The following is a 138,768-nucleotide window of genomic DNA, read 5'->3' as shown; positions in this document are numbered from 1 at the left end:
GCGGAGAGGCAAGGAGGAAAAGGGCTGCTGCTTCTCTGTGCCCTTCCCGGGGCGCCTAATGCCCAGCCAGAGGGCTGGAAAGCAGCGCATGGCGCTGCATGGACAGACACATGGACGGAAAAAGTACACGGGCTTGTAGAAAGGCATGGCAGGCCCGTGGAAAGCCTGGAGCCCGCAGGGACCAGACCCCTCTGGCACTGCCCATGTCGGAGCAGTGCCGCGGGCGAGGAGCACTTGGCGATGCGGGGGCGGTTTCCTTCCGCGCTTCGCGCAGACGATCGCCGGGTGTTGTGCGCGCTTTGCAGCGCTGCCGGGGCGACGGACCTCTGCCGCTGCTCGCCCTGGACCTGCCCTCCCGAGAGGTCCCGAGCTGGACGCGGTTAACGGGAAAGGGCGGGCGACAGCGGGCAGGGCGCTCTGCGCGCCCTGGAGGAGCGCGGCCGCAGCGGACTCCCAGCCGTGCTGCGCGACCCCTCCTCCGCGGAGGAGGCTCGGGGACGGCGGCAATGACCAGCCTTCCCCGAGGAAGGGGCAGGCAGCAACCGACCGGATGGCGCAGTCTCCTCCGGTCAGGCTGTGCCCAGCGCCCAGCACCCCGGGAGAGGACGTTCCCCGGCCCTGCCCGAGCCAGCGGGGCCGAAGTGGCCGCGTCCCTCGGCTGCAGAGTGCTCGCCCTCCCCTCCTTCCCTCGGGGGGACATTGCAGGGGACCACGAAGGTGGGGGAGCAGCTAGGGAGTGGAAGCAGATGGGGCCGGGCCTCGCATGCGCCCTTGCGCTGTCCTCCCCCGAGCCCCGTCCTAGCCCCGTCTTCCCGCCTCATCTCTAGACCTTCAGTGACTTCTGGTGACTCCTGGTGACACCTGGACTCTGGCAGCCATGTACCTCCAAGTGGACTTGCCTTCTGAACATTGTCTTGGAAAGGAAGGAAGCGTGTCCTTGGGTCCCTTCACTGGTTCTTGAACTCAAGGAATTGAAATGACGGAGTGTTAGATACTGGTTAAATATTTTCTCTGCTGGAGAGCAGTGCTGGGAGAGCTCGTTCCCGTTAGTGCATCGCTAGCCCTCCCGGCGCGACCGTCGGCGAGTGTCAGGACCATAATGTGTCCCATGAAACGCCTGGCTAGTGCAAATATTGAAACAAGGGCGTTTGCGACACACTCGGTGCTTGCCCAGGTGCATTTCCATGGTTAGGGCTGCAGTGTTACCGTCTCATAGTTTTCGCAAGTTCCCTTTATGAAAAAGTCTTAGGCAACCTGAGGTGAGATTTCCTCTTGAGTCAGACTGTTTCTTAAACGATAATTTCTATTAATTTCTCAAAGGTAGATGTTCAAAACCGGAATCTTTTGTCTTTAGGACATCGTTATGGAGCTGCCTCTGCATTTCCTCACAGACAACGTCTGAGCTCCATACAGTACAGGGCATTAAAACATTGCTGTCCCTAAGTATCGTGCTTGGTACTAAGTACCAAGGATCTCCCTGGTCTAGGTGACCCTGCCTGAGCATGGGGTTGGACTGGATGAACTCCAGAGGTCTCTTCCAACCTCAGCCATTTTGTGTTTCTGTAATCTTGGGGACCAAATGCTTCATAGCCCTCCAGCCCAGTTGCATATGCAGCCGTGCCGTGACGACGGGGAGAAGCACTGTCAGTGAGTAGTATCATGCATCTGTTATTTCGCTTGTGGGACTGGCCACAATATTTCCAAAGATCTTTTATGCCCGAACGATCTCAAGGGCTTTGAGCCCCCAAGCACCTTGTCCGTGCTTTCCAGTCATTGCAGTTAGTCCTTATAAACCTTTCTCTCTTAACATTTCTGGCAGCCTATAAGTCTAAACTCAGATATACTCAGTTCCCTCAGCTCATTAGGTTTCCAGAACACCTCACTCACTTCAGTCCCTTCTGTTCTCCCCAGCAGCGCCGCTGATCTTCCAAGGGAGCTGGGTGCCGATCTCCCCCGCAGCAGCTCGGCTGCTGAGCTGTTGAGCGTGCTCAGGGTGCCACTGCCAAAACGGCGTCACAAAATGACCTTAGCTCCTGACGGAGCTGGTTCCCGAGGACAGGCAGATCGCAGGGCCCCAGCCCCCCTCTCTCGGGTCTTCTGGCCCGCCGGCGTCGCGCCGCCACCACAGAGGTAAGGTGCACGTGGCAGCGCGGTGGGGCTCAGGCCCGCGGGACGCCGGCTGCGCACCACCGCGCGCAGCGGCACCGCGGGCCCAGGCGAAATATCGCGCGTGCGACAAATGCTGTGGGCTCCACCGGCCTCTCCCAGCACAGAGAGCCCTTAGATCTACAGCGCGGATCCTGTTTCGCTTTTTCCAGCCCCTTCCTCAAGCCTTCAGACTTTGCCGTCTGCAAAGTGCTTTACCACCACTAAAGCGTTAAAGAGAAACGCCCGGGCATCTGTCTCAGCCTCAGGGACAAAACGGTATCCGAGTGGGCTAGGAGAAGGCTGGTGGCTTTTGAGGGAAAGAGCCTGTTCCTAGGAGCTGCTCCCCACCTGGATCTTTAGCACTTAGTCGGTTTGACCTAGGGGACATGCTGCAAAGGGGCCATAGGGATGTCCCCGCCGGACATAATGAACCAGCATACGAGATGGTGTGTGTGTGGGTGTGTGTGTTTGCGTGCGGGCTCGGTGCCGTGTTGACAGGGGCCACTCGACGTGGTTTGCTCAGCGACTTTGAACCTCCCGGCTCCAGCTGGAGCGTGGCGGGAGCGAGGACTGGCCATCCCATGGGTGATGCCTCCTCCTCGGGTGGGTAGGAGGGAGAACAGAGCCAGCTCTGCCGGCAGGAAATCCCCCCAAACTCACCTGAGCGTTGTGTCGGAGAGTTGGTGCCAACCATCTGCCTAAGGTATGAGTCTGGCTTTCCTCTTTGGAAAGAGTGACCCAGACTGTGCTTTTCACATACAGTACAAACATGATGTATACACGTGCTTCTCTACGTGATGCTTTCTCACGTAGCGTTCAAACCTCGGCTGTATCCATGCCGAGTAAAGCCGTGACACCCGAGAAGGAAGGAGCTGGTTGCTCTCCTCGCCGAGGGAGGTGCGCACTGTGCCGGGCTGGGCGCCGCGGCAGGCGCACCGAGCCGCGCTCAGCCGCGCTGGCCCAGCAGGCAGTGCCAAGCCGGCGACACGGCGACACGGCAGTGGGACCCGCAGCACGCCTCGGGTGGATGCGGTGCCGTGGCGCCCCGCGACCGGAGCGTTGCGGGCTGCGCAGCCACCCCCGGCCCCCGACGGCAGTCTCGCTGGCCAGGCCCGACGGGTCCCTGTCCTGCCGGAGGGCCTCTTGTGCCGCCGCTGTCGGCACCGCCACGCGTTTAGGCTCCCTCACGTTAGTTTGGAACTGGCCGGCGGCTTTAAGGCATGTTAGGGCTGGAGTGAGACAGGCGCGGCCCCGCGGAGAGCCCAGCTGGGGCGGGGAGGCGGCAGCAAGCCGGCGGGGGGAGCGTCGCCGTCCCCATGTGCCGTCCGGGAAGCGCCGAAGTGCAGGCGTCCCTGCGGTCCCTCGACACGGACGGGATGCGCTTCCCCTGCTGGTGCTGGAGACGTCGGGGGCCGGTGCGGAGGGCAGGTACAACCGTCTCCCCTCACACCGGAGGATCTTAAAGGTCCGCCCCTTCCTTTGAAGCTGGTGGCTCCCAGCGCTGTTCAGAGCGACCCACCGCCACTTTCCTTCGGGGAGGGGGGGCGGTCCGGTGCCTCCGGGCCGGCAGTGAGGGCCTGGGGCTGCGTTTCCTCTTCCAGACGGGCACCCCGGCTTGGCCGGACAGAGCTGCTCTGGCGGAGCTGTCCGCAGAGGAGCGACGCCTTTGCCAAGCTACCGTTGCAAATGGGGGACCGAGAGCCCTGGGGGCATGAGGCGGGTCACGAAGCCAGGGTGCAGTGCTGGTGCCAGAGCACAGCTGGGCACACAGCTGCGCCGGGGCAGGGCGATGCTCCGTGCGCTCGCAGCAATCACCACCAACCTCGACTGAAAAGCTCCTGGGGGTCCCGGTGGGCGGAGAGCGGGACAGCAGCCTGCAGCGCGCCCCGGAGGCAGAGGGGCCCTCAGCATCCCCGGGCTGCGTGAGCAGGATCTCAGCCCGGGGGATGGAAGGGAGAGATCAGTCCTCTCTGCTCGGCACTAGTGAGATTTCGTCTAGATACTGCGTCCACTTCGGGGTCCTCCAATGCAGGAAAGACCGATAAACTGGAGCCCACCAAGGGCCACCAAGACGGTCGGTGGCTGGAGCACTTGTTCTGTGAGGAGAGGCTGAGGGAACCGAGCTTGCTCAGCCTGGAGAGGAGACAGTGTCAGGGAAACCTGATAGCAGCCTGCCGATACCTACGAAGAGGTTACCGAGAAGCCAGGCTCTTTGCAACGGTGCATGGCGGGAGGATGAGGGACAACGAGCATAAATTGAAACGAAAGGTTCAGACTACACGTAAGAAAAACATTTTTCACCATGAGAAACAAGAGAGGATCAGACTGGATATAAAGGAAAACCCTTTCGCCATGGGGACAGTCAAGCCGTGGCACAGGTTGCCCTGGGACGTTGGGCAGTCTCTGTCCCTGGGGACTTTCAAGAACCAACTGGCGGAAGTCCTGAGCAACCTGCCCTGACCTCGTAGCTGGCCCTGCTTGGGCCAGACGTTGGACTCGACACCTCCAACAGGAACTATCCCGGGATCCTCTGAGGGGAGCGGGCAGCGCCGGGCGGACCGCGGGCTCCCGGGCGCGCATGGTGCGCGCGGGCGGGCGACCCCCGCCGGCCCCGCGCCGCCTCGGCCACGGAGCCTCCGCCGGGCAGCCGCGGGCGCGGAGCAGTGGCGCGGCTGCTCCTATTGCGACTCATTTGCGGTATCCGGAAAGTCACGAATTAGCCGCGGGTCCGACGGCATTGAAGCGGCGCTGCTGCACCAGGAGGTGCCTCCTGCAGGAGCCCCGGCCGGGAGCGCGGCCCGTCCCCGCGCAGAGCCCCCGCGCCGCCCGCCGAGGCCGCCTGCTCCGGCACTGCCCACGGGCGCCGGGCGCCGGGACGGCTTTGCCCTGCCCACCAGCGCTTTGGAAAGGACCTTCTGGACAGACTTCGTGCAGCCCGGAGCGAGACTCGGCCCCTGGCGAGGGGCTGCAGGACTACGGGGCGCGGAGGGCCGAGCCCTGCTCGCTTCCCTCGCTGCCTCGCCGCCTCCTCCCGAGGCTAGCGCCGACCCCTAGTCCCGCTGCTTCGAGCCGGGGCCGGAGGATTTCCCCGGCCAGGCGACCCCCCGCCTTGCAGCCCTGGGACGGTCCCGTTTCGAGGGTCCCTGACTTTGCAAGGCGGTGGGTCCGCCTAGCCCGGGGCCGGGCGGGGGTCACGCCGCGCCTCCTCCCCAGCAGTTCATGTGAGAGCAGCCTCCTGCACGGCAGGGCCGCGGCCAGGGGGGCGCAGGAGCTGTGCGCGCCCCCCGGCGCCCACCCGCCGCGCTGCCGACGGCGCGTCCCCCGGCGCGGTCACGCCTCTCGCCCGCGGCTGCGGGCTTCCGCCAGGCCGCAGCCGCTGCCACCGCGGAGCGATGCAATAAAATGCAACGGTTGGGTTTGCGTGGGTTTGGCTCTACGGGCGGACGTGAGCGGGGAACAGGGATCCCCCTCGCGGTTGCTTCGCCCCTCGTCTGGAAATGGCCTCAGTTTCCCTGCGCCGGAGACGGTGGCAGCGACTCCTCCAGCCACGCGTAGGCGCGTTGCTGCCTCCGCGCGAGTTCTGGTTTCCTCCTTTCAGTTTTGCTTTTTTTTTTTTAGTGTAGTCTGTCTAAAGGCAGGACTTTCCAAGAAATCGCTCTTGCAAAGCTCTTTGTTCCCTTATGTGACTCACACGTTTCTCTGGCGTTATCACGATGTTGTCAGCTGCTTTGAAGTCGACTCATTTATTACTTTTCTGGAGCTAGCCCTGTCTTACTGTGCTGATAGAGTGGGGTACGTTTCCATTTGGGGTTTGATCTCTGTCTATGCTGGTAGTACATTGGAAAGTCACTTTCGATAAACCTCGACAGACTTTACCGGACAAAGCAGTGCAGCGCTAATGACAGAGATAATCCTTCCCTAATCTGATGTGTAATCCATTTCACCCCAGTGAGAATTTTTAACGCTTTAATCAGTGAGAGTCAGTTAGGGAATTATTAACAGAGCTTCAGCCAAACGAGCTCATTCTGAGAGGGTAATCGGAGTGGGAAAAGAAAAACGGCAATACAATCCGATATGGTTAAAATTGATACACACCCGGACTCAAGAAGCTGATGTGATTTATTTTGATGTTAGGATACAATTGTCTTAATTTCAAACGCCACTAGAAACCCCGCTCGATCAATTAATCATATGACTCTGCCGACAGCAAGGGCTTGCAGGTTCAGTGAATGAGCTGAGCTGCTCTTTACGCCTTGGAAAAATACTCGGGAGGAAATTGGACAGACAGTATCTCTGGTGTCTCAGGGCCAAAACGTGCCGCGCTCAGAGGCTTGCTCGATGCCTGCCGAGTATTGCAACGGGCACATCTTGGTCAGCGACGTCTGGGGAGGCGCGGGGCAGCCGTGGGGCTGGAGCTGGGCGGCTCGCTCGGGGTGCGGGGTCCCCCACGTCCGCGCCCCCGCGCAACATCCCCAAACACACCGCGCCGGCGGCTCCTGCGGGACGGCGCGACGCCCCGGCGGGGAGCACCCCGCAGCCCGTGCGGCACCCGCGGGGGTGGAGGGCGGGGGGAGAGGGCGGGAGCGGCGACCAGCTCGGCCGCCGGCGGGGAGCGGAGCGGGCAGCAGCCTCCTTCCCTCGACGGCTGGGCCGCCTCGCCGCCCCCGCCGGCCGCAGGGGCGCGCCCCGCCGTGTGGGGGCCCGCGGCCCGGCCCGACGGCGGCGACGGCGGCGGGGCGCGCCCCGCTCCGCCCGGCCCCCCGGGCCGCGGCGCGGCGCCGCCCCTCGCCCGGCGGGCGCTCCGAGGTGCACCCCGACGGGGGGGGCCCGGCGGTCCCCGGCGCGCGCTGATTGGCTGGCGCCGGCGGTCACTGGCACGCGCCTGTGGATGTAGTTATAAGACTCCTCGCGTGCCGGCCCGCCGCTCCAGCGAGCACCGGGCTCCTCCCCGGAGAGCGGCGCAGGCACCGGGCCCGGCCGCGAGGGAGCCGCCCGCCGAGCGGGGCCGTGCCCAGGGCGGCGGCCGGGGGGGGCCGCCGCCGCCACTGCCCCGGCCCCAGCGGGGCGGCTGCAGCCCCCGGGCGGGCTCCGCTCGTGGGTCGGCGGGAGCCGCTGGAGCCGCGTCCCGGCGGGGCCGCCTGCCGGCCCGGCTGCGCCGCCGGGGCAGGGCGCAGCATGGACGCGGTGCTGCTGGAGCACTTCCCCGGGGGGCTGGACTCCTTCTCCTCGCCCCCCTACTTCGACGAGGAGGACTTCTTCCCCGAGCCGTCCTCGCGGGACGCCCTGGCGGCCGACGGGCTCCTGGAGCAGGACGTGGACTTCCTCAGCCGCCAGCTGCAGGAGTACTACCGCGACGGCGGGGACCCCGAGGGCGGCTACTGCTGCGAGGCGGAGGCTGCCACCTTCCCCTCGTCGCCCGCCTCGCCCGGCTTCGCCCTCGAGTGCTGCGGGGCGGCGGGCGCGGCGCTGCTGTCCCCGGGGGGGCGGCTCCAGGCGCTGGGCTCGGCCAAGCGGCGGCGGCGGGTGCGCTCCGAGGCGGAGCTGCAGCAGCTCCGGCAGGCCGCCAACGTGCGGGAGCGCCGGCGGATGCAGTCCATCAACGACGCCTTCGAGGGGCTGCGCTCGCACATCCCCACGCTGCCCTACGAGAAGCGGCTCTCCAAGGTGGACACGCTCCGCCTGGCCATCGGCTACATCAACTTCCTCAGCGAGCTGGTGCAGTCCGACCTGCCCCTGCGCAGCGCCAGCAGCGAGAGCCCCAGCCAGCCCAAGAAAATCATCATCTGCCACCGCGGCACAAGTAAGTGGCGTCCCGCCGCGCCGCGCCGCGCCCCGTCCCGTCCCGTCGCATCCTGGCCCGGCCCGGCCGTGCAGGCGGGGCGGCTGCGGGCCCCCCATGGGCAAAAACCCCAGCAATAACCCCTCTGTCTTCTTCCCCCTTCGCCCAGGATCTCCCTCCCCGAGCGACCCCGACTACGGACTCCCCCCTCTGGCCGGTCACTCGCTGTCGTGGACTGATGAAAAGCAGCTCAAGGAACAAAACATTATCAGGACAGCCAAAGTGTGGACCCCCGAGGACCCCCGGAAGCTGAACAACAAGCCGTCCCTCAACAACATCGAGAATGAACCTCCCTTCGATTTCGTGGCATGAGGCACCGTGCAGGTGGACTGCGCGTGTGTCCAGCGGTGTATATTTTGTATGTAAAGACCTTTATTTTAAATGTAATTTAAGATTCAGACTCTAAGGGCAATCAACTTTATTTATCTATTTATTATGGAGTAGAGATAATGAGCTAGAATCGTCTGTTTTGAATGTATAATTTATATAATTTATCCTGATTTTTAAATATATGCAATAGTTTTATTCCATCAGCACCTTTGGGAGAAAAAAAAAAAAACTTGCCAGGACCTGTGAAAATAATTTATTGCAACACGTGGACTCTTCCTGTGTTTGTTAATAATAAACCCGGATTAAACCTCGTAGAGCAGCGTATCTGTGGGAAGCGGATACTCGGAGAACTCCAGAACACCCCTGCGGGCCGCGGCCTGCGCCCCCCCGAGCCCCTGCAACAAACACCAAAGTTCAGCCGTGGCGGGGAGAGCCGAGCCGCGGCGGCGGCCGAGGTGCCTCCCGCCGTCCCTCCGGGGAGCCGGGAGCGCGTCCGCGCTGCCGACCGCCCAGCAGCGCCCGTGCCTCTGCCCCGCCGCTCGGCTCGGCGGCTCTTATACCGCCGCGGGGATGCGGGGGGGGGGGGGACACTTTCCCCTTTCACTCCACCCCTTTTGACGTCTTCTCCTGAAGTGTTTCCAACTGATGTCTTTGTCTGTTTCTATGAGGTCCCTTCCTTTCAGTGCCTCTGCTCTGCTTGTGGTTTCCAGCAGAAAGACCCAGGGTGCTGCAGCACCAGCGTTGCATGGGCTCGCAGGTGTCCCCGCCGCATTGTGCCCAGAGTCTAAGGCCACGGGGATGGGCGCTGCCACGCCGCGGGGGGACAGCGGTGCTCCGCGCTAACCCGACGCGAACAAAACCCTTCCCAAAAGTGATGGGGCTTGGGGACCAAGTCTCGGGGCCAGCCCAGCTTCACGCTCCCCGGCGTGCATGGCCCACGCTGGCGTTTTGCCAGCTGTCCCCACGCTTGGAGCGGGCCATGCGTGGAAAACGACCCCCCGCACCCTTGCCCTGGGGGCGCAGCACTCGGGGGCTCGCAAAGCCGTCGGGCAAGCGGTGCCAAAGGCCCCCTGGCCAGGCGCAGCTCAGCGTGCCAACCCGCCGGAGAGGGCGGCTGGACGGCGGGGCAGCGCACCGGGGGCTGGCCCGGGGGCGGGGGTCGGGCCTGCACCTGCCCGGGCCGCGGGAGGGGGCGGGGGCAGCACCGGCGCCCCCGGGGCTGCGCGGGGCTCGGCCCCGCCGCCGCTGGCCAGCGCCGCAGGTGCTGATTTTCCCGTGGCACCCGCGGCTCTGCCCCGCCGTCTCGGCCCCCGGCAGAGCCCCAGATGCCCAGCCCAGCTCAGTCCGCAGCAGAGCTGACCCAACGAGGTGCCCAAGCGGATGGGAACGGCCCTGGTGAGCCAAAGTATAATTATTACTCATCATATACTGTACATCTCTCCCTCTCTCTCTCTCTCTCTCTCTCTTTTTTTTTTCAAAGCTGCCGCAAACTGGGAGCAATATGTTGCATGCATGCTAATTGCATTAACCTAGTTAGACACATTTAGTTCCCTAGCGCGGATGGCATGGATCTATTCCAATAGCAATTAGAGGAGCTACTTACCCACACAAACTCGGCGACGCTGGGCCGGGGAGGTGGGGGGGCATTTGCTTACTTATTTGCTTATTTTTACTGAAAGCTCTGACTCCCCGACTCGCCTGCTCTGGTTCGAGTCTCTCCCCGTCCTGCAGCGGGAGGGAGGCGGTCGGCACCGGTGTCATTGAACTTAAACGGGGCTTTCTGAGTGAGAAAAGAGCCGACCCATAATTCGATCTTGTCCTGTATTAGGACCTCATTAAACACAGAAAGTCGCTTTTGCACAAATGCTTCCATCAGGCATGTAATCTCATTACACTCATTAGAAAGTCAAATGTTAGTCGGACTTCAGCTTAATTATAAGTTATGGAAGTGTTGTACCGTTTCCTTCTGTGTATAGCCCCGTCCGTCTCAATTGGCTTTGGTGATGTGGTACCCCACAATTAAAACACTACAATCATTGTTATGTGGCACCTTTTCTTTGGCGTGCCACTTTTTTGTGATTCAATGCTTCAACACATCCTTTAGTATGGTGCAGATCAAGCGGAAGAGCCGGCCTTCGCATGTAAAACACCAGGGTCTCTATCTTGTCACTCTCCCGTCTTGACTTGGCAAGTCCCTTTAAACGCAATCTTCAAAGAGACTGACAGCTTCTTTTTACTTACTCATAATCCATTCACCCGAGTGCCGCGCTTCTGCGACAAAATCCCGCAGCAAAAAGCAGAACGAAAGTGCCTTTGCAGGTCCCCCAGCGCGGAGGGAGCCGCGGAGCCGGAGCGACCGCGCCGCCCTCGCAGCAGCCCGGGCGGCTTGGCTGGTCGGGGATACGGCTGGGCGCTGTAAGGACCAGCGTGGGGCAGGCATGACTGACAGCCATTCAGGCCCCTTTTTCACCCGCCTGCCCCTTTCCTTCCAGCAGCGCTGAAAAGGGGGACCGCGGTCACGACTGTATTTCCAGCGCTGAGCAAGGCCGGTGCGACCCGGGCAGGGGCTCCTCGCCGCCCCCGGGCTGCCGCCCCGCACCGAGGCTCCCTCGGGGCTCCGCCGGGCCTCCGCCTCCGCGAACCCGGCGGAAAACCCCGTGCAAGGGCCCCTCGGCAGGGCCGCCCTTCCCGGGGCCGCGCTGCCCCGACGGCGCCACGGGGGGACGGGCCAGGCCCGCCCGGGTCCGGCTCGCCCCCCGGCTAGCCCCCCCCTCCCCGACACGCATTGCCGAGGTGAGAAACTACACCGGCAGCCCCACCGGTTTGTGGTCGTGCTAGAAACCAGGAGAGAACAGACCAAACAAACAAAAAGGGAGGAAAACCCCCCAAACCTGCTCGGGTGGGGTTTATTTTAGGCACCTCCAAGCGTGTCACTCCTCGTGGGCTCCCCAGAGGGAGGTGCGGGCTGTTGGTGTACAAGCTGGTGCTGTTCCCCTGAGATGAATATCATTCGTGATGCTCCTTAAATCCCATTGAGAAGACAAAGTAATTGTCAAAAAGGACCTATTAACAACAACAAAGCTGCAAACCGAATGCATCAATCTCCCCGTCTTAAAACCTAGCAAAGGTATGGGAACGAGTGCATCTCTCCTCCAGCAAGGCTGTGCGCATAAAGGGGCTGTCATGGGCACTGTGAAATCGTCCCACCGTGATTCCCATGGCCTCTAATCTGCCAATATTAGGCCGAGCGCCCTGCAATGTATTGGGTGTGAAACCGCCTCAACCCGTGAACTCATCCCATTTTCATTAATGTATCTCTCGCTGGCATCGAGTACCAGCTGCGAGGTTGAACAAACACCAGTTGAGTGTTCCCTGGTAAATCTCTCTCCTTCCAAAGCATTCTGCAGCCTGTGGGAATGGTCCTAAATAATTCCACAACAAATTGCATTTTCGAGATCTGGAATCATTGGTAGGAAACGATTCCCACGACGGGATGTGAGGTCTGGCCAACAGGTGTTCGGATTTGGCTGAGGGAGATAGGGAAACGCAGGGAGGGAAAGCCTCGCTGCCAGAAAGCAGCCTGCTCTGGCGCCTCTTGCTTTACATGGCGTGGAAGCCGCAAACAATCGAAATGATATCTTTATTGCTAGGTTCATGTCCTGGGCTATAACATATCAATCCCTGTCGTGGTTCTCTCGGATGCACCTGGTATTTCAAACTTGTTCTTTTTGTGCTTCTGGGTCCTGGACTGCAGCTGCCTAAAGCAAGCAAAGAGAGAGGCCCTTACAATGTGTCCAAGACGTGTTGGCATGGTTTGCTTGTCTTTAATGTACCATTAACTATTGTCTTTACACAATATGGGAACTGTAAAGCATGACATGTGTTATAATAAAACACATTTTCAATGATACACTTGGACTTGAAGCTGGGATGCAAGCAAACAAACAGGCCCAAATCTTGTTTTGTCTCTCTTGCTAAGCCTACTGGCAATTAAACTTAAGACCACTGCTTTCCCCTGATCAGCCAATTAAATTTTATGTCTCCTAATTTTTCACATAGAAAAAAAGTCTCAGTGCTGGCCCCTAAAGACATTGATTTTCTTGCTATCACCTGGCGCTCAGACCTTAGTTCCATTTATCAAGAAGGGAAACGTCAGGCGTTACATAAAGTGACTCTGTTACCATAAGGCTCTCACCATCCTGCCCTATTGTTTTCCCTTGTTAATAACTCATTACCAGGATTTAACAAATCAACCATTACATATGTTTTGTGTCTCCATATTTTGATCCGTACGATTAAGCAGATGTTACGATTGAAAATTGAAAAGTCCAAGGCTACTCTAGTCTGAAAGAAAGAGGGCAGCCTCAAACAACGAGCTAACAATGAGATTCAGAAGATCTTCAGAAAAACATTTACGACCAATAAACAGACTCCAACCTGCTCCATTTCAACCATTGTGCGCCTTTGGGGAATAATTAAGTTTAATAGGAATAGGTCTGCGGGGTTTTCAATGCCAAGCCCACAGGTGCGGGGTGGCACGATGAATGATTCGCCTGATTTTTGCCAAGCTCAAGGGCCCTTCTCGTGGACTTTCAAGCAGATAGAAAATATTGTCATTTCTTTTAATTCACAGCATTACTTTCAGGGCGAACAAAGGGGCGGGGGGGATGAATGGCTCCGGCTGTAAATGAAGCGCGCCCGGGCGGAGGTGGCCTCGCCGGAGACCGCGCCGCCCGCGGGGCCGAGCGCGCCGCGGCCGCCGTGCGCAGGGGCCGCCCCAGCGGCGCCCGCCGCCGCCCCGCCGCCCGCGCCCGCCCCGCGCCCCCGCGCCGCCCGCGCCCGCGCCCGCCGCCTCCCCGAGCGTCCGCGCCGCCGCGCGTCCGCGCCGGCACCCGGCCGAGGCGCGCATGCGCCCCGCCGCTCCCCGGGGCTCCCGGGCCGCCGGGGAAGGCGGGAGGCGCGGGCGGGGCGGCCCCGGGCCGGGGGCGGCTCCTCTGCGCCGCCCGGGCCGCGGCCCCGCGGCCGTCGGGGCTCCCGCGGGCGGCGGCGGGCGGCGGACGCGGGGCTCTCCCGCCCGCCTGCCCGCGTTGCGCATGGAGGTCTCCAAGAGGGGGCCCGGCTGCGGGGCGGCCCCGGGGCCGCGGGCGGCGCCGCCCGGCCGCGGGGGCCCGGCCGGAGCCGGCGCCGGGGGGGGCCCCGCGATGGGCCGCCGCGCCGCGCCGCCGGCCCCCGTCCCGCGGCGGCCCCGGGGCCGGAGCGGGGCTCCCCCCGGGCGGCCCCTGGGGCGGCGGCGGAGGCGGCGCTCGGCGCCCTGGCCGCGGGCGCGGCGCCGGCCCGGGCGGCGCGGCGCCGGTCCCCGCGGGTGCCGCGGCCGCGCCGGCCCCCTGCCCGCCCGCGGCCCCTCGCCGCGGCCCCCCGCGGCCCCGGGCCTCCCCCCGCGGCCCCGGGCCCGCCTCGTCCCCCGGGCTCTCCCCGTGCACCTGCTCCCGGCAACCTGTTACGCCGAGCTGCTTGGAGAGGGCAGGGGAGGTGCCGTCCCCGCCGCGCCGGGCGGGCTCCGGGCGCCCCGCGGGGCGGCCCCGGGGCCCCGGACGGCTCCGGCCGCCCCGCCCCGCCCCGCCCTGCCCGGCCGGGCCCCACGGCCGCGACACCCCCCCGCCCTCGCCGCCGCGGGCACGGCGAGGGAGCGGGGCAGCCCCAGCCCGCGCCTCCGCCCGGCCGGGCCGAGCCGCGCCGCAAGCAGCGCCGAGGGGCCGCTCGGGCGGGCGCAGGTCGCTGCCGCCCCCAGCCCCGACGGCGGCCCCCGGTCGGAGGGCGGCCCTCGGCGGCGGGAGCTCCGCGCCCGGGGCGCGGGCGGGGGCGGGCCCTCGCTCGGGACGTGCCCCGGCCGCCGTGCTGCCCGCCGGTGCGCGCTGGGGCCGGGGCCGGGCCGGGGGCCGCGTCGGGGCGGCCGCCGCAGCCCCTGCTCTCCAGCCCCGATCGCAGCCATCGCCAGGGCTAGAGCTGCAGCCCAACTCCGGGGCGGACGGGCTCCGCCAGGGTTGCAAGACGGGGACGCCCCTGGGCCGGACCGGGCCCCCCGACGGCGCCAGCACCGGCCTGGGCGAGGCCTCGGGAAGCTTCCCCACGCCGGGACGGCGGGAAGAGCCCGCGGGGCGAGCGGGGCCGGGCGGGAGAGCCCCATCGGGCCCGGCGCGGTGCGGACAGCCCCGCTGGTGCCTGCCGTCGTGGGCGGCGCTCCCCGTCTCGGGGCTGGCGTTACTCCGGCAGAGTTTGGGAAGAGACGGGGAGGGAGAAGAGGGGAAAACCAAGGAGCCCTCGGGAAGTGTTAGGACGGGGCGTTTTTGCAGTTGTGGAGCGTGTGTGCGGAGCGGGGCCGGGAGCGCCCCGACGGCGCGGGGTGGCGGGGACAGCTGCCTCCGCATCGCCGTGCAGCCACCCCCTCGGCGGAGCAGACCCCCCGGCACTGACCTTTCCGCGGGGGGACTGGGACGCGCCTTGCACGGAGTTAGCCACAAAGACGTCTCGCTAGCACTTTTGTTCCCCGCCCGGCCCGGGGACTCCGCGCTGAGCGCCGCAAGGGCTCTCCGCGCCGGGCCGCGGCGGGCTGCGGCGGCGGCGCGCCCTGCCCTGCCCTGCCCTGCCCTGCCTTGCCCTGCCCGCCCCGTCCCGTCCCGTCCCCGACGGCTCTCCCCGTCCCCTGCTCCGACAATACTGCGAAATGCATCACTGTCACCGGGCCCGGGTGACAGATCGTGCGAAGGCGCGGAGCTCTCTCCAAGGTCAAGTTGAAGATCCCGGGGGCTGTTTAACCGGGGCTGGTTAACGCCGAACAATGCCCGGCTCGGAGCGGGGTCCCCCTTGCCCGCCGTTATTGATTTATCTGCCCCCCCCCCGCCCCTTGCCCCGTTAAGCTTCGGCAGACGTTTCTGCGAGGGGCTTGGGAGGGAGCGGAGGCCGCGACACGGTGCGAGGGGACGGGCGCTGCGCTGCGCGGGGAGGCGCGGAGCGGCGCGCCGCGGCCCCGCGGGGCGGGCGCGGAGCTCTGTCCGCGGGACACACACGCGGGAGCCGCTTTGCAAATAACTGTGTAAAACGCTCCGGGATATGCCTTACTCCGCGTTCAGCAAACTTTTCCAAACGGAGTCTGGCTAAACAAACACTTCGCCCTCCTCTCGCTCTCTCTCTCGCTCTCTCTCTGTGATGATTGATATTTTTTATTCAGCCAACTTTTATTTACCTTGCAAAAATGTTCGGGACAAATGTGATAAATTACAGATATGCAAATTTCTTTGAATGGTGTTGTAAGTGTGTCTCGCTGGAGCTGAATAAGTCCTTGCAAGTCGGTCTGCGCGCACTCAGGACCCCAGGGAGCTGATCAAAGCACCCTTTCTCTTTCATCCCCAGTATTCTCCTCCAAACTATTTCGATACAATATGTTTCCATGATGCACTTAATGTGCTCGGGACACAGAACTCATTACAACCTAGCTAGTTCTGCCGACCCCTTTGTTCAGCGGCATAAAGTTAAAAAAAAAGGAGGGGGTGAAGGGGGGAACTCTGCTAGTTGCCAGCTTTCTGAAATGTTAAAGCATGCGTCATTTTTCACCAGGTCTCGTCTTGATATCCTCAAAAGACAAACTATGAAACCGGCCTCAGCCCTTTCTGGCATTAATTACACTGCTGTCCAGCCGATCTGTTTTTCCTATTATATGCATTTCTCAGCAGGGATTTTTTTTTTTTTGCAAGACTAATGCAGCTGCAAGTCGAAGTATGAATGCATTTTATCAGTATAGAAAAATAAGCGGAAAGGCTGAAAAATGTCAAAGCCCATTCTTGGTGTTTTTCTCGCCTGTCCCATACTTGAGGCCGTGGCTTTGGAAAAGTGTTTTGGATTGCCCTAGTTTGTTGATTGTTTTAACCTCAAATTATCGGCTATTTAGAAGGGAAAACCTCAGATGGAGGTTCCTGAAATCGCGTTACATGTTTATTGAATGCCGATGTGCCCAACAAATCTGTTCCTGTCGGGGAAACGCTTACAAGTGTTTGGGAAAATTGCTGGAAATTAACAAACCGAACTTGAGGGCGATCGGTTTCAAACACACAGCGAGGTTGCGGCTGTTTGGGGAAATGACTCTACCAGGATGACAGTAAGAATATAAACTCTATTTCACTGGATAGCGCATTTGTTTATAGGGTTGATTGGTTGACGGAAATGGCTGGCAGCCAGTTCTGGGAAAGATTCCAGACCTGACTCCGATTAACCCTCTCTGGTGAAACTCTGCTGGAAACCAACTCACCAGCAATTGCCATTAATCTACTTACTAATTAAGCCAATTCATTTCTAAAGGAGAAAAATTCCTTTCTTTGGCCAAAGTGATGGGAGGAAATTTGAAAGAAGCGCCAAACTGTGTAACTGTAATTCAGCCAAGGACTGCTAAAACAAGGTGTTGATATATAGCTGGAGATTTAAAACAAGTTTCTAGGGCAACAATCCTTTGGAGGCGGTGGTATATAGTGCACAGTAGATGAAGCTCGAATAATGGTGGACTGCAGTGTGCAATTGTACGGACATTGGTTGGAACCAGGACTGCTTTTCCCAATTAAGCCGTTTAAGACTTTTACTCCTCTAATAATTTATCTGCCCCGTTTAAACGTTTCAGCCTTGGGTGACAGCTACAAAAAGCATCTCTGCCGGACCCAGTAAACACGGTTGTGGAGGTAGCGTCCAACCTCTGCCCGGCGTCAGGGACAACACTTCAATTCCCCTAGCCGCGGCCTGGTTCCAGGTCCGGATCAGCCCAAAGGGACACACACACACACACGCTGCCCCCGCAGCCGCCGGGGCCTGCGAGGACCTGCACTAAATCACCGCAGCCGGCTGGGTGTCCGGGCGGTGACGCTCAGGGAGCGCTCAGAGAGGCTGGAGGCTCGGGCTATCGAGGTCACATCTTTATTCGAGGCAACATTGTGCTCCTAAAGGCGCCGTCTAGGCCGCGGGGGCGAGTCCCGGAGCGGACGGGCCCGAGGGACGAGGCTGCCGAGAGCTCCCCCGCGGCTCCCAGTGGCGGGCCTGGCGGCAGCGCCTCGTCCCATCGAGGGCCCCCGACGGCCAGGACCCTCCACGGCTCTTATTTTCGCCACGACCCGCTGTCTCTCTCTGCCGGCGGAAGACGCGGCGCCTCCTGCTAGATGAGGGGTGGCAGAGATGAAGGCAGAGCAGGGGACCCGTCGACTTCGTCTTCAAACCCAGAAACTGGAAGAGAAGATGCAGGGTAGCTGTGACACGAGGCTGCCCGGCCCTGGCGGCCCTGCCTGCCCCAGCCTGCCCCGGGACCTGGTCCGAGCCCATAAAACAGCGCAAAACAGAGACTTCAGCGCCCGCTGTTCAGGGCAAACCCGAACCTGAGCCCTCGCCTTCGCCATTCATGTGCTCCCCCGCTCGGCACGGCCAGCCCGGCCGCAACGGCCCCAGCACACCAGATGCGCTTGTAAATGCACTTGCCGAGGCCCAGGCAGCTCCTCCTCCGCCTTCATCCCTTCTGGCCCCACTTGCGTTTCGTTCTCCCAGTGCGGGTATCCCCGCTCTTCTCCTCCCGCTAAGGGACAAACAGGCCGGCATTTCTCTTCCCTCTCCTCGCCCTGGCACCGCGGGCCGCCGGCCTTGGCGGAGCCCGCTCCCCGCTCCCCTCTCCGGGCTCGGCGCTTAGCCCCGGGCACGGGTCCGCCTCCGACTGGCGGGGGGCAGAGTCGACACTGCCGGGGAGCGACAGAGGGACGCACCGGCCCGGGCACAGATGTGTCCCGCCGGAAGGGGACAGTTCCCAGCCGCGGCGCCGGAGCCCGCCAGCCCCGTCCAGCACACGCCGGCTCTGCCCGGTGCGCCCCAGCCGCTCCGCTCCGCGCAGCACAGACCAGCGGCCACCGCGACCCCCCGACGGCCGGGTCCGGCCCCGGTGCTCGCACAGCCCCGCGCCCCGATGCAAACCGGCGCCCCCCGACGGCTCCCTCAGCGGCGGGGCTCGCTGCTTGGCGGAGACAGGGCGCAGTCTCCCGAGAGTAGATGGCATGTGAGAGATGACAAATTCAAGGGCGGGTATATGAACATAAGGATGAGCATGCCCTCGTGTTTCGTTTCTTAAGGTGCACGGCGGCGAAGACGGTTGCAAGAGTAACAAACTAAGCGCTCAAGTGAATCCATCTCTGGACAAGAAGGCAGCGGTCAAAGCACTCAGCAGGAGGTAGGAGGATGCTGAGTCCTGGCCATGAACAAACTATACTCCTGGAAAGCAGGAGCGTTGTGTCATTTCACTAAAATTTCATGAAATTTCATGATTTAATGAAATTTACTATACCATGAAGTGAAGACAAGAGATAAGCGGAGGCTGGAAAAGGGTCAGGAAACCTTTCCTCAAACACTTGATAACCAAACTAATTACACAGCAATAGGTGGCACAGTATGTATCCATATCTCAAGCAAATACTGCACTTCTTCGTTTAAGTCTCTCTCTGATATCATAAAAAATAGGATGCGATATCCTAAAAAGACTAATGACATTTCACAGGTAATGCAATTTAGAAAGAAACACTTCCATGTTTTCTTTTCCAACAATGTGCATTTTTGTAAACTGCTATAAATTGCAATTCAAAAGCCCTGATCTCGCCATCCCCAATCATTTTTTATACTGATCAAATGAATGCAGATACTCCCATTTGGGAGGGGCGACATGACATTTCACTTGGCAGTTCTAAACAGGTCACAGACCTTTCACAGACCCTAAGGCAGTGGGAGGGAGCGCTTTACGAAACCGTGTAACCAAATCAAACCAATGGTTACCCCTTTTCAATACCATTGGAATGGTTTGCACAATGCTATTCACATAGCAGCAGAGAAACTGAAAGGATGGTCATCCAATGGAAATTTCTTTTCTTTTGTTTAAACTTACAGAGCTCAAAAATACTAGAAAACAATTACTTTTTGTATGACAAAAAGATAAACACTCTACATACAGACCTACATGTGTACTACAGCCCTCGGTGTGCCTAGATGTTTATACATATCTAGGCACACATATGCATGTGTAGATGTACATTTATTGGAGATGTTGCTTTGTTTGAAACCATAGGCACAAAGACACAACATGGCTGCCCTGGAGATGACCTATTGCTTTCAAGTTGCTTGAACACATCAGAATTTCTATTGTTAAGGTTGATTAATTGAAACTGATAAGTTACCATGAATAAAGATTGTTTTTCTGTTTAATGTGGTGGGCCTGATTTGGTAAATGCTTCATTCATGTAGCCTTGCAGTGCAGCATATGGGCAAGATTCATTCAGTATCACAAACATATACAATTTATTATGCTTGTATGGTCACAACCAAAAGGCCTTTCTATTTTAATGACAAAGTTTGAATGAAAAATTCCATTTAAAGAGTCACTAACATTAAACGTGGTTTCGTAATTTATTCTTGTTCTTGGCTCCCGGTGAATTGAACACGTTGGAAAAGCAGAGACATTAAAGGCAGTAAAACAAGTGCACGTGCTAACAGCGCTCCAGAACTCTTCAAAACCAAGCAAACAGCTTATCTAAAGTGTTTGTCGTCCCACAGGAGGAGAGGACGCTGCGGTCTGCTGCCCCCTTGTATCACATACCACTGATAAAGTTATCGCCATCGTGTCCCCGCGCGATACCGCCAGTGCTGCCCTGCTTCCACATTCCCATGGTTTATCCTAGAAGAGGCAGGCGAGACTGTTTGGTGAATAAACAAATCCGTTTTCAACATGGCCCTTTCCGAGCAGAACCAGCCAAAGGTCGGTCGGTGTGTCTGCGTTAGCCATGAGCTCTCAGAAACAGCCCGTCTTCCGCCCCGGCCCCGCGTGGGCTCGGCCGTGGCGCTGGCCGGGCCCGTGCGCCCCTGGGGGAGACGCGAGCGGCCCTCGCCCGCAGCGCGGCCCCGGCGGCGCCGGAGGACGGGACGTGAAGGTCCGCGCCGCGCGGAGCCCCGAGGACCTGCGCCCGGGGCTCGGAGTGCCCGCTGCCGCGTTAGCTCCTCGCTCCCACCACTGAAAGATCGGAGCCAAGTGCGCGCGGGACAGAGGGGCCGAGGGCGGGGCTGGGCCGCGGGCTTTGCGCCTCGCCCCGCGGCTGCCCGGCCCGGCTCTCGGCGGCACCGCGCTGGGGAACTCGGCGCAGGGGCGGCACGCTGCGCGGGGAGGCAAAGCAGCGCCGCGCGGGCCCGGGCCGGACTGTCCCCGGCTCTTCGGCTGGCCTCCCCCGGTCGTGGGCAGACCCTGGTGTCCCTTGCGCGGGCCTCAGAGGAACTGGCGCTGCTGGGGAACCCCCAGGCTCGAGGGCGAGGGCCGAAACGGCGGCAGGGGCCCGGCCCCGCCGTTTAGCGCCGGCTGCCGAGCCTGGCCGCGCAGCCCGGACGCCATCGGGCCGGGGACCCCCGGGTGCGGCACAGCGCAGCTCAGCCCAGGGCGACGGCAGGAGGAAGCGAGAGGAGAAAAGCCAATAAACGGTGATGCTCGCCAGCGTTTCCTGAGGAGCTGCTGTTCGGGGCTTCCTACGGGTGCTGGACACCTTGCGCTTGCAGCGGCGCAGCTGCCCTGCGCGGAGCCGGCCGGGAGGCTTGTCCTGGCCTCACGGCACGGACCGCCGCGATCTCCCCGGGGCGAGCACAGGTAGCCACTGTGGCACGAAGCGAAAGGTCTACAGATCTTCGGTCTACAGACTTCTCTAAGGGATTATGTTGATATTCAAGAGCCAAGTTAAGCACCACTACAGCCAAGGGGATTTTTGCCTCAACATTTTTGCCTCAAACTGTATGCCTAAGATCCTTGTAACTTCCTCAGCTCTTGTTCAGTAATTATTACTTTTAAAGTTGCCAATAAATATGAAGCCCAAGTTTGAACTCCCACCTGCTTTAAAAGCCCTTGTCATCTTATGCGTTCTCCACTCTCAAGTAAAACAAACCAACAGCAACAAACAAAGCCTTGCTAAACAGGAAAAAAAAAAAAAGCTTAAAAAGAGTAGGTAAAGAAGTCCCCTTGACAGGAACTGTGTGGCAAGCTTCTACTTCACTCAGTGTGTGGTGGGTTTCATCCTGTTACATGTTTAGGGGGATTTTTTAAAAACTGAATTTAACAAGATGATATGAAAAGTAGAACTTACGCACCATCACAAATAATTAATTAAATATGGATTTGGAATTCATGAAAAATCCCTTGAAAGAGTCCTTTCAAGCATTTTTTAAAATATGACCTCTTAACCTTTTCTTCCTCGATTGACAGAGTAATTTGAAACAGAAACAACGTAATCTATCAAAATAAGTTGTGTTACTTCTGTAAATCAGATATTTATGTTTGAGCTTTCTCTTACTGACAAGCTGTAAAGGCTCACTGTTATTCCAAGTTTTTATCTCCGAGATTCTTGTCTTTTCTGCTCATTAAGAGTCTGTCCATAGATTACAAAGTCAATAGATCCAAATACCGGACTGTGAGAAAAATCTCCCTGAGTACATATAAATCAACAGCAGTGGATGCTATACAATGGAAAGCATAGATGTCTTTAGGTGTTCAGTTTTATCATCTTTAAACAAGAAAGAGAGTAAATATTGTTGCCAAATTTCACCTTCCAGTGTTTTACATTTCCTTCTGCCATTCCCAAAGTTTGACAGCTATGCATCCTCATTTCTTAATTGCAGATTTATTTATATTAGTTTAAATATAGTTTATAAATATTTTGAGTTTTCTATACATAACCACAGTGAACGTTATCAGTCCACCTACAGTGTGGTGGACCTGGACTTTATGACTTTAAGGCTACTTTTATGGATTATCCTCAGAAAGGACGGCTGAACTCATTGGCACTTTTTCAATTTATTAAAAAATTCTGAGGTATTCTAAGCCCTAGACAGATTCCTTCAGTTTTTGAGAAGGACTGAATCAGGCCCTCTAGGTCTCTAGACTCGTTTATTTCCTTCTCTTTTGTACTGAAGTCATTTTATACATATCTATCTATATATATAGATATATATATATAGTTAATGTTGAAAGTTTTGCTTTCCCAGTATTCCTCTGTCTGTGTTTGCACATTAAAGAGAGACTGAAGTGAAAACCAGAGAAAACCCTCAGCTCCAACCCAGTCCCCAGGAGAGGGCACTTAGACGTGAACAAGCTGAAGGGCACAGCTGGATGAAAGTTGTCCAATTTTTAAAAGTCGAACATTAGTTTGAATAATACTGTTTTTGATCTCTGCAAACATTATTTTAGATCATCTTTAAAACCAATACAAAGAAAAAATATTTCCAGAACGTTCCTGTGTATACTAGCAGGTCTGTGGTGGGGAATTATTCAAGAGGTATATGATTTCTGCACTTGCACTGTTTGTAAATGGCCCAGTCATTCATGGCCATACTCAGTCACATGTCAAGAAGCAACAAATGAGCTAAAGGTTTAGAAAGAACATGTAGACAAACCTGATATGTCTAAAACACACACCTGTTTAGCACGCACGTTTGAAACATAAACATAGCTAAAATCATTTAAAGATCTTCCATTATCAAGAATTCACCTAATCTTCCCAAAAGTCATTCTCCCTTCAGCCACAATTATGCCAATACAAATCAGACCACTCTCCATTTGCTGTGTATTTTAGAGAGCGAAAGGGTGCCGCTAGCAAGGGAAGCCAAACCGAGCCCAGAGACTACCTCTGCCAGACTGAAGAAAAAGGAAACTGGGCCGTGGGTCTCGGGGTACGCGAGGCCGGGCAGAAGCGCGGCCGGGCGGCCGGGCGCGGAGCTCCCGCGCGGAGCGGAGCGGGCGGCCCCGGCGTGGCGTGTCCATGGTGCTGAACGCGGCCCGGGAGCCCGGCACGGCGGCCGCCCGGCTCCCACATTCACAGGTCTCCTCCTTCCCTTAGAGAGCTGGTACTTATTAATAAGTGCTAGAACTAACCATTCGCAGGGGAAACACACCCATAAACCATACTTACTAATGAGTCACAGAAACACACTGGGCATTTGCACTCTCTCACTACTTCCACATTGCCTGAACACCAACACACACATTAAAGAAGCAGTTCAGTTTTAGACAGAAGTGGAATCAACAAGTTCTCGTTTCTTTTCTCAGCAGTAGGGTAGACCTGACATCTTCCCTGATGTATATGCTCATTTTTAGAGAGAAGCAAGGTAACGTAACCTTAGGACAATCCCTGTGTCTGTCTATGTCTGATGCTCTACAGCTAACATCTGATGCAATTCTCCTGAATTCCACTGTTACTATCCTGCATGTTATTGTCATTCACTCTCCACTGAGGTGTATGGAGCATTTTATCTTCATGTACAATAGAGAATAATCACTTCCCTGAAGCCTTAAAAAGTCTCCCCTGGAGTAGAACCTTATTGTCAGGTGTGTTGCAGCAGCACTGCACTTACAACTTGTAACTACTTTACAAAACCTGTGAAGAAGAACTGAGAAATTTATATTTAAAAAAGAAAAGGAAGTAGGCAGAAGGCAGCTGCATGAGCTGGAATGTATCTAGGATAAACAGGTGCAATACTTCTACTGAACTTTTATAAAATATTTCACTTTGTAATAGGTTAGACTAGAAGACGATTATTTTCTCTTTTACCTTCAAAAAGGTTGAACATTGAACATCTTATATTCTAAATAAAAATTATTTTTGTATGGAAATGAGAATCTACCTTAAAGCTAATAAAGTGATAATCAGTTGTACTAAAATTCTATTGTATTATTGAACTCCTATATGGGTGCAGATAATGAGGGGAAATGATGCAGCATTAGAACCCCAAATTCAAACACTTCAATAATAGACAAAGAAAACAGTTCACTTCCTAAAATTTACTTGTTTTAGGTTGCCTTAAGATCCTAAAAACTTGTTTATTCACATCTTTGCCTATCTGGTAATTATTTATCTCATTAAAAGTATGCAAACTGGTTCATAGAAAAATGACGTATTAAGGCATGACTTTGTTTTCCTGTTTTAACAACAATTAATGATACTCAAAAGGTTCCAAACCATGAACTCACCTGAGATTTTACTGAAATAAATTCTACTGCAGTATATGTAATTCACTAGATTTACCCACAGGTACAACTAAATGATGATATCACCTGTGCTTTGACATGGAGCACAGAAACTCCTCTCACTTCCATACTATTTGCCTGTGTTATTAAAATAATGTTTAGAGATAATAATGTTTAGAATATATGTTACATTTTTAGAAAATAAATTCACATTCATTTTGCTAAGTGAAAACAAACATCTATGAACTGATGTCAACAGTCTTTCCATAAGTTGACAGCTTGCAATAAAATCAATCAAGGGTGGTTTGAATAGGAGTCATACACCTGAAATGTCTTTAATGTTTGCAGTAGTTACGAGAGCTGCAGTATTTCGAAAAGAAATTTTAGCTTGTTCAAATCTTGACTTAATGATAATGGAAAAGTGATTTATATTCAGACTATATAGACATTTCTTTGTTGAACTTGGATGTAGCTGTGTAGCTGTGTTGTTGGAGCAGCAGTGTTCCTCCTTCCTAAGTATACTTTGTTGAAAAGCTCAAACATACTATTTTCAGTTTGAAACTTACTAGATTTTCTCTCTGAGTATCCGATTGGATCGGATGATCTGAAGCAAATTAAGCAAAATCATTCTATTATTGGAAGATCAAATGCTTGCAAAGCTTTGGAAAGACTGTCTACTGTGTTGGATATTTTTAAAAGCTTATTTCAATAGCCTCTCTTTTATGACTGGTACTTACTTATTGCTGTTGTTCTTTAAGATGCACTATCTCTCCATACAGTCATGCTGTAGATATACACACACCCACAAAGTCAAGACTGGGAATGCATGGAAGCCCTTTCCTCTTCCTTGGCTCCCCATTATTATAAACTCAGAATATTCCTTTTGTTTTTCCTTGGAAAAATCTTCAGGAGATTGAGAGGCAATCTTGTGGCAATACTCTTACGAAAGAGGAAAGGTAAAGCATTTTGTGAATGTATGTTGCCATTAAAGCTAGGCAGGTCAATGCTCAAATTGGAAGGAAGTGAGGCTCACTTAAAAAGGTTGTTCATTTTTCAGTATCTTTTGTCTTGCCATTGCTTTTTCTTCCTAGTAGCAGCAGCCATGACAAGAGAGGACTGTGTATAAAAACAGACAATCCATATCGCCAAACAGGCTGAATACCTTCTAATAATTCACTTGGACATTTTAAAGCATCAGAAGACAGTTTTTAGGAAATTAATCAACAGCACTGTTTACTATCACCATCTCTAGCCCAGAGCATATTTCCCTTTCTTTCAGTATAATTGACCTTGCAATGAATATTTGTCTTTCACTAATTGATGCCTTTTTTTTTTTTCCTTCTGAAACTGCTGAAAACAAAACACAGTGCAGCATCAAAGAAAACCAGTCCCTGGGGTGGCATGTAGAAAATTCTAAGTTTCTCAGGCATTAGAAGCATTTTCCAATGAAATAATTCATATTACAGGAACATTTCCCATCACTGTGTAATTAAAAATAGCTTGCTTCCAAAAATTAAGAAGTCAGGGCAAAGTATATTTACAGTTTATGCTCTGGACTACTACAGCTTCTGAGGTGGGGTCTGTGAATGGTGGGATCAGTTTACCCTCGACCCCAGTTAGTCACTTTTTGTTCCAAACAGGCTCGAAAAGGAACTTGGACGTCTAATTTTGGACCTTGGCACATCTGAGGTCTAAAATACCTTAGAGCATTTACACAGTACCTACAAATAGCTTCAAATAGTATAAACATTGAACATCATCAGAACAGAATGAGCAGAAAGGCTGGCCTTCTAAGGAAGGAATTAATTGCAGAAGCATTTCAGGGATAGTAACATTATAAATCACATCCTTTTCTGTCTTATTCCATGTTGTCCTGCTGAAGGTAGCAACAATTCCTTCAAACCACCCGCAAAATTGATCACCTTATTGTTAAATGTGCAGTTGCTTTCTACTTAAACAGTCACACTTTACGTTATCGTCTTTCAGTATCTTAAAAAACTACATTGTGTTTTTCATTCAGTCAATATTCAGGAAGAGTGAGAGGTTTGAAGAATTAAAGCAAGTATATATTATTAAGAAAACTGAAGCATGCCTCTGGCTTGTTATAAGAGAAGGGAGAAGATTTCCCATGAGCTCTTGATCATACTGAAATGCATTTGCATTAGTGTTTTATTTTAGTAAACCCCTTGGCCTCTGTCTTACCCAGAGACTTTGAAAAGCAAGAGAATGCAAAGACTGCTAAAATAACATCTGGCTCCTGGGCATGGGATGGATTCAGAGACTACATTTTGACAGTCCAAGAATCATGAAATCCATTACGCCTGGTCTTCTTCTATTCATCATCTGTGAAAAACTTAGACAGAAATTATTGTAATAATGGTGGCAGAAAGAAGGTAACAGCTAACCAAGCAGCTCTCCAAATCAGTCTCAAAAGAGTAGCAGTTTGCTGTACCTGCCAGAGATTGAGAAAAGGAGATAAGAAAAGAAGATAGTTGAGAATCCTTTTGTACAGGCAGACAGACAGTCATAATTTTTATGTGAGAAAAGGAGGGAAAGAAAAAACAGCCTGCAAATCTCCGATAAACATGAACAATTGTGCTCCATAAGAAGAGGTGTTTCTTCTTAGAGACAGACTCCTCTGTCTGAGTCATTTTCTAACCATGAAACATAGCAGCCAGAACTTGCTTCAAAAGAAACCTTTAAATCAGCTGCACTTGCTGGGATCCATTTGTGTAGTTCAGTGAGATAAGGACCTCAGGTGAGGCAAGACTGCTAGAAGACTGTGCGCTCCTTGTGTTGAAACGATCAAACTGAATTACTGGCGGACTTCCTCCTTTAACAATAATCAGATGGTCTAAAAAACTAATATTGCACAGCTTTGTTTTTAATCTTGGTCCTTTCAAGTGAAATGAGTTGTTTATATCCCTGTTTTCAAGTCTCTTTAATTAAATCTTACTTAACTTTGTTACTGCTTATTTGCACTTAGCATCAACTGTTGAATATAATAAGTACATCTTCATGAACATTTACATAGTTTTATCTACTGTGTTTTATGTTTGGTTCATGAGGAGACTCCTACGATATGGGCAGTCTGTTTCGGATGACACAAAACTTGGCAGAAATTCCCAGAAACATTGTCTATTACCAATAAATAAAGAAATAAATGCTCCAAACAGTGCCTAGCTGGACAAGCTCCCGCTTGGTAGGTACCTGAAAGGGTTATGCATCTGTTAGACAGTCTTTGTAGAGTAAAGGAAACTAGTGTTGTTGGGTTTTTTTGGCACAAAACCACCAGTCATTGAAGCAATTAGACTTTTATCTACATACTGAGGATGCACACCACCTCACATTCAACTGGAAGGGTCACAACAAAAACACAGGCATCCCAAACAACCCTAACTATGTAGTCATAATAAAGCGTTCTCTTAGAAGCTCCTTCCAAGAGTTCTAATTCTGTACCCTGAATAATAGAATTGTATCTCTCTGAGAAAACCATATTTTAAGACTTGGAAATAGGATAATTCATTTTTTCCCCCCAAAGAAACCCCTCCACCTGAATTCTAGGTCTTATAAAAGAGTCACCCCCAGCAAGAGTGCCACCAAATATAATAGATCCAACTTCTTTTAAATTTAACCATATCTATTCTCTTTAAGTCCATCACTTTTTTAGCCTTCTGCATAGGGAAAAAGGAGATGGTTACTCAGAAGAGGCAAAGTACTGTGAAATACAATATAACACCTCTTTCTTCATGGCTGCCCTTTATGCTATTATTTAGCAATCACAGAGCAGCTATGTTTCCAGGAATAAGATTGCCTCAGGGATCAAGTGTCTGAGAACAACCACCACTACTTAAATTGCAGAGTATGTTACTATGCATCACAAAATTCACACTTACCATCTTCCCTTTTTGTTGCATTTATAAGTCTAAGAAAATTAGCTTCACCTTCTTTCTGCTGATCAGTAAACTGGGATTGTATTGGAGGCTAGAGGAGAAATATTTTCCTATTAAGACTGATCATAACCTATTGGCTAACTAAATAACTAGAAAGCCAAGTTACAGTTCAGTTTATTTGAAATATAAGAAAAAGAAATAAATTAAAACTGTTCTTCCAACAAAGAAACACTAAAATCCTATAAAATAAGGAAATGAGACATTATATAACCAGTTTAGACACTTAGCTTAGCAGTGAGTTCTTGCAAAAAACACGGAAAGATATTTCAGCAACTACCATATAAACCAAACCTAGTATGGCCTTAGTTCTTGAGAGACCATTTTAGGGTGTCACTCAATTTTTATTAAAATAAGCATAAGTATTTCCACTGGGCTTTGAGAACTAGAATAGTTCCATACATGTCTTTTTAGCATGATAACATAGGAAGAATTGAATATTTGTGTGTATGTATACACATATATTTCTGTAAATAAATCTTACTGGCAATTTGTTATGACATCAATAGGGCACATTTTTATAATCTTTTTTAAGAAATTAGCTTCAGTCAGCTCAATAATTTATTCTATAATGAAGGTCATACAGTTACAGATACATTGAATTTGACTGTTGTTAAAAATCCTGACACACTACTATACTGTGTAGACTACTATTATTCGTAATTTTGAGCATTTTGTACTTTTATGAAAAGTCTAATATTCTTTTTAAATCATTTCACATTTTATAAGAATAAGGCTAAGATATTTTCATGTCCTTTTCTGAGAGAAACATCTGAAAGTCGGTTTATCTTTTGCAATTACTGTTACAGACTTGTTAAGAGAGTTGAATTGAGACAGTTCAGAGTGCCTGTCTCTACGAATTGTTCTTTATCTGAATTGTTTGTTAAATGAAAGCTCAGATTATTTTTGTAACCTTGGTACCTTTTCTGTAATTATTTATAGCAATCTGAACAATATTTTATTCCTTACTATCCTTATAATTAAGTATAGCAATTTTTTTCTGAATATTTCATGCTATCTTGGCCTTCGCATCCCTGTCATTTTCTACCATAAATATTTGTACCACATAGGCTATTTATGATCCCATGTTAAATATCAAAACTTCAATCAATAATTCCAACTGAGTGACATATATTTCTCATGAGGATTATATTTGTGAGCACGTATTAGAACTATCTCTGAAGTAATCAGACAATTTTCCCATTACGATTTAGGTATTACCCTTAAAAGTTAGCAAGACAAGTTTCACTGTTACTGGTTAGGTAACAAGTGTTATTCATACCTCTAAAATGCCATTCATGCCTCATATACATCTTTTTGGTCTTCCCACTTATTTTGGTAGTAGATGAATCAGGCTTACAGTGGTCTTGTTACCCACTGAGATAATGCTATTTCAGTTCATACACAGGTGATTATAATTGCAACCAGAAAGGCTGATTTATTTTCTTTTTTTCTTTTATTTCTTTTTTTTTTAAACTCAGTCTGGCATGCTTTACACAAATATCTGTTATTATATGCATCTGATCACAATCACTATAATATGATTTGTACATAAAAATTCAGAAAATGTGAATATTTTAAATATTTTGAAAAATAAAGTTATACAAAATACATCTAAATAACAATAATTCGTATTGTAGAGAAACTGGAAATCCATAAGCCTGCAACAAGTGATTATCAGACATTGATAAACTCTCACACTGAAACAATCTTCCATTGTGCAAATGACAAATGTTGATTGCTGGATATATAAACGTCTTATCCTTTGCATCACAAAATTGTCAAAAGTGCTATTACTTTCTTATGTACAGAATACATTAAAGCATTTCTATTAAGAAAAAAATTAGTTACATACCAAAGTTAAAGGTAAATATAAGCCACCTCTGAATCCTTGCACATTTTGTGTTTCATTTTCAGTACAAACAGGAAAACACATCTGTAAGTAACACATGAATTACATGCTAAACAAATTTCAAGAAAGTGTAGCTTAAGACATAAACTGATAAATAAGTAAGCAATATTAACAAAAGATCTTAAAAAAGGATGCAGTATTTTGTTGACTAACTCAATGTGGAATTGGCACCATTGCATAACCATCCTTAAATTAGGGGGGTATGTTTTAGCTTGACGATACCTGAACTGTGTGTCTTTTACATGGAGAGTTGAACACATTCACACCCAAATTTGATACATGATCTTACTCAAGGAAAAAATCAATGGAGAGCACTATGTTAACGCAACACTGTGTTTGAACTGTCATTATGTCAGTGATAATAAACTCAAAATGTTTTCAGTTTGACTTGACCATAGCTTGAGCCTTGTTCATTTTCACCGACGTTCTCACTACATTGTCAGAACAGCACAAAAGGGGACAAACGCATACAGCTCTATATGAAGCAAATAAAAGTGATTTTGCTGTTTAAGACATTATTGCCAGGCAATAAATTAATTTTAAACATTTACACCTTCTATTTCTGTTTTGCCAAAATTATTTTCTTAAATTCCTCCAAGCACAGTGTGTTGTATGCCTAAGTTCTAAAAATACAACCTCAACTGAGTAGGAGACAGTATGAGGTTGTGCTAACCCAGGTCCATCCAAAAAAGGAATGAACTAAGACTCTTCTGAAATTTAGAGAAGAGTTTGAATTAAAACCTGAAGGACTACATTACTATTCAGCTTCCTCCACTGCTCCAGGAAGAAAGCAATCTTTGCTAGCTCAGTATCAAAATTTGAATATATTTTCCCCTATCTAACTTCCCTAGAAGAAAGGAGGACCAACATTTCACTCTCCACCATTCTACCCACTGATATAGGAGAAGGAGAGACGGCTTGCTAGGGGCTGCTCTCCCTGCTGGCTTATGACTTACAACTTGAGTAGCCTGCAGAGTAAGAAAGATGCCAAGCCTTACAGTTTCTGATCCATCTACCTTCTATCAGCTGGATTCACAGACTAACTCACAGAAAGAGTTACCATTACGATTCACTCATATATTGCAAAGTGGTATTATGTTTACCTAATGCTGTCTGTATTCCTGCAAAGGCACACTTTGTGTGTTATCTGCACACAAAATTATGTGTACAAGATTGTACTGCATGCAGCTGAGCATATCCAAATTTGACACTCTATCTTCGCCGCATTTGCCATTTCATATTTTTCAATATCAAGTTTGTTTGACTTTATGGTATGAGCTGCTTCAATGTTTTGTTTTATCAGAAAGGTCAGAATGACTTTCAATAAAAACAAAGCATTAAACACAATAAACTGGTTGCCTTGTCTTTACTTACGGTCTCACAGAGGGATGTACCTTTAAACACTAGCAACCGACGTTGCAGGGTTTGTCTAAGAAACATCTCATCCTTAATGGCATGCAGGCTGGAAAGAAAGGATTTTCACATTAAATTCATCTGTATTAGTCTGTTGTCATTCTTAAGAATGACAATATATATATTTAAAATACATGCTTGAGCAGGGAGGTTGGACTAGACGATCTCCAGAGTTCCCTTCCAACCTAAACGATTCTGTGATTCTGTGAAAATCATACTAAATTTCCAAAATATCATCAAAGTAGCAATCTAATGAAGCAGCCATTTGATTGCTACTCACTCCAGAGTTATAAATATAATATAGGTGGAGCATATTAGTTCTGGGTAGCCTCAACATACCTTCTACGATCATTACGCAGTTGAATTCAAATTCAGAGCACTTTCAACATGAGATGCTTGTATTTAAAATAACATTTAAGTCAGAAAACTGTTAGTGTCTTGTACAGTCTTAAGTTCACTCTCTATTTTCTAAATTTTGAGTGGTCAAAAATACTGCAGCTGAACGCCTCTCATTTAAAGAAACTGAACAATCTATGAATTACTATCAGTTTCTGTGCCCAGTTAAAAATTGTATTCAGTCAAATTTGAAAAGGAGCAACTTACCCAATTTCACCAGCAATGAATGTAAAGTTTAACTTTTTTCTCTGCTCATTTAATGTGCTAATCTTTGGCTCTTTGCTGACATACTTTCTATAAACTGCTGAGTATTTCCTGTGTATATGATTTCTCTAGGTATCCGGTATTAGAAATCTTTAATTCTGTTCAGTCTGCAATGACTCTGTGTAAAGAGTACTTTAATATTTTATATTAAAGATGCAATGATAAAATTCTTTTCAACAATGAACACCAATGGGAATGCGGTACATCTTTTAACTAGGACTGTACAAGTTACATTTTTTAGGAAAAAGTCAATATAGCTTAACTTGACACTTGACAAATAAGCTCCAGTTTTAATCTCATTTCCTACTACTGAAAAAATTTCAATAAATAGAAATGAAAATAGTGGAAAGCAAAAATAAAAGACCAAAGTAAAAGCAAGAAAATAAGTAGGATGTTTTGCAGATCTGCTAGCTTACATTTCTTTAGCATATGTATAGCTATGTCATAAATAAATAAATAAATTTATACTAGTATTACAAACACCATGATCCAGAAGGAGCTTAAATAATTAGAACCAGTACTCTCCAGTAGATATTTTAAAATATTCACTTAAAACAAATTTATTTTTTGTATCTCCCTGAGGCCTCAAGGAAAAACTAAACCAAACACTAATGATTAGCAGAATTAGAACAAATAGCCAGTAAGGGTTCAGCAGTCCATGGGACAAATATACATTAGACTATCATTAATATATCACATTAAATATATTACATTAAATGTAGGAGTAAAGTAACAGATCCAGCGGAAGAATCTATGAGGAGTAGAACACACACTCCCAATTTACAATATAGTCCTTTTCCTATCTGTAAATTTACTATAACTTTAACTATAGAGTTTTGACACTTTATTTAATCAGTGAAAATTTCTACCTAATTTTTCAAGGTCCAGCTTATGAGGTAATTTGAACAGCTGTGAAATTTTTCCGCTTTCTTTACAAAGAAAAGTATTATACTACAGAAACTGACGTTTTTAATTAAGGGAAGAGTAAAACCTCAGAAAAGATGACAATAATTCTATCAGGTGATAAGAATTTTTCCTAAATATGAATATATTTTTTGGACAGTTTGGATTATTTTCTCCCGTATTTCTCAGGAAGCAGTGGTGACTGGCTGTGAAATACAGTCTCTCTTGCCTCAAAATCACTACACAGAGTTCAGCTCCAGTTCAGTAATGAATAAAAGATAGCTCTTTCTAATAGTCATATCTGATCCTATATGACACATATTAGTGATCTATATAAGGTTTTTAATGTAAAAATGCCTGTAACACTAAAAATAAATGTTTTACATTAAGTAGCATCTTTCAGGGCAGTTTATCAGAATGGAAAAGTTGTTAGAACGTTTGGGGTTCTGTGCCCTGTTTGTGTCTGGTTACAAAACAAGAACTTCATAAGCATTTTAGCTACAAATAGTAAATTCAAAAAAAGAAGAAAAGAAAAACTTCTTTAGAAAAGTAGAGGAAAATTGCTAAGAACAGATTTAAATGGTATAAAAATGAAAGATAATTTACATTAGCAATACTAACTAAATATATTTAAATTCAATATTTTCTAAATATTTTTCAGGTACTTTATCCTCTAGGCCACACGGTCTTTGATGATATTCATAAAATACATAGAAGTTATTTTGGCCACCAGAGGGCTCACATATTTTATAGTAAAAAAATAAAATATGAGCATAATAAAATCATAATTTATATCATTAGTACACAGGCTAAATTCAAGTAAATATGCTGTGCAAGTAGTCACACTGTCATGAAAAAATATTCTATGTGGTCTTTAATAAACTATCAGAAAAAAATGAAGTCAAAATTATAATGTTGCTATATTCTATTTATCTCACCATTAACTGGATCTTTATCGAAATGAATCTATTTTTATGATGTTACAAGGACTAGTTATCTATAAAGTGACAAATTCAGCTCTTTTTTAAGCAAGCAATTTTAATGGACTCCGTTAAAAAACCCTCTGGCAGCTAACAGTATTCAGGTAGCTCACTGAATACTCATTAAGATAGATTTGAGTAGATAACAATGGTATAAGTTTATTTTTCTACGAGACTTGAATCACAACAGAGGACTTGCATTATTACTAAGAACACTGATAACACTGTCATTAGATTGTTCTCATAATATATTCTCACCATTTTCAGATGCGAGGATAAGCAGGGGACTGTTTCAATGAATACTGAATTTAACAAGAAACTTTCCCCTGATTTTAGGGATATTGTATAAAATTGCACAAGCATGAAGTACAATACAGAGAGTTTGCTGTGTAATAGATATACCTTCACTATAGCTAATCATCTCTAGGCCAGGAATTACTGTATTTCCACACTTCTGAGAGATGTTGTGGAGATAAAAAACTATAGGAAAAGAACTAGCTGAAAAACAGTAGAATGTTTAGTTGGTGGGAAATTTTGTTCTTTAGAAGTCAGGTTGGATTTGAAATAAATGTGATATTCTGAAAAAGATATTTTGGAAAGAAGGAAACAAGATGCTTACAAGTTTAATTACATTCCTCTAGGACTCCATAAATTCTGACTGTAATTAAAGTTTGTCTGACTCTTCCCTACAATAGTTGCAAAGATCTTACTGAGCACATCTTGAAGTAATTCAGCCGCTGCTAGGGCTCTCATATTTTGCCGTTCTAGGCAATATCTACATGCAAACTATCCATGGCTATAAACCCTACAGCTTCCAGAAGCTTATCCTAAAGCTTTCAGACTTCACTTCCCAGGTCCGCAGCACGGACTCTGGAAGCTCTGACAACCCTGGTTAGCACTGAGGTTACTGAGGTTTTCCACTCCATGTGCTGTGGAGTTCAGTGTTAGTAAATCTCTCTTGTTTCTTCAGACAGTAAAGATTCTGGATGGTCACCAGCATTAGAGATGCACTACCAAAATATAATGCTTTGGAGAGAAAAATCATAGTCATAAGAGATGCCACACAACTTTTTGTCCACTCTGATCACTACTACTGCCCTCCAGAGTGGACTGGCTACATTCACGCTGCATAGTACCGGGCCAGGATGAGTCCCGTGGGGCAAATTTGTGAATTTAAGATATTTTTAAGCTGTAGTTTTCTACCTAAAAAACCACAGGGCTGTGTAATGGCTTATGAGACTAGTGTTTCTAAAACATGATGCCAAACATACGTGTTGCGTTCTCTGAGATGTGGCCTGACAGTATGTGGGCATGCTTGAAAATTCAAGGTGTGTTGAGGTAGCAGCAGGTGGTCACCTTGTGCAGCGTGAGCCAAACCTAGTGCTATCTCATCTGCTTACAGGGAACAAACCAGTACCAGAACTGCTCTGGGGTTTTGTCTTGAAGGAATTGGTTGCTTTACTCCAAAAGCAAACATGAGTGAAGCAATAAAGATGTACGGTGGTTAATCAGGAACCAAGACCCCAGAACAAATGTGGGTTTCTACACCATTAAAATTTGTCAATATAGATGTAGTCCTATATACCCAGCTGTTCAAGTGTTACTTTTTTTGAAACACCATAAGGTTTTTTCAGTGGGCAGGCTCTACAGTGGGACCAGCTTTAGACCAAGGAAATTCATAGGTTTTCCAAGGCTTCCAATTTCAGTCACAAGTCCATGGCAAGCCTGAGAGCTATGACACAAACAGTTGCGCTTGATCTGTGTTACCTAGAAGCACTAAAATGCTCAAAAGGTCTCTAGGAATACAAGCAGAGCTCCACGGGTTACCATAGTGTTAATTTGCTAGAATTTCATTACATTTTTGATGATTGGAGGGAGTTTGTGGGTTTGGCTTTTTCAGTCAAAATGTTTCAGAATACAGAGCAGGAAGTTAAAGATTTTAGAGAGGATGGATAGAGCAGAGGAGAAAACTGGCTGAGCAGAAGAGGTGTATAGAGGACAACAGGAATGGAATGCAAAACAGAAGAAAATACTGTGATTCTGGGATAGAGAAAGGTTAGTGACAGAAAATAGTGAAGTATGAAATAGGGGAGATGAGAAAGATATCTGAGAAAGAAAAACAGTAGGAATGAAAACAGAGAGAGATAAATAGAGAGAGAGAGAAAAAGAAGAGTATTAGTAGCTTAAAATTTCATTCAAGACTACCATAAAGGCTCTTTAAAGAAAAATGTAATCTAACAGAATGCACACAAGTTTTGTTTTTAAGAACACTGAGTATTATTTACATAATCATACAAAATTACCTGTCTGAAGCGTTTATTATTATTACAAACAGGTTAACGCTATAACATTCAATGTAATATCCTTCATTTCTAATTTTATTAACCTAGATATTACATCATCAAATGCTAATGACTAGGTAACTGAATAATGTATGTGACTCTCTTAATTTTCATGAATATAATTTGCAAAAACTATAGATCTAGGGTATTTTATAAATACAACTAATGGTGTTATAATACTAAACCTCTTTTGCAGAATCTGGAATTTCTTTTTCCATATTATATTACTTTGCTCAGCTGTTTCTCTAAGACTGAAAAAAAAGTGCAAAAAATAAGTTAAAACTATGTAGAGGCTTCTTAAATGTCTTCAAAGCACATCTTAAGAATTTTGGCCACTACCTTTCTGTGGTTTGCCTTTGTTGACCTTTATATTGCTTCAGTTTATCGTTTTCAGCAGTTAGGGTTCTTTTAGCAGCTTTCTGCTCAGGTGCTACATATGTTATCTGAATTTCAATAAAACAATATTTATTTTCTTTGCCAACGAGATGAAAACAAACACAAAGTTTTGCTCATATGCAATGCTCTTCTCTGATTCTTGGAACAAGGTTTCCTATTTTGGGCTGTTAGATATTTCCAGAATTTTGTTAAAAAGCTGAAAGACTCTGTAGCCTCTGCCAGTAATTTGAAGTTAGATTAATATTTCCTTTGCGCATAAGGATTATTACAGTTAGGCAACTTTTCAGTGACAATATAATACAATAATACAATAAATTGTCTACATATATTTGTCTAAATATCATCTTACTGCTAACAATGGCAAAATTATCATTGCCTTGAATGGAAGAGGACTCAAGACCTAGGTCTATTGTTTTAAGTTCCCCATGGCAAAGATGGTCATTTGTAGAGAGTATATAGTCAAGTGATTAGAATAAAGAACTGGATTCCTGACTCTCAGCTCTAATCTTGATTTTCATGATCATACCTATCCTTGGGACCCAGGAGTGCTTACTGATCTTTGGTTTTGTGTGGATGTCCTGATTCAAATTAGTTCCACATCTAGCGTAAGAGCTGGGAAAACCAAGGCACAAAGACTAGAAAGGAGCTGTGGCACGTTTCCAGTCTGTGTGATTGGATGAAGATACTCATGAGGGTGCCCACGGAGAAGTTATGCCATATAGCTTAGACACATGCTGTGCGATCTTGAATCTTCACTCTTTTTTCTGGGAAGTGGAGGTAATAGTAATTCTCTCAGAGAAATGTTATGAGAAATTCTGTAAGGTTCTGGGATGAAGCCACTACAGAAATGTCTACTAGTATCATTACTATAGCAACTAAAAGGCTCAAGAAGCAGTAGTTCTGGCAGATCCAAAGACTTTTACTGAAGGTCAGTAGATTTATATAAAATATATACTTAAATATATTACCTTGTAATAATTAGAACATTACCTTGTTGGTCAGCTCTTGCTTTGTAAGATCTTTCTGTTTTGTAAGATGGTCCTTTTGGAATTCTCTTTTCTCCTCAAGCACTATATTTTCAGTTTCACTTTGCACTGGCAGTTTGTTTTTTTCAACTTCTTCTTCCTCTACTTGCAGTCCTGAAGTCTGACAAATACAGTCTAATGAATATGCAAACCTGTTTTAGCTTCCTGCAATACTTTTATCATTCAGGCTATGAGAGCACCATTGACTGGGCATACCACATTACAAATTCGAAACAAGCTAGGCCACCTCAAATGTTCCACTCCCTCTTAGCAGAGTGTCATACACATTAACTTTCCAAGTGTAAATTATATTCTATATAGCACAGAGCAAATCTGAAAAAAACAAAGATGAGATCCTTTTACAGTCCTTTCCCCAGTCATCTCTTGCTTCTTCTTCACACCTCACAGGCATAGATATTCCCTCCTCCACGAGACTTTTCCAGTCCTGTTATGTTTCTATAGTACTCCACAGAGACACTCTGGACATGAATCTGGTAAGTCAAATACATTACCTACCCCTCTGAATAGAAATTTCAGATATTCAGTAGCATTTTGTATTAAACTTTAACCCTATCCAGATCGAGTTATCCTTTTGTTTTGTCAGCTGCTGATACATTCCACTTTCTCTCAAACGCACAGACTGGTAGCTATGTGGGTAGTTCAGAGGTGTAAACATCAGAGTTAAAATATAGCTAGCATTGCAGACACATTGCAGTGTCAGGCCTTTTCAAATAAAGAAAAGTCATTTTATCCACCTACTATGAAAATCGCAAACACAATTCACTGCAAACATTAATCATTATTAAATGACTGGAAAAACAATCACAGGGTCATATTCTCCTTCCACGCTGATTTTACACTAGTTTAACACCCTACATTTCAATAGCAATATAGCCAGATAACTGGAGAGTCTGTAAAAGCAAAATCAGATCTATTTTAACTATATACACAATGGGCTAGATCTCAAGCCATTTGATAATGTTGAAAAGCAGCTCTAAAGTCACAAGATTTGATCCCCAGATGATTTGTTTTATGGATTAGAGCCATTTGGAATATAAGCATCATAGGGCTTCTGTGGTAAAACCCTTCTTGATACCCTCACTGACTGCTGGGACGTGTCTAAAGAAAAGACCATGTCTAAAGACTTCTTTCAATCTGAAGAATCCTAGCTCTTGGATAGTCTCCTAAGGGAGCAATGGGCACTTCAGAATTTCAGTTCAGTATGCCAACCAAAAAGAAATGAATGATAGTTGTACCTGTGCCTCCTTTAATGTTTTGTTGGGAAAGATGATAAAAAAAGATTAGTAAACTTTTAAATGCAACGCTAATTGCAGCTACTTTCTAGACATGTCAGTCATTAAGGCTTCAATCAGTTCAATTTTAAATGCATTCATTCTCTTCCTCTATTATATTTTTCCAGCTAATTCCTTTGCCTCTTTATAATCTATTATCATGTTTCCCATCAGATATTTTAATCCCTACTGTGTTTTGATATTCTTTCTACCCTGCCCCACTGAAATCTCTGTCATTAGGTATATCCCTCAAAATAATGCTCTTCCAGGCTGAAAAGCAGAGAAAATCTCTTTGCAGATGTGGAAAGCAACCATTAACTGGATAAAAAGTCAACCTTTGATGTAAGACTTCTGCCCCTGTTAAAGAGCATCTCCAGGTGATTAAAGCTGATTCTGAATACAGTAGAAGTCTGGATAAATCTCTTGACTGAAAAGTCCACTTCACTATTTAAACTATGTTTTGTGTCCTTCAGCTTTACAACCTCAAGCAGGCCTAATTAAGATTTCATTCAGATTTATGCATAAAATTGATAATTATTCTAGGAAACACTAAGCCTTAATGCAACAACTATTTGGAATATTAGTGCATTTTCATTTTGCTTTTCAAAAGCCATAAACGTATCATTCTAAGTATTTACTGTCAGGCATTCAACTCATTGCAGATGACTCACTAAATTTTATATCTTCTTTAAGCTGACTGAAGCTAATGAAACAAATTTCTGCCCCCTATTAATCTTTTCAGTGAAACACAGGTGAAGGGCTGAGAAGCTATTGCCTGCTTCATTCTATCTGATATAAGTTCTCATGTGCCTTCATTTTTTTTATATTAATATTGTTTAGAGTAGGACACTCCATAACCATAAGCCTACTGAATATTCTCCACTGTGAGCTCTCAACAACTACCCTTGGTACATATGCATGGTCTTCTGACTGCCTCCACACATGACCATCTGTCATGACTGTATGGTGCCTCTCCACAACTGGGTCGGATCCTTGCCTGAGGGCATTAGGTTCCAGACAATGCTGGTTTAGATGAACAGTTCGGATAACACTGCAAGAGCCATCTGTTCTACAGGAAATCCTTTCTCTGTGTCAGTAATGAAATATTTGCAGCACGTAACTATAGATTTGTCTACTTACATAACATTTTATGTAACAGGAATTAGGAGGACATGTTATTTGCAACTGGATAGAACACTTTGCAAAAATAACAACTTTCATTAGACCAAGTTTGCTTGATACACCAAGTATCATCAAGTAAAGATAAAAATCAATCATATATTTAGCACAGGAAGAAATTAATTAGCTAGAGTTTCAGCACGGTTACAACACCTCACTACTTCAGGCAATGCATAAGAACTGAATCTCCACTTAAATCTTCCTAATAACGGCTATTGCCTCCTGAAAATCAAAATATTAATCCTAGTGAATGGGATTACAATACTTAACTTTGGTAAGGAAGTCCAGCTCTTCTGTAGCATGTTAGGACACTGCATATTAGTGTGGTGCTTGTAAAAATTGTATTTCAGGAAAGATGTTTCATACATTTCAGATACATAATCAAATATATAATTAATTACTAGCAAATTAAAGATGAGCAGAGTCTAACAACTAAAATTTTCTGTGTAATTATAACACTCTAAGCTTTCCATCACCTATTCAAATAGATTCAGCTTTCAGACATTGGAACTGTAACTTACAGAGTAAGAAAAAAGACAGCTAGGAAAGAACATTCTGCAACCATTTTTTTGGTAAAATCCCCCCAACCCGATATTTAATTTTCACCCTAAAAAGTAAAAGTTTTAAATACAAAAATCCAACTTATCTCAGTACAAAAACCTATTTATAACTATATCTCTAAAAAGTATTAATGACTACATTTAAAAATGTGATTCATTTTTACAGTATATAAAAGACATCTAATTGCCTAAAAGGTTCTAAAACTAAACAATGTTGACTGAATAGGCATGTTTAGATGAAGATACAACAGGTATACAGACTGGCTCATAGGGCTTGATGGATTTTTGCTTTCTACCTAGTGTAGAAGAGTATCATAAATATCAGATGGTGATCTGCCTAGGAATCTTCCATTTCGGGGAATTTCAGGAGTATTCTTTACTCTTTCATAAGTCTTGAAAATTACAATTACTTGAGCCAGTTTTTAAAAATCTAGAACTGTAAGATTTTTGTACTAGCCAAAGGTTACTGTCCTCTTTTTCAGATATAATTATAGCTTCCACTATATGTAATACAAGAGGCATCAAAAAAAGTTTTGTAAATGTCTGGTAAGATCATATAGAAAATTCATTCTTTTTGGTCTACTTAGGTTCAAAAAGATATAGCAAACTTGAATGAACTTCAACAACTATTAATAGGACAGATTTCAACCCTAATAAATCAATTTTTCTATTAACTATAACATAGTTATAAGATTCTACGAAAACAAGGAGTAAAACTTGAAGAACGAAAATACTAAGGAAGAAAACCATTAAGACAATACTAAATGTTAGGAGTTAACTGATGAATTAGGGAAGTTAGAAAAGGAAGACAGAATGGAACTAAGAAATGGGAATAAGAGACATTGGGTGGTGAAACAGTTTTCAGGGGAACTGTGGGAATCACATTACCTCTGATACGTTTTTGTTCTACTATTACACCCTTCCCATCACTGCATTATCTCAATATAAATTATCTACTCTAAATGAATAAAATAATAAAAAACATGCAATATGAAAAACCTTCTCATTGATCATCTCTAGTGTCTTGTTTCCACAATAAATGCCAATTCTTTCTGTATATATCTCTTATTTTATCAATAGTGTAGTATGTAGTCATTAGCTATTATTGTAACACAATATAGATATATACCCTACTGTTTTCAATATCTTCATCTATAACAAAATGGATTTTCCTGTGTAAATATATTCTCTATCTAGATACAAAAAATTTCTAAGGTGAATGCAGGTGTCCCCTGCTCTGTCTACAAAGCAAAATTACACAATCAAATCTGCTCCAGTACAAACACAGAGCAAAATATCAGCTAACATTGTAGGTGTATTTAACAGTAATTGAAGGCTATTTCTTTTAACTTTATTGAATGTACTATTTTGTGCTCCTTCAAAATCACATTAAAAAATTGAAAAACTAAACAGCAGAAGCTTACTAATATTATTTAGTGTTTTGTTCATTAACAGCATATCTTGAAAGCACTTCAGAAGGCCACATTGAAGCCTACATGGTTTCTGAGAGGCACCATCCTCCCATAACTCTAGAACTATGGGTTCAACCTAGTCAACTCAGTTGATGAGTTGATGTTAATCTCAGGCCTGGACATTAGGCAGCGGTCTTTGTGATTGTCAGCGAAGAACGGTCAGGGTTGGGGATTTATCCTCTTGCTTAGGAGAGTGAAGAGAATAAATGTGCTTGACTTTTTTGAGAAGGGTGTGTGGAGAAGGAGAAGGAGAGTTCATGTACTCTTCTAAAGGATAAGTACAGTATTGATGAATATGAATACAAAATAATACAGGCCTAATAGATTAATTTTTAATTCATCACGTTAAAATCCTACAATCTTTGCTGTGTTTTAAAGCAGAATTATGAAGGTCCACAGGCACTAGAAAGAACAGCAGCATGAATACTAGTAGAAGCATAATAGAACTATGATTATTATGGATGGAATGCTCCTCCTAGAAATTCGACTAACAGGAAAAAAATAGAAAAACACTGTGAAATAGCAGCAGTAGATTGGTCAAAAAATAGTATATGACTAAGGATCACAGAATCACAGAATCACAGAATCGTTTAGGTTGGAAGGGACCTCTGGAGATCATCTAGTCCAACCTCCCTGCTCAAGCAGGGTCACCTAGAGCATATTGCCCAGGATCACATCCAGACGGGTTTTGAATATCTCCAGCAAAGGAGACTCCACAACCTCTCTGGGCAGCCTGGTCCAGTGCTCAGTCACCTTCACAAGAAAGAAGTTTTTCCTCATGTTCAGATGGAACTTCCTGTGGTTCAGTTTGTGCCCATTCCCTCTTGTCCTGTCACTGGGCACCATGGAGAAAAGATTGGCCTCATCGTCTTGACATCCTCCCTTCAGATACTTGTACACATTTATGAGATCCCCTCTCAATCTTCTCTTCTCCAGGCTGAACAGGCCCAGCTCTTGCAATCTTTCTTCATAGGAGGGAGGCTCTAGTCCCCTCATCGTCTTTGTAGCCCTCCGCTGGACTCTCTCCAGGAGTGCCATGTCTCTCTTGGACTGGGGAGCCCAGAACTGGACACAGTACTCTAGGTGAGGCCTCACCAGGGCAGAGTAGAGGGGCAGGATCACCTCCCTCCACCTGCTGGCAACACTCTGCCTAATGCACCCCAGGAGACCATTGTCCTTCTTGGCCACAAGGGCACACTGCTGGCTCATGTTTAACTTGTTATCCACCAGCACTCCCAGGTCCTTCTCGGCAGAGCTACTTTCCAGCAGGTCAACCCCCGGACTATACTGGTGCAATGGGGTTATTCCTCCCTAAGTGCAGGACCCGGCACTTGCCTTTGTTGAACTTCAGGAGGTTCCTCTCCGCCCAGCTCCCCAGCCTGTCCAGGTCCCTCTGAATGGCAGCACAGCCTTCTGGTGTGTCAGCCACTCCTCCCAGTTTTGTCTCATCAGCACACTTGCTGAGGGTACACTCTGTGCCTTCCTCCAGGTCATGATGATGAAGATGTTGAACAAGACTGGACCCAGTACTGACCCCTGGGGGACATCGCTAGCTACAGGCCTCCAACTAGACTTTGCACCACTGACCACAACCCTCTGAGCTCTGCCATCCAGCCAGTTCTCAATCCACCTCACTGTCCACTCATCCAATCCACACTTCCTGAGTTTACCTATGAGGATGTGATGGGAGACAGCGTCCAAAGCCTTGCTGAAGTCCAGAAAGACAACATCCACTGCTCTGCTCTCATCTACCCAGCCAGTCCTTCCGTCATAGAAGGCTATCAGATTGGTCAAGCATGATTTCCCTTTGGTGAATCTATGCTGACGACTCCTGATCACCTTCTTGTCTTCCATGTGCTTAGTGAGGACCTCCAGGAGGAGCTGTTCCATCACCTTTCCAGGGATGGAGGTGAGGCTGACAGGCCTGTAGTTTCCTGGCTCCTCCTCCTTGTCCTTTTTGAAGATTGGAGTGACATCGGCTTTCTTCCAGTCCTCAGGCACCTCTGCTGTTCTCCACGACCTTTCAAAGATGACGAAAAGTGGCCTAACAATAACATCCACCAGCTCCCTCAGCGCTCGTGGGTGCACGCCATTGGGGCCCATGGATTTGTGGATGTCAGGCTTGCCCAAATGATCTCTAACTCTATCCTCCTTGACCAAGGAAAAGTTTTCCTTTCTCCAGCCTTCCTCTCTTGTCTCCAGGGTCAGGAATTCCTGAGGGCTGGCCTTTGAATTCCCTTTCAAATGGGAATTTTTCTAATATTAACTAGTTTGAAATGCAAGAACACTCTGAATCAGTTAAAAAAAAAGTGTTATTAGCCCACAGAATGAATCAAATTGGAAAATATTCAGTCACAGCGGGATCCAAACCAGAAATAGAGTCAAAGCTTACTAGTTTACCTCTGTACTGAGAACTTATATAATATCAGACACTCTGGATTTCATATTGCACATCCACTGTTTTTTAGATAGAATTTACAATGTTAGTTCCATTTGATTAAAAACAAAACAAAACAAAACATAAATAGGCTGCAGAGTCTGTCCATGAATCCCTCTACCTATACTATCTTTTCTCAGCTGTGAGTAAAAATGTTTTTTTTTCTCCACTCACTAGAAGATTTAGCTGGCAGGCATCTCCTTCTCGGGTATCCAGAATTCCACAAATTAATTACTAACCCTTAGATTAATGTGGTTTCATTTTAGGTCTGCTCCAAAAATATATTTGATAGGGCTGCTGGAAAATACTTGGGCTAGTCTTTCTAAATAAAAGGACAGAAAAAATTTTTGTAGTAAGGAGGTTGTAGGTAGTAAGGAGGCTGATTTTCAGTGGAAATTATTACTTTGTTGCTGCTGGGATTTTACTGCATGATTAAAGCATTAGAGCAGCTAGAGATGCAATGACTGTCAAAGTACTATCATTAATTAAATGATATGAATCTATTAAATATGAATAAAGATTAAATCCTTGAATAAAATATACTCCTTTATGCCTATAACATCTTGAGTCATAAATCTAAGCAACAAATAGATAATTAAAACTGTACACCAACTTTTTGTATTAATACAACCAAATATCACTTTCAAACACCACACATATTTCTGTTTAGACTTGCTAGTTTATCTCAGCATATGGACCGTTCTCACCACATGCCATGAATTTCCAAATCTAACTATGATTAATAGGATATGTCAAATAACTGTTGAAGGAAATACAGCTTCAAAAAGCGAGGCTGATTAATACATTGATTTAGATATTAACTTCTATGTATTCCCTTGCTATTTTTGAAGTTTTAGGAAGATCAGTGATATCAGTAACTCTTCAGTCGAATAAAGGGCCTGTAAAACCTAAATTCAATCTAACTTTAGGAAGAACAAAATAAAAAAATTATTTGTTCTTAAAATGATTCTCTACTTTTTTTTTCTGATATTTTTAAAAATATATTGCAAAAGTTAAAGGATGTCCACAAATATATATACATTTTTCAGCCAATTATTTTTCTAAAGTCTTTGAAATAATATTCATAGCAAAAGAGAAATCCAAATAGTCTAGCTTTCATGTCATTATAACCTCACAGCTTTGGTAAATGACAAGATGTAGTAGTATGTACAGACGACAAATGATATTCTTATTTGATTATGGTCACATCCAGAAATCTCACAGCAGAGTGAGTGTTTAATTAGTTCAAACAGCTAACTCAAATAGGCAATAGATTTGTAAGTGCTAATCATTCTTACGAAGGAAGAAATTCCTTTTAAAAGGAAACCTTCAAATTATATTAAAATAGTAAAAAATGTTTCTTTATTGTCCTCACATGGCTTTCTACTTAAAGGATTCCAATGCTGGCAAGCATATAGAAGTAATTACAGCAAAAGAAAGTCTTTTGAAAGTGAGGAGGTCTTATGTTAAGCAGACCACACTTTCTCTCTGTCTCTCTTTCTCTACATCACTTGTTTTGGGTGCAAGAAATCAGATTACAATCTGTAATGAGATTGCCAAACACTACAGACAACCTGTCAATAAACAATTATTTTTATTAACTATAATGCTATATCTGAATCAAACCGGTGACTCAAATGTGAAAAGCACAATTGTCCTATATTAAATCCCTCAGCAAAAACTATTAACTGCTCCTGGTATGTTTCACAATAATCTTTGCTTGCTTTAGGCTAAACAATAAATCAAGTTTATATTTTATTTCTGTAGAACTTTGTTTAGAAATCTGCTATATGAGTAGATACTAGAATAGTTTTGTACCTCTCCTCACTGAAAGAAGTGTACATAAGAGAGAAGTGCATAAACAAAGAGTAACTGCCTAGATATGAATAATAATAATAAAAAATATAATATATTATACATAATATAATATATACAATCAAATTAATGTAATATATTTGATATGATACAATACAGTACAAAGTAATATAATATAATATATTATAATACAATATAACATCACATCACATCACATCACATCACATCACATCACATCACATCACATCACATCACATCACATCACATAATATAAACTTTTCTTATAAAATCAGTTAGGCCACTGCCACTGGAATCCCCTACCATGCGTTTTCAAATGAAACCAGATTCTCCTGAAGAATAAATTAATTCCTTGAATGAACTGCTTTATAGAATTACTATGTTTACTTGACCAAGATGTATTTTAAAATGTTTGGGAGACAGATGACTATAGGCTTTTGAAAATTATGCTAAGCATCAAAACCATTTTAAAATTTAATTATGTGGTTGCATATGCTTTATTTACAGACTCTTATATACCTCAGTAGTATTTCATGTTTTGCAATAATCTTTACTTCATCTCAAGAGAATTCATTGATTGCTTAATATTCTGATACAGCATATGAGTACTGACAGAATATAGTAAGATTACTTTAAATGTATTTTTCTGTTTGGCAGATTTCCTTAAGCTGTAGGTATTAATGATGCATATATTATCGTTGCTTGAAAACTGGGGATAAATGAAGTGAAAATAATCCACCATACTTCACATTAAGTAAAAAAATATGGAGGAGCTAGAGGACCTCCACGACAGGTTATCATCTCAGTCATTTCTCAATTGCCTCTTAGCAGTGCTTAGGACCTACACAGGATTTTCCTTTTAGTTACTAACTCTGATGCTAGCTTTACCCAAATGCCATAAAATTCTGCTTTTATTTCCACAAGCCGTCCAGGATCACATCCTATTTAGTAAATCTTGGTGAAGTAGAGGAAATATTTTTCACATGTAGATAAACTTGATTCTCAGCTTAAGATTCAGTAATTAAAGCTTATTCACTACCTGGAATACCTTTCTTAAAACTTGCTATGTCAAGATACTGTTGTAGCATGGTAAGCTATCTGTCTTTTGCAATGCTATGGCATACAGCTTAAGGTAGAATTTACACAGCTTTGGGTCTTGAAATATGTAGGCACTATATCAAACGGCAAGTGTCTTAGTTTACTGTCTCTGTATTTTGTGTCATGGTCTTTGCATGTGAACCACTTCCACCCATGGACAAAACTAGAATTTGAGGGCTAGTATTTAAATGGCTTTCAGTATTTTTAGTTATATATGAGGTACAATATTAATAGTGATTTATTCCACCAGCTTGCTACCTTGTAAATTGAACCGATTTCAGCTGGACAAACCCTGAGCTATGCTTACCCAGTAATTATAACCATCAAGCATCATGTCATGTGATCTGCCACATTTCTTCTACTTAGATTAAAAGGCAAATAACAGCAAGTATATGTTTCAGTAAAAGGGGTACTGAGTACAAGATAAGGACTAAGTGTAGTAGTGATGTTACTTAGCTCCATTTAGATGAAATGAGGAAAAAAAGACTAAAGGAGTAAAGTTAAAATTATAGTAGAGTGTTACAAGTGCAGTGTAAGGAAAGTATTTAATTACTTAGTAAAACACAAATATAGGTGAAAGAGAAACTACTGGAAGAAGAAAAACTACATTAACACAGATAAAATAGGTATAATGTAAGCAGGGCACTTAGCAATATTAGATAATAAAAACTATATTTGCATAATAATTGCATAGCTTTTTTTGGGCCACACCCAGGACATTTTCCACATTTGTCACTGTATCGCCTTTCTTCTCCTTTTGTTGCTAAAATGAAGCACCAAGAAATAAGAACAAAACTATAGGCACAAACTTTTGGAAAAAGACTACTACTAACTCAGCATTATATTGGAAAATTGTATTAAAATGAGTACATAGGAAGTAATATAAATATATTCTTCAAAAGACATACAGTTTTTAGCAGATTTAAAGCTAACTGTACTACCACCTTGGTCTACAACAGTGAAAAACTGTTTTACAGTTCACCACATGTGGACATGATAACTAGAGAGACTTCATACTTAACACTTTTTCTTAGAAAGCTCAGCTGGAAATAAACTGGGACTGTTAAGAACATTTGAAAGTGACAGCAACTTCTTGGCTTGCACTGAGTTGTAACAAAGCCAGTTGTTTCTGTGCTACTGCACAGCAGTGCTCAGTTTTATTTTTATTACTCACGTGACAGGAAAGCAAAATATTGTTTATAAACAACGAAACAAAACTGACTGCGAATATAATCATTAAACTACAGAACAGGGAAAAAACATGTAAATTAATTTTTTCCTACAATTTATTTCAGAACTTTATTATTGATTGTTTTGAGTACTTTGCTACTGATTCTGCTTTCTTATAGTTTATTTTCATCTAACGTTATTACATTTTTCAGGATTTAAACTCTACCAGTCTTATTTCACTGGATTTAAATTTCCAGATTCAACTCTTAGTTATAAATCACTTTTTACGTTCAGTGCTCATTCCCCTTTCCCTTGAGCACTATGTACCCTGAGAGCGTTTTTATTCTTTTGCTTGTCCATCTTTCATTTCCACATTTGTATGCACTCAGAGTATCAACATGAAGTCTCAATGAGCAAAGCATGTAACTTCTCATTGACTCTTCTCTTTCCTTTCTGTTTCCCAGAGGACAGGCATTCTGCTTCCAATGTTATTTAACATTCACTATGCACATTACTGCTCTGACTTACTGCGCCACTGCTGTATTTCCTGTGTTTCATACTGATTTGTTTGATAATACGCAATTAACAGATAAGGTCACAAAAATGTGCTTGTTAAATAATATTAGATATTGCAGATTAGTCAGGATCCCCTCATCACATTTCAGAATTAATCTAGATGTGTATTCTCTGTATCTTTCAGTGCACTAAAAAAAACCTTAGAATCATCTTCACAAATATGTTTTAGATATTTAGTAACTGTGTGCTCTAACTCAGGAAAAATCAGGAGGAATAGAAAGAATGAGGCCAAATCTCACCCAGCAGCCTTTGCAGTCCAGCCTTTGGATGGACTTCTATGTACTCATTTGTTTTGAGCTCAGGTTATTCCCAGTCTATTCCTAGTCCTAGACTATGCCCTACTATGTGTGCCCTATTATGCCCCCAATTCATCCAAGAAGGTTCTCAAAGAAGCATTTCTAGGTAAAAATAGGAACTAACTCTGGGATAATAAAAAGCTAGAAGTCAATATGGCTAAGATCAGTATCTATTTATTTTTAATACAGTTTTATTTTGAAAACTTGTTTTTCTCCTGAATGAATAAAATCTTTCTAATCTCTAGACTTTCCATATCCATTAAAGATCTATGAGACCTGTCTATCTAAGCTTTGATGTTAAAGCTTCCACAGGGAGTTCTAGATCTATCACTACTCAATCTGTGATTTATACTGACTTTTCTAGGTGCTGCAGTTACAATTTGAGATCTGAGTGTCAGCCTGAGCTCTTTGCATGTCACGTATCAGTTCAGAAATAGATCACTAAGGCAAATGAGCCCTCAGTTTTATCATTCGACCACAGTGCCCATGCTTTTAGTAAATATATAAATCTACAAATCAGATTGAGATCTTTAGCGTCAGCTAAGATTCTCCACTGGCACATTCTTGTCCTAACAGAGTTTTCTTCGAAGAACAGAGTCTATACCTTGACTCAGCAGCCTAAATTTGGACAATCAAATTTTAAAATCTTTCATTCATTGTTTCCTAATTCTAACAGAGTCTTGCTTACATTTTCAAGTTAAAGAAAATTTAAAAAAATGTGAGGAGACTTACAAAATGTTTTCTCAATGAAGGTGTTTACTAAAACTTATTTAGGAGGCAATTTATTTTATGCCTTTTTACCTTCACAAAATAGTTTCAAAGAACTAGTCTATAATATTATATTTTGTTTTTGACTAATTTTAAAAAGGTCACTCCTACAGTACTTACTCAGAGTCACTGAAACTGAAAACTGAGTAAGGACTGCAGGATTGGCTCCCTATTAAAAAAGTCTAAGACACATGGTGCTGAGATTAACAAAACAAAGTAAGTAAAGCAGCTATGACTTGGCACAACGTTTGACAAGCTGCAGAAAAGCAAATGTTTAAATAACTGAAGTGGTACTGATTTTCTATTCACAACCTTTTCTCTTCTAAACAGTATCATATTCTTTTCCAGCACATTTAGATTGCAAGTCAAGCTGTGTTTTATTTTTTATTATAATAAACCCAGTCAGTTTACTGTAACAAAGACATACTAGTGATGATCAGTGTGAAAGCCAGTACGAAATCGGGCTAGAAAAAAAAAGTAAAATGGTAAAATAAAGGACCAGCCGTCTGGAAAGTTCCTGAATCATGTAAAAAGAAAATAAAAGGCAGTGTTCTTATGAGACTAATGCAGAATACAAAAATATTTTTAGACAAAACTCTCTATATCAGTGCCTATGACATTTGTAAACAGCAGCAGCAAATCTTTCCAAATAATACTAAATTTATTAAATATTTTCCAAGTCTTCCTAAAACAAAATATCAGCATTCTTAAAAAAATCTTTCTGGTAGCATGGTTAATGTCTATTCCCTTCAAAATCCTATAAGAAAAAAAGGTATTTTTGCTAACTTATTTATTTCACATGTAAAACAACTTCCTTGTCTAAAAATGAGTATATTCAATCTATGTGATATTAAAGGGGTTTTGCATATTTCATTAGATTTGTAATAAATGATGGTTTACCAAAAAAATTGTAACCATAAATATCTTACCAGGCTTTTAACTAATGATCTTTCATTTTCAATTTCTGCCTTCATCTGTCCTTGAATTGCAATTAACTAAAAATATAAACATTTAAGAATTAATGCTGGTTTTCATATTACAGACATTCTCTAAAAATCCTTTCTAGATATAGCCCCCCTGCTCAAGAGACTACATGTGGACCTACACGTCAGGAGAGTCACACATATGAAATATACAGTTCTTAAGACTTGAGCAAAATAGCTTGCCACATCAGAGGATGTAGGGACATGAGGGAAAAATTACAGTGGAGACTACATTGACTTAAAAACCCAGAAACGTAGATATTTGTGGAAACCTGTTATGTGGCAGTTTGGAACTGCAAGGGCAAGTCCGCTATTCTATTATAAACTTGTAGAAAGATCAGCAGACTGCTATATCATTTGCAGCAAGTTCTAACATATCACTGTGAGACAAACGGTCAGGCAAATTTCACATCTATTGTCACCAAGGACAAAGGATTGTACCCAAAGAACAATTTAAGCAGAACTCTTTGGAAGTTCCAGAATCAAACTCACTTAAGCAGTTATATTTCATGGAGAAGCTTCCACAGGTTATGCTGTTCTTGAGCAATCTAGGACTTCTGTCAGAGCTATTGTAATTTGGGATTTGCAACTGAAACCTCTGTATCTCTCAATGTCACAAGGATCTAAGTTCACTTACTGAATTTGCACTTAGAACTTAACCAAAAACAGATAACGTTGAGTTCAACACCGATATTCATTTCCTCTCACAAAAATGGAGAAATGCTCTCTTTCAGCATAATAACCCTGGGGTTAGACTGCCCAGCCACAGATCAGAACAGTCTAGATTCTCTGCCTCTGGGAGCTTGATTACAATTTCCCAAGTCCTAGAACAGTAGCTTAAGTACCCCTCTGATGAGAATAAGCCACCAGTTCTGTTTAAGCCGTGCCACTGGACACAAAGAATATGAAATTCATGAGACTAGATACAGAATACTTATGCAGGAGCTTCATAGCAAAGCTGTGACTCGGTAAGAAAGGGAGAACCTTGTGTTCTGGCTCAATAGATCATTTCTGCATTTTACATTAGACTATGAATTACTAAAAAACAACAAATGAAACAACAAAAATACCCCACACTATGTATACACATAAAGCCCAGAAATACTCAGCAATAATCCAAGGAAAGAAAGAACAATCTATCAGGAACTCCCTACCTATACGCTGAATATTCTAATAATTAGTCTAGAGATTATGGTTCTTTTCTGCTTTCTCTCTCTCCATCCAGCTTTAAAGAAAATGTTTTTGCATAAAACACAATGTAAACTAGCAGTTAAATCATTCCATTGGTATATGGAGCTACAGATTCAAACGTCCCCAAGTTCATCAGTGACCAGAAGTCTGAGCTAGTGCTCTAGTCCTTACGAAAAACTCCGTGCTTGCCATCTCTTATGATGCTTTAAGAGAAATCAGAGACGCAGTTGACTACAGCTAGTGCACAACTTGGCTGCTTGGGCATAGGAAGAAGTTTCAGACTCCAAATTCCACCTACAAGAAACTGAGCAGTGTTTCATAGGGCAGATGAGAGATAGTGTGTCCAACACATGTTTCATCACTATTTACTACTGATCGGTTCAACACTGTGTCTAGTTTGAATCCTGTTTTTAGGTGTTAAGCTTTCCTTATACAGTGTATATAGGATACTGCTGTCTGTATCAGCTTCATGAACTCCATATCTGGAGCCAAATACCCAACTATTGGGCACTATAGCAGTGTGTGTCTTCATGCTCATTTCTTCTTTTTGAAAATCAAAGCATTTTATTTAAATAAATTTATCCCTATTCCGGCTATTGAGAGAACATTCTTTTCAGTAGGATATGCAGAGGAAGGAGAAAAGTGTTTGCCAGAAACTAAAATCAGTGTAGTTATTGCTTTAGAATTACAGCTTTTCTTCTTGGAAAGGAAATACAAATAGATACAAATTAATATCAGTATTAAAATGAGCAGGGAAGGACTGCTCCTGTGATATCTCAGAGCACTTCATTCTTACAGTTTAGCTAAATTGACAGAATGTGAAGTCACTGGGAAGGCTACCTATACAGACAGTTGTCTTGCAGGAAGCTTGGGAAGGAAGCAGGTGATCCAAATGTACATGAATGTAGTGCTTCCAAATCATATGCAAGGCATATGGAAAAAAGTTCCTTGGAGGCTGCTCTAATTCACAGATCAAGGCAGTATCTATGGGAGGATACTACACATTAGACATTGTCCTGGTTTGTACAGACATGCAGTGAAGGAAGGGAAAATTTAGGATAAGTTTCAGGAAAAATTTCATGGGAGTGAAAGGATGAAAAAAATGTATTATGAAAACATCTTAGTTGGACTTTGCAGTTGAACTAAACAGAAATCTTTAGTATTGAGGGTTGGCACCTCTTTCCAGCATAACGAGGCTTCAAAACTAAGTGGGATTCCTGAGCACTGTCAGAAATACAAATGAGAAAAATCTACCTGAAGAAGCTTTCCTCCTTTGATAGACTAGCGCATTAGACAAACCAATTAACCTTCCATTTCTGATTTTGCATTTCATCTATAGGATCTTGATGGTTTTTAAACCTTAATGAACTTACCTTTCCAGTGCTCCTCCAAAGATAAATAGATATCACTATTTTCAGAATGGGAAACTGGGTCATAGAAGATAGATTCACCTAAGTTCACAAGGGAAGTCAATGAAAGCGATGGTTTTACAATTCCAGTGCCTCAGTCACCAAAACAATCTTTTTTATATGAATTTGTGGGAGAATTTAGCAATTTCTGAGAAAATTATGTAGATCTGTAGATCAGTAGAACTGAGTAATCTACAAAACATTTTGAAAATGTTTTATAGAAGGAATGTTCTTTCTAGAAAGATGTTCTATGGCTATTTTTTAATTTTCAGAATGAGAACTATACACTGTAGAAGAAAGCCATTTGAGAACTGTCACAAAATAAGAAGCTTACTGGAAGGATAACTAAATGTTGTAACTGAAAAACACTGAGATCTGTCAACCCCTTATTGAGGCCACTATTTAAAAAAACATTGGCATTGGAAAGTTATCTAAAAAGTTGACTTCTATACCTTTGTCAGCTATAGTTTTGCTCAGGTTAGCACAGGAATAATAATTCACATATACTAATAACTCTGTTTAGGAATAGCAGGATATATAAGAAGTCATAGGTTACCAAAAATAAGTGTATTCTTCCTTTCAGTTACTAGCTACTTGCACTTACAAATCTTATTTCCTTGCCTTTAAAAAGATACTGAATGTGTTTCATTTTTATTAAAGTAGTCACCTCATTTTACTGTGGTTTATTGAGGTTCAGAATTTTCACTGCATTTTAAGAATATTAAGCAACATGACAGGATGAGGAAGTCTAAAACCTCGTGTTCACTAAAAGAATACCAGTTCATTATTACTCTTCAGTGAGTTGTGAAATCATAAAACAAAATGTGACACTATTCAAGTTAAAGTCTATTTTTCAGCATTATTTGGACTAGCAGTCCAAATAAGTCTATTTTTCAGCATTATTTGCTAGCAGTCCAAGCTTCTTACTATTCCACTATGACAGTAGTTAATAAATGTAAAAATTACAGTACCTTTTGAATAGTTCGCTCATCAGTTTCCAGTTTTAATTGCATTCTTTGAACTTGCTTATCTGAAAGCAAGAGGAGAAAAAGGAAGACCAAGAAATTACATGCCTACATCAACGTATTCAAAATGTTTGCTTCAGGTCAGTCTATAAAGCCACACAGTGCACACTGGATGAGAGTCCTGGCAGAACTGTGACCTTCACAACCGCCCTTGACATTCACAGCCTTCTTCCTGCTGTTCAGCCGGCTGGTCAGATAGAGATTAAGAAGTAAGTTCAAGAGCCAAGTATGACTGAGTGCCCACAGCTTTTCATTAATACTAATACTGGACATCCTTGCTGTTAGTCACAGCCAATACAAAGTGCTTTAGCAGGTGGTTCGTTATAGCTCATACAAAACTATCAAAAGACGAGAAGCACCATTAAATCAGATGAAAAACAGGAATAAGGAATATTGCCTTCGTCAAATTCATCTTGCCACCATTAAAGGTGACACTGGGTCTAACCTACTTGGACATAACAAAAGTAAAAAGTCATATTTGATTCTATTGCCATAGTTTCTAGTCCTCCATTAAATATGTCACACTGGCAGTGTGTGAGAGGTAACTTGAAAGTACCTATCGGAAAAAACAAATACCTTTTCAGAACTGTGGTAAAGCACAGGTACCAAAAATAGTGACTGCTTATTTGAGAAAAATGGATTGTTAGAAAACCTCCACAAAAACACAAGTTTTATGAAGAAATACACATTCAGATATTTTGCAGAAGCATAAAAACTGCTCTATAGAAGAGTAGGTTTTAATACAATTGCCTTAAGATGAGATAAAATAGTAGGCCATGATTTAAAAGTATGAACATCTACATACAAAACTTTTCTATTTTAGCAACTTTACAGTATGTCTGTCACAATATATGAACTCTAGCCACATTGTTAGGCAATATTAGAAGTCTCAAAAGCCATAGCAAATATTCCTTTGTCATAAACTAAAAATATGTTAATATATGCATTAAAATTAGAATAAATATGTATGAATTTCTCTACAAATACATACAAAATTAGCATTCAATCCCAGAAAAAGATAGCAGTCCAGAAATAAGTTGCCAGCCTTCTGAGGCATGTTAACAATGAATTCCAAATTTAGTAACATTTCTTACATACTGTATTTAAACTCGTCGTCTTGATCTAATATTAGTTTAAAGTTTTACCTAATAAAGAATTTTCTTTTTCGGAGCGTTTCAGAGAATTTTCAAGATGAAAAATCTTATTGTGTAGTTCAAAAATCTCTTCTTTGAAAACCTCATTTTCCTTTTCAAGCATTTTTTTTTCATGGTCGTCATCTTCAAAGGCAACCTGAAAGATTGTGATGTCTTGAATTTATAAGTAAGGACTCCAGGATTTAAATATGCTACACTGGTATAATATTATACAACACAGTATCATATAATTTCTGAATTCTATTACAGAGACATAATATGAATAGAAGAACGTTGAGACTCTAAATAGGTTCTTGCTGGAAGAAAGGCTGCAGTACATTATATACAAAGACCATAACACATGGGGACATTTTATTGACAGGAATAATGCATATCATACTGTTTGTGTGCCCTCATCATTCAGGTCAATTTATTATGGAAGCTGTGTCCAGGAAGGCAGCTGGGGCCTATCCACCCACACTTCCCTCTGTGTTTATGAAGTGCTGTCCGTAACTAGGCAGGCAGGAGAGACTGTGGACAGGCAACACCAGGGGGTTGCAAAGTGCATGGCTAAGGAGGGGGGCTTGTTGCCTTTGTGCCATTGCTCAGTGACAGTGCTGCCAGTGTCATGAGGAGCACATCACATGTCAAAGTGGTGAAGTTTTCAGGCTGGGAGCCGCATGGAGTCCATCAGGCCTTCTGATATCAACACAGTTGGTTTTCTACTTGGTGTCGGAGCCACCCAGAGGCAATTCATATTCTGAACATTAACATGGCTTTGCATGCCTGTCACACATAGACCGTGCAGGGGTTTAATGCTATTGAAGACTACTGTTTAAATCTCTATGCAAACAGTGATTACCTTGTAAGAAGGTTCCAGGATAACATACAACAAAAGACTTTAAAGTTATAGTTTTAGTAAAGCAAACTCATTTACATTTTTATTATGCGTGTCCTTTGTTTAAATCTTGCCACGTCCATTATGGAAAAGACTTCTTATGCAACTGAAGCTTATTGGGACAGCTACTCTTTTTTTCTTGTTGGTTTCAAAGCTATTGAAAACATTTGAATATATTGTCTTATGGCTGTCTAGATTTTACTGCCACATATTTCTTTTAAAATTATAGAAAAGCTTTCAGCGCTGGCATGGATCTTTATAGTAATACCAGAATATTAACTAACCCCCCGAAACCATTTAAAATATTAACATAAAAGAGAAGAATTAGACAGCAATTACTTTGCTTACAAAACAAAATTTAGGATATTACTTGTTTTGCTTGGTAACAATATTAACTCCTTTTTAAAATTATCAGAAAATAAAAATGTTAAAGAACTTTGAAAATAAAATTCTGATGTTTTCAAATGACATACAAACATGAACTATAATATATTTGTGAATAAAATTTAGTTCCTAACTATTTTTTCCTTATAAAAGACAATTTGATCTCTGACTTACTAGAACAAATGATCATTGTATTACATAGAGTTCCATCCACAAAGTTTTCACTGATTTTATGAGAAATCATGTAAATAAAATGTCAAGTGCTTTGAAAAATAATACATCATATTAGTTTGTGGTTACCCTTCCTTTACTGAATAAACAGCAGCTGTTTACAGTAAAACCAAGTATTAGTAACAAAAATGATACTTTTAATAATACAATTTTTTTTACTAATTCTAAATAAATACTTCAAAAACTACTTTAAATATTCTTTATGCAATAAGAGATTTTAAATTAACCTTCTCAGAAAATTAATAGATTGCATATTTTCATTAAAAACTTTTACCAAATCCTGTAGACAGACTAGCGCGCTTCAGGGAGATGTGTAGTGTTAATAAAACGGTTCATGTAATATTTGAGTAATTAAGTCTCCGCTCTGGCAGTAGCCAACTCCAAATCATCACCAAACAAATTTAGAATTTCAAAAAACCTTTTAAGTAACTGTTACAGCTCTTAATAGAGCTTAGGTATTTGTTCTTTTGCCCTGGCTGCATTTGAGCATCAACAGCTGATGCTCAAAGAAGCTGCCATTATCATAAAATAAATGGAAATAACTTTAACCATATGAATCAATTTGAAATGGCATCTCAAACATAAACGTGGTCTTATCTTTTACTGTTTTAGGGAAACGATATGAAAAATACACCAGACACTGCTTTTTTCATAAATTTATACCTCGCACTTTACTAAGACAACCTTAGCTCTAGCTCCACCATCTGTTAAAAACAAGAACTGCAAATAATTAACTATTCAGTCTCCTGCTGCAATGAGGACACTCATTAGCAAAATGAACAAAGGGACAATTTTCTGTAGCTACAGTCATCTGTTACACTTTGAGTGGCAGGTTTTGTAGTAATGTTCTCTCTACCATCTGCCCACAGCAGTAGTGTTTGGCTTGCTTAAATCGGGGAACTTTAAACTCTAAGAATAAACAGCTAGAGGTTGGAAGATGATTATAACCTGGCTTTTACAGGGCGTTTCAAAATTTCTCGCCTTATCTGTCTCATAACCTTAATTCTAGAAGTTTTATTACTCAAGCAAAATATGTATATTTTAGCCTTAATAAATTCTACTGCACATTTGCTGAAGTTATGTATTGTAGACTCTTCAGATTACATTTCTAATAGAATACTAGATAAATATGGATACATAACTTTGAAATATAACAAATTTAAATTAGATTCATCCACCTATAATGACAGCAGTCTAGCCAAATTATCCTTTGAGTAAAGGCGAAAGTATATAGCCGTTATTATGCAACTGAGAAATATGCATTTCCCTTTGGTATCTGGGTAGTCAGTATACCCTCAAAATAATTAATTAGCTGTTTTAATAACAGCTGGGATTTTTGCTGTTTTACTGCACAGAAGTATGATGCATTTTACTGATGCTATATGAGGATACCAAAAATGAAAATATTTGGGCATATTTTAGTTAAAAAGATAAACTGAAGTTGTTATTGTTTATTTATTGAAAATTTGCCCTAAAACTAAATTCACGATTGAAAACCTGTCATCCAAATTATTGTGCACCTTTCCCTTTCTAAGCTATACTTTAGGTATTTATGTTTGCATTACTTACACCGCAAGAGGGTGCAATTGTACAAGCTGCCATGAAAAACACTCATTTACAAATAGAGCAGATTTGAGTTGTAAGGGAAAAATGTCTTTTTCGTTTCTATAAGTTTGAACTTTATTGTTGAAAATATCATGTTTCCATAACGACGCTCCATTGGTGTGTTTATAATTTTAATTCTTTCACAGCGCATATGTATACATTTCAAAGATTTGCAGTTTAAGACAGAACATGAAAATGTCTACTAAGGCCACTGGTAGGACACACACCATTACTTTTCAGCCAGTCACCCTATTATTGCACCTATGTTTTGAATTTAGCTAATGAGTATGTTCTGAAAGGGCTTCCAGTTTTGAAGATTTCTAGAGATCAAGATGCCATCATTCCTTTGATAATATGCTCTGCTCATCAATGATCCTCATATTCGGTTTCATCTTGCAGCCGTTGCAAGATGGATTCATCACATTGTGATGAATTTCATTATGTTTTCTGGGGACACCTTTTATATGTAACACCAGCCAGGAAGAGACTAACAAGTTACTACCGGCCCAAAAGAGCTCCCTGTCCCTGTGTAAGGCATGTAAGGGCTGGAAAAAGACTTAAGATAGCATAGCTCTGGAGGGAGAATAGGCATTTCATTGCAAACTCGTTGACAGAGAAAACCAGAGCATGTTATCTTTTGTGTAAACACTTAAATGCTGGCAAGCATTTGGATTCTGTAATCAAGTAATCTCAATCTATTTGATAAACAGATTTGAGCTGAGTTTCTCATCTTAAGGCATTTTCTCCAGCTCTTCAATAATATTTTCATTTTTTCCTGTTCACTTCCCTAACTGTGTAGACTAGACCTAGTACCCACAATATTCCATAGATCAGCTATCTCCTTACACTTACCTAATCACTGAAGTATTGTATCAACCCTTTAAAAAACAGTTGTAAACTGTCAGTTCACGTTCAGTTGCAAGAGTACTTCAAGTTCTTTTTTTTTTGTAGACACTGAACCCCTGAACGCAGCCTCCCATTCTGTAGGTATGGGCTGTGTTCCTGGCTTCTAGATGTGCAACTAACAATTTGTCTCGATGGACCCAGCACATCACAGATTGGTAAGACTGCTGTGTCCTGTCATTACATTTCTACCACTCTGTTGCCTACAAGTTCAATCAGCACTATTTTAACTTCAGATCACCAGTACAGTGTAAAGCCTTTGCTAATTGTTACAGAAGGTTACTAAAAAGTATTCCTATTCAGAGTTCCTCATTTCCACATTTTTTGACATCCTTCAGTGCTGAACAAGGGTTTTGCCCAAGAAAAGTTTTTTATCTGTTTGGTACATCATGCAAAGATCAGAGCCAGGACAGCATCCCGCATAGCTCTAAGTGGAGTTACAAGGAGGCATGGCAACAGTAGATATTTACCCTGCAAGTTCCACCGTCCAACTGCCTAATGACCAGAGATTTTATAAGAGAAAACCTTCCTGCAGTGCCTCCTTGTTTTGCTCTAGAGGTGGAGGATCTCGTGCATATATGCCTACCTCTATCTGAGGTCTGAAACTACAGACTTTTGGGGGCTTCCTACCTTTTAGTGGAAGGTCACATAGCTAATTCTTAAGGCATGACTTACCTTACCTTAGCATATTGGATACTCTCCAATATGGAACAGAGCGTGCTACTAAATCACACACTATGCAAAAGCCTTGTCTTCACAGGTACCAGTCAACCAAACTTGTATTCTACTGAAATAATGAAATCAGCTTTTTAAAAAGATCTATTTTGTATAAAGTCTTTAATACTGATTAAGGAAACTCATATTAAAGTTTCCATTATGTTAATGCGAATGTATCTAATGCAAACAGGGCAGCAGTCTTCTTAGCTAGCTCTGTGGGACACCCTGAGACTGGTTTTCTTCATCTGGAAATGTGTATTCTCCCTCTGAACGCTTAAAACCCATTTTGGAAGTTAATAAATGAGAAAGTAATTGTTACCCTTGTTATATAAGTACATTATTCTGCCTCCTTCTATATACGTGACATCTTTTTTTCAAATTGCCCCTATGATTTTCACATTATTAACAATTCTACAATGTTCACCTAATAGTGAGCTCACACAATTGCAGCCATTTTCTTTGCTCCCCATATTCTAAAACTATTTTTATTGTCCTTGACATTACTATTTATAATTCTTTCTTTGGTATATTGTCCATTTTATACCCTTCAAAAACTTCTGGATTATATTAATTGCCATCAATTTTTTACCTTTTTCCACATTTGTTATATGCTGCTTTATTTTCTTTTATTAGCTACTTTCATTCTGCCATGGAACGCAAACGGGATTTTAGTCAAAGCCATCTTCTTTTTTGATGATAGGATCATGGCTTTTTGCTCATATAATAAAATTATTCTTAGAGAATTCAGCTTTTTCATTTGTATTTTTGAGTTCAAATTTTCAGCCTCAGTCAGGTTCCCTCACCAATGTGAATCAAGCTTTTGAAATATTGCAGGTATGTGCATACAAAATCACTATTATACACAAATATGCTCACATACATACAGTAGAAGTTATTCATTTATCATAACTTAGAAAACTACTATCTTCCAGTCCAGCAATAAATTACAGGGTACAAAAACGCATTATCTTATGCTCTTTTAAAAACTTTTGATAGAAAAATCTCACAGATGAAACAGAATACATTTCAGAAACGAAATTTTCAAACACACCATCTCTGTCTTCACATGATATGAAGGAGTGTTTAAGGAGTTACTCATCCTCTTTTCTAATTTGTCATTTGTAATAGATCCTCACCAAGGGAGTTTTGCTAGCAAAAATTCAGGATTACAAGATTCTTAATGTACGGTTATCAATAACTTTAAAAACAAACTGTTCTTTGACATTGAATACTACTCCTCTCAATTTTTTGGAAAATTTTTTAGTTACTTCAACTTTTCTAAAAAGGTATGTTAGTCAAAGATATCAACATTCCAGCTACGCATGTGGTTCTACCAGATTTCAGTAATGCCCCTTACAACGCATTTCTTGATAGAAGTATAATATATGAGCATTTCCCACTCCCCTTGCTTGTTAACTCCTAGAATTAGTATATGGTCATTACAATTTTTCTTTCCTCCACATCCTCTGCCATTTCAAACTAATGTAATTTGTTCACAACACAGGAGGTTGGAATTTACCTTCTTAGCTTACATTATTAGTAAGTATACCTATGTGATTTGGTTAAGGGGCATACAGTCCAAAATCTGGATCCAAATCCTTGATTAAGCCCTAAAGAATTCTGCATTACAAGTGCTAAGAATCTCCAACTACTCGAATGTGTACCAGTAAAAGCCGCAAGACAGTTAAAGCACTGCTGTGGAACTATTTGAACCTTGCCAACAATGAAAGGCTTAGAACCTAAATTCCAGTGGAAGTTAAAAATACTTCTTTACTATATGCTTTCTGATCCAGTTAGGTCCTCTCAAAGTATAAAGCAAAGCAGCATCACTGGGTCTTACCCAAATGAAGCAAAAGAGAATAAGCCACATCAGTGCTGAGTGCTGTAGCTATGGACTGTTACAAGAACGAGTAACTATCACTTTCATCTATACTCCAGAACAGACTGGCTTAAAAACCTAATTCTGGAAGAGGTTGCATAGCTATGAATTCCAGTCAAAATGAGACACTGGTTTCCTGAGAGAATACATCTTAGATGTCACCTTTCTTCTTTACAGGTCATACTGTCTACCCTAGGTGGCTGCCATCACAGTTAGTTGGCTTTTTCAGATCTTATTAGTACTATCTATCTCCATGATGTGTAGCGAGCTTAGGAACAACGTAGGAGAGAAAAGACGATCCAGTGTTAGACACAGCAAGAGCCTTTTTAGTACCTAAGACTGCTTTATACCAGCCTAAAACATACATGAAGTTTTCAAAAAGTATTACAACTTTCTCACATTTCAGTGAACTGGAAACGAATACAGTTAATTCCGTTAGAAAAAGATAGGTTTATGTTGTAGAGGAGATAAGAATTATTTGTACATATGTGACTGAACTCTGTGTTTCCCATTTGAAAGTTAGAGACTGAATACATAAAACTGAATAGGTAACCCATTACAACTAGCTATGTATGTCTTTATTTGGATGGGGGAAAAGACTTATAACTGAAAAGAGCTTTTTGTGTCTACTGGTTGTACCTAAGGAATTATCATATGTCATAAACTCCTATTGCAGGAGTTTAAGAAATCCAACATGAAAGACTTTAGTCTTCATTTGGATACCTGAATGGCTGATTTAAATGATATTAACACAATTCTGAAGAAAAAATGAAGAGATGTATTTTAGAAGAAGTTATTTAGAGACAATAGGAACAAAGATACATGGGAATAAGTAATGTAAGTACTTCTGTAAGTAGTAGGAGAACAAAGGTGGACTTTTCTATAACTGAGAAGTTCATGTATGGAATAAAAATAGCACTGAGAGCAGCATTTTATCAAAGGGGGTTAAAAAAAGAGAAAGTAGATTAAAAAAACACTGTAACTACCAACTCTTGGCCAGACTATCACTTGATGTAAATTGGTGTGACATCAATAGAGTAATATAATTTATTTTAGCCAAAATATTTACCTATTAATTGCAAGGGAAATCCCAAATAACTTTCTTTTCAGTCAAATGTTTCCTATAAATATACAATGAGACTAAAATACACTTTGTTGAATGTCTTCAAAGATCACATTTGGATAACGAGTTCAGGACCTTTTTAGAAACATACCATTTTATCCTTTCCTTTTTCTTGATATTCATTCAATTTTCTTTCCAAATCTTCAATTCTGGACTGTTCCTCATGCAGCTTGCTGCGTAAAAGCCTCAAAAATTCTGCTGATGAAGATTCTGTGTCTTCTTCATTTATGCTGTAATACTTCTAGTACAGGAAAAAAATTCTTCAATGAGATGCCAGCATAAATCAGGCAACCCTTCTTCTCAAGCTACAGAATACTTTTGTAATTCAAAGACATCACTGATATGTATTTTACATTCCAGAGTTCTGCTCTAGTAGTAAATACAAAATTTGAACATATCTGACTACAGTTCAAATATTTAGGCCAGGAGTCTATTATATCTAATACATAATCTATAATACTAGAGAATTCAAACAGATAGCAAAGGAAAAGAGAAAATTTGGAGGCATTGTATATCTTAGATATTTTAAAGCATTTGAAGAATTTATTTAAAACATATTTAAGAATAAATAAAATGAGGGGGAAATACATCATACGAACAGAATAGCAAGACAAACTATTTAAAAGTTAACTTTTGCATTACTGACATTTATTTTTGCATCTTCTTGGTTGCGCTAGTAAAGTTTTTAAATTGCATTGGAGACTTCTAAAAAGTGTGTCTACAATGGATTATGTATTTCCTGTGACATCAGAAGACAAAGATAAGCACCTTCAAAGAAAAAGAACATGTGCAGCCTCCCATTGAATATACAAAGATGTCTCTTCAAGACCGTATATTGTCAGCAGCTAGCCATTAGGAAACACTAAGCTTAAAATTGCGTGCAAAGTCTTCCTTCGGGAGTACCTAGGCATCTAATTCAATGTATTTTTCAAAGTTAGGTGATAATATAATCCTGCTCAATTTTCTAAAACCACTAATGCTAGCTGTAATGGCTCTCTCTTGTGCAATATACTGATGTTTGTAGCACTGTTCCAGGAATAGAGAGCTGAGGCGCAAGTCTTTCTTCAGCTACAGTGGATTCAAACTCAGTTCTCCTTATTCGTTAGAGCACCCAACCTACAAAGCCACACACATGGCTGGGATGGGGCCAGGCTCTACCTCTGTTGCTGAAGATGGATCATTGTGCAGAAGAATCCAAGCTCAAAAGAAAATTTTCCAAAGGGAAAGCAAACCAGAGGGAACCTGACCCTGCAGCTCCCTGGTGGAAACACTGCTGCTACCCACTTCATGGTATCTATACACATTTTTTACTATAGAGCGATTATATGAACCAGATTGGGGAAACAGAACTTTTGACACACACAGTTAAACTTGCATTATTGCAGGTGGTCTGTGTAGCAGCTACTTGATCAAATGTAGACATTTACATTTTAGCTAGTCACACTTTGCTTTTTAATAGTCTGTGGAGATATAATTCATAAAGTCAGAGGTATCTAGAGCACAACTCAATTTACCCTTAAATAGGCATCTAAAATTGATTAGATAAATTGTGCCCTAAAAAATACTTATTTCTCTCCACTGACTATCAAGGAAGCAAGGCCAGCTCAGCTACATCATAAACATATCTACATTATTGATCAAATGTTACAGCAGACAAATGTCACTCTCTCCATTTTTCTCAGAAGTGATTAGTTCCCCGAAAGAGTCACTATAGGATTTTGAAAGGGAACATAGTTTTTCTTAAATAGTCCATACAGTGTAGTGCTCTTCTAAACCAACTCTGATTGAAATTGCTATCTTGAAGTCATTGCCAGCAAGATTTCACAATTCTCATGGAAATTACTATTTTATACTTGAGTTTGCAGCAGAATTCCTTTCTTCAAGTGATGGTGCTACATGTCATTTAGGAATAAAAAAGAACAAAAGCAAAAAATAAACATCTTCTCTCTGCAAAATGTTAACAAATCTTGTCATTTCTTTTTTCACAGAACCTGTCCTTTCCTTCACTGCTAAAGCCTAGTTTTTGCCTCTTAGGTCCCCAGTTCTACCCTTCCTCCACTTTAAACTATGCAACATTGGTGAAATGCGTATTATCTGTCACTTGCTCAGGATTTGCAGTGTTCTGATCGCCTTTCATATCTTACTCAAACTCCTCACTCTCATGATTCCTCACATCTTTTTTTTCTGTGAACCTTTCTTCTCTGCTTCACATTATTCTGTTCTCTGAAACATCCATATGATAAATGATGATTTGACTCACACAACTATACCTGTTTTCCTGTCCCTTCGCACGTCTACATGTTTCATTCTCTAATAGCATATACTTTTTTCTTTTCCCTTCCAGGCTGCTTTTCATTTAATGTATTTGATTTTCTGTATGTTGTATAATACACTAGATGCTGCTAATATATGGTGTACACTTCCCACTATGCACGTAGACTTGACTATGCTATGTATAAACAATAGAAGAACACTTATAGGTAAATATCGCCACCTTTAATTATCCATATAAGTCAGCTTTAATTATCTATATAAGTGTTTTTTTTAATATTAACTTAGTTTTGTAGAGAAGTCCAAATCTGCATGTTCCACTTGTATGCAGAAGAGGAAAGATAAAATTTACACTCCACGCTTTCTCATTTGGATTATTTTTACTACTAAAGTTACATCCTGTAACCTGTTGATATGAAAGTCTGTGGCACGGTCCCTAGAGGGCAGTATAAAGTCACTTACAGCAGACATGATTGGTCATCATTCTCTATTCGGTAGCCTGAGAATTCACTTATAAAAAATATCAAGACATTTTCATTTTTTTAGTTGAATCAAACAATATTTTTGTGGTTACCATGCTTCTGCTTCCTAGGAGACCCAATCACAGACTGTGGCCAGTTTTCATAGCAACATAATTACTACAGAAGTGGAGGATTACTCATTTGTTATTAGAGTAGACTATATTCTTATATAAAGACAACTTCAGTCAGCTTTTATAGTTGTTTATCTTTACAGTGAATTATAGCAAGTTTGCCTTCCTAGTAGCCAGTAGTCCCAGAAGATCCCTTCACTTGCTCAGACTTCTTCCCGCAACCTTCAGTAACAGGCAAAAATAAGTGTTAAATGTGTAGCTGGGTCTAATGCTATATTGCTTGATAATTTTGTGGTAAATTATTTTTCAGTAGTCAGGAAATGCAAAATTGAGCCATTTTTGCCTTCTTCCAGTGATACCTGCTAAGACACTCATTCATGCTATAATAACCATGATGTTGCTCATTTAAGACTATGCTTAGGTATGCCAAACTGCATACTTCAACATTAGAGGGAAAAAACTGGTGCTTGTAAGAAAATTATATTTTTGTGATGTTTTCCTTCTACTAAAAATGGTTTGAATGCTTAGTCGTCATGAAAAATTCAAATACATCTTTCTCCAGATTTTAAAGTGAAAAGCCGATCTCTGTAATTTGTTCATAATATACTATCTTATTACGCAGATTGGCAGTCTACTACCACATTATTAGTTAGAACCCACCTCAATATTTGATCTGAGAACAGCCAGCGCATCACATAATTGTTGTTGGTAGCTCTGTCGAATTTGGGCTTCTTTCTGCAATTAATTTGTAACAAATTACTGAGAATTTTGATGTGCAACAAAGGGACAGAAGCAATGACAAAAAAAATTGTTTCTTCTTTTTCATTAAGGACAAAATGTTATCCAGACTCCTAAATTTGAAAAGAATTACTCAGCTATTATTCCTCTTCCTGTCACTTTTTCCCCTGACAACATTCTTCAATCTCTTTTCAGAATTTAGCCAAATAATCAAACTGTATCTCTTCTCTACAAGAAGTGGATTCCAAACTGCTTTAAATACAAGCACTTATTTAGCAAGGGCTATCTCAGATGTCTAAAACAGGAATTCTTGTACCACTTTGTAAAACTTTTGTTTTCTTATATGATCACCTCAGAAGCTTGAAACTGAATTTGACTCTTTACTTATGTGTTCCTCCTTCCTAGTAACTGCTCACTGCATAGTTGCAACGAGATTGCCTAGGAGCATTCATGCCAGTGCATGTTTTGAGTTATTATCTTAAGATCATTGCATATATATTTTCAAAGAAATACACGGAAAAAGAGCTGTAAATATTTTATAAACATGTAAGAATGTGCTAAATTTCTTGCCTATTAAAATATTACAAAATATTTTATTAGAAATAATCACGCTACAATTTCAGACGTTTTCCTAAACAGATTGTTAATATGCAGAGTACAATATGACCCATATTTTATTAATTGCAGCAGACACTTCAGAGAGTCACTTACATCTGCATTAGCACTTTTCTTTATCTCCTATTACAAATACTTCTGTGGACTACTTCTCATCATGTACAATATTATATCAATCTGCACAAGGAGGCTATATGAAGGAGAACTGGTATCTAGTGAAGATAAACATATCAGTGAGAAAGAATTTTTTTTTTACCCGTTTATGAAAAAACTCAATGTCTCTCAGTCTGTCATTTATATATTTACAGAGATTTGAAGTCTGCTCTTCAATTTTTTCTTCATACTGTGCTTGAACAACTGTTTTGAAGGTAAGCCAATCTTGCTGGAGGGAGTGGATGAGCTAAAAAAAATCAAAATCCTGGTATTATTTATATACTAGAGAATATTTTGTATACAAAATAAGTTAGCCAAAAGTAAAGTACAACTGCATCCATTAATCTTTTCAAGACACTGATTACTAGAATCAATTGCCTAAACACAAGCATCTAATGTATTTCTATGCCCTATGGTACCCTCTTTGGTCTACAGCTGTCACATGGGAAGGAAAACGTCTCTACAGCTGTCAGAGCTGTAGAGCTGTCCTAGCTCCACATCCATGCTTTGGACACTTCAGGGTGTCAGTATGAGATTCAATTTGCAGAATATGACACCTAAATTTAGGGATCTACATCCGAACTGGGTAGATAAGTTTCTGTTACAGTCAATGAAGTCAGTGGGACTTGATTCAATTGCTCATACATATGTGGTGTAGTGCCATAAGATACGACGAATGAAAGACATCTTATGCAGGGCTGGCAGATATGACAGAGGACCTAAAGAAAACCTGTGCCTTTCTGAAATAGGAGATAGCTGCCAGATAGGGTATCTTGGGACATCTCAAATTGCACTCAGTGCTTATCTGTAGGGCAACTGAATCTAGAGAGATTCTTCTCATATCCATATTTGATTGGCTGAATCAGTTCTTCATATTCCACTGACAACAAAGACAAATTTACACTGAGTATAAGGGAAGTCTGGATGCCCTGCTCAGATAAAGACACCTGTATGAGACACTGAAGAGTAGGTGTCTTAATCCATGACCTGATTCTCAGCCCAGATAACAAATTTGACTGTTAAACAAAGTATTGGGCAGCCTTCTATAATGAAGGTGAGAAATATTGTATCAGAATGTTCTCTAATAAAATTAGAAGGTAATCATATGAAGAAAACTGTAATTGCTTTTGTAAAACAAAACATAAATTATAAAAATGTGCCAAAACATTTATATAAAGTAGTCTCAGAGGTATCAACGACATCTTTGTAATACTTGTAAGCATCACTCCATTATATTACTCCTGTGAATGATAAAAATTGAAACTGAAATTAAGTAAACTGTAACTCATGAAATGGAAGACCTGAATACATAATATTAAACACCATTTCCAAAGTCCCAGTACAGTGTAAGGAAACATAATGAGAACTGACTCTTGATTTAAAGATAGTTTGTATCCAAACGTACACACGTTCCCAGTCAAATAAAAAACAAACCGCTCCCCAAAACCTCCAACACTGGATATTTTAAAGATATTTGGGTTCAGTGTTTGTCAGTCAGAAAATATTTATACATTAAAGATACTTAGTTTTCTCAAAAAATCCCTTATTTTAGGAACACTGAAGAATCTGCCAGATGGTACCTAGTTACATTCTGCAAGAGATGCATACATACATATCAATACAGATATCAAAATGAAAGTCCAGAAAGTGGTCAAAACTTGTTTATAAACTCTAATTCAATACTCTCTAAAACATCTTATGCTAAAAAGAAATAAGATATCTGCATTTTTGCAGGAAGTGACACAGGAAGCGCAAGAGAAAATGTATTTTACATTCATTGGCTTAGAAGAGTAACCTGCTTTGTTTGAAATCTTTCAGGGATGTGAGGCAGAATGAGATTTTGCTTTTAAAAGTAGTACCAAAGTATTTGAGTTTAGTTTTATCTACATATATACCATTTGAGATTTAAAAAGAAATAGCTATACTAGAAAATTAATTTTTTTGTGTGAATTTAAGTCCTGAAGCACCTTCCTTAGTAACTTCTTACTCAGTGAAGAACTAGAATTACACAGAAACATGTAATTTTGGTGGATTAGATCTCCCTCTGCAGGTCTCTAGAGGCACCCACCTTCCAATAGACTGGATTGTTCCTCATTCCAAACTGTGACCTCCCTCCCCAGTCTAAGCACTACATTTCAGGGAGTCCAAGTTTAAGTTACACATATAATTGTGCTAAAGTAGATTACACCATCAGGTCTTCTTTCTAATTTGCTTTTGAATATGATGTTTTCAAAATAGAAGCACCATACTACTAGCTAGATTCACAACTGATATTACGCAAGGTAACAGTGGAACTGAGAGGCCTACATATATTTCCAAAATCCTGGCCACTATTTGACAGGTTCAAGTCCTTAGAATTTTCATGTACATTTACGTTTTCTGTACATTAAACAATTTTAATTCCTACGTAGTGTTCTCTGACTCAGGCAGCCAGGTAATCCAGTCTCTAATTCTTCTATCAATAGTTGTTTATTACTCTGCTTTGAAAACATAAATTTATATAATTTAGCTGAAACAGCTAGAATGAAGACGGAAGAAGAGCTAAAACAGATTCCCTAAGAATTTCACAGAACAGAGATGACATTGACAAAACCACATGTTCTATAGCACAATGAAGACCTTCTTATGACACTTTTCTAATTTACCTGCATTAAAGCTTGTGTAGTAATCGTTAGCTCCTTTAGTTCTGGTATTTCTTTGATATCTGTTTGAGTAGCATGATCTGTGCTGTAATATCCTATCTTTAAGTCATCTGATATGCAAGGCCTGCAAAAACAGATTTGAAAAATGCTTGAAATATTATAGTAATTGCATTAATCATTTAAGTTCATCTTTTATTAATAATGGAAATTCAGAGGTAAAGTTATTATTTCACTTGTACGATTTCTTTTTTAGATAGAGGGGAGTCTAAGACTAGAATGAACACATTTAGAGTTTGTTTTTCTTGGACTATATTTGTCTCCTGAAGGTAACTGTTTTTAGTCAAGTATTGAATAAAAATTAAAACTTCACACAACACTGGCCGTATGCTAAAGAACATAAACGAGAATGTAAGGAAAATGTGTTTTGTCAGTAAATAGATTCTTTATAATGTTTTGGATAATCCAGTCCAGAAATCCTGGATTTTGGACTGGGTTAGGAGCTAGATTTTCTATTCCACTGATAAATTTGATATTTTTATAGTATTATCATACTCTAAAATACACTTGTGATTGTTACATTGTAATAAACTTGGATACATATATTTCTGAGTTTTAGAACATTAGAATGTCAAAAATAGTGTTTCGACACTGTTAAAATTTCTTTCTGTTAGAAATGAACATTCTTGCACTGGTATACTTGTCTACTGGACAAACTGGTTAAAATAATAGCGTTTGATCACAGGTGTTCTGAAAATCTCTTTATTTTGTGAACAGATACACTCCATGTATTACTACGTATCAATGTATTAACGACCTTCAATTTGTATTATCGTTTCACAGTTTGCATTAAAGGAGAGGAAACGTGAATCTGTCATTGAAGCAGCTGCAATCCCAGCTGTAAGAAGGTTGCACTGTAAACTGTGCAATGCAGCCAAAACACCTGAATTAGCTAGGGCTAGGTTAACTTTAATTCAGTGCGCAAGTAGATTACTTTCAATCAAAGCTCTAAGTAGATTCTTTCAAAATAGGAAAGAGAAACGTATAGTAAATTACACTCTGATCCTGAGTCCATGGAAGAGCAGCAAAAGTACAGAGAATATTATTATACAGGTTAAACAGGTATTTAGCTGAAAGCTCAGAGTGTAATCGCTCAAGGAAAGTTGCGGAAAGCAAAGCTGAGGACACGGCCGGTGCCAGGGTTCAGGCAAAGTTGTGCTAGCAACGACTCGAGTCGCTAGCGGGCAACAGAAAAACCGCCCTCCGACCGCGTCACTGTCGAAATAGCGGAGATCTTCACGGAAGGCTCCTTTACACACAGAAACCAAGGGTCGGGCGGCAACTCGCCATCGCCGAGGGCGGCTGCGGCGCAGCCGGGCCCGGGCGCCGCGAGGGGCCCCGCCGCCCGCCTCGGCTGGGCTCGGCTCCCGCGGCCTCACCGGCGCTGAGGCTCCTCCAGGCAGCAGGGCAGCGCCAGCAGCTCCCACGTCTCCGGAGCCAAGCGGGGCGCCCACGGCCCCGGGCCGGGGCTGCCTCCGCCCTCACGGAGGTCGCCCATGGCGGCCCGACCGCGCCTCGCCACACGACGCCGCGCCCGGAACCATAGCAACCGGAGCCCCGCCCCACGGCCCGCGCACAGGGCTAGGGGGAGGCGGGACGGTGACGCCATTTCCGGCAGTGCGGGACGGGGAGGTTGCGCAGGCGCCGTTGGCCGGCGGGTGGTCTTTGTCCGCGCAGCCGTTGGAGCGGCCGTGGGCGGGCGGCCGCCATGGCGGCGGGGTGGCGGTGCCGCTTCGCCCGCCCCACGGTCCCCAGGGACACCCACAGCCGCCGCGGAGGCAGCCGCCGCGCCGTCCCCCCTTCGGCAGCACCGCGGGCTGCCAGCACAGCCGCCCCTGAGTGCATACGCCCGGCAGCAGCCATCAGCACCCAGCAGCAGCGCTTCCTTCACCAGCATTTCGGCCCCGTCCCGCGAGCCTCGGAAGAATATTACTCGTTCACCCTAGAAGGCCTCACCTAATAAAGCCAATTAGTTCAGCTCGTGTACACAAGTCCCATATCCTGCACGACAGTGTTTTTGCTATATTTCTCACTTGCTACCAGTCAACTACTACTCCACACTGAACTGTATTTCCCCTTCATTTTTTTCCTCATTCAACATAGCATTGTTCTGGTGACATCTTTTCCCCACCTTCAGCCAACCTCTCTTTCAAGAGCCTTTGGCTAGTTTAACACAAGCGCTTCCCATCTAAGATAAAAGGATCAGTGCTATTACTTTGAAAGTAAAGGCTTAGATCCCCTTTGGGGCATAACACTGGAAAGTAAGTGTCTGAGGGGATGCCAGCTGCTGTGCAGAATTATTGTCAGGTCATGAAACATCTTCCCCACGTCGTACGTAATCGAGGGAACGCTAAATGTCATACGGCACCCAAATGCAGTGATTCTAGGCACACGTTGATCGTCCTCAACTTCCCCTGCTTCACCCTCCTCCAGTCCGTTTGAAAGTAAGCACGAGAAGTTCAGATAGCGTTTCTAAAGCTACAAAGAACGAGAAGAAAATGAGAAGGAAATGTGGAGAAACGAAAAGCTTGGTGGAAACTTAGTTGCTGGAGGAAGAAGAAAAAAAACCTCACCTGGCTTTGACTGTAGGCTAGAAGGTGTTGTCAAACACGACTGTAAGCCATTCTGAGTGGTGTATTTCACAGTTACAACAAATCTATGTTTTCACATTCTCGTTTTTAAACGGTGGGGAGACAATAGCCGGCAGTGTGAGGCAAGTGGTACAAAAGGTATGCGTTTGTAAATATTTACTCATAGTTCTCCCTTGAGAGACGTACATCAGAGGGTATTAACCTGTTTGAACGCACTATTAGATTTGTTGTGCTCTCAGTAATTATTAACATTTACACTAAAACTCATCTCAACTTTGCTTGAATTCAAATTACCCATGGAAAATAAGATAAGCGTTTAAGAACAAGCATCAATACCACACAACTCTAATAAATATAGGAGCAAAATAATGGCTTATCTAATGGAAACAAGAAAGACTTTTATACAGGAAGGATGCTACTACTGAAACTGTATTTTATTAAGATTACCAGCTATGTCTGTTCAATGTGATATATAATCATTTTTGACCAGAAGTGGTTACAGATTTAGTTTCCTTTGTCCTAAATAATAAATCACCGTTTATAATGTTTTGAGTCATTAGTATAGCTAAGACTGTTAAAAGTTCTGTGACTCCACAAAGGTGTCAGGGATTCATACGGCTCATAGAAAACACGTGCCTCTAGTTTTCAAGAATGAAAATAATTTTATTAATTGCACTTTCTTTGCAATCTCCAGACACCATTTAATTTAATTTAATTTAATCCATAGAAGACACAGGGAAAGAGATACAAACTTCCAAATTAAATGTAAATTGCTCTCATGCTTGAGTTCAAGCTGAAAAGAGATAAACATTACCTCTTTGTATTAGTAAAATGTAACTGGTAAGAAATTTGAGTGAGATATGCTACAGAGCATAAGTCACCATTTAGTATATGCACAAATGTTATTCAATTCAATATAAAAAGGGGAATTACATTTTTAAGTCACATGTGCTGAATAATAGTTGTAACTGACAGTTGTAACTCAGATATTCTTTTCTATCATTTTCTTTTAGTTTAGAAAAACGATGGGTAATTGAGTGAAAAACAGAAATTGTTACTTTGTTTACAGAGACCATTTGTAAAATCTATGGTACTTTGGAGATGCCTTCCAACAATAATAACGTATGGAAAGGTACATTTTGTTTTGGCAGAAAAGTGATTTGCCATTGGAAACAGAGAAAAAATGTATTAACATAGGTGATGGCATGACTGGTGGCAAAACCTGCCAAAAATTACATCAGTGTTTTTATGATGCGTGGAATGAGATTAGGGGAGGTTAAGAGAACTGTTAATCCCATATATCGTTTGGATACAAAATCCATTAGGGGATCCAGGCCACCGATCATAAGTTTCACATTTGCTTATGAATGCTGAAAATTCAGTGATTTCCTTATATTTCATACTGTCTTGGGAATTTTCTTATTTTTGATTATGGCCAGGTCTTATTCTAAGGAGTATATTTATGTTAAGTAGCTTGATGCTTCACACCTAATTCCCTACTGCAGTCATAATAATCTTGTTTATTTAGAAACACCTTTGTTGTCTTGTCCGGGCAAGGCCAACTATCCTTTAAGACTATAATTAAAAGTTACCTGTTATCTTCATTCGTCCAGTTCCCTGAAATGGATGCGATGGTGTTTTAACCTAGTTAAGAACTACTGAAAACAGGTCACTGGAATGGTACTGGTGACAAATCTTAAATAATAGTATGTATGCCAGAACAAAATACTCGTTTTAGCTTTGGAAAATGAGATTAGTTTTAATCTTTGAAAATTAGATCCCACTAGCCTCTAATTTGTGTGCCGTTTCTTGAGAAGTGTTGCTCTTCTGCTAGTTGGCTGGGGTCTCTCCTTTCTGTGAAGATAATGCTGTGGCTCCACGAGTCTGAGACTGGGCCTTTCCACCAGCACCACTATTTCTCACCATTGCTCCCCAGTGAGTTTAGATGAACCTGACCCCTTAGGAACAGATATTTACAGCTGCACATAACATCTTTTTAAAAACAAGATACCCTTCTATTAGTTAGCTAAAATAAGACATTTAGAGTCTATTCTGTTAGAATGGAACAGCAAAGCTTTTGTGTCTGTTCATAGTGAAAGCACAGTCCCTCTCTCTATTTGGAAATGGTCAGATTCGGTGTCACAACAGAATTGGCAATACACAGTACAACTCCTCTCCTCTTCCAGCTACCTCAGTTTTTTTTGCTTCAGAGTCTAATTGTGATAGTTTTACATATTCCGTCTCCTTTGACTGAAGTCATCAGGAGTTAATTAATTTCTGATTGTGTCTCCAAGGTAAACTCGTTCATGCACTAAGAGTTTGTGATAATTTATTCTTACAAACCAAAATCTCTCTCTTAGTTCCGTATTCCAGAGAAAGAAGAACTTTGGTTAGGTCACAAAAGGTCACAATGCAACTATAACAACAAGCATGACAATTAAAATAACACAAGTATTTCCTATTTTTCCTCATTATCTGAGGCGTTCTGTTTGCTGACGTAAGAGGAAAACAATAAATCCATTTTATTTTCGTTGGTCTTGTTGGAAAAAAGTGAACAGACTTTGAGGAACACAGTTCCTTCTGCAGATCTGATAAAGCATCAATAAGCTGCAAGCAAAATATAAGAGACAATTACTCTTTGTTTAAACCAATTACATTAGTCTATTGGACAATATGGAAGAAAAAGCGTAGTAGCACTTTCAGAAGAGAGACTTATTTGCAAGGAAAGAAAATGACAGATCATAAGTCTCTGGGAAACCAAAATAAATCCTTTCCACTTGTGGAACAAAGAAGTAGCAGGATTAAGATGAGATTTTAGTGTACGGTAAGATCAAAGTCCTTACTGAAATATTGTCTTACTATTATCATTAGACCAGAATGGTCCTCACATTCATAGGCCATCCTCATTTCACCGTACTACTAGTAGTATTTTATTATTAGGATCCTTTCATAAAATTATTTCGAATGATGTCATAGCTGAAAGCCAAGCATGTGAGTCAAAACTAAATTTATTCATTGCCAGTTTGCATGCATTTCTTTTTGCTTAGCACTGTTGCTTAACTTAAGGAGGTCGTCTCACTCTCCAGTATTTATAGAGATCACTCACGTTCCTTCTCAACTTTTATTAAGCAAGCCAAGAACTTTTAGTCTTCTCTTGTTGGATAGTACCAATCTCATCTCCAGTACTCTGATGATTTTAATTTCCCTTTGCACTTGTTCCAGCCGAAATTCAACATCCTTATACCATGCTGACCAGAAATACAAATAGTATTCCAGATGAAGATACATTCCCATCTGCTACAGTCTATGATCCTATTTGTCCTTTTGAAAGCTTCATCACATTAGAAGCTACAGTAATTCCACAACTGAATAGCACATGTTGGTCTTTCTCTTCCTCTGATGATTTCCCACAGATGATTTCTGCCAATAGCAGAAGTACTTACCTGTCAGTAGGTAGATCATTTTCCATTTTGTACTGTTAAATTTCATCTAATCACCAAAGCTGTTCCATCTCTAGTCTTCAAATATTTCCCGTATGATGTTTCAAAAATCTTCTTTATAATAAAAATGCTGTTCAACTTTCAGTCATTAGTGAAGTCATTAGCACACTAAGTGTCAGGGTAACTACTGAAAATGTTAAACAAAGTTAGTCCCAGGATTGATCTTTGAACTGCACTAGTTTCTTTCAGGCTAATGATCCCTTTACATTATCTCCAGTTGTCTCTCCTCTAGCTAGTGCCAGGACCACCATTCTAACTGCTATATTCATTGGTTTAATAATGTCCATATTATGTAGGATCAGAAACTTTATTTAGGTCCAGCTAGATTAGATGTACTAAATTTCCTCTATTAATTTTACATTAAATTCAATTTACAAAAATTCTGTCCAGTGGAAAGGTCCACGTTTGATATAGCAGTCTGAGTCTATTTGGGATTATTATTCTGAATTACTAAATGCTTAAAGCTTAATTTTCATAAAATTGTGTCGTATGTAAATCAGAATTTAGAGAATGTTTAAATTTTCATGTAATATGGAAATTATATCTCTTACAATTAGTGCTTCCTTTTAACAATTTTTCAATTGCACTTGAATAAGTATAGAGACTCTCAGATAGCTAAAATACTATTTTTTTCAATTTCTATCGATACTCACTCAAAGACTTAGGAATGCTGCTTTGTTTTTCAGGCTGACTAAGCTAAGTTAAGATTACACTTTGATTAGTGTTTCTGGTATAAATCCACTACCTGGAGTGTACTTGCTCCTGACTTCTTCCAGTGCAAAGGGTATTGGATTTGGGTTCCTTGTTATGAATACTCTTTTAAACTCTTACAAAATTAGACTTTTGAAAATGTCCTATCAGAAAAATAATTCTGTATTGTACATTTAGGCATGAAAAAACTAGTTTAGTTCTGTCTTACACAGACAATAAGACATTAATAAGATGAATTGATGTCATCCTTCCTCTCTAATGGCTCTACCTTCATTATTTTTTCTCACTGGACAGTGGAATTAAATAGCTGTGATCTGACTTTGCAGTAACAGTAAGCTCTTGGCTACGTAGATGAGAATAGATCAGGTTTTTATTGTGCTGAGGTATGTTCTTTCCCTGAATTCCAGATCTAGAACATGCTTTGCTGGGCTAGTTATGTAAAATGTAACCACAGTCCTTTCCCACAGGAAGGACTAAACAGCGGAATAACAACGCTGTTCTTTGTAGTTCATGTTTTCAGTCACGGAACAGCCTATAATTACATAAATGTGGTTTTGTGCTACAATCATCTGTGTAAAGCGATGATACCTCCTTTGCTGCTTACTGAGGGAAGAAAGGAAGGGAAAGGTGTGTACTGCAAAGTTTTTGAGGATAAAGGGGATAGCCCTTTCTTTTCAATCATTCTCAATTTCCAAAGCCTTTCTGTTGCAAGGCCGCACATGGAAATGCTAATTAGTTGTTAGGTCACGGAAGTATTTCTTCACTTCTGGGGTGGGCAGTCTTGGACCTTTTTTCTAATGCAGTTATTTTACACTTAACAGTTTTTATCAAGATTAATCTATTAATAATATTTCCTCTAATTGTGTATAGTGATTTCCTGCTTCTGGTATTGCTATATTGCCCACTTCCTCTACTTCCTTCACAATCTATCTATGTCAGAGCTCTGTTCTGCTGTTGTATTGGCCAGAATATCTACTTCAACCCTAAATTTGCCACTAATATAAAAGCGAGAGAAAGTAGCTATTTCATTTTCTGTAACTAAATAATAAAATATAAACATTGCAGACACGGGTTCTATAAACTGTAGAAAATAACCCTTTCTAAATTTCACACAAATTATAAAGCTTGTTTACAGCTTGTTTACATCATTACCACTATTACCACTACTTTCTTTCAGAAGAAGTAGCATTGTTGATCCCTTTTTATGGTAGCATCTTAAGGCCCTCTTCACAATGACTACCACAAACACCATCTACACTTGTAGAAAATAACCCTTTCTAAATTTCACACAAATTATAAAGCTTGTTTACAGCTTGTTTACATCATTACCACTATTACCACTACTTTCTTTCAGAAGAAGTAGCATTGTTGATCCCTTTTTATGGTAGCATCTTAAGGCCCTCTTCACAATGACTACCACAAACACCATCTACACTTGTCTCTGAGTAGAAATGAGACTTGCCCTGAGTCATAACTCTCATTTAGAGGCTCACTTTTCCAGGAATGGCGACCCTGAGATATGATCTAAGGTCTATATTTATCAGCAACAGCCCCTTTTCCATGATATCTTGCCACATGATATCATAGTGTGGATTACGTTTCTAATGACTAGTGCAGCCATACAGTGAATATTATTTTAACATGACACAATAGCAGAAGCTAAACAAAAAATTGTAAGGCAAAACTCTGACACACATCCCTTGCTTTATGCATTGTATTCTTACCTCAGAAGTAAGTGCTGATAAACTCTCTCTCCTTTTTATGTTAGTTAATGGTACATTTAGGGTTGAACAAAGTACTCTAGCTAAATACCAACACCCGAGCTATCACAAAGTTGGCTCATAGGAGAGGAAACGAGACTGGGAATAAGAAAGAGCAGAACTGGTTCTTTTGGCTGTGCTGTTGGCTTATTCCATCTTTACAAATTCATTTAACCGTACCCTGAATTAAGTTACCTGTAACTTGGTAACTTTATGAAAGTAGTGATATATGATATGATCACCTGCAGGCCACAGAGGATCAAAACTGATGATTCAGGAAGTTCCTTCTAGTTCCAGCTCATATATATTTTTTCCCTGGATTGGAAGATCCGTTATATATAGCTATGTACATGTATATTTCTATTTTCTATTAATTTTAAAATTTTGTCCTAGATACACAGTTTCAAAATATTGATAAATATTTAATTATCCAGTGATGTACAAACAACTATAAATTCATCAAATACTTCAACCAGAGATATATTTGGCTGAAAAACTGTTGTCAGATAGCATTAAAAAAAAAGCTTATTCATAGTGTCATTCAATGTATCATTTAAGCCAAGTTCTCCCTTCTTCACTAATAAATATTCCAGCTGATGTAATTAACTTGTTCCTTCTATGTCAATCATGTATCTACCACACATTAAAAGTAGTTCCACTCTCAGGCATCCAGCTTTACGTCAGTGAATACCACTGTTGTCCCACAGCTGTTTTTATGACTGTAGTTTGCTGTCTGAACAATCTGAAAAATTCCTGGAATGTGCAGTGTAACCAGTGATAACTATTACGTCAGAAGAAATTTTTAACTGCAAGAGCTGTTTACTCTTTATCATTACAGACTGTTTAAGGTCTATTTAAGCTCCACTATACTGAATGAAGCAGAAGCCCAGGAACATTAACCTTTGAAAGACAGTGCAAGGCATCTTCATACTGTGTCCTCACTTCACAAACCATTCTAGTGCCTGCATGGACATAACTTGCAGGCTAAAAAGACAGAAATGGAAAATGTAGGAATATTCAGGAAGCAGTCAGTCTGCGTGTCAGGTTTTACCCAGGCCCCGCAAATGACACCGTAAAGCAAAGTCTGTTCTTTCCCTGGAATCAACAGCTTCTCCATATGCAGCTCAGAGAAATAGCAAAAACCCCTCTTCTCATAGCAAGGGGCACCAATGGCATAACCATGTGCCCCTTCCTCTCATAGATGTCCTTGCACTGAAGAAATTCACGTTCTTTCCTGGAATTTCTTCCCCCCCCCCCCCAAGAACTGCATTCATAGAACTTGATCATTCCATTCTATTGCCCCCCTTTTCCTCAGCCAATGACACTGGAGAAAACCATGGATTAGGGTATTATTAACATAGATGTCCCATCTAAGGAACGATCTTCTACATACGTGCTGAGCCTTGATAACTCCTACTATGAAAGCTGAAAACTAGGCCTGAAATGCTTGTGCCACAGAGGTCCCAAGGGATTTTTGTCATTGATTTCAAAATTGGATTCCACTCAGGCCAAGTATGTGTGCCTAATTCTATGTGCTCATTAATGGAAAATGTTGGCCATGGTATATTGTCAGTATTTAATAACACAGATGAAACACACCAAGATGAACTTCTCTTTCCACTTACTTGACAGGGGAGGGAACAAATATGCTAAAAGTAATTAACACTAAGTAGTATAAATGTTTTTGTTGTGTCTCACAATTACCTAGTAACAAACTCTGATTATATTTTAACCTTATTAGCAAGCTTACTACTTGTATTTTAAGTGAAAATACGAGTGGCATTATTTACATCTGTTTATAGACGAAAAGAGATTAAAAAACCAATGTATTTGCAAACATTACTAAAAACTGCTAACATCTATCATTTACGTCAGGATACTACTTTTTTTTCTTCAATGATAAACAAGCTTTCTGTCCATGCTGTATGGTGATTTATTCAAATGCGTAACTGCCAATTGCTGCCCATCTAGATTCTGAGAAGCAGATCATCAGAATACCGAAATCATGAGAATTGGGGCACGCATAACAACTCTGTTTCTTTCCTAAAATGAAGCACTACAAATGTTGTATGTCATTGTAACAATCAGAATTAAACAGCTTCCCGTCCGTTAATGTACTGCCGTCCCAAATAACCAATGGTTTTGGTGAGGTAGAAGAGTCATTATCGGGAGTTTCTGTAACATCCCAGAAGGAAGAAAATTTCAGTACTGAGTATTCAAAATGCAGCACTCATTTATAACAGAAATGCTCTTATTCCAATGGGTCTGTTTCCTATTCTCCAACAGAAAGGAGAATCTCTTTCTCTCTCCCCCTCCTGTTTAAAACTTCAAACTCACCATCCTTAGTCAGCTCTGGCTTTTACTGGTGTACAGAGCAATTCACTAAGCAGAAACATAGAGATACTTTTTTAAACTAAAAAAAAGAAAAGTAGGCAGAAGGGGCTGGTGGGGATGAAGTTATGTACCTCTTTATTATAACAACAATGAACAAAACCACAACAGCTACTGGTACATTTTAAATCCTCTAAAGAGGGGCAAATTCTAGTGATTTTATTAGATCACCTATGAACATATTATGAAGTATTTTAACTCAGAAATTTACCTTGTAAAATTTTGATCGAGAAGGAAAACTAGACAGGAATCTTTCTTTTGCTCCAAGTCGTCACATCAAGGAGGAAAGCTTTTCAATTCTCCACCGTTTGATCTGTATATTATTCTTCTCTAAGCACTGATTTGTCCAAAAATAAAGACTCAGCAACTGATCTCACAAGCTATATTTAAAACACAAGTTCTGAACATTCTGAAATATGAGAGTCATTCTGTAATTTCAGAGGCGTAATACCTTATCCCCTTGTAATGGGTTGCCAGAAATGCTCCTGGCTAACACATATCATCATTCATTCTAAAGATATCAACTTTCTGGACATGGCAGGTAAGTCAGAACATTTGGACTTCCATTCATATCTGATATTCCTCTTATATTTCAGCTTCTTAGGCAGTAATTGTGGAAATATTTTGAGTCCAAATTTTGTATTAAAAGGTTCCCAGTGCATGGAGTTATCGGCAATCCTTTATCCAAAACAAACAAAAAAGGTGGATGTGAAAACTATTCCCTTAAATACCACTATTTTTAGCACTCAGGATTTCAGCATTTTTCCTTTAACTTGGAAGTCAGTCAGAGATCAGATCACGTTTTTTGTATAAAGATGAGAATGAAATGCTAGACTGTATTGCTGGTAGCCCAGGAATCAGCTGCAGAGATGGAGAAAGGAAATAGTTCCCTGCCTATGGATCCAAAAGATAACTAAACTCTAAAGAAATAATTATTTTTGACACAGTAGTCTTTTGCAAGTGATCCTCTCAGTAACGTATTTTTATTTTTAATGATTGTAAAAGAGGAACAAGGAACACAAAATTTTCAGAATATCCAAGTTTAAAGTTTTTTAAAGTTCTGCAAGCTACTTGAATTACTAAAGCTTTTTATAAGACATTTGAGACTACGGGATAGAATCCAGAAAAAATTAAAATATCACTTTGAAATCACTTTTATCAATGCCTGCTTTTCATTTTGGTAGGAATGTATGTCTGTGTTAACATTTGATCATAGCGTAAGCCAGTATTTCTTGGTCAGCCTGCTGTCAGAACATAATCAAGTGCAGTGTGTATAGACAGTGTTGTCATTCGTGGACAAAGGCTTAGATATGAGTTTATTTATAACACAGCTAAGACTAAAGGACACAGCTTAATTTTACGACACTACAGGCATTGCTAAACCAATTACAAATGATCTTTTTGAGACCTGTATTTTAAAACTGTTCTTTCCTGTTATTGATGGTTTATATGGTGCTTCTTATGTATGCATGCATGTGTACATTTTCCTAAGTAGGACTACAGGTGGACAAATAGGACCTTATGCAGCAAGTAATCAAAAAGCTACCGAATGCATATTATTTCTACCTCAGCTGCAAACTCTGGATCATGGAGCAGATTTTATGCATAGGCAGGGGCATCATCCATTTTCAACTATAACGTGGATAACCCGTAGCATCGGTCAACTGTAGTGAGAACACCGCCAATAATTCACGCGTGATGGTCAGTTCTGAAAATCAAAGTGCTTGGTTGAATAAATTATCTAGTGGGAAACAGTTTTCGCCACTTCCTGAAACGTTTGCCAGGTAAGCCTCTGGCAAGCCAGGGCCCTTCCCAGCTGTCTCGCACCGTGCCCGCTCTAGCACAAGGGGTTCCGCGCCCGCACCCAGCGCGGAAGCGCCGGCATCTCCCCCCGCGGCCAGCCCGGCTCCCACCGAGGCCGCTGCCGGCCCGAAGAGGGCCGCAGAGCGGGCGGGCACAGCGCCGGCAGCCCCGCCGCAGCGCCGCCGCCACACGCGAGGGGACAGGCCGCGACAACGCCTCTAACTACGCACCGCGATTCAGCCGGCGCTCCCGGTCGCTCGCCGGGACGGCCCGCCATTCCCCGCTGGCCGGCGGCACTCCGCCCGCTCCCGCCGCCTCCAGCCCAGCCAGGACCTCCGCCCCGGCGCTCCCGCCCTCCCGTCACCGCCGCGGCGGCTCCGCCTCCCCCAGGGACGGGCCTGGCGCCGCCCTGCGACGGGGAACCGCCCCCCCGGCCCGGCCGCATCGCGCCGCGTCCCCTTCCGCCGGGGGAAGGCGGGCCCTGGCCCGGCGAGGTCACGCGGCCTGGCCCCGCCCCCTCCCCGCCTTGTCCAGCGGGCGGCGGGCGGGGGGCTAAGCCCGGGCCCCGCCCCCCCGGGCGGCGCGGCCTCCAGCAGCTTCCAGAAGGGGCCCGAGTGCTCCGGCGGCGCGCGCGCGCCCGCGCAGGGGGCCGGCCGGCGGCCGCGCGCCGCTTGTGGCGCAGTCGGAATTGCTGCCCGCCGCGGGGCCGCGCCGGCGGCGGGGAGGGGCGCCGGCCGGAGGGACGCGCCGGCGGCGGGCGGGGAGGGGGTGATGCCCTTGTTTATTTTTACCTGGGCGGCTCATCCTCTCCGGCAGCCCGAGCGCGGCCCCCGCGGCCGCTCCCCGCCCCGGCTCCGACGGCGCCGCCTATAAAGCGCCGCCCGCGGGGAGCCGAGGATGCAGCTCTACAGCTCCGTGATCACCCACTACCCAGCGGGCGGGACAGCGGCCGCCGCCGCCGCCGCCCCGTCCCCGGCGGGCGCGGCAGGTGTCTTCAAGGTCTCCCTGTCGCCGGGGCCCGCGTCCGCAGAGGTAGCGAGCGCCGCCAACGCCGCAGGCCAGAGCCCGGCCGCTGAGAGCTCCGCCAAGGACGCCTTGATTCCCGGCGGGGCAAGCACCGGCAGCGCCGCCGCCATGCCCGCCTTCTCCTCCTGCCTGGAGGTGATGCCCGGCGGCCCCGCGGCGGGCCCCGGCGGCCGCAAGGCCGGCGCCCCGCAGTACAGCTCCTGCGCGCAGATCACCGTCAGCCGCCGCCGGCCGCTGGAGCGGGTCGTGCCCATCCGCATCGTGCAGCGGGCCGAGGCGGCCGGCGAGCTGGGGCCGGCCTCGCCGCACAGCCGCGCCTGGCTGGAGGGCATCCTGGAGAGCATGCGGCAGGCCGGGGGGGACGGCGAGGCTGCCGCCCTGCCGCGCCCCGCCGACGAGCCCAGCAACCGCAGCCTGCGCCTCAGCGAGCACTGCCAGGCGCTGCAGGCGGCGGCCGCCGGCGCCCAGCCCGGCCCGCTGCCCGGCTGCCGCCCCGAGGCGCGGCCCGCGGCCGGCCCGGAGGCGGCGGAGGGGCAGGAGGAGGCGGCGGGCGCCGGGGCGCCCCGCGGGCCGAGCGGCCGGCCGGAGCGCAGCGAGAAGCTGGCGCTGTACCTGGCCGAGGTGGAGAAGCAGGACAAGTACCTGCGGCAGAAGGGCCGGTTCCGCTTCCACATCATCCCCGACGGCAACTGCCTCTACCGCGCCGTCTGCAAGGCGGTGTACGGGGACCAGCGGCTGCACGGCGAGCTCCGCGAGCAGACGGTGCACTACATCGCCGACCACCTGGATCACTTCAGCCCTATCATCGAGGGCGACGTGGGGGAGTTCCTCATCGGCGCCGCCCAGGACGGCGCCTGGGCCGGCTACCCGGAGCTGCTGGCCATGGGGCAGATGCTGAACGTGAACATCCACCTCACCACGGGCGGCAGGCCGGAGAGCCCCACCGTTTCCACCATGGTTCACTACCTGGGGCCCGAGGACCCGACACGGCCCAGTATCTGGCTGAGCTGGCTTAGCAATGGGCACTACGATGCTGTGCTGGAGCGCGCGTGCCCCAACCCGGAGTACGAGGCGTGGTGCAGACAGACTCAGGTACAGCGTAGACGGGATGAGGAGCTGGCCAAGTCCATGGCAGTGTCCCTCTCCAAGATGTACATTGAGCAGAACGCTTGCTCTTGAGACCACCTGGCCTACAGGCTGGGAGCTTTGCTGCTGGCACAGAGACAGAGAGAAGGTGCACTGGCTGTGATGGCGATGCCTTAAACCTTAATAAAGCAGCAGTACCCAGACTGAGAAGAAATGCAGACTGGGAGGGGGATAAATCCAAACGTATTTGTAATATTCTGTTGTTGTATAAAGTTAGCCTCGGATTATTTGCGAGCAGATTCTCCGTGTATGTTTGTGTCTCCCCTCGCCACTGTTTCTCTATTTTCTATAAGAATGTATTTTTTTGCACAGTATTTTTAAACTGTTACTTCCATCTTCTACATCTCATGTTAGCATCTGGCTTTCAGCTGTTGAGCCAAAAACGTTTGTAAACTGTTTGTTTTGTAAATAAGGCTTATGATGTAACAGCTATTTTCTGCTGTGTTTTTTACCCATAAACCTTATATTTCTACCAAATGAAATTGATGTCAGACTGACCCTCCTTAATTGATGAAAACTTTTTTTTTTGTAAAGCTAAACAATAGTTTTTGTAAAAGTGCAGCAAAGTATGAAAAGACTGCTTTTCGAAACAGTTGTTTTCTCTGCCTTGAGCACAGAACAGGTCCTTTGAGCCAGTTGGAATCCAGCTATACATGAACTGTACAGGGAGCAATTGATTCTTCGGTATTTAATTACTGTTTTGAGTAAACTGGCCTCTTGTTGCCTGGTTGGCTCACCCTCTGTTCCATTTGTATTATTTATGTGTAATAACAGAACATTAACTTGCAATAGAATGTTGTGACTAGATAATAGTCTGCTGCTCTGGCAATAATTGCCTTGGCTGCACCTCAGTGTTTGTGTTCCTGCTTCTGAGGTTATGGTGTCTTTTGTATAAGCCCTGCTTCTGTTTTGGCACTTGTGTTGCACCCACAAGTCCTCTTCTGATCACAACATTTTATTCCTTTGATGTTACTTTCTAATCAAGAAATCAGGAATGGTATTCTACATTATGACTTAAAAAGAGTATTTGAGATTTGTATGGTTTGCTGGGTCAAACATTTAGATGTTTCCAATCTGATTTCTGTCGCTTCTAATTTCTGATTAACTTGTTAGATATATTTATTAAGTAATGCAGTTTGTACTTTTTTATTTTGTAATATATTGTGATTTTTGGAATTTATACTGTATTTGTATAATAGGAATATTCTCAGCTAAAATGGAATGAATAAAGAATATAATTTTACTTGTGCTCTTTCTTTCCTACCCTCTCTGTTGCTGGTATAGTGAAGAATTGCAAATTGATGCCCAAGACCCTTTATTTAGCTTCTCTGCCTTTGTCTCCCCAATAAATGAGAGGGGAAGAAGGGTCAGGTAAAGTACCGTGGTACTTTACAAATATGAATAGCTAATAATTCTATTCTCTTTGAATGTGTTAAAGCAATCTAAACATTAAATGAAAGGTTAATGTTTTTAATTCTTTTGTAGTTTTAAGAGATCTTTTGCATATATCTTTGCTAATGAGGAACATTTTTGTGTATTAATACATCTCAGAAGAGGGGTTCCCAAACCTTGGATGTAAGCCAGTAGCGTCAGTGGTTGTGATGAGCCAAATCGCTCCTGGGCCATGCGCACTTGCACTTTGTAATTGGGAACTGCTGTTATGCTGTCATTCCCAAGCTCGTTTTATTTAGTTTTGCCCTGTTGCCACTGGTATCTCTGCAATCCTTTTATTACTTACACAGAGGTAAAGTCATAAAGAACCACAGTGTTTTAGTTAAGACTGAAATGCCTTGGCAATTCGTTAACAGCACGTTCCCGTTTGTGTGTCTGTGTGTGTATTTTTATATATATGTTTTTTTATAAAAATACTTCCAGTAACACTGGAAGTCAATCTTTAGTTAGCAGAACAGTCCTGAATTAAAATCAGAATCAAAAAATTGAACAAAGTGGCTGAAATGGAGCAGTCGTAATTGAACATCTTATTCTGATAAAGAGCTGCAGGACTGGTAATGTGTATATTTGGCACTGATTATTATTTGCATCCTGTGGTGCAAATAGTAGATTTAAATAAATACTTCTAAATTTCCAAAATACTGAACTGCTAAATGCAGAGTTTTTCCTGTTTTCTTCACATGCAATGATGGTTTTCCTTAAGGGGTCAAATGAGGAGGGTAATACAACCTTGCCAATCCACTGTTACTTAATGTTAGTGAATCTCTTGAAAGCTTAATTCTGAGGTGCGAACAAGACAAAGATACCCAAATAAATATATTTATGAGAAACGGGTAGTTGAGGGGAAAACTGCTACTATATTGGACTCTAAACTGCAAACATTGTGTCATTACTAAGCGTCAGTGTGCTTGACTCATTCAAAACTTTCATCAAGAACGCTCATGTTTTTGATGGGATATGATGAATTCACTCAAAAAGTTGTCAATAACTGAACTTCAAAAAAGTATTCTTTTTCCTTTTGGGTCTTTTAAAATGACCAGCTTCAGGTACATCGTGAGTTGTGTAGATGCGCCTACCTTAGAACGCTAATGCAGTAAGCTAAGCAAAGAAGGATCTACGTAGTAGTCATTCTGTGTGAGGTACAATTTCTATTAAAATATCAACAAACAGGTAGCGGTAAAAATGAATGGCACAGGACTCTGGGATAAGTTCCTGGAGGCTTTCTTAGTAGTTTTGATGTTACTGTGTGGTTCACAGGGGAATGCATATAACTTTAAGGAATTTGGAAAAATAGGTTGTGGCACTAGTTTGCAAAGACGCTAAGAAAGTGTTGCTGAAGCATGTAACAAGGTACTTACTTTTGTAACTTGCCTTATGCACGGGGTCTGTTCTAAAAGGAAATGAAAAAATGGCCTGTCAGACATTTAAGGCACAGGGAAATTAAAAATTATAACTTTAAAGTTCAGCTGAAACACTGAAATCAGGTACAAGCTAGTGATAGCTTGCTTAGACAGTAGTATTTCATACAGGCAGTGATCCTAATATGGCCTTGCTTTACTTTATCAAAACTACTTGTAACATTGTAGCTTATTTCAGTTGTGTGTGTACCCCCCCCCCCCCCATTTGAAATAAACTGTGCCAGCAAAAGCGCAATTAGATACAAATTTTCCCTTACTCTTTTCTCTTTAACTCCAGTAACCAGGGAAGGACAAATGTTGCTCTTGCTTTTAACTTCAGTACCTGATTATTTTAACCTTGGCTAATCACTTACATAACCCAGTTAATCCTTAGACCTGTCTGGGGACTGTGGTCAACAGAATCTTTATTATTGGCAATAAGTGAGAAGGCTTATTTTTTTAATCTAAGCTTAATTTTCAGTGCTCAAGTGTGTAGTTGTTTAAGCAAGGTAGAAAATGCTTTAATACTTAACTGAGCAAATCTGAACGGGAGTCAGCTCATGCAGACTCCATATCAACATAAAACTTGTGATGCCATCTTCACTTGCATTTTATAATAGAATTGTGAATTAGATGACATGGCAGATACTTCAATTGAGTTCATTAGGTTGTCAAGGCTATGTCATTCTGTCACTAAATGTGTAATGCATATATTATAATTTTAATATGTATTGAAAAGAAGCTATTATACAAAGTAAGGTTTGTAAGACTCAGATTGGTTTGTATGTAAAATGAATGCGTTCCATAATTGGGGGGGGGGGGGGAGGAAGTGAAAAAGGGCAGATTAGTTCAAATGTTGTTCTTCATCTCAGTCTTTTTTTTTTTTTTTTTGGAAAGTTCAGTGGCTTAGTAACTTATTTAGGATATATAAAAGTTGCCCGATGCCAGCTATTGCGTTTAGGTGTTCCTGTTGTGCTTTGCTAATGCATTACACATGTAAAGGATACATTTGTTACATTGATGTTACTTTTGTAAATAAAAGATGTATTTCAGTACTTTGGTATATGAACAAAACCATGTGCATCCAAATGTTTCTTCTATTTGCCTTTTTTTCTTGTATTGCAATTAGTTAATGAGCTTTTTAAGGAAAAAAAATCAAATTTTTGTTTTGTGATGTATCAGAGTGCACATACACGGTATTTTCAAAATAACCAAGCAGAAAATGACTGTAGGTATCTCATAATATGGGCAAGTAGCTGCCGTCAAGTGGTGTTTGCTTAAGACCAATGTAATCTTTTTGGTTTATATTCTTTAAATATATTTAACAGTTTATTGGTAAGTATCAATAAGAGGGACTCATAGGATTTTGGTAATTAGGGTGCAAAAAGAAAAAACTCAGTTTTGGCATTGAATGATTTGGCGTTTTTGAATGGTGCAATTATATGAATGTATATAGCATGCAGAAGGGTTTGAGTAGCAGTTTGAAAGGAGATCAGTTCTGTCAGATGTAATTCTGTTGTCACTGGGACTTTTTTAAAAAAGCAGAAAAGAACTTTCAGATTTAAGCTTAGTAATGTACAAGCTGGCTTATAACCTGTATATATTCATGTTAGTTGAAAGAAGTGGCTTTCATATTTCAATTTTAATTTATAAACTGCCTATTTTAAAGCATATTATGTTTTAAATACTTATTTCTTAGATTTTTTAAATATGAAAGTTTTGGAAAATAAGCAGTTGTTTCTCATGAGGCCTGATTCAAACCTTTGGCACTATAGTGCAGCTAAGCTGTATATGGAGAGTAGCATTTGCAACAACGAATGCTATTACAGGAGAGGAGGATAGCTGGGGGAAAGCTGGAGTTGGGAGACAGTTGTGAAGGAGCCCAGGTCATCTTCCATCCTTCCTTCTTCTGCGCTCAGCTGCATCCCAAGCGCTGGGAGTTCCCAGCTCGCTGCCGTGTGCAGTAGGTCTTTGTTGCTGTTCTGGTGAAAGTGTACTTCAAGCTCGCTGTTGGTGCTCTCTGGTGTTTGATTACTGTGTTCCTACTCTGGCAAGCTTTCTGGGGGTGGCAAATGAAAGAAGGAATGTAACACGTATCGCAGAAAAACCTGGGCAGAGCTGCACGGGAAAGATGCATTTTTGTAGCCTGTGAACATTCTGTTGTTAGATATCAAAGAGTGAGAGCATGGGAGAATCTCGAAATGGTTTTCAAAGATCAACATGATTTAAAAAATCTCACAAAACACATAATAGCAGCTTTTTAAGACTCCAGTAAACTGTTAGAAAATATATATTTTTTAATTCATTCAAACATTTCGATATGTAGATCACATTATTTTCACATGTATAGGGATTCAGTATTATTCCTGTATATTCTTTTTTTTTTTTTTTGGTGAATGTAAAACTTTTTTTCCAGCTATTCTACTAACCAACATTTCTGGGCAAGAAAACGAATGGTTTCAAATCTCTTCTCTAGGTGGGGTTTGGAACTTAGTAAACTGTCGATTTAACCTAACATGCCTAAGAGCAATACCTAAATTTTCCCATGGCTAATGCTATGTTCGTGTTTAGATGGCTGCTTTTAGAAATAACATAATCTTGGGAACTCCAACAGAGCTTCTTATGGTGTTTTTCAGAGAGCATCTCTGACCAAAATGTACTCCTTTTATAAATACATGATGCAGTACATTTTACATTTAAATTGTCTGTGTTCCATGTGATTTAAAGACCGAGTTTTGACTGAACAATTAACTAAAGTGTTTATATGGCTTGTTTGCTTTCCTACTGAACTTCGGCTCCTCTGAATTAGGTTACACACAGGAGCTGACCTTGCCTTCTGTGGCTTAAGCTAGGAGTGATGGCAAAACAGTCTCATTAATTACCCACATGATTCCTACTCCTCCTGCAAACCCTGCCTACAGCCTCCTAGTTCCTTTTCCTTTTAATTTTTGTTAATTGTCGGTTATTTACCCTTTCAAATTTAACCTTGGAAACTAGTTATGCTGTAAACCAAAATCTAATTAAATAAGGCATTTGGATGAGTGTAGGAGTTGACAGCTATTTTGTTGCTTATATGTAACTGGAGAGAAAGGTGGAGCTCAAATGAATCAATTATCAAAGGACTTATTTTGCTTTGAAGGATGGCTGTGTCGCTTATGTAGGCATTGTGACAGCTGATCTAAAGGCTTTACTGCACCTGTGTTTATTATTAAAAAATAATCAATGTTATCTCACAACGGGTTACATTTTTGCTAAACTGAGAATGGAAACAAAACAGACTAATACTGGTAGATTAAAGAAGAATATAATGTTCTGCTATGAGGAGCCAGGAAGGAATTGCATGTTTCATTTACTTCCCACCATGACCGGAATCCAGGGAACAAAAATCTTTAGATTTACGTAATGAAATGTTTATGCATGTGGCCTGAATTCTTACTGAACTGAAAAGTTGAATACAGGTAAAGTAAGACCTTTTACTTCAGATTTATACCTATAAAAGTGCTGAATGAGAAGTTTCCTCAGATAAACAACTATTTTTTATAACCTAGAACATTTGTCACAACCAAGCTGCAATCCCTGCTAGGGCTTCTGCGTGCAGCAGTGTTACTAACAACACACATTTTGCAGATATCTGAAAACTTAATCTCCATCGACTTTTTCTGGCAGGCAGCTTATCTTACTCATCGGGAAGTAAATATTTATGGATGTTTTCTCAATTAGGTAGGTATCCCTCTGTATAAACTTACAATAATTTATGTGAAACATTCACATGAATATAATTCCTAATAGATTTCAATATTTTCAGCTAGTGTTTCACAGGAGTTGCCCTGAAGAGGCCTTATAACATCTGAAAATGCTAGAAATGGTAACAAATGGAAAAAAATCACTTATTTGGTTGTGTATTTGATAGCATTTGTGTAGTCAGTTTGCTCTCTTTCCTCAGATAATTTGATATAACTCTGGCCAGAAAGAGACCATTCAGAATGGGCAAATAGGACAAATACAGACTCCACCAGTAAAATAAAGAATCTTTCAGGAGGAAATAGTTGTTACTGAGGAAAGCTTCACCAAATATATGATCACAACAGGCGTCTGTTGGGATATCGTACCAGCATGTTCTTCAAAATACTGTATTGTCACACTGAAATTGTTTTAGCACTGAATGATTTTTTGTCTCTTACGACAAAATATTGCCTAAAATGGCTGGGCAGAATAGCAGTAATTCTCTAACATGCTATATAAAAGTGTCCCAACAATTTTCCTGTTGTATTTGCTTCTGTGAGTCCTTGAGATTATCAGTTAAATAATAATAAACACATGGGATAAAATTTTTCTTTATCTTTGGTAGGCCTGATGTGATGCAAATTAGGGTGTGTGGGGGGGTGAGATGGCAATATGGTTTCTGACCTGAATAGTGGTTGTTTGTCCATACATTCATCTTCTCTCTGTCTAAGAATGCTAACCGCAGTCTGCATTAACCAGGGTCCAAAAGCTCATTGGCATTAAGGTTTTCTTGGCCTGTCACAAAAGCCTCTGTAATTTTAATTAAGAAACTTAGCAGAGATGCATGATTAGGCTATAAGAGCACCTCACTCATGTAAGGTGTATACTGCACTGGGTATTATTTGTATGCTCAAACTTGTACCTGCAATGCACTTTGATTGCATATAAGAATCATCAGCAGCCAGTTACCGCGTGTATCTGTGCAGGGCTGAATCCTGGATGACCTCAGCTGTCTTTGGGCCATTTTGACCTGGACTTCAGATGGGTGGCTGCCAAGAGCCAGTATCCCAGCTCTGCCCCGGGCTGCTCACCGCTTCAGCGGTCAGCAAGCCTCGAACGCCGTCTGTCACATCCACGCCTTGAATCCCACTTTGAAACTAATGGGCAGTCAGCAGAGCAAACTGCTTTCCACGATATTATTTGACGATTAAATGTAGCCAGCGAACTTCTGTAGCCAGAAGAACTGGCTGTAGTCAGAAGAACTTCTCTGTAGCCAGAGAACTTCTGACTTCTTTTTTTTAGTCTGCAGCCACACATTGTATGTTGTACTAGACTTATTTTTGGGTGACAATAAGAGAGAAATTGCTGCAGGTAGATCCTGTCTGAAACGGACCATGGCACCCCTCTTCCCAGGGACAAGTGACACAAAATGAGCCTTGGCAGTGGCATCAGCCTTAACATCCACTGGAAGTTATTCTGCCAAGTGGACTTCTCGATCATGAGGCTGAGTAAGTAATAGTAGATGTGTGACTTCAGTCAAGGGGATTGAGGTAATCTCTGCTAAGACTTTTGGTGCTTCCCCCGGCCTTTGAGCTTTATCTCAGTGCTCTCTGGATTGAACTCTGGCCAACTATCAGCTATATCAAATCTCTTTCAGTCACTTAATATTGGTAGATGAGGTAGACAAGAAGTAGGTGCTGCCACTGTGCAGGGAAACTTGTAGTCCAGTGTATCTCCCTGGCTCTCCTACATGTATTATATCCTTCTTCTTCACTGTGAAGTGTGAGGAAAGAAGAGTTTATACACCACTAGAATATGGAATCAGCTCTCTCTCTCACTACTGCATTAACATCTCTCAGGAAAAAAAATCTTCAAAGCTGCTCTAAACTGCTTATATTTACTTTTTTTCTACCAGCTATAAATATATCACCAGTACTTTATAGCTACCCATGGAGGCATTTTACAGCTCTGGAAATGCCAATGATATTTGATCACCTGGAGGTCTGAGGTGAAAGTCAATCAATTTTTCTACCAAATTGAACCCTGGGTCCTGATTTATCTGCTGTTCAGGTATTTGTTTCAGTCTATTTACTACTAACATAATGTATTTAATCACTTCATAAACTTTAGTGTGTTTATTCCCATAGCATCGGCAGGAAATGTTGGATACTGTTTCCAACGGTAATGAATACTATCAAAACTAAAAAGAAAGAGGAGAAAATAGCATTTTACGGAAAGGAAGCAAAAAAAGAGTTCTTGATGTGGGCATTGTCACCTCCAGTCTTCTTCTTCTTCTTCTTCTTTTTTTTTTTTTTTAAAGTGAAGCTGTGATACGAGGCCAGGTCTTACACATAGGTCCCCATGCAGATAACCCTAGGGACTGTGGATGAGGAGGGAGAAATGCAATAAATAAAGTAAAAATAAACAAAGATGGCAGTATATCCACCATAAAGATTAGGAGTAGATTTCTATTCTCTCACTACTAAAAAGACTAATGCTTAGAAAGACTCTTTTCATACAGAAAGTCTTCTTTAGGGAACATTTATTCTTGCTAAAAATACTAAGCGCATTTGCTAAACACTGTGAAGAGACAATCAGTACTGAGTGAACAAAAACGAAAGCAATGTGTCCAAACCTGAGAAGAAAGTGTAGCAGCTGAGGTATGCTTGATTTTGAATGGCCTGGCCTGTGGGTTTTGCATCTTAGTTATAATTTTACCTTCATTTTCTTGGCATACAAAATGATCTTTTACATTATTTACAGAATGTTTCCTTCCCCCCCCCCCACCAGATTAAATGTTAATAGAGATCTTGGCTCTTGGGAGTCAAGTCCCAAATGCATTTTGGAAATTTTAACCTCTAACAGGGGTTGATATATGGGTTGTTTTCAATTTCACAAAATTTATGGTGCAATTCAAGCACCCAGCTATGAAACAACTCTATGAAAAGTAAGTTTCTAAAGAAGCATTAATTCACCATTGTAGCCTTTTAAAGTAAGAATTTACAGCTGTGTTCTGGTTGCTATATATTAAGGGAATCCTTAATGGAAAGTATTATGTGAATAGGATGTTTAAAAAATTGGACATTTCTTATTCTTGTGGACTTGGTTGTAAATTTCCAGATTTAATCTGTAAGGGGCAAAAAGAAACCAACATGGCATGGAGCTTATCTGGCCTCTTAGCTGCTGTGCTAAATGGCCAGTTCCTCCCAACAAATCATTACCTAGTCACCTTCCTGAAAGAGCAGCCTTTTCCTCTTGTTGTTGCAGGTGCGCAACTAAATGCAGAGTCTGTTTATACAGATACTTTAAAGAAAATATTTCAAGGGGAGAATGCAATAGCCATGACCATATAGAAAGCCAGCATTGTCACCTGTACGTTATTTGAAATGACATTTCCCACCTTTTCTTCCTTCTATTCTGCCCAATGAAAAAGATTATTGAGATGAAGAAAGAAAATTTCTCTGCTGCTCTTTTAGGCTATGTCTGTACTGCAAATATAGTGCTGTGCAGATATATCCTATCCAGCTCAACAGGGAAAGCAACGAAGCAATGTCACCATGGTGCTTGTTAGACAGAAGGAGAAAGCAGTTTTCTGAAAAAGGTAATTAAGATCCCCAGCTCCCGCACCGGTTCAGTGTCTCTCCCTGTGCACACGCAGGGTCCCGTGCAGCCCGGTGATGCTCTGTGTCAACACGGCAGTTCAGGAGCAGAGGTCAGCTTGCAGCACAGGGACTGAGTTGATTTCAAGGAGCCCTTACTGTGTAAGATTTGGTGTAGAGCTGCTATGCAATAACTCTGGAATACCAAATTGCAACTGTACGAAGAGTATGTAGCCCCGGGAGAGAGACAAAGTTACTGTATTACAGATGTGTAAGACTTCCATGTATAACTAAATTGCAATTTAACAGGAAACCGTGGTAACTGCAAGCAGGAAAATGGTGCGGCAGTTACGGTAAATCACTTCTCAGCGATGCTTGTGGAGAGGAAAGAGGGAATTACATGACAACCCTAGCTGAAATGACTTAGCTGCTTTGCTAATCCCTGGAACCAAGATCTGAATTGCCTTCTCCCAGCCCCCGGGCCTTCACTTACAAAGTGCTGCACTACAGCTGCAAGCTTAGAAAGTTGGCTTAGAAGAACAAGATGTTCTACAGTAATATTTCTGTGAAACACTTCAACTTTGTTCTCTTTTTTTGAAAGTTTAGGAGGAAGTCTCCCATTTCTAAATTACGTGCCATCTTCAGAAGTCAAGAAGCAGGCCTTGATGCACACACGGAAAAGTTTCTTTCCCCTGGCTGCTTGAAAGAGCTGGCTTTCACCAGCCTACGCAGGGCCACCACTGGACCCACCAGCTTGCGTTTCCACCACTGTCCGCTGCATTGCCTCCAACCCTGCTTCCACCCTCTCAGCCCCTTCTCCCCATTTGTCTGCCAGTCTACGTTGGTGCTCCACTCCCAGTGCCTCTTCCCCCGCCTTTCAGCACACAGCACTCACACTGATAGCCATCACTATTCCTAGTGGCCATCCTAAAAATGCTGCATCTCACCCCCTTGCCCCGCGTAGTGGCAGCTATTTTTCAAGAGAGCATAACCACATGGCATTTGTTAACAGCAGCCTTGTTTTTGCTTGTGGATACCCTGGCAGAGCGCTGACAACTGAACTGCAGGCCGCAGCTTCCTTGTTAGTGATGGGACCTAGTGGCCATCTGGAGCAAGGCAGTCTTCATCTTGTTTTCACGAGAAAGATGAAAAAGGCTGCCTGCAGCTGTGAGCACTACAGCACTGCAAATCGCGGAGCCGCCACAGTGACGCTCTCATAAAGGGCAGGGAGTTGGGGCAGAGCAGGGGGATGCTGAGGTGAAGGCAGGTCTGCACAGGCCATCTGACAAAGCTCAGCTCTGTCCTGCTGCGGGCACCGGGAGACTGAGGGAGAAACAGGGAGCTCTAAAGATGTCATTATTATTTTAAGATCTTTTTTTTTTCTAAAATACTTTGGTTCTAAATATTTTCGGTTCACTGTATTGTCACTGCTAACTGCCAAAAGCTACCATGAAGGCTGTGTTATCACTGTATTCAAGTTGCGTTGCATTTCCGGAGAGATCAAAGCTGTAAACATTGAAGATAGATCAGGCCTGCGGGGCCCAGCGGACCAGAGTCCGCAGCCTGGTGTGGAAGTGGGTGAGTAAGGCACCCGCATAAGCAGCGTAGCTGGGGAGCGTGATGTGTGCCACTTACTTATTGGTCTCCCTGGGATCACTAAAGGCTATGATACCTGCTACTTCTCCACGCTTTGTAAACACGGTGTTTTGTGATAGCTGTATTATTTTACGATTTTTAAACACTGTGTTAGACTGTAAGTTCTTCCACGTTGGGATCACCTTGTGTTCCACGTAGCACCTTATAAAGCTGTCCCTGAGACTGGGGGCCCTGGGTTAAAAACTACGCAGTGACGCAGCTTTACTCACAGCCTGGGGAGGGAGGTGGCCTGGGGCTGTGACGAGTCGCTCTGCTGTCCTTGCTCAGCTTCTGCCTCTCAGGGATGGAAGCAACAACTTTCTCACAGCATTAGCGTGGCATGAACTACAACTAATATGCTTTATAAACAGGTGCAAGTACAACAGAGCTGAAATGAGTCATGGCAGATTTGATACAAGCTCTGTATTTTTCTTTATTTTTCTGTGCTTGTAAATTGCTAATTCATAATAAATACCGTTGAAACGTTTGACATTTCTAGTTTTCCATTCTGTCAGGCTCCTTTCACTGTTTTCCTTTAGGCTGTCACCCTTTCCTGGCAAACTTGCTTTGCATCTGCATGTGAACAGGTACACGGCGATGTGTCTGTTTGTACACGAGAACATAACATTTATCCTAAGCATTTTCACTGAGAGAGAAATATACCATTTAATAATGCAATTGTAAGTATGTGCAAATTAAACAGAAAACTCACACAATAGAGTCAGTTATTAAATTAGTCTACTATAAACAGACTTTATAAAAGCCACAAAAAGTATCTTATGTTCACATATGTAACAATTAATATAGCTTAATAAGCATAATGCTGTAACATTAATCTTCCACTTGATCGGAACGATGTCTCTGACACTATGTCCATCTTTAGACGTAATATACATTTCATGCAGTTAACATTAAAACCACATCTCTTTTAGTGAAGTTCACAGTGTTCGAAAAGACAGGGACTTGCTGGTTTTTCACTGTGTTTTTCACTCTGTATGTAGACCCCTGCTAGGACCAATAACGCTGTTTGTACACAGAGCGAGGCAGAATGCCGTGACAGCTCTTTGATTAATAATCATCTGCCCAGTTTCCTCCTCGCAGGATACCTGATATCATTAATTTATTTTCACCTGCTGTATGAAAGATTTCATCTATATCCCAAACAGGATTAGGGATAGAAAATGAGTTCACCAAGTTTTTTGTCTCTAAATTTTTGGGTTGTTTCCTGAAGTTTATCTTCAATGTTTTTAAAGAACGTTAAGGTGAATAAAAACCTCAGTATGTTGTATTCCACTGACATGAGATTGAACCTTTTTTGCTGTACATAACTGGATAAACAGTTTGGTAGGAAAATGGCATCATCATCACATGTTATTCTCTCAAGCAGTAGGTGCATAAATGATCTTCAACAAGAATGCCTTTAAAAACAGAAAGAAAAAACGTACTTGTACCACGTACCGCTGGCTTTCAATTCTATTAGTATAGATGCTTATCAAAATACAGCAATATTTTGCTATTGATTTTTAATCACAACCCTGCAGAAAGATGGGTCTCCTGTAAATAGGTGTCACATGTATGGCCACATATCATTGTAATAATAATTCACGATTACTTATCCAATGTTCAGATCTCTTGATACTTAACAGTGCTGAATCTGTAAATAAATGAATCAGACACCTGAATAATGGGAATGAGAATCATAATTATGTTATTCACGATGTTTATCATGTTTCATTACTTTTTGCAGCTCCCCACAGATTTAAGTCAAACACAAGTCTTGCTCAGTTTTAAAAGCCAGTAAGAACTAAATGTCCTTTTGGCTAAACTTTATCTTCCTTTGCCATTGTTTTCAGTTAGTATGCCAGAAAAGTTCCCCAATCCTAAAAAGAGACACTGTCTTAATTTGTTACATGTGTCACTGCTGATGGTAGACGCTTGTGGTGGAAGAATTCAGTAGCTCCTTAAGGAGATTAACAGATTACATTAAAGTTTGAAGGGAGCATTATTAGAGGATTAGAAGCCTCTCTTAATGATGGAGATCAAAAGCACTAAAAATCTGAGGTGCTACACTGCTCCATTTATGAAGAGAAAGATATGTGGGTGTGTGTTCTCTAACCTTATGAACAGATGTGGTTGGCTGATCTGGAAGGCATCTTTGGTGCCAGAATTTCTAAACATACCCAGAACATCTATTATTGTTAGAGAAGGGGAGAATCAAAGATGAGCTTCAGAACACATTGGAAAGAAACACTGAGGCGATTACTATTTTTGAAGCACAATGTTTATTTCAATAAAAATTGGAGTATAAATGGAAAACATCTTCTAAAGGTTATTTTAAACTATATTTTAGTTAATGAATGCAACAGACTTTTCCTGAGCATATGGTCTTAATGCCGTGTGTGCTTCTTAAAAGTCAGGAATTTGCTAAAGGCTATACAAAAGTATGCCCCTACTTGTAAAATAGTGTTTTTAAACTTCTCCCAAATATTGTCAAGACTAAGCAACTCAGTTCCTCGGGCAGCGTATGAATGTTCATAGATAACTGATATCATTGTGACAGTGCATGCAAAATAATTATTGCAGTCCTCAAGTACAGCAGTCGCTTCAAACGAACCAAACTGGTTTGCAATATACAGCTGGGACCTCGGACCAAAGTGAGTGGCATCTGAGCTCAACATTTTCCATATTCAATTCCACAACGTAAAAAAAAAAATCTTTATTGAGGAAGAATGCTCCTCTAAAATAATTGCATTTTTCAGAGCTATGATTTCAGGACAAAGTTATACCCCTAACAGTTGTACAGTATTGGTAGCTTGGAACCAATTCAGAAAATGATTAAACAGGTACAGCCTATACTGGAAAAAAAGAAATCCTTTCCAGGATTATTTCCAGTCTTTCCAAGAATTTGCCCTTCAGGTTTAAACACTCCTGTTTCACTTAACTCACCATGTGATCTGTGGACTAACATGCTCTGAATGAATCCAAACTGTGCTTCAACAAAAAAACCCCATAGCACATCTCTACAGCTGTGATAGTAAATGTTCTCCACAGCAGATGTTGCGTTCTCTGGATCCTGCACCTGCGTGTTGCAGAACGAGAATATGGGAGCAGCTGTGCTGGGTCAGACTGAAGGGGCCGCAGGGCCTCGTATTCTGTCTCCAGTAGTAGCTCTAAGTGGACACCTAGAGAGAAGACTAAGAACAGGCCAAGCATATGTGATACTTCCCCCTAAAATTTTTGCAACGCCTGACTGTTGGTAGCTAAGGGGTTGGTCTGTTTAGTAACCCCTTCTCTTGCAAGTATGCCCCAAGTAATGGACAATCTCGCTTGAATTGCTTTGCATCTACAACTTTCTTTGGGGATACATGGCATCCTTTGAATGTCTTATATCTCACCGCGCACACCACATGCCCTCAGGAGAACTGTACGGGTAAAGCTAAGCAGCTACTGCACTTCGGGACTAATCTAGGCAACCCACAGAAGGCAGGAGCTTCCCAGTGCCACTAAGAAATTTCTCTCAATCAGCCACTGCTGTCTGTGATGCCTCAGTCCTAAGCAAGAAAACACCTTAAAAAGATGAAGCTGAACCTTCAGAAAATGAACTAAAATTCTCAACGTCAATAGAGAAATAGGCTTTCCTTCGAGTCCCTCAAGCAATAAATAACCTCTCTCTAGTTTTCCTGGAGGAGATAAACATCTTATGACAGTGCCTTACTAAAACACTGTTCTGGAGACTCCAGATATCTTTTCTCTCAGATGATCAAACTGATTAGTGTATCTACCTAGACTCAGTGGAGTTATTTCAGTTTTTATGTAGCTTTGAATATTGCTGCCCTATTTGAGAGCTGAGGAAAGGCCTGCACGCCTGCCAGCTTTTTTCCCCTCCATGTTAGTTGGTCTTTGAAAGACATTTCCTCTTCCCGGCGAGTTTTCCTTTCTTATGCCCTTAGACAGTCATGGCTGTAACAACTGTTATCAAAGAAGTGTGTGTGTCTTTGCAAGAATGATATTGTTTGAATACTTCGTTGTATGTTTCATTTCTAGATTGTGTTTAGCATCAGTAACAAAGACTTAAGCTTTTGTAGCACAGAATCCCAAGCGCAGCGGAAGTCAAGGCTGTGAGGTTAGGATAACTGGGTATGTAGGCCAATAAGTAATTAGGGATAAGAAGGTTAGGATAATTAGTAGCAGCAATAAATGGCTAAAGTTATCCTACTGAGTTCTTTGTTCCACATTTTGTCAGTGATCATTTTCTTAGAATTAGTTATTAGAAGCAGCAATAACTAGTTAATGGTGTTGCAGGCATAGAGGCTAAAATTAAAGGACAGTGATGGGGAGAGATAAGTGTGTTGTTTGATGTAAAAAGGGATTATGTAACTGATTTTAGTAAAGTGGAATATTTTATATTGAATGATACAGTAGATGGACAGTATTGAGTACTTTATGTCCAAAACCTAAGCTAATGCAACGGAAAGATTATGTATTACCAGCAATACTTTCAAAGCAAAATGGGGCCTGTAGCTGAAGTGACTAAAAGTGGATACTAAAGGAAAGCATGTGGCTGGCTATCAGTTAGGTGAATCTATGATTAATGCCTAATCACAGACTGTGCTCAGCACTAGAGATGTGAAGTTCCTGGGTAAAATGTAGATCTTGGCTTTGTTTTTAATCTCTTTTCTACTCCTTTTAATATTGAGGTGTGGAAGAGTTTTGGGCCTGGGCAAGCTCATATGAAACACCCTATCCACAAGCTTATGAGAAACGCACTATCCACTTCTAAAGGCGACGCAAGCCAAATCATTCAAAGGCTAATAATTCTCCTATATCTTCCCACAGTTTATCTTGAAGTGCAAAAGTGCTTCCCTGTAACTGACACTGCTGCCTGGTAGAGCAGGTAAGCACAAAAAAACCACGGACACATATGAGTTGAAACAGAAACAATGACTATACAAAGAAGGATGCAGCTTTGCCGTGAAGATACCCAAGTGAAATGCCAAATTAAATCTTCAGAGAAAACATATCACAACTGCATAGTCTGCTTTACTGCTACTGCTGATGTTTGTTTTTCAGTCCACAGTATGCTAGCAATTAAAGTCGTAAGTAAAGACTATATCCTTGTCCCAAAGATCCCAGGCAGAAAAACCCACAGCTTAAATAATCAGACTCATAGCCTGGTGAAAGAATGCCAGGTTTTGGGTTTATCTATGCTAGTGGAAGTCACAAGGCAAGGATTATACTGTAACATTTTCTTAAAAGATAAAAAGCTAAAAGTGATGAGTAGCTTTGTTACTGTGTACTCTGATGTCTTTCTGAATAGTTTATACCCTAAATAGTACATACTCTAGAATCAATTCATTTGCAGAAGAGAACAAAGGACCACAGGAGAAAAAAGTATTGTAATGTGTCCTGCTCCGTCTCCTACCATTTTCTCCCATGGTTCCCACTCCAGGTAGTGTGAGAGAGGGGAGGCTGCGCCACCATCTGCCTCTTTGCTGCTGGTGGTTGTAGCCAGGCCCTGCTCTCAAAATCTGCTCTGGATAGTTCCCAAAGCAGCCTCAAAGGGAGTATTCTGGAAAAGGCCCTCTGAACTTGCAGAAGTGCACAAGTTTTCCTTTTGAAATAAAACAGTCATCTGCAGAGACAGGTCTAAATTTGCAGTTTGCTTGGGGCCTGGAGGAAGAACTGAGACATTTTCCTTGGTGAAAGCAAAAGCGTCAGTGCTGAAACAGTCACACGGAGTTTGAATTCTCCATGCTTTGCTCTTCGGTCGTGTGTAATATCTAAGGCTCGAACAAGTCCACTTTTTTCTTTACGTATTCTTAATCCTGTTAATTTTAGAAGACTTTCTTCTTTCTGTTCCTTATTGTGCAAGAATATGTCACTTATAGATGCTCAGGGGAGTGTTGATTCGTACGTTGAAGCTTTAAGGAACAGAGCAGCACAGGTTCTGCAGTTCTTCTGAGTGAGAAGGGTAACTTCCCTCTCTTCCTGCTTCATTAATGTGATGGAGGGAGCACCTCTAATTTTGAACTTCCCCTCTCCAGGACCACTTAATTATGGATTAATTATGGCTGCCTTCCTTGAGCTGATCTCTGTAACCTCCACTGGCAAGAGCAATTCTGGAGAAGTACCAGGAAGAAGAAACAGGAAAGTGCAGACACCACCCTCCTGGAGGAAAACTAAGGGAAAAAGGGTAAACTAAAGGTTGCTGGTATTTTTTGGAAGGAGATGATGGCATGGGCTTTGCATGAACTTCAGCCTCAAAGCTGTGGAAGGAGATGATGGCATGAGCTTTGCATGAACTTCAGCCTCAAAGCTGTAACTGCGCACGCTGGTACGATTTCAGTGAAAGATGCTTTTTCTTTCGTAAAGCAGAAACTGCAGGATTCATCCACTTCTCAGAGCAATAATATTTCCAGAAAGAAATTCTTCAAACCACTGCTATTACTGAATATCTTTTACTTTGCACATGCATTTTTCCCTTTAAGAAGAAAAACACAAACTCTACAGGGATGCTAGATTAACCAGAGTAGGTGCAGGCCTGATCTGAACAGAGGACTTCTACTTGGGAACAGTTTTCCTTAATTTCAGTTTAGCCACCATCACGATCCACCAAGACCTACAGGGAAGTCTAGACTTATGACCAAACATGACCTCAAATAAATCAGTGTTTTACACGCCCGTATATACACCAGGTATATTGTAATGTTTAAGAGCTCCAAAGACTGTGATAAGCACCATATAAACAGGTAACAAAGACAGCCTGTGTTTCAGAGAGCTTGCACAAATGCAAAATAAGTTGCTGCAGATGAATTAAACAAGCCAAATGATTCTTCTGTTTTCTAAGAAGATTAGGCTAAATGAAAGGAATAGTTTAGTCAAAGCACCATCTTACTGCGTGGGGATATACTTTGCAGTGGATATTTTAGCATCCATCCTTCTAAAAACCAAGCCTGTAAGTAATACATATCATAAGACATTTTTCCAAGCTGCTAATACAAACATATGCATGCATATGCATATGTACATACACATGCACACACACTCAGATGCTTATCATAGGTCAAAATACATTTCCAACACTAATTACAATTTCAGAAAGAACATTTCTTTAACAGAGCCATAAACAGAATGACACACATGCTGTGAATGATCTTTTCTTTAGCCGGATTTGACAGTTTTCTAGGTCTTTATCTAAAAAATTCTTCCCTGTCTGCTGCTTTCTCGTTAATCAAAACGCATCCTGCATGACTACCAAGGGATGACTCACCAGAATTTTTCATACTCTAGAGAGTACAAAAGATTCACCAGTGAAGCATACGTGCACCAAACTAACCATCACCTCTGCTGCTCAGCAAGAGGCTAGTGGGTTTACAGCAGGGATCATAAGCTTGTGACATGCACTTCTGTTGCACATCCATATAGATCCTTGGGGCTGCCTTGGCCTCTGCGCTGTCCTTGCTTCAAAAGCTGAGATCGAGTCCCCTGGCTTCTCTATTGAAAGCTTCTCTTACGCTTCCAATTAGGGCTTTTTGAGAGAAACCAATTTCTTCTTCCTTTAACAGAAAATAGTAAATTAAATTAATGAAATTACATGTATTAAATGCTGCTAGTCCTTTATGTAAAAAATGAGGAGCATGATGGTCAACCTAACAGGCTGGAAGAGGATTCCAGACAACTAGGGAGGTAAGGTAATGAATGGATATAAGTACTGGTGCTATTGTTTGCACAAACGCTGTTTCTTGCTGCGTGGCTCTCCATATCACTGAGGAAATAAACCATGATAGCAGAAGTCTTGTTTACTCTTTGGATGACTCTTCTCTTTGTGACTTTTAATTTCTAAGTAGTAGCATGCTTCACTCTAAAGCAGGAGTAATACACAGATCATGAGTAAATGAAACAGGGATGGCAGGCAGACTCATTTACTTTGTCATACTTTTGTCTTGTAAAAAGCATTTTTAAAATATTCAGTATTTTCATGGTTAAATGGAGGTAAAATAACATAATTTAAGGTTTGCAGTGTCCTAAACTAAGGAAAAAATGGACAGGATTTTGATAAAAATAGTGTTAAGTAAGAAAGGTGATTTTAATACCTTGCTGAGATTGAAAAAGAATTAACATGAATTTTGATGCTGATAGAAGAAGAAAAAGCCCAAATTGCTTAAAGGATAACTGGAGAAAAACTATATGAATGATAACTTATGCCTACTTTGAAATAAATATTTATTTGTGGATAGAGTTGCTTCTAGGGGGCATTTATTTAAAATCTGCTGGCAAAGAATGAGATGCAACGAAGGTAAATTGGCACACTCATTAAAGGATAATTATGCTGATATAATTGTTAATGTTAAAAACTACAGTGACATTTAAATCCAAGTTTTAGAATAGAGAAATGACACCCAGCAACTGTAATTCTTTCCTTACATTCTGTCAGCTTCATACTTTCCTAGCTGTGTTCTGTTAAAGTTGAGCCTGACCCTGCAGACTCTCCTGGTATAGTCAGTACTTTGTGCTATCTACCCACTACACATTTTTTAGATTCAAAGTTATTATCATGTGGCTTTGAGAAGTTCAAACCATAGCTGTACATATTTTAAGTTGGCCTCACTTTGCTGATTCTTCCCACATATGCAGACGAGATTCCTGTGTTTTGCTGATAGAGAGATATTTGAGTATTAAATAGATAGTTTTTAGAGAATAAAAAGCAGGGAACAATGAAAATAAAAATTCCTCAGGGAGAGAAAGTAGCTCGGCTGTTACATAAAGCAGGAAATGATTTGTCACTTAAAGGAATACAAACCAAATGACAGAGTGGAGGCACTTAAATGGTGGCTAGGGGAATGGAGAGCATATACAGGAAAAGGGATTGACTGCAGCTGCATAAAGATTGCAGACTGCACTCTAGAGCCATCTGACGAACAGAAGCAAGGCACTGACATGGAGCGCACATGGGAATATTTGGTTCCAGGCATCTTTATTTTTGCTTTGGAACTTGGAAATTCTTCTTTAAGACAAAGACCATAGTATTTGGCACTCAGTAGAAGTGAAGCGGGAGAGTACAGCCATGCCTAGCAGAGGTTACAGTAAGTTAGGTAGCTTGCAAACTATTTGTGATCCCACTTGGCATGGTAACACTGGTATTCCTGTACCCCCTAGTCATCTTCTGCTAATATAGACTAAAAGCAAAACACTGTCATCCTCTAGTTGTTTGCTTTCCTGTTCATCTATTATTGCTTTTAAATAGCAGCCCACCACAGTGCCTGTGTAAGCTATTTAACTGCTGTACTTTCCTCACAGTGTCCTCTCAGCCCAGAGCTCATTATCCCATATATTCTTGCTGTCACTCCATTAATGTTTTCCTTACTTTCTCCATCCCTTTGAGAAAGTCTGAGATATTGCCTATGCTTTGCCCAGAATGCACAGGTTCCACAGGTCTTTATTTTCAGTGTGGTAGCCGAAAATCCGCGAGCCCATGTGGTGGCATTTTGTAAAACCTCTTACAGGCATGGCTCAATGATAATTATTTTAATTAGGTCAAGATCATTTGTCACAAAATAGTTGCAAAAACTTAGCTGCCGTTATTGCATAGAGTCTGTAAGTGTTCAAGGTGTTTAAGGCTACAGCTACACTAGTAATCTAATTAATGTCAGGATCTAAGTCCAGGTTACTAGCTAGATTGTTAGTTCAATCCCTGTCACAGTTTTAGCCTATGCCAGATAGTACTTTGCCCCCAGATTCTCGGATTCAGTTCAGAGTTCAGCTTCTGCTAGAGAATATTCCCAAAAGGCAGGACCATTTGCCGTTCCTGGAAAGTGGGAAAGCTTAGCTGTAGAGATGCAAGCCAGATCACGTCACTCAGGGCCACAGAATGAGCCTTGGCCTCTTCTATTTATTAGTCTAGTAGGGGCCTAATAGTCTTAATTTGTTTTCCAGTGGAAAATGCCAATGTCCCCCTCTCAGAAGAGAATAGCTCAGTATTGCCAGCACAGGCTACCACTATAGGATGAGATCCATCTTTGTGAGCTGCAGAATGACCAAGCTGTATACATTGCTATACAAAATAACCTATGTAAAGGTCTTTCTTCATGCAATCAAAGCCTAATGTCCAATTCTCTAGAGAATTAATGTTGGAGAAAATGTTCAGAGTAAAGGAAATCTCATACAAGAGTTTGCAAAGTAGATAGGAAGAAGGGGTAAAAAATTCCTAAAGGGAAGGCAGTACAGCAGTGGCTACAATAGACTGAGCAGAAGGGGGAGTGTCAGCCAAAAAGCAAAGAGTAAGAAAAGCTATAGACAAATCTGTTTGTAGATAAAATCTTCCTTCTGCAATATCCTTGTGTTATAAGCAGTGCTTGTTTCTGTCAAGACTCCTTCCCCTCTTACTTTTTTATTATTTTCTTTTCTGTGATCATGGTTGCCTTCTCTGAATTGCCCCAGCCCAGCTATAATCCTTCTCCTCTGCTTCCCAGTGCTGTCCAGAGTAAATGTGTCTGTTCTGAGTGCTCTGAACGTCACATTGGCTCAGAGATTGCCCTCATTATAATGGAGTTCCTTGTTTTAGTGGTACCATAATTGCTGGTGGCTCGCAGCTGTGGTGCATTGACGCCCCATGGGGCAAGCTGGAAGGAAACTCTGGGGATGTTTCAGCTCTTAGGGCCCTTAGGCACTTGTCCAGTAACCACCTAGACTTCTGGCTCCCGTAGAAGAGGATTTTACTGGGGCTGGCAAAAAGGTTGCAAAAACTGCTAGTGTCATGCCTGAAGGTGCTGCAGAAAGTGCAACCATGGTGGGTCCACGGCTGGGCAGTGAAAAAGAGCAATGCGATTCTCGGGTTGAATGCTCTGTATGGCGGTCCTAGTCAGAAGGCTACTGTACCTTGACCCCAATGACTGTTGGTGGTAGGGAGTGGTGGGGAAGAGTAGCTGGAAATGGTGGTTCTCTCCTTGCTCAGTAATTTGTCATAGTAGATTGGCAGTAAATACAAGCACGAGAGCATTGGGGAGCAAGAAAAAAGAAACGAGAGTAGCAGCAAAAGCAGGGAAAATGATGCAGCTTCTTTTCTCCTACTGCTGCTATGTCCCAATTCTTTGATTAACGTCACCACTGAGAAACCTGTAAACGAATGGATCCATGTGTTGGACAGGGCAAGTCAAGAGCATTCAGCAGCTGGACACTGTGGAACAGAAATATAATAGTAACTTCTTTGTGAATTAAACTTGCTTTTTCTTCAGGTTGCTTGGTAATGATTCCTAAAGTGATCCTATGAACTGAGATTTTGTCACCAAAAGAAATGTTGGCCTTACAGCTAGCCAAGAAAAATATCATTTCCTCATTTTCTTTATTTTGTGTACAGATCAAGAGAGACTAATCCTGATAGGGTAAGTGAGTTTTTGGCATGTGTGTTCAATTCAGAGGACTCTAAACTGAAGCTTGTGCGTACCTGAAGATTGAGTGAGGAGGAAATACTGATCTTGCAATACACCATCTTCTGCTAATGTGTACACAGGAGTCACAGTTTAGGTCTCATTACAGAAAGTGAAATCATTAAGATAACATACAATTTAAAAATAAAAAAATGGGTTATTATATCTACCGGACTTGAACAGGAAAAAGAAAATATGCAACATGTATTTTGTATAAAGTTTAATTTCATGGAGAATGGCTTCAGTGTGGCTGAATATATTTCAACATCCGTGGCGTCGCTAGCTACCAAAGTTATGATTTGGAGTTTAAAGTCAATGAGTATACGAGGGAGTTTTAAAAGTACATAATAAAAGAGCATGTCCATGCAAAATATTTTAATAATCAGCAGTCCTGTAAGAGGAAAACAATGTGCACGACAACTTAATATGATTTTTTGTAACCCACCTATAATTTTAAAGTTTGCAAAATGCAGTGAGAGTTCTGCAATCTGCCTCTGCTCAAAAGGTGGTTCAACTCATTGTCATCGCAATTTTTTTGAGTAATAACTATAAAATATTTGTCTTCTCCATAAGAAGTGCTGGCTGAAAATTGTTGTTGCTACCAAGTGTATATGGAAATAAGATCTATTTGTTTTTATGTGGTTATGTGCAAATATAAACAAAAATATAGAATCATGAATGTCAGCAATAACCTTTAGCTTGAAGGTCTCTCTCAGGAAGAGAGAGGACATTTCTCTGGAGGAAATGTTGGATAAAAGAGAAATAAAATTGAAATAGAGTAGAAATTCTTCATAAAATGTCATTTTTAATGTAATAGTAATATAATTTCAGACAATACAAAAACCATACAAATAAATTCATATTAACATTAAAGGTCTTTCTAACTAAGCTGTTTAAACAAAAGGCCACCATAGAAATATACAAGCGCTTCACAATGAATTAATGTAAGAAAACTGAGGCCTTTAATTTTCAACTAACTGCTAAAAACAAAAATATGTGAAAAGTACAATGAGAATCCAAATAAATCAGTAGTAAATAAACAGCTCACATTTAGGAAGATATAAGAGCAAGCATTTTTTTTTTTTTTGCCCAAAGAATCAATTCCCTCTGAAGAAAGTAAGTAAATTGTTATACTGTCAACTTTATTCGCTGTTTATGTAACCATCATGCTTAAGAATCCTAGTCATAGAATTGTTCATATATGGTAGAAACTTTATTTCTAGATATTCTTAAGCTGAATAAATCGTTAGACGTTCTATATACAATTCACCGAATGAATAAGCCATTATTTGAATTAAATTTTTAACGGAACCTGCAAGTCCTATTAAAGTTACGAGCTTTTAAGGTAACCTAAAATGTTCTTTAGTAAAGTGCAACACATTCTGATTACCCATTTCATTTGTTACTTAACAGTATTAGGTCCTGCTATCATTATGCTAAATTGAAGAAATGTTTGGAAACTTACTTTGTTAATTGGGAGGAAAGGGGAATGTCAAATAATTTGTCATTAATCATTTTCACTTTTTTATATATTCCTTTCCAAAGCAGAAGAAGAACACTAAATATGTTTTAATTAGAACATAGAGATAAAGGCATAGCATCGCTAAACAGTGTAACAGTTGAAAGAGGCATCTGACTAGGGCTTTTGTGCGCTTGAGTAATGGAGCATTAAGGCAACCTGTGTTAGGAAGACCATTCTAAAGCTAATATTCTTAAGGCTTTCAGCTCATCAACATTTATCCTGTGTGAACATTTGTACCTCATTTAACGCCAGCTTGCTTGAAAAAAAGCTTAGCAAACTCAGGTTACCCTCCTTGCAGAAAAAGTGGCTTCCTTTTATTTCCTTCTCAGCTGCTGGAATGCTTCAGGCTTCCCAGGCTGCTGCAGTAGTTATAGCTCATTGCAGGTGGAAGAAGCAGCAGAAACTGTGACACAAATTGGTTCAGGAAGGTGAGATTATCCAGTACGACTCCTGATACTGCAAGCACGTCTGTGTATAGTGTTATATACACACTGATGAATTATCAGGATCTGGTTACAGTGATAAAAATCCCCACTCCCCGTCCATGCCCTACATTTTACTGCCTTTCCCATCAGCGGAGCTGTGCTCTGCTGTGCAGGCAATGGCTGCGGTAGTAACCAGGGTAGTGTGTTCAGTGGGGAATGATAGAAAATGAAACCCTTCTTGTTCTACTTATTATGCACTCTTTAGAGTGCCTTATGTCACCAGCCTGCCTCATAATCAGTTACTCCCAGAGAGCGCCCAGCCTGGTGCAGCCCCTCGGCCAGATGGGACGGCTGTTGGAGGGGACTTTCTCACCCAGGAGTGCCTGACCTGCTGCTTGTCCTTCTGCTCCCTCTGATGGCAGCAGCTTTCTGCTGCTTACTGCGACGTGGCAGAGCAACTGTAACGTCCAGCTAGATGCCCTGTGGTAGGCTGTCTCATTACTTTTCGGAGTAGTCATTTATTTTGCCTTGTTTCATATTTCATTGATGAGACAAAAGTAGGAAACTTACACAGCAATCACTGCCTGAGTATTTAGGCATCAACACTGTGATTTAAAAACCTTCTGGCTCCAGCTGGACCCCCAAGTGACAGACATTAAAATACACATTTTTATTAGTGGCCAGTTCCCTGAGGAATGTGCAGTTTGCATGTCTTTTTCAGGAAGTACTTAGCCCGAGAGTCAAGTTTAAATTTGTTTTTTATAGAAAGGTCAGTTATGACTGTTTCTGCTTCAGAAATTCTTCTGTGAAAGGATGCGGCTTGTCTCACCTCAGAACTGAAGACAAGCGCCGATCCAAGCACAAGAGTGGTCAGTTCAGCTGCCCAGAGTATCAAGGCGGATCAGACTGTAACAGGAATTTCTGAAAAAATGAGTTGCAGCGCTCTACAGACCAGTCAGCTAGACCTGCTGTCTGTGGAGAAAGGCATTGCCCAAATTCTGAGATTCAGCACTGGATTATCTCTAATGCTCATTATTCTTCAGACAGCGTTGTGCACCAGCCGCTGCACTGACGCTCCGTACCTACCTCTGCCTTGATGCCAGCTCTGCTTCAGTCCAGATGTGCTTCAGCCTTTGGCCACCATCAACCTCAATACTTTCGGCTTTGATTTCATTAAAATTCACTCAGAATTTATCGTGATAGTCTCTGTAACTTTTCTCTTTGAAACAAACAACCTCAGCTCAAACTATCCCTTCAACTTCTGGGAATTTTATTCTGCTGGAATCTAGAAATGTCTACTCCGTCATCTTTGGCACCGAAGCTCATGGTACATGAAGCCCATAAAGACCAACGAAACACTGCTAGCGGCAGTGCTAGCTAGTTACTTTTTAAAGATTCAAACTTGCATGGTGAGAGCAGGATTCTAGCGCATGTTCAGAGAATAATCTTTCCAGAGGAAAATTGATTCTTGGAGGGTAACCAGTTATGAATAAACTCATTTTTTTGCAGATTAAACTATTCTTTTCTCCCTTCACATTTCCCCAACTTTAAAGAGATTTTATTTCTTATTTAGTGGTAATGGAAAGCTGAAAATCAGTGGAAGGCAAATATATTGTGCATTGAAAAGTAGATGATATCACATGCCAGCTAGGGACACGTTCTGTAACATCAGTTTGCCCTGTCTGATTTGATCCAGGGACGCTTCAGTCAATCAAGCAGTGCATTATCATCTCAAGCTCAGGAAGAGATATACTATCAAACTGAGCTGCAGCCAGGCTTGACTGGAGGGGGAAAAATCCCCAATCAATCCTTTAATCACCTGGGGTGATTTGAATGAGGTTGATTAAGGGATCCTTCATCAGCAGAAAAGGCTATACTCAGCTAGTTGTGGAAACATCTGTAAGTTATTCTTTGTGAAGATATGTTAAGGATAAAACTCTATGGCTATTTTTGTCTCCTCTCATTCATCTGGGGGGAATGAGATGGATGAGAAAGGAAACCTGAGTGTGGGATAGCTGTATAAAGTTTCAAAAGAACATATTCACAGAAATGTACTTGGAACAAATTTCCTCATTCTCTAGACTTTGGCACGAAAATGCCAAAAATTAAAGAAACATAAATACTGAATACCAGTTCTATACAACTTCATAGTCAAATAATCAGATAAAGGACTCCTTTTGCTGTCTTAGATAGCGAAGAGGTATATTGTATGCAGACTGATAGTTATTGGATCCTTTTTCTCTGTTCTTTTTTCTGACATATTTTGTTACTAATATTTTGTATTCAAAACTCCTGCCAGAGTTAGCGAAGCATACGATGTCCATAGAAAGCAAAGCTTGCTTTGTAATTTCTAAACAGAGGAATTATATTTTAACTTACTGGGATATGCATGGGAATTCTGAGTGCAAGATGATTTTTTCCATTGAATCTTGAGTTCTGTGATATGCTTATTGAGATTTAATACTTGCAGCTCTTTGAATGTATGACTTGTTCCACAGTTGATTTGATTTTGAAAAACATAAGGCCATTGTGTTGTAATCTGTATAGTGTTTGTTATTCCTGTAGTCACATAGATTTGAAGTTCAAAACCAGCTTAATCTTAAAACCACCTGACAGTTTATCCTCAGCATGATGATGAAAATGATTAACAGTGAAAAATACTCACTCTGGATGTCCCCAATGCAGCCCGCATTAGTAGGGAAATAAAATTGCTGAGGACATTTTCAGGATGAACATGTTAAAAAAAACTCTATCATAGTGTATACATACAAATATATATATACTTTTGCTATATATACTTCTTACTCGGCCTCACTCCAGTTGTTGTTGGGCAACTTGTTCTTTTAACTTGTTCTATTTTGAAATACGTCCTGAATTATATACTTGTTAGGTGTACATTGGGGGAGATCAAACCTCCGCACCAATTCTGATGTTTTTTTTTCATTTTAGTGCTGCAGTGGGAACTTAGTGGTAAAGGCTGCACTGACACTTCCATCAAACACATACATTTTTCTCTAGATCTCAAAATGAACAAAGTTATCAGCTCCTGGTTATGGTGCTTCCCATTCTTATCTCTGCAGAAGTCTGAGGTTGATTTCAAAAGAAACAAACAAAATCTGCTGGAGAGGGAGACCTGACCCTGAGCGCGCTGCAAGGTTATAATGACATTTTTCTGTAATCTACTTTGGCACACCTTTGATGTTGCCTTGTGTGAACAACGAAACCAACTTCATTTTTAAATTGCATGTGCCACTAAGAACTGAAGCCTAGAACCGCAGGGACAGCTGGGAACCTGACTTGAGGAACTTAAAACCTGTTATATTGTAGTCAGTGGGATTTATGTGCCCGATTGCACCTTTATATGTTTGTAGATCTGGGATTCAGGATAATATCCAGACAGTCAACATTTTTCTTTAGTCCCTGTTTCTACTCAGCAGGAGAATATTGTCTTCTAAAAATTCTAAGGGGTGGAAAGGCCCAGAGACAGCGATAAATGGGAAGGTGCCTCTAGCCGGTCAATAAGAAACACAAGGCATGAGAGGGCGGACAATTGGACGATCTGAATACAGCCCTTGGCACTTACAGAGGCCCGGTTCAGAACAAATGTACTCTAAAAGAGAAACAGACTTCCTCTCTAAATTTGGACTAACATCCTTGCTTTCATGTTGGTTGTTCTGATTTTGATATTTTAATTTTAAAGTAAGAGGTGAAATGTGCTGGCTCCTGCATATTGTCAGCAGGGTGTTGGCTGCTATTTCAAATGTCGTTTTCCAAAGGAAGACAGGAGGTGGCATACAGGATTTGACCCCATTTCTGTTGAAACCGTAGGAGAAGACAGAGACTGCCATAAAGTATGGCTCTCAAAAAAAAAAAAACTGACAAAAAACACCCCAAAAACAATAACAAAAACACAGGAGCCATTAGCTGCATGGAGGTAAGGTCAGCAAAGGCTTAAAAAGGCAAAGTCTCTTTTAACTTCTGCTGGCTTATCTGTGTCTAATTTCACTATTGTCATACGAGCTACCTCAGAATTATAGCAAAGTAAGAAGAAAGTCAGAAGTTTGCATAAGGGTTGACATATGCATGATTTATGGGCCTGGAGGAGCCACAGAGCCAGTGTATCTCCCATTCAGGACCACCTTCTGCACAGAAGCTTCCCTGATGTCCCTGAGATGCTGGAGTGACCTTTGCTTTCTGCCACAAGGATCTCTATCCAATGCGCTGGCGCACCCTGACTGGGTCAAAGCATTAAGCTCCTTCTGTTTTGTGCTTCTGGGTGACTTCACAGGCTGTGCAACACCAGCAAAACACCAAGCAGAGAGGTCGCTTACCTACATTTGATCCCTGGTCCAGGTTAGGTCAAAAGAGCAGTAGCTGAGAGTGTCTTGCAGCACCTGGGACTACCCATATGCTCCCAATGTATCCCAGCTTTGCACTGACTGGAGATCCATGCATGCACCATCCCAGTGTACACTGTCCCCTTGCAACATCCTGATTTCCATGGGAAAGACATCTAATACAGGTGGCAAAGGGTACCTGTGCTACAGCTCACCCATGTGCCCGTTGCAGGCAACCCTGGTACCAGGGCATGGAAACAGGTAAGATGTTGCCTCTATCCCTCACTCCCTCCAGACTCAGGAGATGAAAAATTGTATTTGATCTTTTACAGGCACCACTCGTACAGTCAGAATCCTGTCATTTAAAATAAAACATCTATACGATTCATATCCATCTGTAGGATGTTGCTTCTCATCCATTTGTACAACAGCTCAGATGCCAGCTGCCTTAATGCAGGCTGTGAAAAGAGTCACTGGGGTGAAGGACAGTGGCATGATTAAACCTTTTCTTTGCTTTCAGCCCATAGCAAGTCTTTTGAATCCTGAAGAAATGATAATTAATGCAGCTCTTTAACTATCTGTTTGAGAAAAGTAATTCAGGTTGTAGTAGATACAGCTTCCCTAAGTAAATGGAGAACAGATTTAGAAGGTTCCTTCAACCTTTAGAAGAAGGTTGAATTTCATTCGTAATTGCAAATGTCTCTCTCTGATATAACAATTTTTTAATTACAATTCACTGAAAAATGAATATTCCATAAGACTTCATAACAAGGCTATGCTTAATTTATGCTGTTTGGATGCAAATTTCTGGTGTGTAAATACATGGAATCAAGTGGAAGGTAGGCAGATACTGAGGCCACAAAAGAGCAATGCAGAAAAATCTTATTTTTTGACTGGAGTAAAACTTTCAAGGGTTCTGCTCCTCAAAACCATTTCTAATGCCAGTCAATTAACTTCATTAGAAAACTCTCATAACAGCACGTCTGTGGGGTCAGTCCCATGAGAAGATGATGTTTTAAATTAGTGTAGCTTATTTGCTTTTAAATAACAACAATCTGAGATGATGTGTGTGGCTGAGTTAGGCCTTTTGGAAAGCAGAACTACAATTAATTAGTAAGATAGTAAAGAGGAAAACAGAGGATTAAATAAAGCAGTAAAATGTTTATTAGCAGCATTGGGACTGCTTCAAAACACTATTCTAGAAGCATCAAGCAAATACATACCACCACCAGAAAAGTTTTTTAAAAGACCAAAAGAAAAACAAAATTTTGTCATCGTCAAACATTAAGGCAGTGGAAACTACCAGCTAACATTAAACACATCTTTTAAAAAGTGAAGGTCTTATCTGAACATGGAAAATGGAGAAGAACACAAACTCTGGTGAGCGGAATGTCAAACTGCAGTAAAGTTGGCCAAAGAAGATTTAGAGATGCAGCCTACTAAAGGTGTGAAAGCTGCCATAAAACCTTCTCCAAAAACACTGAAAGCAAGAAGCTGACCAGAAATTCAGTGGGGCCAATACATGACAACGGTATAAAAAGAGCACTCTGTGAGGATAGGACCTTGCAGCAGAGCTAAATGATGTGTTTTTCTTAGTTCTTGTTAAGAAGAGGTCAGTGAGGTTCCCACTGGAGTTATTCTTCACAGAGGATGAGTGTGAGAAATGCTCAATGAAGTGTCAATAGGAAAGATTTTAGAATAAGTCGGTAAACTGAACCTAACAAGTTCCCAGGACCAGTACAAATTCATGCAAGAGCTTCAGGTGCATTCCAGCGTGAAGCTGCTGAACCGAACTGTCCTGATTAGCCTATTGCTTAAAGCACCTGATAACTAAAAATGGAAAGCTGCCAATGGGACATCAGTCTTTAAAAAGGGATTAAGGAATAATCTGAAAAACTATGGACGAGTAGGTCTGGGCTTTGCCTCTGCCTCCTCATACTTCCGGTAGGAAATTTCATGGGTCTAGCATTGACTTCTGGTGGTGAAGGCTCCAGTTTCTGTGCCTCAATTTAAACCTGTGTGTCCCCACCGTTTTGCACAACGACAAACACAGGTGAGAGGGCTACTCACCACCCCCCTAAATGTCTTTATTGAGTGACTTGAAGGGCAGGCATGATACGCAAAATGGAAGAGCATGTAGGGCTATAAGACTTTCAGAGGAGGACTCTGACAGAGCGTGCTTCATGACTGTATATTTTAGGGAATGGTTGTGGTCTTTAGTGTGCTCCCAGGTTTCACTGACAACAGAGTCAGTTTATCCAGAACAGAGGCAGAGAACAACAAAATATCGATGCAGTATGAGCGGGTGGGAGACCGGAACCCACAATATGATTTTAAAGGTGCACTCTGACGAAATTTCACTTTGAAGAGCTGAGAGAAACAGTCTTCTCTTCAATTAAAATACATGAAAAGTTGGAGAAAATTGAAGGAGGTTATCTGAGGGGTATCACATGGATTTGGGCTTATAACTATGTCTTTTAACATATTTATAAAGAACAGGAAAAAGAGGTGAATAATGAAGTTGCAATACTGCAGATCATAAAACATTTCTGAGAACAGTCTGATCTTAAATTAGTTGAAAGAGGTGCATGATTGACTGATTAATAAAATGGTAAATGCAATTCAATGTCAATATTTTATGTCATTATAAGGTAATGCACACAAGGAAAAAGTAATCCCTAACCGTATATATACTCAGTAAGGGATTTAAATTCCCTAGTGCCACTCAAGAAAGAGGTCTAAGATTAATGTGGATAGTTTTCAGAAGACTTCTGTTCAATGGCTGAAGTTGAACTAGATAAATTTTTAGGAAAGGAACTCCCAACAAATTAGACCATATAATTACGCTACAGTGCAAAACCATCATGCATGTTGCCTCAAAAAGGGCCTAGAAAACGTCAGGAAAGGTGTTGACGGTCATCTCTTCATCTGAGAGAGTGGACAAGGCACCCAAAACTCAGGTGCTGGGTTGCAAAACATGTGAGGGGGAACAATGCAGACTCAGGAGACTCCATGGGGGGAGTCTGTCTATGGGGAACAACTTGCTGACATGCAGACTCTGTTTTACATCTAGCTCTTCAGGATTTTGTATCAAATAGTGCATATATGGCTGATTTCTAACATCTTTGTAAAATTTTTGGAGAATATGTCAAAAAATGTCTGAGGCTCTGTTCCAAGAGGAATACTGAATGTAGAGTCCAGCGGCCAGCTTCATCCCAGGAGCTTCTTATAGGGGCACTACAGAGATAGCTCCCATCAGCTCCCATCCCAACAGCTCAGCTACACGCTCCAGTCACAACAAACCTCATACAGGCATTTGCTGCAGAGTCCACAGTAGGTCTGTGGAGACCTCCTTTCCTCAGTGAGGAGACCTCATTGACCTCACCACGGGGTGGGATTTCTTTTGCTTTCACTCTTGTCCCCAGGAGGGAGAGAGGGAGGATAAAACAGCCTTTTTAAAGCATACTCATTTCCTTCTCCTGTCAGGGTTACAGTCCTGAGCTACTTGACCTCAGTCAAGAGGGATGAGCTGGGCTATCAAATCCAGGTGACATTCAAGCATTTCTCTCGTAGACTTCCTGCATCTGAAATGTGTGTTCACTTTATTCTGTTGTTCAGTACATTAATCCCTCTATAACTGTCTTTATATAAATAACATGGTCTTTGAGGTGAACGTTTCTTTTGTTGCTATTACACAGAATACAGGCTAATTACAGTAAGTCTGTGCTGTATGTCCAGTATGACGCCAGATTTCTTTTTAAAAAGAGATTATACCTCATTTTTGTACTTATATCAGTGATACCCTCTTGCAAAGGCATGATAAATAGAAATATATTAGCTTACTAATAGTCCAAATAGATTAGTTAGGGTGAATTTAATCTAAAATTGCTGCAAGACGGTGGATCTATGATGCCAGTCTTACACTGTGCTGCTTTACCATTAGTGGTCTACTGTCCGACGATGTGCTTTGGATAATAACAGAATGCTTAGTTATGTTCTGCTGGGCAAAGATGTAGATTTTAAAAATGAAAAACAAAAACTCTATAATGAGGAAAGATATAGCCTATTTTCTTTATCAGTAGTAAAAACAGACAGTTTCATCAGTCACTTTGCCCACTGCCAGTACTTTAAACCTGTTGTTCATCTTGTGTTGCAACAGGTTCAAATTTTGCAAGCCGGGGACTTTTGTCGAGCTCTTCGTCTTCAAAAAGTGCCCTTGAGCTCAGCTGTCAGGGGATCTCTGCAAAAACTCAGGTTCTACATTTTGAGAGATTAGAAGCTGTTTGTGATGGCTTTGGAAATGACAACACAAGGCTGTAGTATGGGTGTAAGTGTGTTATTTCTGAATTTGCTGCTGACCCTCATCACTGAGGGCTTTGAATTTATATAAAACCTGCAGGGACACAGACGTTTGCCATGCCCTCGAGAGGAGCAGAACTGCTTATAGGAGTAAGGACTGCACAGCTGGTGGAACAGCCTCGCAAAGGTGAGATTCAGGGATGAGACAGTCCCATCCATCAGATTTTTATTTATCAATACCATTTTATTGCTAAATTATAAGTAAGAATGTGTTTATTAAAAAAAAAAGCTAATAAATTCCTCTCGCACTCGTGTAAGTACCAGCGAGATAGCTTTATGTTCCACAGTGACACTTAACACACCAAGGTAATTATTTTACTGCGGCGTTACGTGCTACGTTCTCAGGGATCAGGTTTGCCCTGTACCTGTCACTTGCTCAGCATTTTACTATGCTGAATGAACAGGATGTCACTGAGAAACTTGGGAACCTTTAGAGTGTTTTAAAATACTTTAGTCAGGGGAGCTTAAACTCACCTTTCTATCTTTCGCATCTGCTTGTTCTAGTTTTTTGCCCTGGAGCACCCACATTCATACTTTATTTACAGATCGCAACAGGCTTTGCCTTGTCAAATATTTTGCATTCCATAATGAGGTGTGTAATGTCTCATATATAAGCTCTAGTTCTCGCTCTGCTAGAATGCCTTGCTTCTCTGTGCTTAAATAGATTTGCCTGAGTTTTGCTTTTACTGAAGAACTAGTAAAATAATATTGGCTTCCCTTCTTACATCATGTCCTAACCGAAAAAAAAGAATTACCCTGCTTCAGATTTCAGTTTGGTTGTGTGAAACAATTATCAGAGATTCCTTTTTTGATAGCAAATACAGGGATGGGGACAGAAACTCTCCATCAGAAAATGAACTGTGAGCAGATCACTTCACATAAATTGCAAATCAGGCACTACATAACAGTAACTCTCAATTACTTTCTTGAATAGGTTTTGAGGTCAGAAGGATCTTTATGGGCAGCTGATCTGAACTGGTATGTATCAGAAGCCACACAGTTATGCCAGAGGCCACAGAGTTTCAGCTAATGGCGGCAAACCCCTGTCTGCTCACCAAGACACAGCCCTCCAACGTTAATTTAAAGAATTTGGTTGATGGTGGATAGACACACTAGCAGGTAACTGGTCTGTGAGAGGTGCAGTAACTCTGGATGTATCTACAAGTACATCCACACGGGCATGCGCTGTGCCCTGGCGCTGTGCGTGCAGAGCAACGGGCAGGGCAAGTGTCAGGTCACAGCTCACGGATAAGCCGTCTGCACAGCACACGCCTGCTGTATCCCCCGGAGCACATTCACTGCATGTGTGTGGTACGTTTTTCAGCCAACAGATACGACATTTTTAGTTCTCCCAAAGTAGTTTAGACAGATTTTCCCCTCCAACCTTGTCAAAGTGAAAAAGTATTGAAAAATAAAATCTCAAAAGTTGTTAAGATCACAGAAAACATGCAAACTTAAAGGGTACTATGAGAGAGAGAATCAGCGCTCCAAGATCCAAGTGGGCTGAGCTGAAGGTGGATGAACGTCTCTAGCAAAAAATGGGTGCGCTCATTTGTTCTGGATGAACATTAATATCGTAATGGACTAGATACACAATCTGAGCAATTTCTATTTACGGACTGGTTTACAATACATATTTTATGGGTTTCCTTCCAGGTAAACCTGCACTGATTGGTTCATTAGCATCTTATTAGAAAAACATTTGAGAGGATATTAATCTGAAGCTCAAATACCATGTCATTAGCAGGCAGGGGTTTTGTACTGCAGAGTTCAAGATGTACTTGGCAGGATAAACGCAATTAAACCTTTTATCAATAAAAAAAAAATCTTAAAGCTGTCGATACAGACACTTCAGCCCCTTTAAAAAGTGTGAAATTAAAATATTTTTTGTGAGATACCATTTGTGAATGACAGCTGTTAATCTGATATTTTGGATAAAAAGATTAGAACAAAACTTTACTTTCATAGCAAATAAGTGGATATTTAGTTGATTTTGATTACATACTTTGGAAAGAGAAACAAGCAAACAAAAAGTCTATTCTGTTTTATGGTGTAGAGAGGCAAATGAAGAGAAAGGTCACTCCCCTGGAAGCTAATGACAGTTAAACATGTTTTTTCAGAGCCACAGCCTGTGTAGCACATTGCCTGGTAGCACTATACTGTGGGATAGTCTTGTTTTATTGGCATGCAAAAAAATCATAACTTTTGCATGTGATCATCAATACAATGTGTGAAGTCATTTCCTTTCAGCACAGTAGGATAAAACCATGCATTCAGGAAACTGTGGCGGGGATTTAAATCTAGAGATTATGGAGGTGCATGACGGCATTCCCACTTTGTGCCTAGCCCTGCAGACATGCTGGCCTCGGTTCTCACTGCTGTATGGAAATGACTGAACGTCTGCAACTGTTCTCATAAGTATCGTATTTGGTGGAGGTGCTTCCATGTCTAGGTTTAGTTTCTGAATGTTCTAAATTAAAATAAACACTTCAGTGTTTCAGTCCGTGAGAGGAAGCTGGCTTATATGCAGCTGCATTAATGTCTGTTTAAACACTGCTATAAACCTTTTTCAACCACTTATGCTGTGCAGTGTACGTATAAAATGCTCGTAAATAGAAATAGCAGTGTCTCACACTCAGTTTGTGCATATATTTAGCTATGGTAGCTTCAAGGCTGGAGACTTTAATTTCTTAGTTAAAAAAAAGTCACCTACACGAGGTGTAAAATCATGGTCCAGCTGGCCATGGTAATACTGCTCTATTAGATTGCTCCCAGTGACTGGCCTGGGAAGGCACCCCAGCCCCCAGCTGAAATTCACACACGTATTTCAGGCCCTTACCATACTTTCCAAATGCCCCAGACATGGCCAGCCAAAGTAGCACCAAGTGTCCTTGGGACCGCCTAATCTGAGCGCTTTCAGCACTCCTGGTAAGATCTTTTCATGGGGAGAAGTGCTTTCTACCTGGCCTATCATGTAGCTGCATCTAAGTGGCCCTGCCTCTCTCTGTTCATGATTGCCAGTATGCAACTGCCAGCAGTAAAAGCAGAAATGGAGCCTTTCTTTTGCTTGTGTTGGGGCTCAGCCTCTCTCCACCTCAGCCTGCCTCTGCCTCTGCCTCAGCAGAGGTGCCCACCACCTGGAGCTTGCAGCGCAGGTCCCTCAGGACACGGGGGTGGTGAAATCCTTACTGTGTGTGTGCTGAAACCGGCTTTTGCAACCTCATCATAGAACTGAATCGTAAGGGAGAACGTATGTTGTTGAGTGATAAACAAATTGGGCAGGACTGAAACACCTGAGTTTAGTCATCTAATGCATGTGTATATGAGGTGTGTAAGCTCCCACTACAGTTGGTAAAGATCCAGTCCATAAATCGCAGGGGAGGTGTACTCAGCACAGTAAGCAGAGCCTGGAGAGTGAGTCAGCCCGCCTTAAGAAAAACAGTGAGAGGCTCTGTTCAGTTGCCCCCTAACTAGTACTAAAACCCAGTATATCAGAGATGCCCAAGGCTACCTGAGGAATCCACATGAGGCTTGCAGATAAGAAGCAAGACCTACAGGAGACCTTAGCTCCTCTGGAGAAGCTGCTGAGATCAGGCAGAAACCTCCAGGGCATCTAAAAGGCAAAATGCACCAACGTTTTGGCAACTGAATAAGCCTTGGATACCCACTGGCTGCAAAAAGAATTGAGGTGCACATCTCAGGTAAAGCTTTGCAACTGAAGCTTTAGATGCCTTAGTTTGACACTGAAGAAGAGCCAAAAGCCATTTTTATGCTCTAAATAAATTTATATTTGTAACACATACTGAGCATAGACAAAAGACAGTTCCTCACAGCCAACATGAAGGTCCCTCTTCTCTTTGGTCACAGGAGAACTGCCCAAGGCCCTGGGATGCAGCATGCTTCTTCCCTACCTCCTTGAAAAGCTCTGCAAGCCCGAACTGAAATAAAGACTAGGTGAAAGACAGGCAACTGCAAGAGAAATCTTTCTAGCTGTGGCCCTTCACAAAAGTTTCTGAATTAGCTGTGCTCCCACAGAAGAGCATTTGGACCTGAACAATGCAGAATCACCAAGAAATGATATCCAGCACCACCTCTGCGGGGTGGCCTTCAAAGCAATGCAGATGGCAGCCTGGCCAGGAGCAGTGCCTGCTGAGCAAACTCACCCGGAGCAAGTCACTGCAGACACGTCAATTCTCTCCCTTCCTCGGGTGGGTGAGCTGCAGAGCCTTGCCAGGCTAGCCATGGGCAGCTGCCCATGCAGTGTGGGGCTGTGCCAGTGTGGGACCAGCCTCTGAGCACCGGGAGGGCTTTGGGGTGCCCGAGCTGGCCTCTGCTGCAGCCATGCGGGACGCTAGGGCGTGCAGTTCACCAGCGGGTGTGTGGCAGGCTCTGAGCATGTAGCAGGCTGCGTATTGCCTTTCCAGGCTCTGATGCACCTCGTGGGTGTTCAGCTCAGGGCATCTGACCCTCCTGGCCTCGTCATAGGGCTGCAAGAGGATATTCATGCCATCTCTCGAAGCTGTAGGTCTTGATGAAGTGGCTCCTCTCATTGTTCTGGGAAGAGGTAGGCTCCAGCTGCAGGCACAGCTGTGCACAAAATCTCCCTGCAAGAATCTGGCATGAGATTTGCCTATGACGCAGGGAACTTTCTTTCAGTCTAGCACTCAGTTGTGAGTGTGCCAGATAATGAGCAGGGCAGATACTTTACTTTTCTGTGATGGAAAGTCTTCAAGGGGGCATGCCTAGCCTGAGCCCATGGTGGGGCATGTCCTGCACACGCACAAGCGCCTGGCCCTGTGCGGTATGAGTTTGCAGCCTGGCACAGTGCCAGACCTGGCTGTCTCAAAGCGGGCAGTGAAGAATATAAAAAGAGCAGGTGAGATACCCCGTCCCCAGGGCGTGCTCTGGGTCTGGTTGGACCTTCCTCAAACGCACACCAAGATGAAGGCAAGATAGATAGTTAAAAAGCATTTTCATAAAGGAATTTCTTAAAGGAATACTGTACAATGCAAATGTAGCCATTGAGATTGTCGGTGAAACTTAAAATAGATCAGTACTTCACCTGCTCTTTTACTTTGTGCTGCAGCTCTGCATTTGTTGTACCAGAGACTATATTCCAGGAGCTTCGATGTCTGGGGTCAAAATCTTGTGAGACCAGCACAAACACTGATGCAAGTGTGCCTGTGGTAGTTAATATACTTCAAAAAATTCTAACTTCTGGGAAGTTTCTGCAGATATTCTTGGCAGTATATGACATAGAGGAGTGTGATATAAATTACTCTTTATGCTGGAAAAGTTAACATGGTACTTCTTTGGCTTAAAAACAGCTATCAGTTCCATATCCTTCTGCAAAAAAATCTCTTTGATGATGGGAAAGAATTATAATGCATTTCACATTCCTTTTAGATTCTAGTTATACATTTCTTAACAAAATGATGAATACAGTTATACTAAATTAACTGCATATAAAACTTACTAGTATAGAGGATAAGTTCATTCAGTGAACCATCAAGATGTATATAATCCCTCCAGTGTAACAAATGTAATTTTCTGACAGAAAGAATCTATATTTGCCGTTTTATAGGTTGGTTCTCATTATCATAACATCCATTCAGGTCCGTAGCTTATACACTGAAACCTACCAGATTTGCTGGGGAGAAGCAGCTTCTTAGGAGTATGCTATTTCAGCTTAACCCTCCCTGCTCCTACCTATCCATTACCCTTTCAGCAAACAAACGATTGCCCTGTCAGCTGAGAACGTGGGCAGCAGAGAGAGTTAATGTGGCTGAGAAATTTTCAAGGGTCAGTTGTTGGATCTGAGGGATGTAATGTTTTAGAAAAACAAGCTGCTGTCAAAAAGAAATGCGGAAGAAAAAGAAAAGCTTTTGTTTGGGCTTCTGCTAGCAGAAATAACTAAAGTCCTTCAGAAAATGAAACAAATGAGGTAAAATTAAGACTATAGGCAAGAAAGAACTGAAGGTGGCACTGTAGGAACGAACATTCCCCTTTCAGAAAAGAGAGATGGTAAATACACGCTTGCTCTTTCTCTTTTAAAATAGAAAGAAAGAGAAAATTCTCAAATATAAACCATAATGTCCTGTACCTTTTCCTCCCTTTCTGCTAGTGAACAAACTTTCGTCCCTCTTCCTCGGGCCAGGAGGGCTTTGAGGCATCATCAGGGTAGTCACTGTCCTTTCGCGTCGAACGAGCGCGCGCTCGTTATGTGCCTTGCAGTGTGCACGCTGCCAGTATCGCAGGCCGGCTGGGGAGTCAGCTGAACACCTAAAACTGCAACCACGTGTGGCAAACTACGGCTTAGATACCACTGGTTTATCCTTCTGGGCCTCACTTTAGGGGCAGAACCGTTTATGCAAAGGCCTTTCCATAGCTGAGTATATTACAATACTAGTTGTAGACAGGACGAAATATTTTTTAACAGAGAAATCTAAAATAACACTTGTCATTTGTACTTTGAGGTTGTAAAATATGCTTGATAATCTAAGTCCAAATATGCCTTTTAACCCAGGCATGGACAGTCAAAAAGACAACAATCAAACTTGCCACAGTATGTGACAGTGATCAGGTGGTGCTGCGACAACACTAAGAGCAGTTAGAGACCCTGTGAGCCATTCCTGCACTCACCCGCTGCTGGCCTGTGCGTCTCTTGAACTGGTGCCAGGCGGAAGAGCTATTAACTAGAGTACCTCTTTCCCAGATGAGTCAGGCCTAGAGCGAGGTATTTACTTTTTACAAATCTGTCCGCAATGGTCACTACGACTGCACAGAGACACGCTTAGTGGAAGCGCATCCAAACAACCCGTTCTTAATCGAGAACGTTAACAGTTGTGACTCTGGCAACTGTTAATTTCAGTGAAGCTTTTAAATCACCTTTGCCTAAATGAATCCACCATCCTTTTCCTGGCCATCTTGTTCCTGCTCTGCCCTAGATATTGGCCATGCCAGGATGCCAGCAGGAGGGCTTTCTGAGAGCTCCTGCTTTCTGCAAGAAACCGCTTCTGTTTTGCAGAGAGGTTTAGGGTTTCAGAAACCAAGGAGGGACTTGACCTTCAGAAGTGTTCAGCACTCACTCTGGGCACGCGGCAAGCACAAAATCCTGAACTGCTGCAAAATCTGTATAAGCACGTTGACCACAGAGTAAACAACTAGTTTCAAACATTTTACAGGCCAGATGCACATATATCAGAAATAAACTTGTGGATAATAGCCAGCATGTAGCGTCTGTCGTAGTACTGATTCATAGCATCAGAAAACTTTTTAAGATCAAGACTATTGGCAAAGATCTCTCGTCTTTTTCAGCCGTCAAGAATCAGATTCATTTATTATGGAAAGGAATTGTGACCTGGCCTGATGGCCAGCACGCAATGAGAGCGCAAAGGTAGGTTTTACCTTTCATTTGAATTTGCAGTGTTTAGTGGATATTTTTACTTTCCTTGCTGACTTGTTTCCATAGCTTTGTTTTGACTATTCTGAAGGTTCAGCCCCTTACAGTCACAGGTCTGTTCCTACTGATCAATGATATAAGGTTTTTGTCATGAGAAGGCCTAATCCCAGATAAATCATCTGTCACTGTAGGCAGAACCAGATATGGAGGGCTTTGAAAATCAGGGAAGAGACCTTGACCCAGACTCGCTTCTGTCAGGAACCATGTGTGCAACAGTATATCAGAGTGAGATATACTTTCCTGCAGGAGTAACTCTAATACTTTTTAGCAATTGGAGATCCTAACAGAAAACGGTAGTAAACGTGTGTGTGCACATGTGCATATAACGTAGTGGAAGTTTAAGATGAAGGTGTCACACAAAGCAGAACAAAATAGCCAGTGATAGCCCCACCCTGAAAGCCCCACCAAGGACTGTTGCAGAGGTTTCACAAATAAATCAGGACTTTGTAAGGCATTTAAGCTTTAGTAAAACAAACATATAGGAAAACTTGTAGCAAATTGCTACATCTTGTAGCTTATTGCCTGTTCTAACAAGTTTGTCAAAGGTTTGCAGCTACCTCCTCTGGGACGACCTACAAGGCCTGTACAAGGTTTGTACAGAGGAGATTGAAGTCCACTGCATTATGTCACTGTTAAGGCAGAATGCCAAAGAAAGATTTTAGCAGGGTTTATAAAGTTGTGGGGATAGAGCCCAGTGTTCCCAAGACAAGAGCCATTCCTGCCTTCTTGTCTATCTGCTGAACAGAGTGCTATTTTTGGAGTCATGCAGGGCATCTTTGGGCCATGAAGCTTTTTTCAGGATGCAAAGCACCTGAGTGTGCCGTGCCTCTGAGTCTGGAGGGTAACCTGGCATATCTGTATCATGGAGAGAGCAGGGGTAGAGAGACTGGGGTATCGTCCTGTGTATCCAAAAGCACAGCTTGCAAGGAACCTGTGAAGGTTTCCAGGCTATAAGCAACTTAACAGTCCCCCAGTGGAGAGGACTGTTGTAAGGGAGGAGAGTTCTGAGTGTTTGCTTCAACGCTGCTGCTCTTCCGGAGGTCTTCCTCTGTGGGAGGGAAAGGCATGACTCTTCAGTAGGAAACACAGAAGGTTTCTCATTCCAAAAGGAGAAAGGGGTGTCAACGTCTGCTCCAGGCACTCCCATTGTGTGTGGAAGCATCCAGGTCCCGTCTCCTGACAGAGATTTTACGGCCCCCGGCTTCGTCTCAGCTTCTGACACCGCAGCTCTCCAGGTCTGTGCCTGTGTTGTCAAAAAGGAAAGACAAGTGATACAAGCACATGCTGTATTTTTCTAGCGATGCCAAGGAAAATGTGTAGATGTGAATCTGATATCAGCCTGGATATTGTCCTCTGACACAGATGGATGGGCATCTTCCAGAAATGGGAGATCTGCATACGATACTTAAGGCATTTGAATTATGAGAAAATAAACATCTTTTCTGTGTCTCATTTCTCTCTTACTGTCTGACATCCTCCTGTTCAACAAGTCCCATCAGCCTCAGTAGGACCTAATTCATACGTCAGTGGAACGATAGTGGCTGACTGTAAGGTAGCAGATAACACAATCTACCTTTTAAAGTTCTAAAGAAAGTGTCCTTTCTATTTATTTTACTTGACCTGAAAAAAAGAAAGTGCTGTAAGCCTGCTGGTTTGATTGATTGCAGATATATATCCATCCCCAGGAGTCTTGCCTATCAGTAAGTTACTTTCAAGTAAGGATGGGTTTGATTTGTAGGCCTTGCCCCTAATCTAAAGCAGTGTGTAATAGAAAGTTAGACCTCAAGTGGTAAGCTGCTAACAGTTATAAATAAAGGTAATCTCTAAGAAATAAAACAAGTTACCTGTTCAAATGATTTGTTAAAATAAGTTAAAATATAATGCGATGCTAAGACTGCTCTGTAGATGCATTTAAACATCCTCCTCTCCTCTCTGTCAGCTGGTGACTTCATTCAGTTGCAATTGATTTTAAGGAGAAGAAAAATACAAATCATTCGTTAGGATGTTGCTCTCCCCCAATTCACAAGCGACATCTGTCTTTAAGTACTATAATGTGACTGAGGCTATGACAGCTTCTGCTATCTCAAGACAATACTTACCATTAACTAATGGAACTTGAAGATTTACCAAAAATTTTGAAGTATGACAACTATGAGAGAGTATGTGATAATCTTTAAACTGTGGGTGTTTATTCTGATCATAGACTGAGCAGTGGTGTATTTTGGCTATGATTTTGAGCCACCTAGTGGTAATACGGAAGAAATATGATCCTTACGATTAAGAGTCGTGAACCTTTCTCAGCAACTATGTGCAATTTAATGGAACTAAACTCAGCAAACTGAATTGAAACCCATGCATAACACCAGGGACCTGTGCTAATGCTTAACTTTTTTGTGATGAAGATTTATTATTCATGTGTGCAAAACTTTTGGCTTCAACCTTTTGTCTCTTTTCCTAAAGAACTATTTTGTTCACTAGAAATAGAGTAAAAATTTCCATGTTACCTAATAACAAGGTGTTAAATCATTCCCTCAGATTGATCCCATCAAGGAATTGTTCTCCTGTCTCTGCTGAGGCCTTTTAAAGGCTCCCACGGGAGCCTTTCTGGGGACCACCCACCTGATGAGGTGTTCGAGTGGTGCCAGGCAGAAGTGGCAGCAGGGCTGCACCTAATGTCTCTGTCACCTTTGTGCAGTACCCCTTTCTAACACTGAAGCAAACCTGTGTGGACAGTCAGATGCCTCTGGGCCATAACGCTTTTTGGCCCTTAGGTAGAGATGATCTGAGAGGTTCCTCCAAATGTTCTTGCATTGGAATCATGAGGACACTAGTGTAAATGGAGGACCTTGGCACTGATACAGTGATCCTGGGCTTTGTCACGTATATCCTCAGCACTCGCTGCTAAGTTTCATCCCCCAGAGCGCTTTGAGCCTATGGTTAAGTGTGTATTAATATCGACATCTCATCTTAAAAACAGTATTTTCCAAAATTGAGCAATTTATCCAAATATTGTGCCGTATAACAGAGCCAGAATTAGCAGGGACCATTACATCCCATATTATCTATGACACAGCTGCATTTTCCAGTCCTGTTGTCTGGATGATAATCAATCACATGTCCTTTTGCGCTCAAAGAAGCAAAGTTAATTACAGACCTGCTCAGTGGTCTATGAGATACATTCAGCACCTCAGATATACTGAATCTCACTTTAGGGTTTTTTAAATGGGAACTGTAGATCAAAGTATCTTTCATTTTGTCCATGTTCTCGTTTAACGGTCTCAAGAGCAGCCAGATCACTAAATCCTTATCGCTAATCTTGCAGGTTAGAAACTACACTCTCCTTTCTTTTCTGAGCTAAACTCTTGAAGTCTGTCTAGTCATTGGCCATTCCCTGAAGGCCATGTTGCATAAATTTTCTTTTATGTTCAAATATCTCTCAGTTCCCTAAATACAGCTTACAGATACTAAGATCATGTAGCATTCTGAAAAAAAGAACCCATAAATATTGCGTGCGACATTCTCAGCTGAATTACCAAAATATGCCTTCAGAAGAATCTTCAAAAATAAATAAAATGGGAATTCCTCTGGTTTTAACATACACATTCTAGAAGAACAAGGAAGAGAGAAGAAAAAAAACCCTTGAATGTTATGTCTTCTTTAGCGCTTCCTGAACATTACGACATTCAAATAATCCCTGGAGCATTTAGCAAAAAGAATATCCCTTGTGTTCAGTTAGAGACTTCCCTATCTGCTTTGCTTTTGTGATTTTTATATGGTACCTCCAGCTTCTAATACATCACACTTCTATTTCACTTGTTCCTAAATTTTTTACTGGAGGCACTGGGCCTATTAAGCATAAAGGTAGATACAGGCAGAGTATGGAGATGGGTGCCTCTTGTTGATTCTGAAAAAGGTATAGGAAGGAATACAGGAATTCCCTGTAAAATGTAAGATGTAGGAACTGTCACAAGAACAGCCCAGACAGGAAGAGAAATTGGGCCAGATGTTTGCTACCCTGTTGAGCTGCAGTGAAGCTAAGCACTGGGTTAGGGATAAGTCTGAACAACAAGAGGAATTTTCTCCCTTCTGCTTGAGGGCTGGATGCAGAAGAAGACACATAGTTCCCCAATTACTGCCTGTGTGGTCTGAAATGGAGCTAAGTGCTTACTGTGCCATCTACTTTCAAGGAAGGAGTGGGAAAGTCAGACTCCAGCTTCCTATGCAGTCAGTAGAGAGGGCTGTAAGTCTGCGATGTACTCCCTTTTTTGACTTGGAGGGCTTCACTGGTTCTCCTGCTCTACCCAGAAGCTTTCCTGCTTTGCAGGGGTGATGATGAGGGGAAGGGACAGCAATGAATATGGGAACAGGCTGTTCCTTCCAGCCTGGCCGCTTTCCTGAGGGAATGGTAGAGACCAGTTCCTTTCCCAGAAAGTACGAAAGTATTATGCATTAAGTGTGAAATAGTAAACACCAAATCACTGGCAGCTAGATCCACAAAGGGATTTAGGAGAATGAGTCAGACAAAAGTCACAAGAATAAGCAGACTATCTAAGTGACTGAGGAGGACAGGCCCCATTGATTTTCTGTACTTGTAAGAAGGCAGTTCTTTAAAATCTGACTTTGTCTCCTGCCAGAGTTTATTTGTTCAGCGGCAACAATGAAGTTCCTTAACATGTCCCAGATGTTGGCAGCCTGATGAAAACACCCGCTGCCTCAGAAAGAAAGTTTTAAAGTTGCAGCAATCCCAGGCCTCAATGGCAGAGCAATGGCAGTGGCTGTTGCAGCTGGTCCAACTTTGGGCAAACTCTGCCTTTTTCTGACGAGAAAGCATGGGAGGGTTTGTTTAGAGATGCATGCAGTGAACTTGGGCAGGCAGTTACAAATTCAGTGGGGAAAAATGGATTCGGGAATTTGCCACCTGGCCCTTTTACGCCCAAGAGAAGTACACACAGTACCGCACCGTAGGCCCTGAGCCTACGTTTATTGAGGACCTTCCGATTTATCTTTATGGCATTGCACCAGAGAAGGCCTGGCAGAAGTTTTCAGGTAAGCCCTGCTCGGTGGAGGAATACCGCAGCCACTGGGAACTGTTCTAGGCCTCAAAGCAAACAAAATGTCAGGGCTTTATACTCTTTCTCTGCCCATCCTCCCCCCCGTGCTTAGGCACTCTGGCGTCCCTTCCTGCTCTGCACTGGCAGGACTGGCAGCACGGGCTGCAGAGCAGGTCAGCGCAGGTGGTGGGGTGAGCACTTGGGGGACGGGGGCATGGAGAGGAAAGTCAGTGTCAGACACATGTAAGTATTGCTATCAGGTCCTGAGAAAACTGTCCGGGCTGCTGTCCTGGCCTCTTCACAGGCTTAGGTAGAGCCACTTCTGCAGTTTTGCCTGGCACCTTAGAGCAGAGCATGGCCTTGGCTCACGTTAGGCAGCTGAGTGGCACCAAAATTAACTGGCAAAGCTGGAAAGGAGCAGTAGCTGGAATACAGAAGTAGAAATTGCCAGACTGGGTCTGCCTACACAAGACAACCATATGCTCATAGAAGCTATGCAGCAAAGAGAAAGCTGTCTGAGGCAAAGCCGTTGAACTACCACAATTGAACCGCACAGATCGAGATGTATGGTTTAACTATGTTAGTCCACAACCAAGCCTGATTTGTGGCAGAGTTTTTATTCCTGCAATTTGCCAGATTAGTGCAGATGAACAGTCTCTGGACTCACGCTGGCTGCTGTGCAGGGCACTACACACAACTTTGTCAGCTTTACCTTTTCAGGTAACCATTAGCCCCATACTCCATTGCAGGGTGTAGAAAGGTCATTTCAAACCTGAGGCGTAATGAAATTTGTCTTAAAGGACATACCTCCAAACCTTCCAGATGCAACACAACTGCTGAACCCTAGCTGCCGATTTACTTCTATTTGGTCATTGGGAGAGCTGTAGTAACTCTCCAAATACATCTAGACAAGGAATAAAGTTTATGTCCCATCAAAGACGTACACAGACTCACATGTATATATGGATGTATTTATGAACCCAAAAATCATGATAACACTTCAGACGACAGTGTATCATATTTGACTTGTTATCCACAATATCCCCTTCAATGATTTCTTTCCAGAGAATATTACTACGTAATACAAGCCTCCTTTTTTATTTCAAAATATATAATCTTACTTCTATCATATTCGAAATGTGTGTTGCTTGACACTACCTGCTTTATAAATTGATCCACCTCACTCTATGTTACTGATCTGTCTTCATTATTTATTACTCACCAATTTCTCTGCCTTCTGCAAACAGCTGCAGGACAGATTTTACAAATTCTTCCTGTTCATTAATGATAGTGTACTGCAGCTTCTTGCCCGGAGGGACTGAGCAGTGATGCCAGCCTGTCAGATAGCCATGTTTGGACTGCAGACCACTAGCAGCCAAAAGCCTATGTAGCTGTACATAAGCTGTCTAGCTTTCCCAACAGCAATTCTGCCACAACACTCACTATATTCCTTTTCTCCTTGCACGCTTTACTTTTTCTGCAGAACATTGATAATGATGCTTTAGTTCACAATCTCTTTCCTAGAAAAGTAAGCAAGCTTAAAAAGAATAGGAAGTTCCATTATTTAAAGAGAGATTGACTTCGTAAAAGGAGCCTATAGCTTTCTAACTGCATCCAAGGAGCAATGAGAAGGAAACAAAGTAATGTACAGGTAGTTAAGAAGCAGCACTCTGGCTCTGTTTGGTTGGATAATGTTGTAATGTTACCAGTCACGGCCAGACAATAGGGACGTTACAGGAATACTCCTATTCTGAAAGAAAAGAATTACAATTGTATGATGAAACTAGTGACAATGAGGCCTTAACCTGACAAATTTTATGTAAGTTTATCCTGGAGGTAATGTAGTTTCATTCTAGAACAGCCATCTATTTGCATGCCATTTTGTTAAGAGAGATACCTCCAGGCTTTTTCACTGAGGCTTCCTATCTCTGGAGAATTTCACTCAAACTTAATATTGCACAGAATAGTTTCCAGACATACTGTTGAAACTGTGGCTTGAACCACATCTACATGGAAACAGCACAACTGAACCTTTCTCTTCAATAAAACCCTCTCTCCTCTCTTCTCCATCTCACTTTCAAGCCTACACTAAAAAGTTGCTAATTTTCTGGAGTGTCTTCCTCCTGCCTTAAAGATTTTTTTTAATTGTTTCCTTCCCAATTATATTCTCATATCCCTTAAATCAGACTTCTGCTTCATTCTCTGGGCAGATATTTTGAGCCAGCTTTGACACTGTCTGCCTTTCTCTCAGCTTTGGCTGATGGGCTGGTAGTAACTAGACCCAGAACTGCACCAGATGTTCCTCTGTTGAAATCTTTAGTCACGTTCTAACCAGTGCATATCTTGACTATTGCAGTTGTCATTTATGGTTCTTCTAAACCCTCAGTGTCTAAGCTCTGAGGTTTGAAAAATGCTGCAGCCAGGCTCCCCTTGGTCCTTGAACAATGCATTGTCCTTGAACAATCCAGCATTGTCAGTGGCTGTCAAAGCATTATTTTGTTTAATATATATTTTGGGTAATTTTGTGCAGCCTTCATATTTTCTAATTTAGATTAAAGGTTATGACTTTGTTTTAGTAGACAGGCTCTGTTCCACAGCATTATTTGTGCAGACTGTGCAACGTTAGCCACCGAGTGTTTATTGTGTTAGGAATTAAAAGCTAGATTTATGCTGCACCTTTAGAGGTGACACTGTTCCCTCTTGGTTTGGCGGACTTTATATTGCTCTGCTTCTTGTGATCTGCCCTGGCTGAAGTCACTCTTAACTAAACTGCTTCATCAACACAGGCAATTCTCTTCTTCCTAGGAACAAAACTTGCCTCACGGATCTCTTTGTTACAGGCCCTGCCTGTAAATTGGAGATAGTCATCTGCATGAGAAACTGCATACCTTCAACAGTTTTATACACAGCGCTATATATATTTACCAAGCCCAGGAATGCATTTTTTACTCTTTTGTATAAGCATATGTTGACTGCATTTTGATTTTCTAAACCTAATCAGTGAGATACTGACTCCATCTATAATTGTGATTTTGTTTGGCTTCTCTTGTTCGGAAATTTCACAGATAATCTTTATATTCCTTTATTCCCAAAGACATTACTGAGTTACAGAGAAAAGAGGCAGAAATTTGGGGTCTATAGGCAAGAAAGATGGCACGGGTGCGTATTTCTGCAGAAGAAGTAAAAAAGACGCCAGTATAAAAGAAAGAGCAGAAGTATTGGTGGAAAATTTTCTCCATTGCCATTCATCCATATTAAATAGTTCATAACTGAGGCCAGGAGGGAACGTAACGTGAGCAAAACCTTATTGGATGGATGGGAAAGAAGGAGGAAGAGGCCCAAGAGCTGAGAAAGAGTACTCCAGGTGAGACAAGTAGGTGCTTTGCAGTCTCTCTGGGCCTGCAGAGCCCCTGCGATCTGTGTGCAGCTGCAGGCAGAAAACAGAAGTCTGGGGTGTGCTTCTAACATGGGACAGTTACAGGTCTCGGAGGTTTCTGAATGACAGCAGAAAGGTTAGCAAGTGTCTAGCATAAACCTCTCTTAATCTCAAACTACTTCTTTCGGCATGTGGAGTGCATTAAAAGAGTATAAAACTATTCCCAGTGAAGATTTACTGTGTATTACACAAAAATTGAATTGTTGTAATAGCAACTGCAGCTGACTACCACTTTTGAAGATGTTGTGTAAATCTAACTTTTAGTGCCCAATATAGTAAACACTTAGCGGTATCATTGCACAGTGTGCACAAACAACCTTATGGAGCGCAGCCTGTCTACTAAAACAAAGAAATAGCCACTAATCTGCGTTAGAAAATATGAAGGCCACACGAAATTACCTAAAATATATATTACACAAAACAGACCATTATTAAACATATAAACCTGCCTTGCTGTGAGATGTTATCTTGACTATAGCAGCACCATAAAATGATTCTAGCAACCTATACGGCTGCTTGACTTGATATAAAAATGCACACATTCCTATCACATACATAGGGGTGGTGTATATTTACAGTAATTACCTTAAACTTGCAATTGCCATAAATAATTCTCTTTTCATGGTATTTGAAGGTGCTGTTGCGTTTTCTTACTTTACATATTAGGCATACAGCAGACAAGGTAGCATTCTTCCAGTTGTACAAGGCAATTAATTAGAATTTAAGTGTGACTACTGAAATTTCCATATAAATATATTTAATTGTATATAAATTAACTGTGACTAGAAAGAATAAAAAGAAAAAATAAGGCCCCTGCATACAATTGTGGTCATGTCTTTCATAATACCTACATTCCCACACTAAAGGATGCGTAAGATATTTTAGCTTTTCTTCTGTTTGACAGAGGTGTATGTTTTTAACTTGTTACTTCTGCTGAAAATATACATAAAATCAGATAGTCAGACCGCTTTAAAGTAAAAAGTAAAGATAAACAGAGAAAAAGATTTTTCTTAAAAGTCTGATGAATGAAAATAGAAATTATCACTGAATGGTTGAAAAAAAATGTTGACAGGCATAATCAATCAATCTTTTAATCCAGCAATAACAAAACAATTCATGAATAAAATAGTAAGATAAAATAAATAAAAAATGTTACAGAGAGGAAATGCTTTAATACCAGGGAGACTCTTGAAGTTCCATACCTGGAAGATTAGGAACACTCCTATGTATCTATATGGCGATTCTGCAGAATATGAAAATAGTGACTCCTGTGCTATTTATAACCCACAATCAGCAAAATGAGCTCTCTCTCTTTTCCCAGGTGAGAAGGGTTGTTGCATTCAGAGAAGTAATATATTCAATATCGAGGTATTTCAATACCTGAAGACGTCATTGACCCATTGGCCACACACATTGACCCACTGAAAAAAGTGGAAGAGCATTATGAGTGCTGAGACCATGAGGAGAGGAAAGAATGAATAACTTCAGAGTTCTCATGGATGAGTGCATGAGTATCTTCCAAGTGTGGATCTGATTCATGGGTAGGAGGACACAGCTTACAAAGGCAAAAATGAACGTCACAATTATTTACAATTATTATAATGATTTGAGCCGATACAAATAATCAAAAACATAATAACAAAACCCATTTACTACTCTGAGAATGACAGCACTATAAAATTGTACAGTACAGCAGTAACATAATATATTTTTACATGCTAACGGTTATAGGAAATGTCTGAGAATGCTCAATTTGGACAAGTTTCTAGGAGCTTAAATAAGGCTGGGCAAAGCTGAGCAAAATCAATCAATGGAATTGCTTGCCTTCTGAAACTTACCATACTTTAAAAATAAATCATAATAACAAAAACCCCACTAGGCATGAGGAATTGGGAATAGGAAGTTAACTACAGTATCACATAAAAGCTGTCTGTATGAATCAATCAATCACACATGCCTGGGACTGTTCCCTGGCATGGAGGCAATCGGTGCAGAATGACCCACAGCTGTGCTCAGTTCCCCTGCCCTGAAACGAGGCGGTCAACTCTTAACTGTCCACTGAGAATGAACCTGGGCTGTGCTAACTCCCAAAGCACGCCTAGAAGCTGTTTGAGACAGCAGCAGTTGGCACAGGCCAGCCTTGAGCGGCAGACAATTAAAACAGCTTCACTTCCTGCGGCTGGGAACATTCCTATGCACTGTTTAATTGACTAGCGTTGACATAACAAAAGAGACAATCTTAAAATAGTAGCTTTGTATGTATGGGTATATGAGAATTGTAACTATGAAAAATCTTGAGGTCTATCATTTTTATCATCTTCTCAAATATATTTGGGTAAATCCTGCAGTCATTCCCTTTAACCGCAGTCACTGATAATCTGGACCTGGAGAGTGAATCATATGGTCTTGAGAACAAATAAGTGAGTAAGTATTTGCAGCGAGCAAATAAGCGAGAGTTTGCAGGATTAATAAGCATACATCTCTGTTCACTGTGCCAGCACACTGGCACTTATTAAAATCCAGTCTAAATTGTATTGAGTACCTCATGTCCCCAGGAACAACGGTGGACATAAAACTGCTAACTCCAGACCACTCCGAACTCCCCAGTGTCACTCTCCTCCTAAAGCTTACCCGAGCTACAGACTGACCTGTTCTAGGCCACCTCAGCTCCTCCCGGCCCTTCGGCTTCTCCCAGGAGCTGCCTCTGCTTCTCCTGCACTCCCTGGGGCTATTCCCAGCCTCTCTTTGTCCAAACTCTGTTTCTCTAGCTGGCTCGTACTCTCACAGACTTCCAGTTATATCTCCCTTACCGACTAGTCACATCCTGCCTTCGTTGCTCT

General features: G+C 42.2%; 3 protein-coding genes across 4 annotated transcripts; 2 read left to right on the top strand and 1 right to left on the bottom strand.

The window, feature by feature from the left end:
* The first annotated feature begins 7,260 nt into the window (after positions 1–7,260).
* Positions 7,261–8,628, top strand: PTF1A (pancreas associated transcription factor 1a). Its single transcript, XM_068933808.1, has 2 exons — positions 7,261–7,948; positions 8,097–8,628. Exons 1-2 carry the CDS (start codon positions 7,324–7,326, stop codon positions 8,297–8,299), a joined length of 828 nt encoding a protein of 275 aa, XP_068789909.1. The 5' UTR covers positions 7,261–7,323; the 3' UTR covers positions 8,300–8,628.
* An 8,625-nt stretch (positions 8,629–17,253) lies between these two features.
* Positions 17,254–84,319, bottom strand: C2H10orf67 (chromosome 2 C10orf67 homolog). 2 transcript variants are annotated; one of them, XM_068934565.1, is made up of 17 exons: positions 73,753–73,863; positions 72,559–73,657; positions 71,126–71,246; positions 68,584–68,727; positions 67,635–67,709; positions 64,203–64,352; positions 56,384–56,528; positions 55,185–55,243; positions 54,178–54,255; positions 51,560–51,625; positions 37,915–38,070; positions 36,868–36,971; positions 36,714–36,779; positions 31,605–31,692; positions 30,174–30,254; positions 28,265–28,352; positions 20,524–26,820 (listed from the first exon to the last, which is right to left on the bottom strand). In XM_068934565.1, exons 2-17 carry the CDS (start codon positions 73,074–73,076, stop codon positions 26,723–26,725), a joined length of 2,037 nt encoding a protein of 678 aa, XP_068790666.1. In that variant the 5' UTR covers positions 73,077–73,657; positions 73,753–73,863; the 3' UTR covers positions 20,524–26,722. The 2 variants fall into 2 exon arrangements, with proteins under 2 accessions (XP_068790667.1, XP_068790666.1); XM_068934566.1 differs by lacking the exons at positions 20,524–26,820; positions 28,265–28,352; positions 72,559–73,657; positions 73,753–73,863 and adding exons at positions 17,254–17,572; positions 83,699–83,840; positions 84,166–84,319.
* A 326-nt stretch (positions 84,320–84,645) lies between these two features.
* On the top strand, positions 84,646–87,350 carry OTUD1 (OTU deubiquitinase 1). Its single transcript, XM_009673712.2, has one exon. The coding sequence runs from the start codon at positions 84,833–84,835 to the stop codon at positions 86,138–86,140; it is 1,308 nt and encodes a 435-aa protein (XP_009672007.2). The 5' UTR covers positions 84,646–84,832; the 3' UTR covers positions 86,141–87,350.
* The last annotated feature ends 51,418 nt before the right edge of the window (positions 87,351–138,768 follow it).

The sequence above is a fragment of the Struthio camelus genome, chromosome 2 (genome assembly GCF_040807025.1).
Source record: "Struthio camelus isolate bStrCam1 chromosome 2, bStrCam1.hap1, whole genome shotgun sequence".
Taxonomy (NCBI): domain Eukaryota; kingdom Metazoa; phylum Chordata; class Aves; order Struthioniformes; family Struthionidae; genus Struthio; species Struthio camelus.
Note: the sequence above shows the minus strand (reverse complement) of the source record. Positions and strands in the feature narration are given on the sequence as shown.

Excerpts from the sequence above, each read along its gene's own strand:
- C2H10orf67 (XM_068934565.1), bottom strand. The coding sequence starts at position 73,076 with ATGCTGGTGAAGGAAGCGCTGCTGCTGGGTGCTGATGGCTGCTGCCGG. Across the intron at positions 30,255-31,604 it reads GTACATCCCTCTGTGAGACC|ATGTGTTTTCCTGTTTGTAC; the intron begins GTAAGTAAAGAC and ends TGTTACTTACAG. Across the intron at positions 26,821-28,264 it reads TGCAACAAAAAGGGAAGATG|GTACAGCAAACTGCTACTCT; the intron begins GTAAGTGTGAAT and ends AATCTCTGGCAG.
- PTF1A (XM_068933808.1), top strand. The coding sequence starts at position 7,324 with ATGGACGCGGTGCTGCTGGAGCACTTCCCCGGGGGGCTGGACTCCTTC. Across the intron at positions 7,949-8,096 it reads CATCTGCCACCGCGGCACAA|GATCTCCCTCCCCGAGCGAC; the intron begins GTAAGTGGCGTC and ends CCCTTCGCCCAG.
- OTUD1 (XM_009673712.2), top strand. The coding sequence starts at position 84,833 with ATGCAGCTCTACAGCTCCGTGATCACCCACTACCCAGCGGGCGGGACA.